We start from the raw sequence: 137,194 nt of genomic DNA, 5'->3' as shown, positions 1-137,194 counted from the left end.
CACACCAAAGCACCCCAATGGGAGGACTAAAAGCAAGATGAATTACAGAAGGAGCTTGGAGTGACCCAGGACACCTGCAGGGAGCTGGGATGCTCAGGGAGGCATTCTGGGGACAGCTGGGGAGAGGATGCTGAGTCTAGGCTCATCTGGCCTCACCTGCTGGAGGTGAGCAGCTCCTGGCTCCGCTGCTTCTACCAGAGCAAGCCAAACTCCCATGCCCACATCTCCTTCATCTTCATCCTGTATCCAGTGAGGCTTTGGCCTGAGTGGTCCATGCTAGCTGGACAGAATGTGTTCAGGGTGGCAGATGCTGGTCTTGAAACAGAGTATGAAGGAAAAAGCTGGCAGGTGGAAGAGGGCAGAGTTGCAGATGTGGGACCATGTGGATGTGGGACACACAGGGACCGAAGAGCCTGAGGCAGGTGCTCCTGGAAGGCAACCTCAACATGAATTGGAGAACCAGTACCTACAGTCTGATGTTCAAGACAGCATGCAGCTGTGGTCAGGGGTGCTGTCATACTGTGGACACCACTTCCTTGGCAAAAGCCACCTTTCAATGGCTCTGGAATGGATGACAGGCATCAAGGTCATGTTGTCTCTTCCAATACATGGAAGAGAATCCTTCCAAGGAAGTGTGATCAGAACAGGCATAAAGAAGTGGCTCCAGATCTTTCTGCCATTGTGTGTTGCAGTCACCTAATTTCAAATTCAAAAGAACCTCTACTGGAAGAAAGAGTCCTCCCTGAGCTGTTATCATAGAGCCATGGAATGGTTCGGGCTGGAAGGGACCTCAAGGCCATTCCAGTTCCAACCCCCTGCCATGGGCAGGGACACCTCCCACTGGATCAGGAGGCTCCAAGCCCCATCCAGCCTGGCCTTGAACACCTCCAGGGATGGCGCAGCCACCACTTCTTGTGGCAACCTGGGCCAGGGCCTCCCCACCCTCACAAGAGAACATTTCTCCCTAAGATCTCATCTCAGTCTCCTCTCTTGCAGCTCAAAACCATTCACCTTATCCCATTCCTGCACTCCCTGATCCAGAGCCTCTCCCCACCTTCCCTGGAGTCCCTTTCCTTCTCTAAGGTCTCTCCCAGAGCCTTCTTTTCTCCAGACTGAACAACCCCAACTGTCCCAGCCTGTCATAGATATGCAGCCCTGAAGCACCAGCCTCTCAAACACTTGTGCCCATTGTCTCTTTGCCATTAAAAAGTGGGATTTGTGAGTCTCTGAGTGTTCTCATAGGGTCAGAACCAAGAATGCAGTGGGTACAGAGGAGGAAAAGGATGAAACCAGGACACTCACCCTCAAAGTCCATCCCTGCACATCTCCTCATGCCCAGAAGGGTGCGGGGCAGGACCTGGTCCCAGCCTGCTGGCCATAAAAGCCAGACAGTGCAGCAGCTGGATCCCTTCTCTTGATGAGGAGAGAGTGAGACCTTTCTCCTGGTGGGATTCAGCTACTGAGAAGGCAAAACTGGGCTTTTCTGGCAGGGGCATTTACTGGTTTGGTGAGAGGGTCATCAAAGCGAGGATGCTAGGCAGGCAGCAGCATTTGTTGGGGCAGGGAGACCGTCCTCATCCCTTTCTCAGCTGGTGGCCCTGTACATCCACCTCCTGCTGATGCCCAAAGTCCTTGTTTTGATGCCCAAGGTCCCCATTTCGATGACCAAAGTCAGCTCAGGAGCCAAATTCCATCTGAATCAGATGATCAGCCAAGATGGGGTTGGATGAGGCTTTAAGAACTTTGAACAAGAAGAAGATGTCCTTGCCCAGGGGGATGGAACTGGATGGGCTTCAAGGTCCCTTCCAACCCAAACCATGCCACAATTCCATGATCCACTACATGAACAGAGAGCAGCGAGACCCTCATGAGGCATCATCCCCTCCCCAGCCTCCGTGGATGGTGTCTGCTGCTGCTTCCTCACCACGAGAGGGTTGACCCCATGGGCTGCAGACCTGCAGTGACTCAGGGCAGGGAGCACAAGGAGTTTTCCCCCACCTTGCTGGTGGGGAAACACAAGCAAAAAGCACTGGGGAAAGGGCACAGTGCTGCTCTGGCTTTAGACTGGGAAAATCTCTCCAAACAAGGGGGTAAAATCTTGGAGGAGGTGGGGGCAGCTCATTCGCCCCAAGTCTGCTCCATGCTCCTCTGATTTGGGAATCCAAACCTGAGTGGTGCTTCCAAGAGCAGCTTTGGAACGAGCTCCAGCTTGGCACCAAATACAGCCCAGCTGGAAAACCAGCACCCACTCTGGGGAAGGGCTTAGGGCACCCGAATTCCAGTAGCCCCTCTGGAAATCCCAGTTGCTGAAAGGAGCATGGTCTAGAAGGAGCCCCAGTACCACCAGGCAACCCCCTGCCCCACACTTGCGAGCTGGCAGCACAATCGGTTGGCCAGGGCTGTGCCTCAGTTTACCCTCTTGCCCCATCCTGCCCTGATTTGATGTTGGTGGGGTTTGAACGCTCCCACGGCAGAGGGTTGGCTGCCATCAGGAATTCCATTGGTACAGGATCGAGTGCTGTGCTGTGTCCCCACTGCTGCAATGCATCTGGTCCTGGGCAAAACCACAAACACAGCTCACACAGTGCTCCGGGGGTTGTGGAGAGGCAGGGGGGTCTCAAGGGGAATGAGCCAGCTCTGCGCCAGCAGCTCCTGCAGGGTGACTTGGCCAGCCTTGCTTTTCTTCCCCCCAACCCCTTCCTTAAGGTGTGCCTCAGTTTCCCTGCCTGGAGAAGGAGGGTTTGCTCTGCTCTGCTTTTCCCCGGCCTCAGGGGCTGTTGAACCTCACAGGGGCTGCCCGAGGGAGCAACACATCACAAACACAAAGGAAAAGGCGCTTTCCAGAGCAGTGTTGGTGCCTTCAAACTCTGGCTGTGCCATGTAAAACAGCAGCTCCTGGGGTGGCAGTAGATCCCAAATGGGTTTTGTGCCTTCTGACCCACAGGAGCTCAGTCTGGAGAACTTAATTATAGACCAGTGGAATGGGTTGAAGGGGACCACGAAGCCCATACAGTTCTAACCCCCTGCCGCAGACACCTTCCACTGGATCAGGGTGCTCAAGCCCCATCCAACCCGGCGCTGGACATTTCCAGGCATGGGGCATCTCCCACCTCTCCAGACAACCAGACCCAGTGCTTCATCACCCTCACAGGCAAGAATTTCTTAGAATCATGGAATCATGGAGTGGTTTGTGTTGGAAGGGACCTCAAAGCCCATCCAGTTCCATAGGCAGAGACACCTCCCAGGGGATCAGGGGGCTCCAAGCCCCATCCAGCCTGGTCTTCAACATCTCCAGGGATGGGGCAGCCACCACTTCTTGGTGCAACCTGGGCCAGGGCCTCCCCACCCTCACAGCAAAATATTTCTCCCAAAGATGTCATCTCAATCTCCCCTCTTTCAGCTCAAAACCATTCCCCTCTTCCCATCCCTGCAATCCTGCTTCCATAGCAGAGGGAACTGCACCACCTTGCTCCCCCTCTCAAAGAAAGGCTCTCAGCTGATCAGAACTCCCTTGCTTTTCCCTGTGCTGGCTGGCAAACAGAGCTGCTTGTGGGGAAACTGAGGCACTGAGCAGGGCAGCTGCACCCAAAGCATCATAAAATGCTCGTGGAAGGACAGCAACCCCCTCAGGAAAGAGGGACGCTTGCTGTCCCAAACCTGCTCCTCCACTAGGGATACAGCAATGTGTAAACTTCCTTAGCCATTCATAGAGTCATGGAATTATGGGATGGTTTGAGTTGGAAGGGACCGCAAAACCCACCCAGTTCCACCCACTGCCATGGACAGTGACACCTCCCACTGGATCGGGGGCTCCAAGCCCCATCCAGCCTGGCCTTCAACATCTCCAGGGATGGGGCAGCCACCACTTCTCTGGATGACCTGGGCCAGTCCTCATTCATTAGCCTTTCATTAGCCATTCATTAGCTATTCATTAGCTGTTCATGGGCATCCAGGCTGGAAATCCATACCAGGCCTGTCTGGTGTTCAAGCAATGCCCTGTGGGCCACATTGAGCGTGACAAGCACTGAGCCTGTGGTGTTCTGGGGGGATCCTGCCCCTGTCTGAACGTTGGCCTCTGTCACTGGGATCCAGGAGATTTTGGGTAAATGTGGTTCAGGGTGAACACAGCAAAATCTGACCCTCCTGAGCCTGCTATGGGCTCTGCCACGGAGGGCAGTGATGAGGACCAGGCTGCTGCAGGGATGAGCACCCCAGGGCTGCCCTCTGCCTCCCGCTCCCATGAAGGAAAATTCAAACGCAGTGACTGTTTCTCAGCTGGCAGCCACACCGCCTCCGCAGAAGCGTTTTCTGCTGCGTCAGAAGTCTGACTCAGCAAAAAGGGGGGTCTCTGCCCCAGCGCTGCCTTATCTGCGCGCAGCCTGGCTCATGTTTGTGCCGTTCCAGTTATCGTCGAGCCTCAGCCGGGCTGGGAGAGGCTGCCGTGACTCAGCACCCTGCCCTGACTCAACACCCTGCCCCAAAAACTTGGTTTATGATAGGGGAGCCCGAACGCAGCAAAAGGGCAGAAATCACCAGAGCATCCCGGTGCAGAAAATGTGTTGGAGTATTGAGCATGGGAGCCAGAGCTCCATCCATCTCTGCTTTTCTGCCTGGGTGTCTGAAAAGGAACCTCAAAATAGTGTTCCTCTTTCTTCACGATGAGGGTGGGCACGCGCTGGAGAGGGTTGCCCAGGGACGTGGTGGATGCCCCATCTCTGGAGGTGTTCAAGGCCAGGTTGGATGGGGCTTTGAGCAGCCTGATCCAGTGGGAGGTACTGGAACTAGATTCCATGGTTCCAAGGTTCCATGTTTCTATGTACCCCTCACAAGCGAGAGCAGCTCCCTGCCCTGACGGATGCACACAAATCCTGGGGCGGGGGTGCAGCCCTTGGCAAAGCCTCTCTCCAGCTGTCCCAGCAGACGTCCTGGTGTTCTGCATCTCATCCCAGCACATCTGTGGTCCCAGGACTTGTGAGTGAACCAGGACTGGCCTGAAAGTCATAGAATCATAGAATGGTTTGGGTTGGAAGAAACCTCAAAGCCCATCCAGTTCCACCCCTTGCCATGGGCAGGGACATCTCCCACTGGATCAGGGGGCTCCAAGCCCCCTTCAACCTGGCCTTCAACATGCCCAGGGGTGGGGCAGCCATGGTACCTCTGAGCAAGCTGGTACTATGTTTGCTCAGTTGCTCACAGCACCAAACCATCAGTCCAGCATCGTGCACTCAGCAAAGCCCCTTTCCTCTAGAGGGGGATTGGAACTGGATGATCTTTAAGGTCCCTTCCAACCCAAACTATTCTATGATTCTGGGCTTCGGTGAAACAGATTCTACAGGACGTTGCCCAGCCTCAGACTCATAGAATCATTAGAACCTTTAAGACCATCCAGTACAACTATCAGCCCAACCCCACCGTGCCAACCAAACCACATCCTGCAGTGCCACATCCACATGGTTTTTGAACCCCTCCAGGGATGGAGACTCCACCACTGCTCTGGGGAGCTTGTTCCAATATTTGATCACTCCTTCAGTAAATAAATATCACCCAATATCCAAACTAAACCTCCCCTGGCACAACTTGAGGCCATTCCCTCTCATCCCATCACATGCTCCTTGGGAGAAGAGACCAGCACCCACCTCACTCCAATCCCCTTTCAGGGAGCTGCAGAGAGCAATGTGGTCTCCCCTCAACCTCCTCTTCTCCAGGTTAAACTGCACCAGGTTCCTCAGCTGCTCCAGACCCTTCCCCAGCCTTGTTGCCCTCTGCAACTCCCTCGTTGCCCTCAGCTCAGCCCCATAGAAGTGTTGTTATTTGGGACTCCCTGGGGGAAAGGGGATCTGCTGAATGCACGATGCTGGGCTGATGGTTTAGTGCTGTGGGAACCTGAGTATAACTGGTAATAGGTTGCCCAGAGAAGTGTTAGGGAGGCCCCATTCCTGGAGAATGTTCAAGGCCAGGTTGGATGGGGTTTGGAGCCCCCGATACAGTGGGAGGTGTCCCTGCCCATGTCAGGAGCGTGGAACTGGACGGGCTTTGATGTCCCTTCCAACCAAAACCATTCCATGATTCTATGACCTTCAGGACAGCCCTGGCTCACTCACAAGCTCTGGGGCCACAAAGGTGCTGGGATGAGCTGCTAAACACCAGGACCTCTTCTAGGACTCCGGAGAGAGGCTCTGCCAAAGGCTGCTCCCTCCCTCCCAGGATTTCTGTGCATCCATCAGGGCAGGGAGCTGCTCTCCCTTGTGAGTGGTACATGGAATCATGGAACCACGGAGTCATTAAGGTTGGAAAAGACCTCTAAGCTCCTCCAGTCCAACCCTACATGGTACAGGCGGCCCTCAAACTGCTGCTTAGCATTTGCAAAGGGATTTCCCTGGGTACCATCCCATTTTCAGAGCCACTTTTGCTGCTGGAATGTGTAGCAGGCACTAAGCTGGAACCAGGCCTCCTTTTCTGCCTTCCAAAATCCAAGTCCCAGCACAGAAACAGGTCTGGCTCTGCCCATCACCAGCATCAACAGCTTGAAGGGCATGAGGGGGACATAACCCATACAGAAAATGCACTCCTGATCCAGCCGGTCCATTCCTAACACTCCCTAAACCATGCCCCTCAGCACCTCATCCACCCGTCCCTTAAACACCTCCAGGGAAGGTGACTCAACCACCTCCCTGGGCAGCTGTTCCAGTGCCCAGTAATCCTTCCCGTGAAAAATTTTTTCCTGATGTCCAGCCTGAAGCCCTGGCAGAGGCTGCCCAGGGCAGTGGTGGAGTCTCCGTCCCTAGAGGGGTTCAAAAACTGTGGTTGTGGCACTTGGGGACAGGGTTTAGTAGGCATGGTGGGGCTAGGCTGACAGTTGGACTGGATGATCTGAGCGGTCTTCTCCTACCTCAATGATGCCATGATTCTACGGCACGGGCAGGAGGAGAAAAATCCCTGTCCAAGCTCAGCAATGTCCCTTCCTGCTCCCATAGGAGCCTTTTTTGCTCACAGGGATATTGTTAGCAGAAACCCCAGGACTGCAAGGTCTGAGACACAGCTCTTGTCGTTCCCACCCAGCGCTGGCTGCTTTTTTTGGGGGGGTCTGTTGTTGAGGGGACCCTTCTGCAAAGCTGCAGAGCCAGCCAGACCTGCAGCAGGCATAGAGCTGGGAAGATCAGCCAGGTCCCTTGGAGCTCAGCTGCTGCTTAGAAGGATGCTTTTTGGGGAAAGCAAAGGTTTGGCTTAATGTGAAGTCTCTGGACTTGAGATGTGTGGAGGGGAACCTGTTCTGCACGCTGAGCTTCTGCCCAGCATGGTTACATCCAAGCATCCTCCTGGAGCAGTGGAGTCCCTCTCCCCTTCCTACAGCAAGGCCAAGTTTGCCCAAGGAGCTCTGGGCTCCCTGGGGGACCAGAGGTGAGGAAAGAAGTTGGAGGAGAGCAGCCCTCGCCTTTCAGGTGTGGGAAATCTCCGGCACAGGCAGGGGCTGGGGAAGCAGTGGATGAAGGCAGCGTCCTACACCATCAAAGCCGAGCGAAGGAAGCTGGTGGCACCTGCTCTTGAGAAGTGGAGCCTTGAGAGCCCTGCAAAAGGCCCAGAGTTCCCAGAGAGTGGCTTCATGTCTCCTGTCTAAGCTCCTGAGAACAGTTTCCAACTCTCCCAGTACGTCTGTGCTCCATCCCACGGGATTTTCCCTCCCCAGCCTGGTTCACGGCAAACAAGTCCAGACCTTCACTCTGTGGGCTGATCCTGTGCCAACACCGACTTGGTTATGCACCTCTTTCCCCCCTGGGTCTGCAAGGCCCTGGGAATGGCTCTTTCTGGCCACTTTCTGCTCTCCTGATCTGCAAGTTTATGCTGAGCACCAGCAGAGCTGTGTCAAAAAGACTGAGTCCAGAGGAATTCCCTGTTGGAGCAAAATGGGACTGGAGGACGAAGGTACCAGGAGAACTCCCAACTCCAGACTCTGCACTCATTGGACTGTAGGGACACTGCAGACCACGAAGGATCAGGACTTGGGGGACCCACTGAGTTGCCAGAAAGAGACAGGAGAGCGGCTGCCCTGCTGGATTCCAGCATGAGCGGAGGGACTCTGCAAACCCCAAGGATCAGTACTTTGGGACCAGGTGAGTTGCCAGGTTGTGCTGCTGGATTTCAATGTGAGCACAGGGATGCAGAGGACTTTCCCAGTGCCTCAGGGCTTTGTTCTTCCAAGGTTTTCTCCTCAGGGCACTGTAATTCATGACACCGTGTTGTCCTGTGGTGTTTTAATCGCTCATTTCATCTGCACAGGCAGGAGATCCTAGAAGGAATCTTCTCTATGGGTCTGGTTTTCCACCCCTTTCTCTCCCCTCTGCTCACCTCCTGCTCTGGCAGGAGATTCTGGATCTCACATCTCACCCAGAGATCCTGGTAGGGACGTATTTAGGCATTCCCATATCCCTAGAGGAGCAAAGTCATCTCCTGTCCTCCTGATCAGCTGTGCTGGTCTGTGCTTCACCCTGGGGTGGACGTTGCCTCTGGGCACAAGGCAGTGATGAGGAAAACCCTGAAATACCATCTCATGACACCTCTTACCTTGCCCTCAGAGGCAAAACCAGTTGTAAAACTCAGTTTACAGCAAATGTAGGGTTGGATGCAAGCCTGTGCAGCTGTCCCTACAGCAGCAGATCCAGACCCCAGCCCCACCGCAGCCCATTTCTGCTAAACCCAGAGGCAGAAAACAAGCTGTCACACCTTGAGGGTGGCAGGGTTTTATCTTGGGTTGCAGCGAGGAGCTATCTGGCGCAGGGCTCGCAGGGCGTGGGCGGTGATGGGTTGCCCACAGGCGATAGAGGGGGAGCTGGGCACTGCTGGGGTCCCAGCCAGGGGCTGTCGGGCTGATAGCAAGGTGTCGCGTGCTGCTGCAGCCAAGGATGCTCTGCCAGTCTGAGCACAGCAATGGGAGAACTGGTGCGGCAACGGTCCAGCAGCAAAGAGTGTGTTTGTGGTCGCCAACAGCTGGAAATTCCACCCTGGCTCCCTCGGCCCCTGCCCCATCGCTCTTTCTTGGGAATTGTCCTTCTAGCCCTCACTTGAGCTGTCCTGCGCTGTGTCCCCACCAGCCCCGCGCTCGCCTGGGCTGCCCAGGGCAGAGGTTCTGGCAGGAGGACACAGGTTGGACCCGTTTGCCCGGAGCCTGTGTCCCTCTTGTGCCAAGAGGGGAACCCCAGCGAGGGGGAAAGCAAACCCACTCACTTGTAGGCAAGAAAAACACTGCCTTAAGTCAGTCTTGGAGACATCTCATCAGGAATAAAAGAGCCGGTTTTGCTTGTTTCAGAGTTGCCTTGCCTATTTCTGGATTGCTTTTGCCTATTTCAGGGATGATTTGCCTATTTCAGGGATGATTTTACCTATTTCTTACTGCTTTTGCCTATTTCTGGGTTGTTTTGCCAATATCTAGGTTGATTTTGCACAGTCTGGGTTGATTTTGCCTATTTCTTATTGCTTTTGCCTATCTCTGGGATGCTTTTGCCTATTTCTGGATTGATTTTGCCCATTTCTGTGTTGCTTTTTTTCCCATTTTTGCGTTGCTTTTGCCTTATTTCTGGGTTGCTTTTGCCCAGTTTCTGGTTGGATTTTTCCTATTTCTGGGCTGCTTTTGCCCAGTTTCTGGGCTGAGGGATAACTCAGAACTTGCTTAATTAAATCTTTCTCTCCTCCCTGAGTATCTTAGCTCCGATGCCCAAGAGCCTCCCATCCCTTCACCACTGAACTCCCAGAGTCCTGTGACACCAGACCAGCTTTAGGGCTGGGTATATCTGGATGAATCCCTCGACAGGGATAGAGGGACATGGATGGATGAACAGGGTAAGGGCACATCCGACCCTGTCTCCAGGCAGCATCACCGAGACCCAAATTTCAGACCAAAGAGACTTCCCACAAAACTAAAGCAGTGCAGTAAAAGGCTGTAAGTCAATTAAAATGCTGAGGCCCCCACTTGTGTGATAAATAAATCATTATGGGCATGAAATTTCAGCAGGAGCAAGGGTGCTTGGCACTTCTAGGAGCCGGGCCTCAAGGGCACAAAGGGTTAAACCTACATCCTGGAGTTAGAGATCCACATTAGGGGCAGAGAGGCATTGGTTTGACCTGCAGGTGTGTTTTCCCTTTGTTTATTGGCACAGGAATAGTTGGAAATGTCTCTGTCTTGGACACGAATGTTGTGGGCGATGGGTTGCAGCTCAGTTGGATCCTTCTTCTTGCAGCAATAACACCAGGCTTTGCCTCCTGGCTGTAAAACTCCAGCCTGCTCCGGGTTTCCACCTGTACTTCTCCTGTCTGTGCTCTTTCCTATACTCCCTTTCCATCCTAAGGGTAAAAATTGCATTTTCAGGCATTCTCCTTGGCTTTCATGTTCAGACCAGTGACTGAAAGGTCCCATCCAGGGAAAGCTGTGAAAATGATGGCTATTTAGATGGGTTATAAGGAAGAAACTGTTCACGCTGAGGGTTGGGAGGCCCTGGCCCAGGTTGCTCAAGGAGGTGGTGGAGATCCCCTTCCTGGAGGTGTTCAAGGCCGGGCTGGATAGGGCTCGGAGTGCCCTGTTCCAGTGGGAGGTGTCCATGACTATGACAGGGTTGGAACTGGATGGGCTTTGAGGTTTCTTCCAACCCATACCATTCCATGATTCTAAGGAATCCATTACTGTGGGGGTGGTGAAGTACTGGTACAGGTTTCCTGGATAGCTGGGAGATGCTCCGTACCTGGAAACATCAAAGACCACATTGGATGGCACTTAGAGCAACCTAATCCAGTGGGAAGTGCCCCTGTTCCTGCAAGGAGGTGAGACTGAATGGGCTTTGAGGTCTCTCCCCACCCAAACCATGCCATGATTCTATGATGCTATGACTCAGTCACCCTGCACGTCTCCAAATTCACTGCTGACCACATCCTGGATGGGTTCACTGCAGCTGCTCTGCTGGTTTCCTTATGGCCTGTGAACTTTTCTCCAGGCTCCAAAAGGGGACTTCAGGCTATGGGGCAAGGGCAGAGGTTGGGAGAAGAGACCAGCACCCACCTCTCCACAACCTCCTTTCAGGCATTCAGAGACAGTGATGGGATTGATCTTGTTGATGAAACGTCTGGAACGACTCAAGCCTCTCTCCACTCCATTTCCTTCCCCTTCCTTTCAGCTCTTGGTTTTTAACTATCCCATGAAAAAGCGATGCTGCTCCAGTAAAAACTAACCCTGAAGGCTCCAAGTGTGGGACCAGGAGCTGAGGTTTCTCACCATGAGCTGTGTCATTGCCTGCTTTTCTTCAGAGTCCAGAAAACCAGCACTTATTAATCATGTTTTTACCATCAGTGTTGTAGTTTATACTCTTCCTCCAAGCCTCTGTGTCTGATGCTGTCCCGCTTGTCCCAGTTCATCCAGCTGTCTCCCACCCCTCCCTGAGCCGTTCCTCGCTGCTGCTTCAGACGCAGAAGGAAAAAAAAGCATCATTATCTTTTCTCTTTCAAAGCTCAGCTCTGCAGAGCTGAAAACAAGACTCTCACCACAGATGAGGCGAAGGCGTTGCTAATAATAGAACCAGAGTTTGTTTCCAGAGTTGGGGCTGCCAGGAAACGCAGGCTGCAGGGCGAGAGGAGCAATGAATGACACAGCCACGCTGGGTCAGCTCTCGACATCCCCCGGCGGAGCATTACAGCTCTGTGCTGGCTTGAGGAGATCATCTGCCTGTGAATTTAGGCTTGGACATATTTGATTCCACCCTTTGAGCCCGGTCTTGTCGAGCCCAAAGAGTTGTCACTGGAGTTAAATTAAATTGTCAGTCAGTCAAAAGGAGGGCAGGAAGGCTCTGCAGAGGGACCTGGCCAGGCTGGATCCATGGGCTGGAGGGCAGGAAGGCTCTGCAGAGGGACTTGGCCATGCTGGATCCATGGGCCAAGACCAATGGGATGGGGTTCAACCAGGCCAAGTGCTGGGTCCTGCACTTGGGACACAGCAACCCCATCAGTGCTCAGGGCTTGAGGAATGGTTGGACTCGATGATCCAATGGGTCCTTTCCAACCTTGTGATTTTGTGATTCTGTGAAGAGCTGGAAAGCTGCCTGGAGGAGAAGGACCTGGGAGTGTTTGTTGACAGTGACTGAACATGAGCCATCAGTGGCTCAAGTGGCCAAGAAGGCCACCAGCATCCTGGCTTGGATCAGCCATGGGGAGGCCGGCAGGAGCAGGGCAGGGATCGTCCCCCTGCACTCAATGCTGGGGAGGCCGCACCTCGAATCCTGGGTTCATTCTGGGCCCCTCACTCCAAGAAGGAACTTGAGGGGCTGGAGTGCCTCTGGGGAAGGGTCTGAAGCCCAGGGATTCTGAAAGGTCTTTTTTGACCTTAATGATTCAATGATTCTATGAAAACTGACAACTTCTGAAGCCTTCAGGTATCCCCAGGAACCGAGGGGGCTGACCCTGTGTCTGCTCATTAGGTGAGGAACTACAGCAAGCAGCAGCCACCTTCGTGATATATTTATCAGCCACGAGCAGCACCCGCTCCACGTTGTGTTATCAGAGCCCTCTGGCAGCTTTCTCGCAGCTGGAAGGGGCCTCTGGGCCTTGCCCAGGGTTCAGAAATGTAAGAAAATGAATAATGTCTCCTAGGACCTTGTGGCAAGGATCTGAAACTTGGCCACAGATCTGGACACCCCAACGGGATAATAGCGATGGGCTCATGCTACTGCCCAGTCCGGCTCCAATGAGATCTATGGACCAGTATGGATCTGTAAGCGGAACAGGTCAGAGGGCTAGATGAAACCTCTTAGAGTGCCTACAGGCAGACTCAAAGTTCATGGTCTTGTCAGGTTGCCACACACCTCCTGCATCCTGGCTTTGCCTTCCTGACATGGGAGCGTAGCTCTATGGAATCATGGAGTGGTTTGGGTTGGAAAAGAACTCAAAGTTCATCCAGTTCTACCCCCTGCCATGGGCAGGGACACCTCCCACTGGATCAGGGGGCTCCAAGCCCCATCCATCCTGGTCTTGAATCCCTCCAGGAAAGAGGCAGCCACCACTTCTCAGGGCAACTTGTGCTGGGGCCTCCCCACCCTCACACCATCCCTCAAAACCCAGAGCACGAGGAGGTTCACTCTGTTTCACTAACACTTGGCTTCATGTACTTGGATCTCCAGTGCCCAATTCGGGTATGGAGGAACTGGACAGGCTGATGTTTTCCCAAGTTTTACCTAATGGAAAGTGCCTGCTCAGGAGAACAGAAAAGGGCTTCTCTGCAGACCTGTGTGTCCAGAAGAGCCTGTGAAGCCCCTCAGCTCATATATCATAGAATCATAGGATCATTGGTGTTGGAACGGACCTCTAAGCTCATCCAGTCCAACGCCAGCCCAACCCCACCATACCAACTGGTCCCAAAGTTCCACACCTACATGTTTTTTTAACTCCTCCAACAATGTGGACTCCACCCGGGCAGCCTCTGCCAGGGCTTCTCCAGGCTAAACAGCCCCAGGGCCCTCAGCCACTCTCAAAACCCTTGGGCTCCAGACCCTTCCCCAGCTCCGTTCTCTTCTCCAGATGTGCTCCAGCCACTCCAGGTCTTTCTTGGAGTGAGGGCTCCAGAACTGAACCCAGTAGGTTTTGGACTGGGGATCCATGGAATGAACCCACGTGGTGCAATGACACAGCCCATCCCAACCAGGCTGAGGAAACGTGGGTGCCTGCAGGTATTGCCCCTGATAGAGGATTCTGAGTGGTGAGGACCACTCAGTGCCCTCAGCGGCTCTTCATTAGAATTGTTCTTCAGACAAATAAGCTCATACATCACATCAGAGAAATACCCCTCGAGTTTGGAGAGCCTTGAACCCTGCAGAGGACCCAAAGGTTGGGCTCTGTCAGTGTGAAGGTTTTGTGAAGTACCTTGGCTCATGGGTCATTGCCTGAGGGTGGCTGGAGGGCACAGGATGGTGAGTGCAGGCAGTGGTGGGATGGATGGAGAGGGAGATAAGGGGACATTGTGTCCAGAGCCCGCCTGTTAATCAGGTCACAGGGCTTTTTCCTCGAAAACCACACCTCATCGCAGACTGACCATGGACAGATTGACCCACTGCTGGTGTGGACCCCCAGCCAATGACCCTGCAGCGGATGGTGGGGAGGAGCTGCTGGAAGCGGATAAAAGCCTCCGTGGGGTCTGCAGCTCAGCTACGAGCTCTGTGTCCTCCTGCAGGTCCCAGCAAAACTACCCGCCACCATGGTGCACTGGACAGCCGAAGAGAAGCAGCTCATCGCCAGTGTCTGGAGCAAGGTCAATGTGGAGGAATGCGGTGCTGAGGCCTTGGCCAGGTATGTCCATTTCCTGGGCATCTGCTCAGCTTTATCCTGAATAGACAATCCACTCCAGTTACTGGAGCATTAACAGTGTCTTCTTGTGCCCCCTTGTCTCTCCCCAGGCTGCTGATCGTCTACCCCTGGACCCAGAGGTTCTTTGATAACTTCGGGAATCTCTCCAGCCCCACCGCCATCATCGGCAACCCCAAGGTCCGTGCTCATGGCAAGAAAGTGCTCACCTCCTTCGGGGAAGCCGTGAAGAACCTGGACAATGTCAAGACGACCTTCTCTAAGCTGTCCGAGCTGCACTGTGAGAAGCTGCATGTGGACCCCGAGAACTTCAGGGTGAGCCACTCTCAGGACTTGACCCTTTTTCCCTTCATTCCACAGAGGAGATCAGTGCTGGGAGGGTTTAAAACAAGCCTAAGTAACAGCAATTTTAGTTACCAAACAGAAAGGGGAAGGCTAGAGTGGAAACTGGAGGCAAGGGGGAGTTTGGGCATTTGATAATTCCAGTTTGTGAGAGGTTTGAGGACCAACACAGGGAGATATGGTGGCTGGTCACTGGAACAGACTCCCCAGGGAAGTGGTCATGGCCCAAAGGCTGTTGGAGTTGAAGGAATGTCTGAAGGATGCTCTTAGTCATATGGTTTAAGTTTAGGTGACCCTGTGAGGAGCAGGGATTTGGACTTGGTCTTCCTTATGGGTTCCTTTCAACTGGAGATATTCCTGACTTGGTGATTTTGAGATCTGGAGGCCTGGAGTCTTGGCTTGATGTTGAGGGGGGCTGGGGATGAAGAGGATGAAGGACAGTGCCTGAAGGGTGCAGATGCTGTTTTAGTGCCATGTGTGACCTCCCCCTGGCACCTCCTGTCCCAGGGATGGGGACCACGTCACCTCCTCTTTTTCCAAGGCATGCAGGCATGAAAGGAGAGGGAAAAGGACATGTGGGATGGTCAGGGAGTGGGCACTGATGGGAAGAGATGAAGTCTGCTGTTAGAGACAGGTCTGAGCGTGGAGACAAGGTCACGAGATGAGGGAGGGGAGCAGGAGGGGAATGAAGCAAAAAAAATCATGGGAAAGGGGGGAGAGAAGACCCTGTGGCTGAAGAGAGGGAAAAGTTCAGGCTGGGAGAGATTGAGGGGGTTGGATGTGGCTGATGGTCTCGGTTTCATGCTCTGTTTAAGTCTGACATTAGGGATGTAGTGGGTAGACCTCAAGCTGACCTTAACTCCCTGCTCAAGTAGGAATGGGGTGGCACAGTAGGAAAAAGAAGAGAAAAGACAGAAAAGGGCTGGGAAAAGTGGGTGTGAGGAAAAGCAGAGACAGAAGAGGTGGACACTGGTGAATGCGGTCAGCGCGGGACTGTTTTCCTGCACAGAGAACTCGGCTAAAAGGTCTTCCCTGGGTGGCAACCTCCGGGACCCACCAGAGTTGGGTTCCATCCAGCCCCTTGTCCTTCAAAGGACGAAGGATGCTCAAATACCATACTGACATGATTTTCTTCCTTCTCTGCTCCAGCTCCTGGGAGACATCCTCATCATCGTGCTGGCCGCACACTTCACCAAGGACTTCACCCCTGCCTGCCAGGCCACTTGGCAGAAGCTGGTTGGTGTGGTGGCCCATGCTCTGGCCTACAAGTACCACTAAACGCCCCTGAAAGGAGATTTGTCTCTAACAGTCAATAAAAAAACCACATATTCTGGACCTCTTTTTGTGTTCCTGTGTCTGTGGGGCTGCTGGGGGGTTGGGAGGGAGGGAGCAGGGGACATGCAGGGGGACAATGGGATCAGGGCTGCTGGGAGAACCATGCTCCAGAAAGGGTGGCCAAAGAGTAGGCTGATCTTCCCAGCCATTTTGGGCTCTCTCCAAAAGGTATCAGCCTGCTCACTGCTGCCCTTCCTTGCCTGCCCAGCAGCGCTCTCCTGGATGTCCAGGGACAAAGTGATGCTGGGATGTCCCACCCATGGAGCTCCTGTGGGACATAGAATAATGGACTGGTTTGGGTTGGAAGGGACCTCAAAGACCATCCAGTTCCACTCCCTACCATGGGCAGGGACATCTCTTGCTGGATAAGGGGGCTCCAGGCCCCATCCAATCTGACCTTCAGCACCTCCAGGGATGGGGCCACTTCTCAGGGCAACCTGGGCCGGGGCCTCACCACCCTCACAGCAAAGCATTTCTCCCTAAGATCTCATCTCAAACTCCTCTCTTTCAGCTCAAAACCTCTCCCCCTCATCCTGTCCCTGCACTCCCTCATCAAGGGTCCCATCCCATCTTCCCTGGAGCCTTATCTCTGTGGCCTTCTCTGGATTTGCTCCAACAGCTCCATGTCCTTCCTGCTCTGATGACTCCAGAACTGGACGCAGAGTCCAGGTGGGGTCTCACCAGAGTGGAGGAGAGGGGCAGAATCCCCTCCCTGGCCCTGCTTGTCCCACTGCTTTGGATGCAGCGCAGGACATGGGTCATTTCTGGGCTGCGAGCTCATGTTGCCGGCTCACATTGAGCTTCTCCTCCCCCAGTACCCGAAGTCCTTCTCCTCAGGGTTTTGCTCAATCCATTCTCCATCCAACCTGGATTTGTGTTGGCAGTTGCCCTGACCCTGGTGCAGGACCTCGCCCTTGCCTTAGGTGAGGATGCTGGCACTGAGCAGGATGAGCCTGAACAGGATTGCTCAGCTGGGGAAGTAAGATCACAACAAATAAAGACATCCTCAAGACCTACTGGCTTAAGACAGAAGAAATACCATGTTTTGGGGGAGAAGGGAGAGACTGGCATGGATCCAGAGTGGCAGAGGCTGGGCATCGCTACCACTTCTGCCGATAAGGGCTCTGGTAAAGCTTGGCATGGGGTGTTGCCTCCTGCAACCAGAGTGACCAGCAAATTCTGCTTGGTTGCAGAAAGGTCATCCCTGTAGCTGCCTTTTGCCACCACCATGGTGGTTTATCTATTTTATAGATAAAGGGAAGGGATTATAAATAAAAGGGAAAGTTCCCATCCACAGAAGTGGGCAAGGCTCGGGACTGAGAGATCAAGAACAACTTAGGGAATCTTCCACTCATATCAAAGGGAACAGCCAGCTGGAAGGATGCTCAACGGAAGACTCCTGGGCACAGAGAACTCCATCCCAAGCAGAGAGCAACAGTTCAGTCATAGAACTAAAGGATGGTTTGGTTTGGAAGGGACCTCAAAGCCCAGTTCCACATCCCTGGTGTGTGGGCCAGCCCTTGGAATCAGGGAACAATTTGGGTTGGAGGAGACCTCAAAGCCCATCCTGTTCCACTCCCTACCATGGACACAGCCAGCTTCCATTGGATCAGGGGCCCCAAGCCCCATCCAACCTGGCCTTCAACTCCTCCAGGGGTGGGGAGTTTAACCGCTGCTCTGGGCAGCCTGTGCCAGGGCCTCACCACCCTCACCGTAGAACATTTCTTCCTAAGATCTCATCTCAATATCCCCTCTTTCAGTTCAAAACCATTCCTCTCGTCCCATTCCTGTAGTCCCTGATCAAGAGTTCCTCACCAGCTTTCCTGAAGCCTGTTTCCGTACTGCAAGGATTCCTGGATGTGCTGGATCCTCTTCCCCAAACTCTTGCCTTTGCCTGCTGTGCTGGTGTCCTCCTTCTACTCTGACTGGTTCATCTTTCCTTGCATTTCCCTACCTGCCCTTGCTTTTCCTTGGCTTGGATCCCCTCCTGCTGCTGAAGTGGATGTGTTTATTGTCTCTCCTGACCGCTGTCATAGCCAAGCTCAGCTCTTCCCTCCAAACTCTGTTCTGATTTCTTCCCTTCCAGTCAATGGTTTCTCCAACGCAACATTGCTTCCTACCAGCAAGCATTTGACTCTGTATTCCATCTCCATCCACCTTGCCTGCCCATATCCTGCCTCTCTTAGATCCCAGCCCCTTAAGTCCTGTCTCTTCTCCCCAAATCTGCCTCTTCCCTCTCCTCTTCACCATCCCAGCCCTCATCAAGCTCCCAGCCAGACCCCTCAGGGTCCCCCAGTTCCCTCTGGTGTGATTCCCTGTTACCAGGGGAAGCGGATCCACCTCAAAGGCACCACTCGGAACTACAGGCTTCAAGAGCCCAATGTTACCGCTGGCCTTGGTCTCATGAGGAAGACAAGCTGGACACATCACCCATGTGGACAATCACTCGCACCTGATACCAGCAGGAGTCTAGGACTAGGCTGCACCCTGCAAACCCAGCCCAAGGTTCATTTTAGCTGCTGACCCTCCAGGAAAAGGAAAACACCTCGTTACTGCATGGGCAGTAACTGATGACTCTCCCTTAGTCTAATGACTGGGTGACCTTGGGGCTCAGTTCTGAGCCTGCCCAAACCAGAAATGATGTGCACACCAAATAAAAGGCAGAACCAGGCAGGGATTCGTGCTCGTTTTTTTCAGAATGCAATCAGAACTAGGCAAAAACCCTGTCTGCCTGGGAAAAGCTGGATGGTTTTGCTCTATCAGGTGCTAGCACTGACAGACTCTGAGTGTAGACACCACTTAGGGGGGAAAAAAAGAGTTCTTTTATTTCAGAGCATGCCTCGTAGCCAAAAGAAATCAGCTGTCCTGGCAAAGCAGTATTGCTGCTATCAGTAGAGCTGTCCCAGTCAGATTGCTTCTTCGTGTAAAACCATCCAGCCCTAAGGAACAGCATCACAGGGCTCGTCTCTCACCGTGTGCAGGATGATATCTGTCCTCGTCTCTTCCTCCTGGCAGACACCTTTACAAATCAGAAGAGCATTGTCTTGTATCCTATTGACTGCTCCAAATGAAGTTGTCAGTCAGCTTTTCCAGCCCTTCCTCTGCTCTGTAACGTTGCTCCCTGCAGCTTCCCTATCTTCAAAAGCTGTGAGGTTTTTCCACCCTCCTGCTTGGCAGAGCATCTTGATCCAATGTGTTCCCTGCCCACAGGGGAGGCTGTCCAAGAAGAAGAGTATTCTTACCGGTATCATCTTGCAAACAGGGTCTTGATGCCCTGTAGGATGTGTTGATGCACTTGGACTCAGGCAAGAAGGCTGTGATGAAACCAGGAACAGAGCTTTGCCTGGTGGCTTCACCTGTAACTGGTGGCCAGAACTTAAAGTGAATTCTCTACTTGGCAACCAGAAGGACCTGGACAGGCTATGTGAAACTCATGGAGTTCAACAAGGGCAAGGTCCTGCACCTGGGATGGGGCAATTCTAAGCACCCATCCAGGGTGGGTGGAGAAAGGATTGAGAGCAGCCCTGAGAAAAGTGCTTAGGTTGCTGTGGGATGAAAAGCTCAACATGAGCCGGCAATGTGCACTCACAGCCCAGAAATGACCCATGTCCTGTGCTGCATCCAAAGCAGTGGGACAAGCAGGGCCAGGGAGGGGATTCTGCCCCTCTGCTCTGCTCTGGTGAGACCCCATCTGGAGCTCTGCATGCAGTTCTGGAGTCCTCAGCACAAGAAGGATATGGAGCTGCTGGGGCAAGTCCAGAGGAGGCCACAGAGATGACGTGAGGGCTGGAGCACCTCCTGTACAAGGACAGGCTGAGAGAGTTGGGGTTGTTCAGCCTGGAGAAGGGAGCAGGGAGACCTTAGAGCAGCTTCCAGTTTGGAAAGGGGCTCCTGGAAACTAGGGAGGGGGTCTTGATCAGGGAGTGAAGGGTTAGGACAAGGGGAATGGTTTTGAGCTGAAAGAGGGGAGATTGAGATGAAATCTTGGGAAGAAATGTTCTCCTGTGAGGGTAGGGAGGCCCTGGCCCAAGTTGCCCAGAGCAGTGGTGGCTGCCCCATCCCTGGGGGTGTTGGATGGGGATTGGAGTCCCCTGATCCAGTGGGAGGTGTCCCTGCCCATGGCAAGGGTATGGAACTGGATGGATTTTGAGGTCAGCTTCCAACCCATCCCATGATTCCATGATTCTGCTAGGTGTGTGAACTGGCTCCTGCACACGCTTTCTCAGTTAATACAGGCAGAACTAAGGAGGAGGCTGTAACACCAGTAAATTACTCTGTGGATACAGCTCTGAGGTTCTGTATTGGCAGAGTGGACTGGTGGGATCTGAGCAGCTTGGTTGCACCATCCCACAAGGGCAGTTTCAAATGCCCACCCCAGGTGTGAGGTGAGATGCTGAAGCAAGAGAAGCAGCAAAAGATAAACAAGCCCTGGGTCCTGCTGAGCTTCCCCTTATCATTCTTTCCTTGTCCTTCAGCCCTGTCCCACCCCATTCCACGTGACTGCGCCTCCCTTGCTGTCGTGGGCAGGAACATCTCCTATGCTTATGGTCTCCCTGCCAGAAGACATCGTCACAGAATCATAGAATGTTTTGAGTTGGAAGGGACCTTAAAGATCATCCAGTTCCAACCCCCCGCCATGGGCAGGGACACCACCACCTATCCAAGAAAATGATTCCTTCAAAGTGCTTCTCACGTCATCCCCAGACACGGGGCAGTTGTTGGATGGCAAAAGGAAGAAGCATGAGATTAAACTCCCTGGGAAAGACTTCCAAGGGCTTTTGAGTTTGGAGATTAGCCAGCAACAAAGACATTTTAAGGACACTTGCTGTGGTGGGCAGGCCCGGAGGCTGTTTACAACAGCTGGGCAGCGGTCTGGAACATGTTGGAGGCTTGAGCTGACAGTTAAGTAGCCCCAAAGGTGTCTGTGAGGACAGCAGGGTGATCCCAGCTGGGACACCGGGAGCACTCACTGTCAGAAACCCTGAATACTGTGAGACAGCAGAGAGACCCTTGGCAAATCCAAACAGCGCAGACAGCCCTGTCTCCAAGTTCTGCCCGGGATTTCTCCAGGGGATGCATCCATCTCACTTATTTTCATAAGAAAGAGTTCATTTTAAGTACATTTTAAAATCTTCTGCTTAGAGTGGAGGTCTAGAGAAGGTGTTGGGGGATGTGAAGCTCCACATGAGCTGGCAAGACGTGCTTGCAACCCAGAAACCATCCGTGTTCTGGGTTGTATCCAGAGGGAGGGGATTGTGCTCCTCTGCTCTGCTCTGTGAGACTCCACCTGGACCCTGCATCCAGTTCTGGAGTCCTCAGCACAGGAAGGACATGGAGCTGTTGGACCCGGTCCAGAGGAGACCATGGAGATGATCCAAGAGCTGAAGCACTTCTGCTATGAGGCCAGGCTGAGAGAGTTGGGGTTGTTCATCCTGGAGAAGAGAAGACTGCGGGGAGGCCTTAGAGCAGCTTACAGTATGGAAAGGGGTTCCAGGAAAGCTGGAGAGGGACTTTATACAAGGACCTGGAGTGATAGGATGAGGAGGAATGGCTTTAAGTTGTAAGGGGGAAGATTTAGATTAGATTTTAGGAAGAAAATCTTTATGCTGAGGGTGGGGAGGCCCTGGTCCAGGTTGCCCCAAGAAGCGGTGGCTGCCCCATGCCTGGAGGTGTTGAAGGCCGGGTTGGATGGGGCTTGGAGACTTCTGATCTAGTGGGAGGTGTCCCTGCCCATGGCAAGGAGTGGAACTGGATGGGCTTTGCAGTCCCTTCCAACCCAAACCATTCCATTCCATTCCATGATTCTTGAAACAGAAGCTCTCTCTCAGTGCAAGTCACTGCCCATGTTTTTCCCGGTGTTACCCTAAAGAGAGGAAAGAACAAGGAGGACCCAAAGACTGACAGGTCCTGCAAGAAGAGGACAAGGAGTAAACCACTTACACACCAGTGGTGCACTCAGAGTGAGGACCCAACCACCCCAAGGCTGAGTCTTCTGTCTTGAAGCCACTCAGCCTGCCATGGTTTGCAATATTTGAGGGTCACCAAGTCCTGCACACACCTTCCTCTGAGGACTCGCTTGGGACCTGCACAGTGCCGTGCTTGGACTTGAGTGGAGATCAATGCCACAGTTCAGTAGGGAGGAGCAAGGCTGGAAATCAAAGACAGCAGGAGGGCAGCACGCCAGCCCATCGTGGTGGTGGATCTGGGCATCTTGCCCTGGGGCCCCACCCTGACGCCGTGTCCCCTCCCTCGTGGTGCCAGGACTGGGCCCCCCCTGGTTCGGGGGGGCTCAGCCAATAGAGGGGTGCATGGAGGAAAGGAGGGGCCCAGCGTAGCGTATAAAAGTGGGCATGGAGATTGCCCGCTCGCAGATCCCCTCGGGAGCAACAGCCGAGACCTTCTCCGTACCTGCCGGCAGCCACACGCTACCCTCCACCCAACACCATGGTGCACTGGACAGCCGAAGAGAAGCAGCACATCACCAGCCTCTGGGGCAAGGTCAATGTGGCCGACTGTGGCGCTGAGGCCCTGGCCAGGTAAGTCCATCTCCCAGGCATCTGCTTAGCTTTATCCTGGATAGAGAAACCATGGTGATTGCGTTTGGGAGCTTTAACCGTGTCTATGTCTACTTGTGTCCCTCCGTCTCTCTGCAGGCTGCTGGTCGTCTACCCCTGGACCCAGAGGTTCTTCTCTTCCTTCGGGAACCTCTCCAGTCCCACCGCCATCCTTGGCAACCCACAGGTCCGTGCCCATGGCAAGAAAGTGCTCACCTCCTTCGGGGAAGCCGTGAAGAACCTGGACAACATTAAGGCCACCTTCGCCCAACTGTCCGAGCTGCATTGCGACAAGCTGCACGTGGACCCCGAGAACTTCAGGGTGAGCCGTGCTTCTCACCGGGGCACCTGTCCTCCCCACCCTTGTGTCCCTGCGAGCAGTTCCTTCATCGTGTGAGGGATTCTCTTTTGACATGATGGTGCAGCAGGAAGAGGGACTGGTGGTTGGGGCAAAGAGAAGATGTAGGAGAGGGACAGGGAGGGAAAGGACCAACCTGCAGCTGAAGAGAAAGCACCGAAGAGACTGTATGGTGATGGCTATGGAGAGGCTGCCTGGAGGATCCAGGGGCCACGGGAAGGTAGCGAGGACGTGGTTTTGGTGCGGAAGCAGAGTGGGGAGAGTAAAGCAGAAGCAGTTGAAGAGCAGGAAGAGGTTAGAGCCAAGGGGAAAGCGAAGGAGCGAAAGAGAAGCCTGGCACGGAGGAGAGATGAGGCACATATGACAGTGACCAGATGCCTAAAGCAAAAGAGCAACGGGACCTAGACGGGTAGGAAACTTTGGCAGCTGTGTCTCTGCAGCTGAGAGTTTCCTAGTGGGGAATTAATCCAGGGCTGTGAGGATTCCTCCAAGTCAGTGTGAGCTCCTTGTTCATGACAGGGCACTTTGCAGCACGGAATGCCAGCTCCTTGCTGTGCAACAGATGCTCAGCTGCATCTTCTGCTCAGGAGAAGCTCCCAAACAAAGCCAAAAAAGAGAAAGATAAATTTAATCAACCAGATTTCTGGAGCATTTTCAGCTCCTCTTCCCACAGCAGTGGCAGAACCTGAATCTTTAGAGTAGGTGCAGAGAATAAACTTAAAGTGCATCCTATGAAAGGCTCCTGCACGTTTAGGTGCCCAGAGGTTCCCCGGGTCAAATCAAGTGCTTGCATGGGGGGTCTGGCTCCTGGGCATTGTTAACTCAAGGGTTCTTTTGTTCCCCCCAGCTCCTGGGTGACATCCTGATCATCGTGCTGGCCTCCCACTTCGCCAAGGAGTTCACTCCCGAGTGCCAGGCTGCCTGGCAAAAGCTGGTCGGCGCGGTGGCCCACGCTCTGGCCCGCAAGTACCACTAAAGAGTCAACAGGAAAAGCCCCAGCAGCATACTCTGGCCGTGTGTCGCGCACCAGCGGGCGCACAGCTCTGGAGATGACAGCTTCTAACAGCCAAATAAAGCTCATCCTGTTAAGTCTGTGCTGAGTCCATGTGTCCTTGAGCGGTTGGAGGGGTCGGGGAGATGGGGGCTTGGGGCGCCCACAGGGGAATGGGTGATACAAGTTGAGCAGGGTGGGTGTTTTGCTTCCAGAAAATGCCAACTGCCTTTGCGCTGCTTGTTTTTTTGTGGGGGATTATATGGTATTTGCCTCTGAAAATCACATTTCAGGTAGATCTATCCCTGCTGCCTCTGTGATCCCACGCTGGGAATTTGCACCAAGGAACTGCGTTGTATTTTACTGTGAAACCAAGGAGTTTTCTTGCAGAAACTGGGAGGATTCGGGTTTTTTTAGGCAGGATAAACCAAGTGAACACTTTAATCCACCCTCACTCACTCCTGGCACAAATCCTACAAGAATTTAGCTGACTCACACCAGCCACACAGCCGGCTGGGTGGGGGCAGGTTCCAGATAAACATTTTGCTATCAAGACCTGTCCAGATCCTGTTTATGTGCTGCTTTTCCACCCTACACCACCCCTTCTGCAATTTGGAGGGGCAGTCCTGCTGATTGTGGTGGCTATCAATGATTTTCTGGATGTGGGTATCAATGGATGTGGGTATTGATGTGTGTGAACATCGATGTATGGTTATTGATGGATGTTCTGTGTGTGGGTGGTTTGGGTGTTTGAGTGCCTGCAGGGCAGGACTCGTGGGTAGAGGTTGTTCTTGGCTCTGTCTGCCTCATCGAGGCTGAGTGTGACGCAGTAAAAGCAAAGGTTTGCTGAAAGAACTTGGGAAAAAGGGAAATAAAGAGGGCATAGTGTGATATCGCAGCATCTCTGACTCCCTGTCTGCATTGTGTCCTGGCCTTGCTTCATCCACATCCATGGGCCACCCACTCAGAAAGGGCATTATGAAAAGCCCTTTCTGATCCCCAAATCCCTTTCCCAATGCATTTTTCTTGGAGGAAGAGGCATTTTGCTTCTAGTGTCAAGGTGATTTCTACTGAAGTCCCAAAGTGTGCGGAGTCTGGGCAGGCACAGGGTGCAGTGTTGTCAACAGGTGTCCATGGTCCCCAAAATCCAGTTTCTTATATCATTTCTCATGGGTGTCCAACAGATATTTGTATGAGCACGGTTGTTCATACAACTCAGACAGAAATGACTGAATTATCCAAAGAAGAAGGTCTCCTTCTGCAAGCAAGGTGTCTATGGGCAGATACGATCCAAGCAAAGCAGAGACCAGGTCAGTGCAGCAGAGGAAGGCTGGGCTCCTCCCGCTGTTGGGGTTCCTGATGGGACACCCCTTCCCAGGAGCAGGGATGGAGCTTCCCATCATTTAAGCTGAAAAAGGGAAGGTTGAGATGAGCTCTTAGGCAGAAATGATCTCCTGTGAGGGTGGGGAGGCCCTGGAATAGGTTACCCAGAGCAGTGGTGGCTGCCCCATCCCTGGAGATGTTCAAGGACAGGTTGGATGGGGCTTGGAGCAACCTGATCCAGTGGAAGGTGTCCCTGCCCATGGCTGGGTTTGGAACAGGATGGGCTTTGAGGTCCCTTCCAACCTGAACCATTCCGTGATTCTATGATGTTCTATCTTTTAATCAATTTGCCCTCCATTCCTATGTTTTCAGTAAGAGGCCAAGAGGACACTGGGCAGGAGGGGGTCCAGGGAGGAAGGATGGCAAGCTAAGATGTCTGGAGAGGGCTTGATCAGCTCTCAGCACTGCTTCAGTCTGGTCGTGCCAACATCCTACTTCTTATGTGGGTGCTTCTCCGACTGAACCCAGAGCCTCTGACTTATCCCAACCCAAATCCTGTGGAAAACAAAAGGGAGACAGCAGATTGCCCCTGGTGCTGTGGGACCATCTGGTCTTGGATCAGCCATGGGGTTGCCAGCAGGACAGGGATTGTCCCCCTGCACTCGGCACTGGGGAGGCCACACCTTGAATCCTGGTTCAGTTCTGGATCCCACACTCCAAGAAAGACCTGGAGGGGCTGGAGCATGTCCAGAGAAGGGAACAGAGCTGGAGAAGGGTCTGGAGTGCAGGGGTTGTGGGAGCAGCTGGGGGCCCAGGAGGTGTTTATTCTGGAGAAGAGGAGGCTGAGGGGAGACTTCATCGCAGCTCCTGGAAAGGAGGTTGGAGCCAGGTCGGGCTGTCAGGCAGCCTGTTGGGCTCTGCTCCCAAGGAACAAGGGATGAGATGAGAGGAAACAGCCTCAAGTTGCACCAGGGGAGGGTTAGATTGGATATGGGGAGAAATTCCTTCATGGAAAGAGTGGTGAAGCCCTGGCAGAGGGTTCAAAAACCCTGGAGGTGTTGAAAACCCGTGTGACTGTGGCACTTGGGGACAGGGTTCACTTGGCATGGTGGCGTTGCACTGACGGTTGGACTGGAGGGCTTTTCCAACCTTAACGATTTCATGATTCTATGATACATCTCTCAGCCCCTGTGCTCTCACCAAGGCTGTGTTCTGTGGGCTTTGATGCAGAAAATAAAGCAGGAGCTCCCCCCCCCCCCCATCCCTCAGGCATCGGCATCGCTGTGGGTAGAGTGCATCCCCCTTGTGTGCTCAAGGTGTCCCGGGGAGCAACTCACATGAAGGTCTAACACCTCCTCCTGCCAAAGGTGGAGGGAAAATGGGAGGAAATGTGGAGTACAGCAGCCTCATCAGGGCAGGATCAGGATGGAAAGGGCCTGGGCTCCCACTTGAGCTGAACTTTTGCTGCTGTTTGATCTCACAGCAGATCCTGCTATGGCAAGCCTGGTGTTCTTCCCTATAAGGATGTGGGTGGAAACAGAAACGGGATGAAGAGGGGGATCCTGTTGGATTCTTGCTCCCTGTTGCATCTCGCAAGTCCTTTTACATCTGAGGAGAAAACTTTGGGTGAATTTCTTCCTGCTTGGAACGGGAACACGGATAGGAGTGGGTCAGGTTCTCTTACAGGGGGAGGACAGTGGGGTCAATGTGGATTCCAGCTGCAAAGCCTGGCGCTCCCCGAGCCACTCCAGCAATGCCCACAGCTCCTGGTTGGTCAAGGACCTCAAGTCCTCCTGCAGCTCAGGGATCCACAGGGTCTGCTGGTGGCAAACCCACCATGTTTTGGCAGGAGCATTCCTCGTTTTCATGATAGGAATGGTAGCGTCCAGCCCTTGGAGAGCCCAGGCACAAGGCTAACACCCCACTGAGCCCCACGCTGTGTTAAATGGTGACCATGGTGGATGGTGCAGCCCCTTCTCCACAAAGGGGCCCACATCTGGTGGGTGACATGAATAGCCTGGACAGAGGAGAGGGATAAAGATCTTGAACTCAGGATAACCAGGGGCCCGTTCTGAGCATGCCACACCCTGGCCATCCCCTTCTGCTGCCCCACCACTGGAGTGGACCCCCAGCCAATGATCCTGCAGCAGATGGTGGGGAGGAGCTGCTGGAAGCGGATAAAAGCCTCCGTGGGGTCTGCAGCTCAGCTACGAGCTCTGCGTCCTCCTGCAGGTCCCAGCAAAACCACCTACCACCATGGTGCACTGGACAGCTGAAGAGAAGCAGCTCATCGCCAGTGTCTGGAGCAAGGTCAATGTGGAGGAATGCGGTGCCGAGGCCTTGGCCAGGTATGTCCGTCTCCTGGGCATCTGCTCAGCTTCATCCTGGATAGAGAAACCACTCCAGTCACTGGAGCATTAACAGCGTGTTCTTGTGTCCCTCTGACTCTCCCCAGGCTACTGATTGTCTACCCCTGGACCCAGAGGTTCTTCTCTTCCTTCGGGAATCTTTCCAGTCCCACCGCCATCCTTGGCAACCCCAAGGTCCGTGCCCATGGCAGGAAAGTTCTCACCTCCTTCGGGGAAGCTGTGAAGAACCTGGACAACATTAAGGCCACCTTCTCTAAGCTGTCCGAGCTGCACTGCGAGAAGCTGCATGTGGACCCCGAGAACTTCAGGGTGAGATGGGTTTGCAGTCCCAGCCCTTTCCCTCTGTCCAGTTTTTGCTCTGAAACTGGGGGTGTTGCTTTCAAATCTGTTGTCTAGGGGTGTTTCCTTTTGCTGGTGGAGACAGAGTCTCTGTGTAGCACCCGTGGGAGATGATAGCTTTTGTGGAGGAGTTTGTAGGAGTGTGGGTGACTTTCACCCTAAAAAGTTCCGGTTTTAGTACCAGTGCAGTGGTGGTGAGGAAAAAAGCTGGCAGATGGTTACTTAAAGGAGATGCTGGGGCTGAGGACAGAAGAAACAAACCCAGGGGAAGGTGTAGGAGGGGCTGGAGTAGCCAGAGGTGAGCAGAGTAACTAAGGAAACCATAGGTCCTGTAGGAGGGAGCCCCATCCCTGGAGGAGTTGAAGGCCAGGTTGGATGGGGCTTGGAGCCCTTGATCCAGTGGGAGATGTCCCTGCCCATGGCAGGGGATTGGAACTCCATGGGCTTTTAGGTTCCTTCCAACCCAAACCATTCCAGGATTCCAACGCTTTTCTGTGTGCGCTTGGAAACATCTGAGCAGGTTCCTGTCCTGTCCAGCATGGGCTGCCTTATTGCATGGAACACATCCTCCTCCAACAATTTAACAAAAAAATGGGTAATTTTCTTCATTTACCTTCAAATAGCATTTTTGCTGGGTGGGTCCCAGGCCAAATTACTTCAGCATCCCCCCAAAATCAGGAAGAAATAGGTTCAAAGTTTGTCTCTTCATTCATTTTTATCTTAAAGAATGACTTTTTGGTGGTTTCCCAAAACCAAGACACTTTCTGTGTGAAAAGGCTGAGGATTTTGTTGGGGCATTGCCTGGGAACGAGCTCGTGCTTGGAGCCAGCCGTAGGGATGAGGAGGAAGAGAAGGAGGGAGCAGCATCCAGCAGTCCCTTCCAGAGTGGAATTTAGATTCAAGGAGAGGAATTCAGCTTTGGGGCTGCGGGGTGGTAAGAGGGTGGGAAGGAGAGGGTGGCAGGACTGACACTGGGGGAAAGCTTTTTGCAGGAAAACCAGGGACAGAGACGGATGATGTAGAGGGAGAAGCTGTTTGGAGCTAAAGGGTTGGCAGTACAGTGTGGGGTTGGTGGAGTTGTGTGCTGCAAGGCTGCAGAGCCTTCCCTGAAGGTTGTGAGTCCCAACAGCTCCACCTCAGCTCAAAGATGTCTGTTCCCTGCTCCCAAATTCTTTGCAGCACAACAGTTCATAGAATCATGGAATGTCCTGAGTTGGAAGGGACCCACAAGGTTCATGGAGTCCAACTCCTGTCCCTGCATAGGCCAACCCCGAAGTTCACACCATGTGCCTGAGTGTTTTGGCCAAATGCTTCTGGAATTGTTCGAGTGGCACTAACCCTGCCTATTTCTCCTCTTTCTCCTCCAGCTCCTTGGAGACATCCTAATCATTGTCCTGGCTTCCCACTTCGCCAGGGATTTTACTCCCGCCTGCCAGTTCGCCTGGCAGAAGCTGGTCAATGTTGTGGCTCACGCTCTGGCCCGCAAGTACCACTGAGCATCCCGCGAAGGGTCCCCGCTTACCACAAGCATCCCTGAAGCACAAGGAGGTGTTAACCCCTTAGGTTGTGACCACCAAATAAACATCTCCCAGCCCCAAATCTGCAAGTCTCCCTGTCTCTGTGTTGGGGAAGGAGGGGGGAATTTGTACTGTCACAGTGATGCCATCCATGTGCAGGTGCATTTCTTGGTTCTAGAAGCCCAGAGGGTGAAGAGTGTCCTGGGCTGCATCCAAAGGACTGTGGGCAACAGGGCAAGAGAGGGAATTCTGCTCTTCTGCTCCACTCTAGGGAGACCCCACCTGGAGCCCTGCATCCAGTTCTGGAGTCCTCAGCACAGGAAGGACACGGAGCTGTTGGAGAAGGTCCAGAGGAGGCCATGGAGATGATCTGAGGGATGGAGCACCTCCCGTTACGAGGTTGCTCCCGACCCATTCTCCTCTTAGCCTGGATAGGTGCTTGAGATTGCCCTGACTCTGGTGCAGGACCTTGCCCTTGGCCTTGTTGAACCTCACGAGATTCCACAGCCCCACCTCTCCAGCCTGCTCAGGCCCCTCCGGATGGTACCACCTTCCTGGGTTGATCACTTTCCTTGGTTGTGCAGCTGGTTTGCCTCAGCCCCTGCCGTGGGTCCCAGGTGGCTGCTGAGATTTTACCCTGGCAGTATAAAAGCAGCAGCATAAAACCAGCCTGAAAACAGCTTCCTCTGCCTGTGAAGATATAGTTAGTGGTGTGTTTATTTGTTCCTCTGCATCTCCTGCCCTAGGATTCCAGCCAAGCAGAGATGAGGACATCTTGAGGGGTCACTGCCCTTTCATGTCAGCCTTGCTTCATTGTTGTTTTTTTGATTTTAGGTGGGTAATCTTCCATTCAGATTTTGGGATAGGCAGTAAGTTTGGTTCACCGCTGGCTTACTTATCCACCCCTGTGTCTTCCTGCAGCTGCTTCACTCTATCTATCCATCCATCCATCCATGGTTTAACCCCTTAGATGTCCAGCTGGAAAAGCAGGACTTCATCACATCTAGAAATTATTTAGGAAAACAAGTACTTTAGCTCCCAAAGTCCCCTTTTCCTCCTTTCCCCCAGCTTTTATTCCTGGGTGTGATATGCAGTGCGGAACAGCCCCCTGGTCCACTGGGGTGAGCTCTGCATCCCCAAACTGGTGGGGCAGAGTGAGAAACGACAATGTCCTTGATACTCTGTAAGACCTGTTCTGCAATAACACAAACATCAATACTTTATCAACACTTCTTTGGTCCCAAAACCAAAACACAGCCCTGCATGAGCTGCTATGAAGAAAATTAACTCTGTGCCAGCCAAACCCATCACCCAACCACCCAGTCAGCTATTACCAGTACACCCCTTGGCTGCACGTTTATCTGTCCATCTGTCCACATCTATCATCATCCATTTGTATCTCCTCCCCACCACACAGCCTCCTCTCAGGGTTCTCCACAGCCCGCATGCAACACAGGAACATGGCAAGGATGTAACTGCTGGGAGAAGATGCCTGTTGGAGGAGGGAGTGGACATTTTTTAGATTGGATATGAGGAAATATTTCTTCACTGAAAGAGTGGTAAAGCCCTGGCAGAGGCTGCCCAGGGCAGTGGTGGAGTCTCCATTCCCAGAGTGGTTTAAAAAACATGTACACGGGGCATTTTGGGACATAAGTTAGGAAGCACAGTGGTGTTATGTTGACGGTTGGACTTGATGATCTTAGAGGTCTTTTCCAGCCTTAATGATTCTATGATTCTATTGAGAGCAACAACCAGTGCTATAACAACATCTTTCAGATGGGATTTTGAGCCCTAAAGTCAAGATTTAGGAGCTGTTTTTTTCACGGGATTCCACAAAATACTGATTTTTACATCCCATTTGCTGATGGGACAAGGCTTTGCTCCTATCTCTGAAGTGGCTCGTGCCGAGCCCACGTGGAGTTGGGACACTTGGAGATGTCGAACCTGTTCCTCTGGTCCCTGCTCACTGGGAGCCTGACAGATGGTGCTATAAAGCCCAACGGAGTGAGGATCACAGAATCATGGGATGGTTTGTGTTGCAATGTACTTCGAAGTCCATCCAGTTCCAACCCCTGCCATGGGCAGGGACACCTTCCACAGGATTGGGCTGCTCCAAGCCCCATCCAACCTGGACTTGAACACCTCCAAGGATCTCCATCTACAACTTCTCTGGGCAATCTGGGCCAGGGCCTCCCCACCCTCATTGTGAAGAATTTCTTCTTAATGTCCAATCTAAATCTTCCCACTTACAATTTAAAGCCATTCCCCCTTCTCCTATCACTCCATGCCCTTGTCAAGAGCCCCTCCCCAGCTTCCCTGGAGACTCTTTCCGTACTGGAAGCTGCTCTAAGGTCTCCCCACAGCCTTTTCTCCTCCAAGCTGGACAACCCCAATTCTCTCAGGCTGTCATCAGATGGGAGGTCCTCCAGCCCTCGCATCATCTCCACAGCCTCCTTTGGACTTGCCTCAACAGCTCCATGTCCTTCCTGTGCTGAGGACTCCAGAACTGGTTGCAGAGTCCATGTGGAGTCTCCTCAGAGCGGAGCAGAGGGGCAGAACCCCCTCCCTCCCTGCTGTTCCCATGACTCTGGATGCAGCCCAGGACATGGGTGGTTTCTGGGCTGTGAGTGCACATTGCTGGCTCATGTTGAGCTTCTCCTACCCCAGACAACCAAGTCCTTTTCTGCAGGGTGGCTCTTAGTCACACTCTGGATCACTCTCTGTCTGCAGGCTCCTTCTGTGCAGAAGCTGAGCATCCACCAGTGTCAGAGCACCCACTCCTCTGCCCTGGTACATCCTCCACCTGGGCTGGGGAAACCCATCCTTTCTCTGTGTGCAGACACATTGCTCATGCATCTCAAAAGGCAAAAGTAAAAGGAGAATGGGAGGAGCAACCAAGTCCTGCATCCAGTTCTGGAGTCCTCAGCAGAGGAAGGACATGGAGCTGCTGGAGTGAGTCCAGAGGAGGCCATGGAGATCATTTGAGGGCTGGAACACCTACTGTATGAGGACATGCTGGGAGAATTGGGGTTGTTCAGCCTGGAGAAGAGAGGGCTCCAATGTGACCTTAGAGCAGCTGTAGGAAAGGGGCTCCAGGAAAGCTGGAGAGGGGTTCTTGATCAGGGAGTGCAGGGAGGGGACAAGGGGAATGGTTTTGAGCTGAAAGAGGAGAGATTGAGGTGATATTGTAGGGAGAAATGTTTTGCTGTGAGGGTGGGGAGGTTCTGGCCCAGGTTGCCCAGGGAATTGGTGTCGGCCCCATCCCTGGAGATGTTCAAGGCCAGGTTGAGGGCTTTGAGATCCCTTCCATCTCAAACCATTCCATGATTCTATGAACATTCCTTCCTCAGCCTCATTGTGGAGCAATCCAGGTGTCCAGCTCCACGGAGGTGCACTGCGGGTGTCTCTGGGGTGGCCCCAGGTGTGGAGGATGGGATTTTCCCCAATTTAATGAATATTTACCCAGGATGATGCAAAGGAGTCCTTTGATTTTTGCAGGACATCCCAAGCACATTTACAGGTGACGGTGTGGTAGATGTTGAAGCCTGGACACCCAGACTTAAATACAGCTTGAAGTGTTTATGTGTTGAAGCTAATTAGAACACCCTGGAAAGCTGTCTGATAATTTAACTTATCAAGCTAATTATTTATCTGGCCAAGAGAACAGCGGAGGCACAGATGTCTGGGGCTTTGTCTGCGAAGCAGGGCAGTCAGAAATAGGCTCATTCCGTTTTTCACGGCACGTTAATGAGTTCAGCCAATTAAACAATGCCAAGTTCCCTGATTATGTAGACAGATGGAGCGTGAATTCCTGGAGTATTGGGAACTGGAGAGCTTTCACTTCATCCACATCAGGCACCGCAGCCCCCAAAAAGAGCAGAAATCAGGCAAATGATCAGCACGGGTTTGAGGAGTGATTTATAACAGTTTTTTACCTGAAAACCCAAAAAGAACTATCCCTGTCCTCAAAGCTGGAGCTGTTTTCAGAGAGTCATGGAATGGGTTGTGTTGGAAGGGTTCCCAAAGCTTATTCAGTCCTAACACCCTGACATGGGACACCTTCCACTGGATTGCTCAAAGCCCAGTATTTTCCACCCCCTACCATAGGCAGGGGCACCTCCCACTGCATCAGGGGTCTCCAAGCCCCATCCAGCCTGGCCTTCAACACCTCCAGGCATGGGGCAGCCACCACGGCTCTGGGCAACTTGGGCCAGGGTGTCCCCACCCTCACAGGTCAACATTCCTTCCCAAGATCTCACCTCAAACTCCCCTCTTTCAGCTCAAGACCATTCCCCCATCCCATCCCTGCACTCCCTGATCAGGAGCCCCTCTCCAGCTTTCCTGGAGTCCCTTTCAGCTCCAGAATCTTTCCTGATTTGTGTTTCACTCAACACTCTGTTCCCTTGAGGGATCTGTGGGTTGGAAGCCTTTGGTTGACAGTTCTGCAGAAGAACCAAGAGCTGGGTTTGTGTACACAGGGCTTCATTTTACCCATAACCTTTAGCTGTAATAACACCAATCCTGCTAAGAATTACAGTTGTTGTGTTTGTTACCATCACAAATGTCAACTGAAATATCCATCACTTTGAATAGCTCGGTGGGTAAGAACTATCGTAATGGAAAGAATTAGAGTAAGCATCTCCAAAATGAAGGGAAATAAGCTGAAAGAGGGGAGATTTAGAAAAGAACTTAGGAAGAAATGCTTTCCTGGGGGTAGGAGTGGGGGTGAGGCGCTGGCCCAGGCTGCCCAGAGCAGCGGTGGCTGCCCCATCCCTGGAGGTGTTCAAGGCCAGGTTGAATGGGGCTTGAAGCCACCTGATACAGTGGGAAATGCCTCCGCTTGTGGATGGAACTGGACGGGCTTTGGGGTCCTTTCCTGCTCAAATAATCCTATTATTCCATGATTCGGGTGATGAAAGGGACCACTGTCCTCTTGCACTGATGTCCTTCAAGGAAGTGCCTGGGATGAGGCTGTTTCCATCAGGCACTGAGCACAGAGGTGTGGAAAAGGCTGAGACAGAGGTGTCGAAAAGGCTGGGGACCAACAGAAAGGCTGCACATTCCATGTGGAGAGCTGGAGAGGGACTTACATGGAAGCAGACACCAGGTTGTTACAGTGACTGAGAGAAGAGGCTGCAGCAATGTCGTGGGAGGGAGGTGGCCGTGGGGAAATAAATGATGTTATCGACTTCACAGGTGGGAAGTCTAGGGGTTAATAAAACATACAGAAGGGCTCAACCAGCACTGCAAAGTGTTTGTCTCTGCTCTGGAACATCTTGAAGGAGGACATCAGGAATAAGGCCCTCACGCCGAGAGACAAGGTTGTTTGTTTTCATTGCTCAGGAAGACCTAATTCTGCATTGCCTTTGAATCGTTTATTAAAAAGGAGCCTCTGGCCCTGACAGGATGGCAGCTTGGAGGAAGCGTGGCCCCACGGAACAGCAGCCGTGCCCTCACTTTCCTCATGATGGGCATTCCCCAGGTGTCTCATTTCCACCACCGGGTTTCCATCCCTTGCTGCTTGATGTGTCTCATAGCAAAGCTGGGAAACGACATCATCCTGCCCTTCATGAAAGCAGACCAAAAGCTCCACCAGCCCACATACTACTTCCTTTCAATGTTGGCCACCATGGACCTGGGCCTAATCCTGTCCACCCCACCCACGGTGCTGCACGTGATTTGGTTTGGCACCAGAGAGATCAGCTTCCTGATCCGCCTCACCCAGAAGTTCTCCATCCATGCCTTCTCCTTCATGGAGTCCTCGGTGGTTCTGGCCATGGCCTTTGACTGCTACGTGGCCATCTGCTACCTGCTGAGATACTCTTCCATCCTCACCAACGCCAGGATTGCAAAGACTGGTCTGGGGGCATTCTGCTGCTCTCTGACACTGCTCCCGCCTGTCTGCCTGCTCACATGACTGCCCTTCTCCAGGTCCCACATGCTGTCCCACCCCTATTGCCTGCACCAGGACATGATACAGTTGGCATGCGCAGACTCCACCCTGAACAGCCGGTACAGCCTCACCCTGGTTCTGCTCGTGATCATAGACTCGATGCTCATTACCTTGTCCTACACTATGATTATCAAGGCTGTGCTGGCCATGACCTCCAGAGAGGAGTAGACCAAAGCCCTCAACACTTCTATCTCTCACTTCTGTGCTGTTCTCGCCTTCTACCTACCCCTGATCAGCCTGTCCATTGTACACCAGTACGGGAAGAACACTGCACCCTTCACCCATGTGTTCTTGGCCAACGTCTACCTCTTCGTCCCACCTGTGTTGAACCTCATCATCTACAGCATGAAAAACAAGGCCCTCTGCAAAGGCCTGATCAGGCTCCTGTGCCAAAGACTGGACTGGACTGGCCATGGCCAGCAGCCCAGGGGTCATTGAGAAGTGGGAAGTTTGCCCTCATGAGATGCTCACAAAAAAAAGTGACATCTTGAACATAAGCAAGAGCTACAAAAATGCTCTAACTGACAGCCAAATGCTCTTTAAATGCATCAAAAGCAGGAACTGAGCTAGGAAAAGGGTGGACCGCTTGGTGACAAAGTATGAGTGGCACGCTCTGGGATGACTAAGCCATAGCAGAGAAGATCAGGGAGCTCTTTGCATCCCATTTCACCTCCAAAAGTATTTGGTAGGGTTCTATACATAAGACCGTCTTCAATGTAAATGAACCAAAGTTGCTTAGAATCATAAAATCACTTGGTTGGAAAAGACCCATGAGATAAAGCAAATCATACCTGTCTACACCTAAACCGTATGTCTGAGTAACCTGTCTATCTGTCTATTAAACACCTCCAGGGACAGTGACCCACCACTGCCCTGGGCAGCCTCTGCCAGGGCCCAAGAACCCTTTCAGTGAAGAAATTTTTCCCAATATCCAACCTGAACCTGCCCTGGTGAAACTTGATGTTTCCTCTCATCCTATCACTTGGGAGAAGAGACTAGCACCCACCTCACCACAAGCTCCTTTCAGGCAGTTCTAGACAGCAATGAAGTCTCTCCTCAGCCTCCTCTTCTGCTGACTAAGCAGCCCCAGGGCTCTCTGCTCCTCCAACAACCCCTGAGCTCCAGTCCCTTCCCCACCTCCTTTCCCTTCTCTGGCTGTGTTCCAGCTCCTCGAGGTCCTTCTTGGAGTGAGGGGCCCAGAACTGAACCCAGGATTCGAGGTGCGGCCTCCCCAGCATCAAGTGCAGGGAGATGATCCCTGCCCTGCTCCTGCTGGCCACCCCATGGCTGATCCAAGCCCGGATGCTGTTGGCTTTCTTGGCCACCTGGGCCACTGCCAGCTCATGTTCAGCTGCTGTTGACCAACACTCCCAGGTCCTTCTCTGCCAGGCAGCTTTCCACCTGCTCATCCCTAAGGCCAGAGCACTGCATGGCGTTCTTGATCAGGTTGAGGTGAATGTGGAGGAGGGATTACATCAAATAAATAGTGATTTGCAGTCATTATCTCCCAGGAGCTGGTGCCAATCACTGGGGATTCTGAAAGGAGCTTTGATGTGAAGGTGCAGAGCTGCTGGACAGGAAGGATCACTCTATAGCAAGCCTCCATGTTGCTGCAGGGCAGGTGATCATCCCCTGAACTCTATCCACAAAATGGGTCCCCAAGACCTACAGATCGGTGGGACCAACTTCCATCCCTGGTGGTATGGCTGAGGCTGCAATAAAGAATGAGATCACTGACCACATGGGTGCAAACAGATGGGTAAAGCCTTGCAGAGTCCGCCAGGCTACTGCAAGGGGGAATCCTGCTGTGGTGGATCTGCTGGACTTCTGTGAGGGTATCTGCCATCAGAGGGATCCCAGGGCCATAGAATCATGGAATGGTTTGGGTTGGAAAGGACATTAAAGCCCATCCAATTCCAACACAACAGGGACACCTCCCACTAGATTTGGTTGCTCAAAACCCCATCCATCTTGGCCTTGAACACCTCCAGGAATGGGGCATCCATCCCCTTCTCTGGGCAACCCATCCATCCATCCATATCACACATGGATTCCCAAATCCCCTTGTCTAAATGCATTTATTGGCAGTACTTTGTCAGGGGACAGGAGGAAACCCTCTTCTATGGATGGGAAGCTTATTAAAGTCAGGGTAGGACATTTGCCATCCAGAGAAGAGCAATGTCATCCCCAAGGGATCTCACCTAGGTCTCATTTTATTCTGTATTGTCACCAGTGACCTGGACAAAGGAGTGCACAACGAACTTGCAAAGCTTGCAGATGTCAAAGTCAGCCGCCAGACCGAGAGCAGCTCTCTAATGTTTACAAAACTTTAATTGCCATCACAATAAATACTTAGTTCCACATACACGGTCTGCTTCCTTTTGCTGTACACACAGAGAAACATAGATCATGGAATGGTTTGAGTTGGAAGGGACCTCAAAGCCCATCCAGCTGCATCTCCCTTTTACTGGATCAGGTTGCTCTAAGCGCCATCCAACCCGGTCTTCAATACCTCCATAGGTGGGACATCTATGACTTCCCTGGGCAACCTGGGTCAGGGCTTCCCCACCCTCACAGGTGAACATTTCTTCCTGAGATCTTATCTCAATCTCCCCTCTTTCAGATGAAAACCATTGCCCTCATCCCTTCCCTGCACTTCCTGACCAAGAGCCCTTCCCCAGCTTTCCTGGAGCCCCTTTCTGTACTGGAAGGATGTGGTGCAGCGCTGCTTTATGAGGTGGGTGCTGTGGAAACAGCTCTCAGATGAACTGCAGTCATATCTCTCCTCCTTGGGCTTCCCCCTCCTCTCATCTGTTTTATCTGAAGGAAAAGGATGAACCGATCTGAAATTTAAGTGTTCTGCTGAAGTGATGCCAAAGAAACCTTCTCTTCCCACTCTGTCTGCAGCCTGACATCTGCTTTTCTTCAGCAGAAGTGCTTGTTCTCCTCCTGAGACCCCTTCCCTCCTGCTTCCCTGCTGGTATCCAGCTCACAGAGAGATAACTGAGCCCGGGGGCTCCTCGTGGGTGGCCACGATAACCAGGGCTGCTCCGGGAGATAGAGAGCTCCAAGAGTTTCCGCAGCAGGTCAGAGATCTCCTCTCCATTCATGACTGGTCTTCAGTTCACATTCAAAATAAAACAAAGGTTTGTAAGAGGCTTGAGTGCTGCAACTTGAGTTTGGATCATCCGCTTCATCCTACTGCCTACATTGTTCAGAGAATGGATTGTGTGAAACATGTTTGCCTGTTTATTGTAGTGGTTGACTTACAGAATCATGGAATGGTTTGGATCAGAAGGGACCTCAAAGCCCATCAGTTCCACCACCACAGGCAAGGACACCTCTCTCTGGATCAGATTGCTTCATACCCCATCCAGCCTGGTCTTGCACACCTCCAGGATGGGGCAGCCGTTACTTTTCTGGACTTCTATTAGCGTAGAACACAATCTCCTTGTGATAGATCACTTCAAGTAATTGCATCAGCCAGGATTTCTGATGTTTTGGAAAAGTTTTACATTGATGTATGACTTTGAGAATTTGCTGGCATAGAATTATTGTAGGCTTTGCCTTCTTTACTGCAAAAATATTAATCCTTAAAAGTGAATTCTACCCATTTCCTTCTACAAGAGCAGCCACCGTTGCCACCTGAGCACCTTCTCATGGAATCATTTAGGTTAGAAAAAACCTTTAAGACCATTGCATCCAACCACAAACCCAGCACTGCCAACCCCACCACTAAACTGTGTCCCTAAGCACCATATCCACAAGCCCTTTCAATACCATTGCACAGCCCAGGGAACACGTCATACAATGAAAGCTGCGGCAGGAAGGTCTTTCGGAGATGTTCAGCTATAGAATGTCAATATTTTAATCACAACAGTATATTGAGTTTTAATAATGAGGGAACTTGAATAGTGGAGTTTTTCCTTCTGGGAGGATTGAAGTGTCTATCTCTCAGTGGTGTAGAAGCCAGACCGAGTATCTTCATGCCAAGTTTCATCCCACAATGGGTGAAACCTCCTGGACAGTGATAATGGGAGAGACAATCCGGTCATTTCTGCAAGAATGCACTGCTTGAACCCCAGGCACTGAGGAAAGGATCCTCCCTGAACAGATAAATGCTCACAGCGTTAACTCTCGCTAAATTTACCATCATCATCAGTAAATTATACACAGAGTTTGAGCACCTACCTGTGGGTTAGGTTCTTTTTTGCTGGAAGAAGAGGACCACCCTGTCCCTGATCTTCTTGTTTCTCACCCCATAAACAAAGGGGTTTGATGGGGGTGGGAGGGGGAGGCAGTAAGAGGTAGAGATTGGCCACCTGTATATGGATGTGGTGGAGGATGCCCTGTCCATACAGTGGGTGAGGAACGTGAAGAGGGCAGTGACATAAAAGACAAGGATGACCCAGACATGGGATGCACAAGTGCTGAAGGCTTTATGTCATGCCTCTGTGGATGACAGCCTCATTACCACTGGAGGGTCGTGGTGTAGGACAGAGAGATCAGGATCACGTCAGATCCTGTCAGGAAGGAGGCCATGAAGAGGCCACAAAGGGCATTGACTCTGGTGTCCCCACATGCCAGCTTCACCACGGCCATGTGCTCACCGTAAGAGTGCGAGTTGATATGATGCTGGCAAAAGAGCATCCTGTGAAGGAAGAAGCAGGCAAGACTCACCAGGAGGACCAGCACCAGGCTCCCAGTGGCCACCACCACTGGCACAGGGAGGATACTGGAGTGCCGCAGTAGGCAGCGAATAGCAATGTAGCAATCCAAGGCCATGGCCATGAGCACACCTGACTCCACCGACAAGAAGATATGGATGAAGAAGAATTGAGCAAGGCAGGAGGTAAAATCAACCTCCCCAGAGCCCAACCAGAAGATGCCAAGCATTTTGGGTAGCATGGATGTTGACAGGACCGGGTCAGTGAAGGCCACCATGGCCAGGAAGAGGTACGTGGGCTCATACGAGATCATCTCTGCTTTTATAATGAGGGAAAGGGTGATGTTCTCCAGCAGAGTAATGGCATACATGATGCAGAAGGGGAAGACAAACCAGAACTGTTCCTTCTCCAGCCCAGGGATGCCAGTGACTAGGAAATAAGGAGAGTGGGCAAGCACAGTGGAGTTCAAAGACATAGACCTTCTTGTCTCTTGCCTGCACTGAGGAGCCTTACATCCTCTAAGAAAGCATCAAACACCCTCAGCCCTGTGAGAACTGTTTGCACTGGCTCACGACAGCAAGTGTCCTGCCCACTCCTGATGAAAGCGCGCTGTCCCACTTGTTGGGATGGTCCTGGAGCACACAGACAGGATTCCTCCTGCATCAAGCAGAAGGGGAAGACTACTGAGGTGCACATCTTATGCACTGCAGTGTTCAGAGCGTGTCCAGCCCAGGAGACCTTCTTGAACTGAGTGTGGTGGGGATATGAAATCACCAGCTGCAGCTCTATAGCTCAACAGAAGCTTTTAACAGCACCATGCTGCTTGCCAGGTGAGCAGAGGCATCAAGTGCTTCCCTCAGCCAAAACCCATCCCATTTCAGGGCACAAAACCCAGCGCCACAACACCTGACCCCCCCTCCCTACAAACGCAGTGCTCCAGCAGTGCGTGTTCTCCTCCCCTGCTCATGGCTCAACTCGAGTGATTTCCTAACACCTATGAGAAAGGATTCCTTGAAGAGTCCCACAGCACGGATCAGGCCAAGGTTTCTGAGCTGGGAACCTTGCCGGGGCCCACCCACACTCACCCTGGAGAGCTGCAGTGTGCAGGAGGTGGGAGGAGGAAACAGAAGCTTCCCAGAAGAGAAGAGGTAAGCTTCTTTTCCGAGGCTCCTGCACCAGCTGAGCTGACTCTGGCAGCGGATTCTGCTCTGGCAGTATCCAGAGCAAGATTCTGCACAACAACCATTGCAGCTCAGCACGACCACCAGTCACCAGCTGGGGCTGGGGTGTCAGGGCTGTGCTGGAACCCTTACAGCTCCACATGGTTTGGGGTCACCTGCAGCCTGGGAGAGATGTCCTGGGGCTTTCTCTGTGTAGCTGTAAACAACCTAGGAACTGAAATTCTTGGTATTTTCCTTTCTTCCTTCCACCTCGTTCCTCCCAGCTGCTCCTGCTGGTGCTGTTTTACCTGAAAAGTCCTTCTTCTATGGAGAACGCGGAGACAGGGCATGAAATCCCCAGGTAAAGGGAGAGAGGAGCGTGCCTGCAAGCTTCACTACCTGGTGTCCACTCAACGCTGACTTCTGCTGCCCAGGAACGGCAATGACACAAAAAACCTCATTGCAGAGCAGCATAGCACTGCCCCAGCCCTACATCCTCACCTGCCTCCTGCAGGCTCCCAGGCGGAGACTCTGCACTGCAGAGACGAGGAGGTGTTTGCCTGACAGGCAAATCCCAGCAGGGAGCTCTGCATTTCCCCTGCTGCTGAGAGAAACAGAGAGGTTTTAACCTTCTCGGTGCTGGTGACCTCATAGAAAAGCTGAGTTCTGCCTCAGTTTGTACCTGTTTTCTTGCAGTGGGTTTATTTGGAGGAGACTTGAGAGCAATAGGATGCTTCAAGATCAAACCACGGGGCTGGGTTAGTAATTAAAACTGCAGAACCATGAATAATGGATTGCTTTCCAAACAAGACCAATCTGTCCTTCCTCTGCCGTAGCGTTAACGCAGGGTTAGAGATGGACATGGGTCACATTGTCCCCATCCCATAGATGGAGATTGTGAAATGAGAGGCAAATTTGAGAGTCCTCCTCATTTTTGCTGATTAACTCTCACTGCCATATGCCAACTGCCCCTCACTGCTCTGCTCCTGTGGAGCTATCACAGGAACATGGAATGGTTTGGGTTGGAAGGGACCTCAAAGCCTATCCAGTTCCACACCCTTCCATGGGTAGGGACGCCTCCCACTGGATCAGGGGCTCCAAGCCCCATCCAACCTGGCCTCAGACATCTCCGGGGATGGGGCAGCCACCACTTCTCGGGGCAGCCTGGGCCAGAGCCTCCTCAAACTCACAGTGAAACATTTCTTCCTAAGATCCCAAACTCAGTCTCCCCTCTTTCAGGTCAAAAACATTCCACTCATCCCACCCCTGCACCCCCTGATCAGGAGCCCCTCCTCAGCTTTCCTGGGGGACCTTTCCATACTGGAAACTGCTCTAAGATCTCCTCTCAGCCTTCTCCTGAACAACCCCAACTCTCCCAGCCTGTCCTCGAAGGTGTACCAGCTCTCACATCATATCCATGGCATCCTCTGGACTCGCCCCAACAGCTCCACATCCTTCCTGTGCTGGTTGGGGCTTTCCTTCTGCTGCAGAGCAGGGGGACCTGGGCCCCCCGCAATTGTTGTCAGAGTTGTTGGCAGCGACACACAGCGAGGAAGAAGGTTCATGTACCCTCTGTTCCCCAGCAAAGCAACACTCCATGACTGCAGTTAGGAAAACAAGATGAGGAGAGAGGATCCCACGCAGTTTTCATCCGTACCCAGGAGTGATCCATCACACCTCCCCGCTCAGAGCGTTTATTAACTGTCTTTCGGAGAAAGAAGCAGCTTGGAAATATAGAACAGCACTTACAAGGTGGTTCATTCATTTCTCTTTATTAATTTTTCTCTCACCAGAAGAAGAATAAAAATAAGGAACATATGGGGAATGAGCAGGAGTGATTCTTCAGCCCCACGGCCTCCTGAAAGGAGTTTAGATCTACAGCACCACTGAAAACTGCACCCACACCTCCCAAATCTTGTTAGGCAGGTACAGACTGCTCTCATTTTGATGGAAATCTCTGCATTCAAAGCTCTGTCTGATAAAGCAGAAGGAGACAACAGTGGCGGGAGGGGGTGTGGGGGGGGGGGGCAGGGATGGAAATTGCCTTTGAGTCCCAGGTGGCAACTCCTTGTGATGGACTTAAATGAAAGTATTTCTTCTGAAATAAAATGGGCTTTAATTTCGCAGAAAAGGTTAAAGCAAGAAGTGTTTTATGAAGGCTGAAGCTGTACAAGCGCAGTCTGAAAGAATGGCGTTTTATTCTCTGGTGGGAGAAACCACCAAACTCCAGCTACTGCCATCATTTCATAGAATCATGGAATGTTTTGCATTGGGAGGGACCTCAAAGCCCATCCTGTTTACCCCTTGCCATGAGCAGCAACACCTCCCACCAGATCAGGGGCTCCAAGCCCCATCCAACCTGGCCTTCAACACCTCCAGTGATGGGGCAGCCACCACTGCTCTGGGAAATCTGGGCCAGAGCCTCCCCACCCTCACAGCAAAACATTTCTTCCTAAGATCTCATCTCAGTCTTCCCTCTTTCACCTCAAAACCATTCCCCTCGTCCCATCCCTGCATTCCCTGATCCAGAGTCCCTCCCCAGCTTTCCTGGAGCCCATTCTGTACTGGAAGCTGCTCGAAGATCTCCCCGCAGCCTTCTCTTCTCCAGGATGAACTAACCCAACTCTCCCAGCCTGTCGTCGGACAGGAGGTGCTCCAGCAGAAGCATCATCTCTGTGGCCTCCTCTGGACTCGCCCCCCAACAGCTCTATGTCTTTCCTGTGCTGAGGACTTCAGAGCTGGATGTGGGGCTCCAGGTGAGGTCTCCTCAGAGCAGAGCAGAGGGGCAGAATCCCCTCCCTGGCCCTGCTGGTACCATGGCTTTGGATGGAGTTATGAGAATAAAGAGCGAAAAGGCTACCGGGGACTTTGTTTCATGGGCCATACCCAGGAACTAGAAAAAACCTTGGAAGCTGAATACCTCAAAATTAATTTACAGCTTATTAAGAACTGCAAGCATGTGTGAAGTCAAAGGTATGAAACGCCTTTGACTTAGATCTATGACTTCCTTCAGCTTGGAATCATAGGAATCGTGGATTGAGTTGGGTTGGAAGAGAACTCAAAGCCCATCCAGTCCCACCCCTCCCATGGGCAGGGACACCTCCCACTGGATCAGGTTGCTCCAAGCCCCATCCAATCTGGCCTTCCACACCTCCAGGTATGGGGCAGCCACCGCTTCTCTGTGCAGCCTGGGCCAGGGTCTCACCACCAGCAGCATGAAGAATTTCTTCTTAATGTTTAGTCTTTAAGCTCATCCAGTCCGATCACACTAAAGCATCACTAACTTTTATAACTTGCTTACTCTTTCTGTCAAGATGTTGTCATTTTATTGAATATAATTATTAACTAAAATTGGTTTTACAATTGCTGCCAGAAATCCCGGGTCTGAAATTTTTCAAAGTCATCCTCCACAAGGAGGCTGAGCAATCTTGACTGAACACCCAATGGACCATAACAAGACTGTGGAGGTGTAGGACTTCTTCTGAGGTGCATTCCTGCAACGATAATGTCACCTTCTGCCATTATTTTACTTAGAGATTGGTGCTAAAGCCAAAGTTTTGGGCAAAATTTCACCAAAATGTTTTGAGAAAGTGAATGTGCCACAAGAAGAACCAGGAATTAATGAAATTGCCCCAAAACACTGCAGCATTCACTCAGCTCTGCCATTGTTATAGGTGAGATGGGGACAGAGAAGCACAATGTCAAGATGTTTATTGGTTTGCTGTGCCACTTTCCTTCACGTTGAATCATAGAATGTCCTGAGCTGGAAGGGACCCACAAGGATCATCGTGTCCAGATCCTGTCCCAGCACAGGAAAATCCCTACATTCACACCGTGTGGCTGAAGGCTTTGGCCAAACCCTGCTGGGCCCTGTGACCGCTTCCCTGGGCAGCTGTTCCAGAGCTCCATGTCTGGGTGAAAAACCTTCTCCTAATGTCCAACCTAACCCTCCCGTGGCCCGCCTTCCTGCCATTCCCTTGTGTTAGAGAGAAGAGCTCAGTGCCTGCTCATGCTGGTCTCCTCTCTCCGTTGACCAATGATGGTGTGGTGGATTTAGACCATTGTAGTAGATCTTCTACAAGTCTGGCAAGGGTAAACACTCTTAGAAGGAGTTTACTCTTCGCCTTGCAGTAGCTCTTCAGGGGCTCCTACCATGTGCTGGGCACCCCACAAACAGAGAATGGTCCTGCACCAAAGACTCTCAAACGTAAAACAAGATGAGGAGGTGTGAGGGTACAGGAGCCAGCGGCCAAGCACAGGTCACTGGGCAGGTCTGTCATTGCAGATATGAATGAAATTCAGGATTCTCCTCTGTATCACTTTGGTCCTCACCCCATAGATGATGGGGTGGGCCACAGCAGGCACCAGAATGTAGACGTTCCCCATGACAATATGGACCAATGGAGCCAGGTCCTTCCCAAACCTGTGCACCACAGACAGCCCTATCAGGGGAACGTAGAAGGTCAGGACCACACAGATATGGGCAATGCAGGTGCTGAATGCCTTGAGCCTCTCCTTCCAGGATGCCAGCCGCAAGACAGCCTTAATGATCAAGATGTAGGAGAGGCAGATGAGGATGGCGTCCAGCCCCATGACCAGCAGGATGGCTGTGAGGCCGTACACCACACTGGGGGTGGTGTTGGCACAGGCCAGGTTCATCACGTCCTGGTGCAGGCAGAAGGAGTGCGACAGCACCCGGGATCTGCAGAAGGGAAGGGGCACGAGGAGCAAAGGCAAAGGCAGGAAGAAGAGAACACCCCTGGCCATGGCTGCCACACCTATTTTTGCAGTCGTGGCGTTGGTGAGGATGGCAGCATGTCTCAGCGGGTGGCAGATGGCCACGTACCGGTCCATGGCCATGGCCAGGAGGACAGTGGACTCAATGGCTGAAAGGGTGTGGATGAGGAACATCTGGACAAGGCAAGCGCCAAAGCTGATCTCCCTGGTGTTGAACCAGTAGAAGGAGAGGACGCGCGGCACTGTGGAGGTAGACAGGGTCAGGTCGATGGCAGCCAGCATGCAGAGGAAGAAGTACATGGGAGTGTGCAGGCTGGGCTCAATCTTCACAATGAAGAGCACCGCGCAGTTTCCGGTGACGGCCAAGAGGTACACGGAACACAGAAGTATCGCCATCCAGACATGGGCAGCCTCCAGCCCTGGGATGCTGGCCAGGATGAAGGAAGAAGGGCTGAGGTCAGAGCTGTTGGGGAAGGGCATGTCACACGGGGTGGAGAGCAGTCATGCTATGCCGTAGCCCAAACCCTGCTGCAAAGGAAAGAGAAACAGCAGCTTTAGAAACCCTTTCCCATGACTTGATTCCCATGAGGATTCCCCCGTGCTGTGAAATGCAAAGGAATCTCGCAGTTGCCATCCTGAAACACAGAGCTCCTCTCTTTTTTGCCCGTGATAGCTCTATAAAATAACATCTGCAACCCTAAGCCACTGGCATTTGGATTTGAACAGGAATTCTTTGAATTCTCTTAAATACAGGACACTAAATTCCATATTCTCAGTTACAAACCCAGCAGCTGAACTTGCTTCCTTTAATTTTTAAAGGGAAAAAGTAATTTGAAAAAAAACAGAATTTCAGTGCTTCCTGTTAAACTCCAAAGCTGTTTGAGTTTTTCCATATGTGCTGCCCTGTCAGAACTGTGCTCTGTGACTCAAGTGGTGCTGCTGCCCATGGTCCACCAGGTACTCCCAACACACACAGACACACATGGATTTAGTTGTTTGCACACGAAAATTATTCCTCAAAGACATTACCTTACACAGAAGTTCCCAAATCCCCTCTGGCTGTGAGGGCAAACGAGGAGGCAGATGAAGCTCTGCTGGGCTGGGTGATGGAGAACCACCAAAAGCGCTGCAAGCTGTGATCTTCAACTGTGCCACTAAATGTGCTACTAAATCACCCACAGGATTCCTTCCTGGCTGTCCCCTCAGCCACTTGCCTGCTGTGGCACAGGCTCCATGGCTTTCCGCTGCTTTGGACAATGGTTGTGGCCAGGAAGGACAGAGATCCAGGGAGAAACTGGAAGTTTCCAGGATGGGAGCCGCACTGTGTGTGAGGATGCTGCAGGGCAGGAACCTCTCCACCAAAGCTCCTTTCCGCTGAAGCTGCGTGTGTTCCTCAGCATTAATCTCTCCTCTGATGGTAGCTGGAATTCAGGTACCTTGAGCAAAGGGTGGTCCCATCAAGTGCTGCCTCAGGACCTGCTGTGCCAGTGCTCCACCAGAGGTTCTGGGGCTGCTCTGCTGAGCACTATTTCTCCCCGTGCAAGGATCCACCAGGTTCATCAACAAAGTAATGAGCATGGCACAAAACAACCAGTGGCCTGGGAATACTCCCCTTGGGAATCTTCTTTTCTCCCTCTCCACTTTCTTATGGAGAAGTTCCCTCCTTATTCTTTCCTTTCTGTTCCTCTTGTGCACAGAGCAGAACAGAGAAGGGCATTAATCCTGAGTGAGCCTGGAGTGTGTGGTGCTTAGCACCAGGCAAGACCAGCCCTGTGTAATCCTGCCCCAACACCTGCTGCTGCTTCACCCTTCCCTGGTGGACACTGACAGTTGTTTCCTATCTTCCACCATGGTTAAAATTGGCCAGAACACAGCTTAAGACCAGCAAAAACACAGCTTCACAACTTGGAGGCATGAAAGGTTTGGGGTAATTTTATTCTGTGCATGGGAGGAAGCAAGCCAGGAAGATCTTAGAATAGAACCATAGAATCGCTTGGTTGGAAAAGACCTTTGAGATCATCAAGCCCAACCGTACCTGTGCACTACTAAACCATCCCTGAGCACCTCTTCTGCCTGGCTTTTAAATCCCTCCAGGGATGGGACTCAACCACCTCCCTGGGCATTATCTGCCAGGGCCTGAGAACTCTTTCAGTGAAGAAAATTTTCCTTATGTCCGATCTAAACCTGCCCTGGTGCAACTTGAGGCCATTTCCTCTCATCCTGTCGCCTGTCACCTGGGAGAAGAGACCAACACCCACCTCACTACAACCTCCTTTCAGGCAGTTGGAGACAGCAATGAGGTCTCACCTCAGTCTCCTTTTCTCCAGGCTAAACAACCCTCAGCCGCATCTCATAACACTTGTTCTCCAGCCCTTTCATCTGCTCCATTCTCCTTCTCCAGATGAGCTCCAGCCCCTCAAGGTCCTTCTTGTCCTGAGGGGCCCAAAAGCAAGCCCAGGATTCAAAGTGTGGCCTCACCAGTGCCAAGTGCAGGGGCACAATCATTCCTCTGGTCCTGCAGGCCACACTGTTTCTGACAGAGGCGGAGATGTTACTGACCTTCTTGGCCACCTAGGCTGCTGCTGTCTCGTGTTCAGTCATATCATGAAGTCTTTCTGCATACCCGGCTGAGATGCATCTGACAGCAGAGTGATAGGTGCTGGGAGACACTGTCGCTCCCATCTGTTGTATGCACCTGGAGATCTCCTCCTCCCGTCCCTCTGAGTTAGGCAGTACCTGGCAGATCATAGAATCATGGACTGATTTGGGTTGGAAGGGAAGGGACCTCAAAGCCCATCCAGTTCCAACCCCCTGCCATGAGCAGGGACACCTTCCACTGGTTCAGGTTGCTCCAAGCCTCATCCAACCTGGCCTTCAACACCTCCAGGGATCGGTAGCCACCAGTTCTCTGGGCAACCTGGGCCAGATCTCAGTTGAAAGACTGCCAGATGTGATCTGTAGCATCAGAAAGTTTGGCCATTCCTATTATTTTGCCATTCCTATCACATTTTTTAGTGTCCTTTTTTCATCAACAGAGTCAGCCATGCCAGAGGCCTAAGCACCATCCTGATGCACGCCTAATTCATGCTGTCCTATGCCCACCCACTGCAAATCCTGAAGGTTCTAAGCAACTTCAATCTAATATCTCTGCATCTTATAAGCAGAAAAAAATGGTTCCATCCAGTCTTTTGACCTTTTAGAATGAGCAGATGTCTTTTATTGAAGATACCGCATATAGACATTACACCCAAAGCTAAAGAATGGCTGGAACATTGGACTTGGCAAGATAGCAAGGATGAAGGACATCAAAAAGACATGCAGCAGTGGCACTGTTTCCACCACTGTGGGTATGTATGGCGCTTCAGAAACACAGATGAAGATGAAGATGAAGATGAAGGCTGAGTCATTAGGAGGACTGAGAGAGCTGTGGGTCCACTAAATTGGACCCATCTTCAAAAACTGCTCTGTGCTTGGCCTCTGGAAATGGGCTCCATCTTGTGGGGTGTTTGTAGTTGAGTAGTTAATGACTGGGATATCCAGGGTGGCTCCAGGCTCGTGGCCCAAGCTATGTCTTGTTGAGCTTGCTGCTCGGGTAACTATGCTGTAACACATATTGAGGAAGCGATGAACTCACACAAGGGAGTCTGGGCGAAAATTACATGCTTTTATCTGGTTATTAGAGTGGGCGTGACACGCATTGTAGAGGTTTCTTCATCCACCACATCATGTGACTTGAAAAGAAAAAGTCCGGCCACCATTCTTATGTAACTGCCTCCCTCTAAGTAGGGCTTCCATCTGTCTGTGTCACAGACGTCAATACCTGGGATGTTTGCGGACTGCTGGAAGGCATGAAGGCATCATACGAGGAAAAGACACAGAAGATCTCGGCTCTCGGTTGAGTGGAGCTGCAGTTCTTTCATCTGGCAGTGACTCTCATGGATGGAGAACAATGAACCTGAAGGTGTTCGAGGCCAGTTTGGATGGGGCTTGGAGTGACCTGATCCAGTGGATGGTGTCCCTGACCATGGCAGGAGGATGGAACTGGGTGATCTTAAGGTCCCTTCCAACCCCAAACAGTCTATGATGAAACAAGTCCACCAGCTCTGACCAAGAAGCCAATCCACTGGTACTTTCTGGCAGAACTAGTGGAGGAACCTACCAGTTGGATTCACTCTTCCTCCACAGCGTCCTGAGCAAAGCCTCGCGGATGTGGCTGGATTTTATGCTGTAGATAATGGGGTTGAGAGCGGGGGGAATTATGAGGTAGGTGTAAGCCACTAGAGTGTTAACCAGAGGAGGAACGTTCTTTCCAAAACGATGGATCATGGACAGTCCGATCATTGGGATGAAGAACACTAGAACAGCACAAATGTGGGAAACGCATGTGTTCAAAGCCTTGAGACACTCCTCCTTGGTTGCAAGTCCAATAATGGTTTTAATGATCAGGATGTAGGACAGCACGATGAAGATGAAGTCCATCCCCACTGTTGACAAGAGAATAACCATTCCGTAGAAGACATTGACCTTTATATCTGCACATGCGAGGTTCATGATGTCAGGATGGAAGCAAAAGGAATGAGAAAGCTCAGTCTTCCTGCAATAGGTCAGTCTCTTGAGCAAGAAGGGAATGGGAAGGAGGGAGACCACCCCTCGTAATACAATTGCAAGACCTATTTTTATGACCGTCGTCTTGGTCAGTATGGATGGGTGTCTCAATGGATGGGAGATGGCAACAAAGCGGTCAAATGCCATTGCCAGGAGGACAGAGGATTCGATGAAGGACAGCGTGTGGATGAAGTACATCTGGGTGAGGCAAGCATCAAACCCAATCCTTTGCATGTTAAACCAAAAGATGCCCAGAGTAGTAGGCAACGTACAGAGAACCAAGACTAGATCAGTGACGGCCAGCATGGAGAGGAAATAGTACATTGGCTCGTGAAGACTTTGGGTCTTCTTTATGATGAATAGGATCGTGCAGTTCCCCAAGAGAGCAACAAGGTATAGCACACAGAAAGGAATGGAGATCCAGTGGTGAAGGGCTTCCAGGCCCGGGATGCCCATCATGAGGAAAGCTGAAGGCTGATAGAAGGAGCCATTGAATTCCCAGGTGGTGTGTGAGTCATGCTCCATCCCAGCTCAGCTCTCACAAAACCTACACCTAAAACAAACCAACAGAAACTCCAGGTAGTCGGACTCTTCACCAAATGGAGAACTGGGTAATGACGAGCCCCATATCCACCCACCTCCCCTGCAGATGCCTCCATGATGTTTAGGACAGTGGTATAATTACTGTAGTGTCACATAGAACCATGGAATTGTTTGGTTGGAAAAGACCTTTGAGAGCATTGAGTCCAACCATTCCTGTCCACCACTAAATCATATCCCTGAGTACTTCATCTCCCAGTCTTTTATGGGGACTCAATCACCTCCCTGGGTAGCCTCTGCTTGTGCCTGACAACCCTTTGCCATGAAGGAATTTTTCCTAACATCTGGTGTAAACCTGGCACGACTTCAAGCCATTTCCTCTCATCCCATCCCTTGTTTCTTGGGAGAAGAGATCAGCACCCACCTCACCACAACCTCCTTTCAGGCACTTGTAGACAGCAATGAGTTCTCCCCTCAGCCTCCTCTTCTCCAGGATAAACACCCCCAGCTTCCTCAACTGCTTCTCATAACACTTTTTCTCCACTCCTTCCCCAACTCCTTTCTCTTCTCCAGACGTGTTCCAAACCCTCCAGGTCTTTCTTGGACTGAGGGGCACAGAACTGAACCAGGATTTGAGGTACAGCCTTCCCAGCGCCAAGTGCAGGGGACAATCCCTGCCCTGCTCCTGCTGGCCACCCCATGGCTGATCCAAGCCAGAGTGCTGTTGGCCTTCTTGGCCACCTGGGCCACTGCTGGCTTACGTTCAGCCACTATCAACCAACATCCCCAGGTCCTTCTCTGCCAGGCAACTTTCCAGCTGCCCTTTCCCAAGCCTGGAGCTGCTCCAGGTTGTTGTGTCTCTAGTGCAGGATTTGGACTTGGCCTCCTTGAACCCCATCCCTTTGGCCTTGGCGCACAAATCCATCCTGGCCCAATCAGCAGAGCCTTCCTTCCACCCAGCCCATGGGTCCAGCCTGACGAGGTCCTTCTGCAGAACCTCCCCGCCCTTGAGCAGACTGACACACCCACCCAACTCGTTGTCATCTGCACACTGACTGAGGGAGCACTTGATCCCTTCACCCAGGTCATGGATAAAGACATTGAACAGAACGGGGTCCAACACTGAGCCCTGGCGTTCAGTGTGACAGCACTCTTGTTTACCCATTAAACTGTAAAGTGAAGGAGAAAGACGGAAATTTTTTCTTAAAAAAAAGGGGGGGGGGGAAGACACTTTTGCTTAAAATAAAAGAGAAAAGCTTGTCAGTGGGTGTCCCTGATGTCTACAGGCTGAGATGGTCTGTTGAGTGAGCAAATGGTTCTTCTACATCATCCCACTCAGGACAAAGGTGCTAAGCAGTCACCTTGGTTTTGGTGCCAAAGGACACCGAAGGAACCCTCAGTGTAGGAAATAATTGACAAAGCACAGCAGAGATTCAGGCTTTGGGATGCTATCATTCTCGGCACAGAAGGTGGCCATCAGGGCAAGGTGGATTTTCACTAGCTCTCACATCCAAGTTGAGGATGATCTATGTCATTGTCAGGAGAAGGAGAATAAATGAGCAAAACTCAAGAAGTTACAGGTTTGGAAGCCCTGGGAAGGTGTCCATGGAAAGCATCTGGGTTCAAATCAAAGAGGAGAGACACAGAGGATATCTCCACAAGGGTCAAGAGTACGATACGAGATGAGTGTGGTTCAACAAGGCCAAGTCCAAATCCTGCACTTGAGACACAACAACCCCATTAATGCTCCAGGCTTGTGGAAGAGCGACTGGAAAGCTGCCCAGCAGAGAAGGACCTGGGGATGTTGATGAACAGCAGCTGAACATGAGCCAGCAGTGGCCCAGGTGGCCAAGAAGGCCAACAGCATTCCGGCTTGGATCAGCCATGGGGTGGCCAGCAGGAGCAGGGCAGGGATCATCCCCTGCACTTGGCACTGGGGAGGCTGCACCTCAAATCCTGGTTCAGTTCTGTGCCCCTCAGTCCACGAAAGACCTGGAGGGGTTGGAACACGTCTGGAGAAGGGAACGGAGCTGGAGAAGGGTGTGGAGAAAAAGTGTTATGAGAAGCAGTTGAGGGAGCTGGGGGTGTTTATCCTGGAGAAGAGGAGGCTGAAGGGAGACCTCATCGCTCTGTGCAGGCCCTGGAAAGGAGGTTGTGGTGAGGTGGGTGCTGATCTTTTCTCACTGGTAGCCAATGACAGGAGAAGGGGAAATGGCTCTAAGATGCTCCAGGGAGATTTAGGTTGGATATTGGGAGGAATTTCTTTCCTGAAGGGGTTCTCAGGTGCTGGCAGACGCTGCCCAGGGCGATGATGGAATCCCCATCCAACCAGGTGTTTAAAGGATGAGTAGATGTCCTACTCGGGGATGTGGTCTGGTGTCGGACTTAGCAAGACTGGATAGATGGTTGGACTCTATGACCTTAAGAGTCTTTTCCAACTGAAACCATCCTGTTATTCTGTGATTTATTATTTTCCAAACATGATTTTTCTCCATTTCTGCTCTCCTGCTGGAGATGCTGATGTGGCAATAAATCCCAGAGCTTAGCAAGGACAAACACGTTCCTGCTCCAGGGCAAGAGCAACACAAAACCGATGGGAACAGGGGAAGACCCAAATCTTCCATTTCCCCCAGGCAGGGCCACTTTATCCTCATTGCAAAGTCACACATTGGTGTCAGGAATTGCCTCAGCCAGCACGTAGACCCACCGTGAAGAGACAAGTCCTTCTTCAGGAGAACCTCGTCAGTGCAGGAGACAGCACAGACGTGGATGAAGCTGCCCAATGAAGGGCAGCCAGCGCATTCCTGAAAGCTCAAGAGTGGCAAAAGGAGACTGCACAGGGGTACCTCTGGTCCTGTGTGGCAACATGGAGCTCCCCAGAGGTAAAAGTGGTCCCTTTCTGCCAATATGGCAGCATCAGAGAAGCAAGAGCTGACCTGCAGGCTTGTGCAATTCAGTCTCACCTGGAGGGTGGGTTAAAGAAACCTGAAAAATGGAGTACGTGCATGCACGTCCCTGCCCATGGCAGTGGGGTTGGAACTGTATGGGTTTTGAGGTCCCTTCTAATCTAAACCATTCCACGATTCTATGTGTGTCTGTCTGCCTGCCTTACAGCAGCATCGGGCTGACATCCAGAACTCTCAGAGATCTTGAGATTCTGGAGGTTTCTGGGGATATTGAGGCAGATAAAGGGGAGAGGCTGTTAGAACACAGTGGCAAAGAAAGGACAGGTGAGAACTCAGCCTGGAGAAGAGAAGGCTCTGGGGAGACCTTAGAGGAGCTTCCAGGGGGGAAAAAAGCTTCCTGAAAGGGGCTCCAGGGAAGCTGAGGAGGGTCTCCTGATCAGGGAGTGCAGGGATAGGACAAGGGGACCAGTTTTGAGCTGAAAGAGGGGAGATTGAGATGAGATCTTAGGAAGAGATGTCCCATCCCTGGAGGTGTTGAAGGCCAGGTTGGATGGGTCTTGGAGTCTGCTGGTCTGGTGGGAGGTGTCCCAGCAGGGGGTGGAACTGAGTGGTCTTTGAGGTCCCTTCCACCCCAAGCTTTTCCATGATTCCATGATTCTATGATTCCAGCTCACTGGGTCTATAAAAGATGCTTCTTGTGCAGGAAAATCTTTCTCCAAATCTGACTTTTTTAGACACTGGCAACTGCTGCCTCAGTACAGAAAGATATTTAGAAGTGGGCTTTGCTCGATGTGCTCCTCTCTGAGCTGCTCCACTTTATTATGTACTCCCACACATTCCAGATCCCACTCCAAGCTGGTTTTCCCCCTCCAAGTTTTGTACATGTGCATCTATAAATACTGTATATAAAAATACATAAAATACACTTATAAAATAGATAAGCAAGCATGCACGCTTGTTTGTGGCTCTGTATATTTAACATACAGCACACACACATTACTCCTCCCATCTGACTATCGTGGGGTCAGTTCCACTTTTCACTCGGTAACCGAGCCCTGATGAGGACACAAACCTCCAGCTGCAGGAGGAATCAACAATGAATGGCAGCACTCAGGCAGTGTTTGCTGCCATCCTAGGAGAGTCTCCTGCCTCAGAGAGCAAATTGTCTTGCTCAATGCCCAAGGTGTTTCTGTACCCCAGGAGCTGCTCCAGGCTGCCTCAGGGAAGGGATCAGGCATGGACGCAGATGGCCCATGGAGGACATATTGTCCACCCTCCTTCTCCATCCCTCTAAAGCCACATCTTGGTTTCTTGCCTGTCTGATTTTCACCGATAACTTAAGGGAAGTGCTGGTGCTTTAAGAGTTTTCAGCGCAGGCAAGAGCAGGCGCCTGGGAGCTGGGGCTGGGAAGGACGGGACCAAGAGATCTGCTCTTTTCCCAAGAGGAGAATTTGCTATTTTCACAACCAACTCAAGCTTCCAAGTGAAGGCTCAGCCGCTCGGCGGAGGGAGGAGGATTAGCAAAGAAACTCAGCATCCACAGAACTGAATTGCTGTTGACTCTACAGGCAAGGACAGGAATGCAACGTTCCCACCGGCTGAGCTGGACCACCGGACAGTGGAAGTGCAGGCTGACCCTTACACAAAGCCCACAGCACAATGGCAAGTGGCACCATGATGGGTAGATCGTCCCATCACCGTCACGGTGCCAGCATGTCCTGAAAAGATTTTCCAACTCTCTCATGAACACCCAACCCAGCAGGTCCCATGGAGTGGCATGGACAACCCAAGCAGCGCTTTGGAGACACCTTTCCCCACCCATGTTGGTATCCAACCACATCCACTACCCTGGTAAGTGAGGAGCGCGATGATGGAGAGGCCAGGGTACTTACCGAGCACAGCAGTGAGGGCCTAGGGTCTTTACGACCTGCGTGGGCAGCACAACCCTGTCACAACGCAGAAGGAGAACCCGCATCTGCATCCCAGCTTCGGGAGGGCAGTGCTTATAACGCGCCCTGAGGACTGACCCCGTCCAATCAACCAGGAGCTGCTTGGAGCCCCAGCTCCCCGTGCGTAAACAGCATGAGGCGGACCAGTAGAAATGGTGTGTGAAGTAAATGATCGTTTCCATTTATGATGCTCTCCCAGCCGGCATGATTTTCCTCTGATGGTTTATTGGGCGACGTGTTTATAGCTGCCGGAGATTTATGGCTGGCAATTCTCCAGCGTGCTGGCAGCGCACATTTTTATTGTGAGAATGCACCTAAAATGCAAATAATAATCTATCTTGCAAGAAGAGTTCATGCAGCATCTCTCCCAGGGAAGATGAGAGGTGAGGTTCTACCCTCTCTGTGACCAGAGACACACAAATGTTTTATTAAAAACATAATACATGGCACAATAAAAACAAACTAAACATTGTGAAGCCAAACACAGGCCCATTAGCAGATTTCCTCTCCAATGGCCCAGGAGCCCATTGCATCTCAATGTAATTAGATTATCTTCGTCGCCTCAGCTGTGAAGTGGAAATTACTGTTAACCCCTGTTTCTGCGGCTGCCAGACTAGGACACAGGAATCATAGGATCACGGACCTCAAATCCCATCCAGTTCCACCCCCTGCCATGGGCAGGGGCACCTCCCACTGGATCAGGGGGCTCCTAGCCCTATCTAATCTGGCCTTCAACACCTCCAGGAATGGAACAGGCACCACTGCTCTGGGCAACCTGGGCCAGGGCCTCCCCACCCTCACAGAAAAACATTTCTCACAAAGATCTCATCTCAGTCTCCTCTCTTTCAGCTCAAAACCATTCCCCTCATCCTATCCCTGCACTCTTTGATCAAGAGCCTCTCTCCAGCTTTCCTGGAGCCCCTTTCCATGCTGGAATCTGCTCTAAGATCTCCTCTGGGCCTTCTCTTCTCCAGGCTGAACAACCCCAACTCTCCCAGCCTGTCCTTGTGCAGTAGGTTCTCCAGCCCTCACATCATCTCTGTGTCCTCCACTGGCCTTGCTCCAATTGATCCATGTCTTTCCTGTGCTGAGGACTCCAGAACTGGAAGCAGGGCTCCAGGTGAGATCTCGGAGACCCAAATATGGGGGCAGAATCCCTGCTGGCCCCATGGCTTTGGATGAAGCCCAGGACGTGACTGGCTTTCTAGAATCCAGAGAACAGGAGCACCGTTGCTACATAAAGTCACCACATTGATAATACTTGTGTCACCATCATCACAGGAAAACATTTCTTCCTAAGATCTCATCTCAGTCTCCCCTCTTTCTGCTTAAAGCTCATAAGTTTGCCCTCTCTCATGTGAGGAATCTATAGGAAATGCAGCAACCAGACCTGGAAGAGACTTCTGGACTCATAAACCAGACTGTGTTGGGGCATTCCAATAGATGACAGTCAAAAAGTTATCAGCATTCCAATAGATGACAGTCAAAAAGTTATCAAGGTCCCAGGCATGGTGCTCAGCATCTCATCTCAGCATCAATTAATTTGCAAGCATTAATTTTAATAAGACAGTAGTCACCTGCTACTATTAACAACTTTGTTGTTAAATCTCCTGGCCAGGCTTACGGTTGGAGGGCAGGAAGGTTCTGTGGAGGGATCAGGACAGCCTGGATCCATGGGTCAAGACCAATGGGAAGCGGTTCAACAAGGACAAGTGCTGAGTTCTGCCCTTTGGCCAAAACAACCCCATGCAGCGCTTCAGGTTAGGGGAAGAGGGACTGGAAAGCTTTCTGGTGGGTGCTGGTCAATAGTGGCTAAACATGAGCCAGTGGTGGCCCAGGTGGCCAAGAAGACCAACAGCATCCATGCTTGGTTCAGCCATGGGGTGGTCAGCAGGAGCAGAGATGGAATCATCCCCCTGCGCTCGGCACTGGGGAGGCCACACCTCAAATTCTGGTTTCACTTCTGGGCCCTTCACTCCAAGAAAGGCCTTGAGGGTCTGTAGCACTACCGGAAAAGGGAATGGATCTGGAACACAGGGGTTGTGGGAGCAGCTGAGGGCCCTGGGACTGTTTAGTGTGGAGAAGAGGAGGCTGAGGCTATACCTCATAACCCTGTGCAGCTCCCGGAAAGGAGATATTGGTGAGGTGGATGCTGGTCTTTTCTGCCAAGGAACAAGAGATGGAATGGGAAGAAATGGCCTCAAGTTACACCAGGGGACGTTTAGATTCAATATTGGGGAAAAAAGTCCTTCATGGAACAGGTTGTCAAGTGCTGGCAGAGGTTGCCCAAGGGGTCAGTGGAGTCCCCGTCCCTGGAGGGGTTCAAAAGCTGTGTGGCCGTTGCATTTGCAGATGTTGTTTTGTTGGCACGGTGGGGTTGGGCTGACGGTTGGGCTGGATGAGTTTTTTTTCCAACCTTAATATTCTGTGACTGGAGATCATGAGAAAGTGACTCTTCAGCCTTGAGAAGAGACAATAAAGCAGTTCTGGAAAGGTGAGTAAGAAAAAGAATGGGCACAAGAAAACAGATATGGAATGATTAGTCATCTTTTCTCAGCTAGGAGGAGGTGAACACAGCTTGAAAATATCAGGCAGAAGATTTAAAACAGTTCTAAAGAGCTTATAATGTAATTATGGAACCCATCAACACTGGATGCCGTGGGATCGCAAAGCAGATAAAGGGTCAAAGAGGAATTAAACTAATCCATGAGTGAGAGATTCATTGATTTCTAGTAAACGCGATGGCTGAGGTGCTGCCTACTGCTCAGAAAGACTCTAAATTGATTGCTAGGTGCTGGGACAAGTGCCAAGGGAAGAATAAACTGCAAATTACCTTCCTAAAAGGTCATTAATAGCTACTCTTCCAGGTGGAATGGAAGGATGGAGGGACCTGTAGTTTGATCTGGTGGAAGAGTTGTTACGGTCTCCAGAGCAAACAAGCTTTAGCCAGAGAACAATGTCTTTACCTTGGAAATTGAGAGTTGCATCAAAACCGGCCAAAACTCCTATGTGGTGTGGTGGCTTCAGAGCAGCTGAGGTGTCATGGTACAGAGTGAAAGTAGGATACAACCTCAGAGGGAGCGGGGAGAGGAAAGCATCCTGCAACAAAGCACAGAGATGCTGCAGAGAGATGGGAGTGGACATGAACCAGCAGGGGCCCAGGTGGCCAAGAAGGCCAACAGTATCCAGGCTTGGGTTAACCATGGAGTGGCCAGCAGGAGCAGGGCAGGGATTGTCCTCTTGCACTTGTGCTGGGGAGTCTGCACCTTGAATCCTGGGTTCAGTTCTGGGCCCCTCACTCCAAGAAAGATCTTGAGGGTCTGGAGCACATCCGGAGAAGGGAGCGGAGCTGGAGAAGAGTTTGGAGTGCAGGGGTTGTGGGAGCAGCTGAGGGCCCTTTAGTGTGGCGAAAAGGAGGTTGAAAGGAGACCTCATCACTGTGCAGCTCCCAGAAAGGAGGTTGTTGAGGTGGATGCAGTTCTCTTCTGCCAGGGAACAAGAAATGGGATGGGATTAAATGGCTTCGAGTTGCACTAGGGAAGGTTTAGATGGGATATTGGGAAAAATGCCTTTCCTGAAAGAGTGGTGAAGCCCTGGCAGAGGCTTCCCAGGGCAGTGGTGGAGTCCCCATTCTTGGAGGTGCTCAAGAACCATGTAGGTGGGGTGATCTCAGACATGAATTAGGAGGCATGGTGGCGTTGCACTGATGGTTGGACTGGATGAGCTGGGAGTGCTTTTCCAACATTAACAACTCTATGATTCTATGAATATCTTTACCCTGGGGCAACCACAGTGTCATAGGCTGGACTGCAGTAGAGAAACATGAGGGTAGGCAAGGGTGAAACCAGGGAGCAAGTTGAGATGAGCACAGATAATCCTAGCACTTTAAAGTTTACCACTAGACCATGTCCCTGGATCTGCACTAGGAAACAGAGTTTGCTGCAGAGAGTGGTGAGGCCCTGACCCAGATTGTCACAGAAATGGTGACTGCCCTGTCCCTGGAGGTGTTCAAGGCCAGGTTGGATAGGACTTGGAGCAACCAGATCTGGTGGGAAGTGTCTCTGCCCATGGCAGGAGGTGGAACTGGATGGGATTTGAGGTCCCTTTGAACCCAAACCATTCCATGATTCTATGGAGTCACCACCTCAAACGGTTCTCCTGAACATCTCTCAGTAATGGTTTCAGCTGATCCAATCCTGTCTCAGGGAAAATGCACAAGTGAGAGATCCTCTCCAGGCCTTTTCCAAACCTATTTTCCCACAGCTGTCCAGAAAAGATGTAACCTGAAATCTGTTTGGATTCATCCAAGTGGAAATGACATAGTGTCTTTTTCCCTGCTCTACTGAGCCTGGCTGCGTGCATGTGCTCTGCTTGTTTCCCCTTGTTTCCTGTCTTCTGCATTTTGAAATGATAACCTATTTGCAGCACAATCAATTTCAATTTCAAGCACACGCTTGAAGGTCATCTCAAGGTCACGGTGCCAAGTAGCGTGGTGGCATGCACAGCAGAGAGAGAGGGGTTGCATGGGATCTGCTGGGATGAGGGAGTGGCTTGGAGATCAAAATGTCTGCTTGAGGTCACACAGTGTGGCTGAATGAGGAGAAGCACAAGCACAAGTCTTATGTGGAGTGGCTGAGGGCCCTGGGGTTGTTTAGTCTGGAGAAGAAGAAACTGAGAGGAGACTTCATCGCTCTACGCGGTTACTGGTAACGAGGTTGTGGTGAGGTGGGTGCTGATCTTTTCTCCCAAGGAACAAGCGACAGGACAAGAAGAAATGGCCTCAAGTTTTGCAGGGGGCATTTAGATTGGATATTAGGAAATGTCCCTTCATGGAAAGCATGGTCAAGAAGTGGCAGAGGCTGCCCAGGACAGTGGTGGAGTCTCCATCCCTGGAGGGGTTCACTGTGCGGCTGTGGCCCTTTGGGACAGCATTTAGTAGGCATGGTGGGGTTGGACTTGATGACCTTAGAGGTCTCTTTCAACCTCAATAATCCCATGAGATAAAGGACTCAGGTTTCCAGCACCCATTATAAAGCGTCCAACACTGATCCCACCACCATTCCTACTGTATGGTGTAAGAGCATAGAATCATAGAAGAGTTTGAGCTGGAAGGAATCTTAAAGATCACCCGGTTCCAACGAGACCCTAAACGTCTTGTTCCATCTTTTACCAGATACATTTGAAATCTTACAAGCCCTTCTGATTTGTGTCCCAGGGCTCACCCACACATGCCAAGCTTCATAGAATCGTGGAAAGGTTTGGGTTGCAAGGGACCTCAACACTGATTGAATTCCAACCCCCTGCCATAGGCAGAGACACCTCCCACTGGATCAAGGGGCTCCAAGCCCCATCCAACCTGGCCTTCAACACCTCTAGGGTGGGGCAGCCAACACTGCTCTGGGCAACCTGGGCCAGGGCCTCCCCACCCTCATTGTGAAGAATTTCTGCCTAATGTCTAATCTAAATCTTCTTCCTTCCAATTTAAAGCAGTTCTGCCCCGTCCTTCCTGCAGCGATGTTTGCCCACTGTGCTCCCACCAAGCCATTCTTGATGTTTTTCTCCTTAATCCCTTTTCCCAGAAGCATAGGTATTACTCGTGTGTGGGGAGGGGTGTGGGGATCTGCTCATCTGTTTTCCCATCTTAAGAACACCCGACTTTCCCAGAACGACAGCGGAGAGGGAGGGTCACCACTTGGCACCCATGAACTTGTCGGAAATGTTTATAGTTTGGTCCTCAGCCAGCCCTAATCATATTTACTGGAGAGGCCAGAGTTCAGCGTGTGAGAACTGACAGAACTGTGAGAAGGGTGGAAAGGAGGCGAGGGAACAGTGGGGGTCGGTTCTCCCACGCAAAAGCCTCTATATGACCTCCATTCAAGATGAGCATGCTCAGAACCCTCACAAAGGTGATGCTCGTTTGAGATATGCAAATGAGGAATAAGAGAAGCATTTAGGAAGAGACAGAAGAAACAGAGCACCATTGCTGCCTAAAATCACCACATTGACAAGAATTCACTTATGAGGTTCAACAAGGCCAAGGGCAAGGTCCTGCTTCTGGATTGGGACAGTCCTTGGTTTCAATGCAGGATGGGGGAGGATGGGATTGGGAGCAGCCCTGGGGAGAAGGACTTGGGGTGAAGGAGAAACTTGACGTGAACCTGCAATGCACACTCGCAATCCAGAAACCAGCCATGTCATGGGCTGTATCCAAAGCTGTGGGACAAGCAGGATCAGAGAGGGGATTCTGCCCCTTTGCTCCACTCTCGGGACACCCCCACCTAGATCCTGCATCCAGTTCTGGAATCTTCAATGCAGGAAGGACATGGAGCTGTTGGAGCAGGTCCAGAGGAAGCCATGGAGATGATGCGAGGGCTGGAGAACTTCCTGTACAAGGACAGGCTAGGAGAGTTGGGGTTGTTCAGTCGGGAGAAGAGAAGGCTGTGGGGAGAACTTAGAGCAGCTTCCAGTACGGAAAGGGGCTCCAGGAAAGCTGGGGAGGGACTTTTTATCAAGGTCTGTTGTGACAGGACAAGAAGTAATGCTTTTATACTAAGGGAGAAGAGATTTAAAAAGGATATAGGAAAGACATTTTTTACAATGAGGACGGTGAAACACTTGAACAGGTTGCCCAGGGAGGTAGTGGTTGTGGTTAAGTACAGGTTAAGTTCTACATTAGTGGAGGTCCTATCCCTGGAGGTGCTCGAGGTCAGGTTGGATGGAGCTCTGAGCAACCTGACTGCATTAAAGTTGTCCCTGCTCCTGCAGGGGGGTTGGACTGGATGAACTGTAAAGGTCCCTTCCAACTCAAACCATTCCATGACTCTATGATTCTACGAAATAAAGAATAAAGGAAGCTTTTAGGAAGATCCAGAAGAAAAGGAGTTCCATTGCTGCATAAAATCACCACATTGACACCAATTCTGCCTTCATTCTTTCCTCCTGGTGAGGGATTCCGCCATCTGTCCTTCCATGCACAGATCTAAACTGGAAGGTGAGACTCAAAGGCTGCTGCTGTGAAGGTTTCACCTCATGCCACTCCATCAGCGTCCCTCAGGGTTGCTCCAGACTTTGCAGATCTAGGGCATGGGAGGAAGGACTTGTGTTGTCCATCCTCCTCTGCTTTGGAGAGACTCAAAACTACAAAGGCTGTTTGACCACACACTGTTTGCTTTGGCTGCAGCAGCTGGGTTGAGCTGGACAAAAATATCCAGGCTGTCTGGAAGGAGAGATTACAGCCCAGAAGGGATGGATGTCTTCTCCTTGGCAGGCTGTCCCTTCTGCTTGCCATCAAAAGAGCAGCTGACTGCACGGACACCAACGTCACCAACAGTGACGCAATGTTTTTCCGAGTTCAGCCATTTACCAAGGCTCAAAAATAGCATTGAGGGAAAGAGCTCGGCAGGGGCTGGACATGGACCAGCTGCTGGAATGACAAATTCCACATGGCATGTCTAATGCCGAGCCAGGCTACTCTCCTGCTTTGGGATCTCCCTTGGGCCTGAGTACTAAGGAGAAACTCTCTCTGCTGAGGTCATAGCACCAGTGAACCACAAAGGGCAGGTGTGGTTGGTTAAACACCGAAGATCATAGAATCATGGAAGGGTTTGGGTTGGAAAAGACCTCAAAGCTCATCCAGTTCCAACCCCTCTGCCATAGGCAGGGACACCTCACACTGGATCAGGGGGCTCCAAGCCCTATCCAACCTGGCCTTCAACACCTCCAGGAATGCAGCAGCCACCACTTCTCTGGGCAACCTGGGCCAGGGCCTCCCCACCCTCATGGTGAAGAATTTCTTCCTAATATCTAATCTAAATCTTCCCCCTTCCAATTTAAAGCCATTCCCCCTCTTCCCATCACTCCATGCCCTTGTAAAAAGTCCCTCTCCAGCTTTCCTGGAGCCCATTCTGTACTGGAGCTGCTCTAAGGTCTCCTCGGAGCCTTCTCTTCTCCAGGATGAACAACCCCAACTCTCCTAGCCTGTCCTTGTAAGAGAAGTTCTCCAGCCCTCGCATCATCTCCATGGCCTCCTCTGGACCTGTTCTGACAGCTCCATGTCCTTCCTGCATTGAAGACTCCAGAACTGGATGCAGGACTCCAGGTGGGATTTCACCAGAGTGGAGTAGAGGGACAGAATCCCCTCCCTCCCTGCCTGTCGCACAGCTTTGGATGCAGCTCAGAACATATGTGGTTCCTGGGCTGCGAGTGCACGTTGCTGGCTCGCGTTGAGCTTCTCCTCCCTCAGCACCCCATGTCCTTCTCTTCAGGGCTGCTGTCAACCCATTCTCCACCCAGCCCAGGTTTGTGCTTTGGATTGCCCTTACCCGGGCGCAGGACCTCACACTTGGCTTTGTTGAACTCCATGAGGTTCACACAGCCCCACCTCTCCAGTCTGTCCAGGTCCCTGTGGATTCACCCCTTCCCTGCAGCACATTGGCCACACCACACAGTTTGGTGTCATTGGCAAAATTGCTGGGATGCCCTTAATCCCACTGTCCTTGTCTGTGACAAGGATGCTAAAAAACACTCGTCCCTATCCAACCCCTGAGGAACCCTAAGAACCAAACAGAGTTTCTGTGTTCAGTGTTCATCATCTCACTGCTTAAGTGAAAACCCCCAACCAGTGGCTGCCAATAGAGTGTCTTCTGCCAGAGCATCGCTGTCTCCATCTCTGTTACCCATCCTAAAGCTGTTCCCCTTCATTTCACCACCTTATAAACAACAGGGTGACCTCAACTCAGAGCTTGGAAGGAATTAGAGAGAATCACAGAATTGCTTGATTGGAAAAGACCTTTGAGATCATCAAGTCCAAGCGTACCTGTCCACTACTAAACCATATCCTTGAGCATCTCCCTAGCCGCAGACAATGCCACTCCATGATGATCTTCTACCCGGAGCAGGGCAGTTAAACCTGTATGGAGCACTTTTCATTGAATCATGAAATAGTTTGGGTCAGAAGGGACCTCAAAGCCCATCCAGTTCCGCCCCTTGCCATGGGCAGGGACACCTCCCATTGGATGAAGTTGCTCAGGTTGTTTATTTTTGAGCCTGTACAATTGTACCTCGCTCAGAGGTCGAGCCAGCTGGGTTCTTTCAGCAGAAAAATAGTGTCTTTAATTGAAATGATCACAAAAAGACCCTGGGTAAAGTGAAGTGGCATCAACCAATTTCCTACACTGCTGTGAGTGACACACAGGAGCTCCTCGGCCACCAGCACTCCATCCTGCAGAGGTGAAGGAGCTCTTGTGCAGGCAAACATTGACATATTTAATGCCTGACTGAGTACACGGGGTAAAAAACACAATGGGGGGATTCAGAAAATGTGGAGAGGACAGGGAGTCCTGGGACAAAGGCAGCAGATTCTCTGCTTTTAGTGTGCAGGGTGGAAAATCAAACAACCCTGGAGAAATCGGCAAACATTGCACAGCCCGGTGTTTCATTTCCCTGTATTAAGCAGAGCCGGTAGACAGAGGTGATTCAGAGGGAGCTGAGGTGAATGTGGGTCAACACGACCTGGATACAGTTTGCTAAAATACAAACTTGAAACAGCGTGTACAGCGTGTCCCAAACCTTCACCAGCAGGAAAACATGGTCTGAAGGTGGTAAATAACAGCTGGTAGGCAGTGAATTAACTCTGATGGGGAAAGGAATGTCAAGACATGGCTGTGAAGCTCACTGGTGGTATATGATCTCCCTGAGAGTAGTGCCTGTCCCCCAGACCCAGCGCTTCATGCCATGATCCTGGACAAGCATCATAGAATCAACGAATGGGTTGGGTTGGAAAGGACCTCAAAGCCCACTCAATTCCACACCCTACCATGGGCAGGGACACCTCCCACTGGATCCAGTTGCTCCAAGCCCTGTCCAACCTGGCCTTCAGCACCTCCAGGGATGGGGCAGCAACCACCGTTCTGGGCAACCTGGTCCAGGGCATCCCTACCCTCGCAAGAGAACATTTCTCCCTAAGATCTGATCTCAATCTCTGCTCTTTCAGCTTAAAACTCTTCTCCCTAGTCCTATCCCTGCACTCCCTGATCAAGAGCCCCTCCCCAGCTTTCCTGGAGCCCCTTTCAGTGATGAAAGCTGCTCTAAGGTCTCTGCACAGGCTTCTCTTCTCCAGGATGAACAATGCCAACTCTCTCAGCCTGGCCTCGGACGGGAGGTGCTCCAGTACTCGCATCATCCCTCTAGACTCCTCTGGACTTGCTCCAACAGCTCCATGCCCTCCCTCTGCGGAGAACTCCAGAACTGGATGCAGGGCTCCAGGTGGGGTCTCACAAGAGTAGAGATCATTCCTCAGGGAGTTCCTTACAAGCTCCCAGAGATGGAGACGAGGATTATTCTGCAAATCCTGAAACCCACACAGCATAACTCACCTTGAGTTACATCCTCCTTCTTGAAGGACACTTGAGGGGCAAAAGCTGAGAGTTTAATAAATGCATGACCTACAAAGCTATAACCGCATCCATGGATCATATCCACCAGGGAGACTGAAGATAAAGAGTTTGTTACCTAGCATGTGGTTTTGGAGTAGGATTAGTTTGAAGTTTCCTTGTTTGAACCCGCAGAGCTTCTAGCTCACCTTAGAGCAGATGTGCTCCACAGCTTCATGGACTGCGTAGACTCACCACCTCTGACTGTGAGAGGCCTTAGGCAAACATGTAGTCCAAATTTTGGGACACTGAGTACAGAGCTGAATCCAGGGGAAAACATAAAATGGATTTCTTGAGTCTTTTCTCAGTACTGATAAGCTGAGAGAGTTGTGGTTGTTCAGCCTGGAGAAGAGAAGGCTCCGGAGAGAGCTTAGAGCAGCTTCCAGTATGGAAAGGGGCTCCAGGAAAGCTGGGGAGGTATTCTTGATTGGGGAGTGCAGGGACAGGATGAGAGGAATGGTTTTGAACTGAAAGAGGGAGATTGGGATGAGATCTTAGGAAGAAAAGTTCTCCTGTGAGAGTGGGGAGACCATGGCCCAGGCTGCCCCAAGAAGTGGTGGCTGCCCCATCCCTGGACATGTTCAAGGCCAGCCTGGATGGGGCTTGGAGCAACCGGATCCAGTGGGAGGTGTCCCTGCCCATGACAGGGGTTGGAATTGGATGGGCTTGGAGGTCCCTTATGACCCAAACCATTCTATGATTCTATGATTCACTTTGGAAGCTGCGCGTCCTTTTATGGAGTCATTGTTCGTGCACTTAAAGAGTCCTCTCCATTTTTGCCTCAGCCATGTTCTACTTCATTCTGTGGGCTGAGATTAGTGTATGAATTCTGTTTACACAGAGCTAAAAGCTGCTCTGCCTAGTGATGTACAAACATGCGGATATGGAGGCGTAAATAGAGGATTCTGAGATTTTAAACCAGGTCAGAACATCAGCCTGTGTCCCAAAAACAAATGTTCCAAATGACCATGTGGCTCTTCTCAGGATCGCCCAGTTCATGCTGATTTACTGCCAAGTTCTCTAGAACTTAACAGGACCTCACGATGGTGAAATCCCAAGATGCCCAAGCAGAGGAGCTGAACGGCTGCTACTAAAAATAATAACAAGAAAAATATGCCTAAATGGTTCACATCGGAGCATCACAGATCTGACCCAGTTTCAGAGCTTGTCTACAGAAGCCTTTAACTTCATTTTAACTTGAAATACCAAGCACAAATCCTGCTGTGCAGAGAATGGATTTGGAGCAGCCCTAAGGAGAAAGACTTGGGGGGCTGGGGGATGAGAAGTTCAAAATAAGTCAGCAACAAGCTGGATGCAGCCCAGAAACCATCCGTGTCCTAGTCTGCATCCAAAGCCATGGGACCAGCAGGCTGAGGGAGGGGATTGTGCCCCTCTGCTCCCCTCTGGAGACATTCCACCTGGAGCCCTGAGTCCAGTTCTAGAGTCCCCAACACAGGAAGCATATGGAGCTGTTGGAGCAAGTCCAGAGGAGGCCACAGAGATGATGCGAAGGCTGGAGTACCTCCTGTTCAAGGACAGGTTAAGAGAGTTGGGGTTGTGCAGCCCGGAGAGGAGAAGGTTGTAGGGAGACTCTAGGGCAGCTTCCAGTACAGAAAGGGGCTCCAGGAAAGCTGGGGAGGGACTTTTTACAGAGCATGGAGTGATGGGATGAGGGGGAATGGCTTTAAATTGTAAGGAGGGAAGATTTAGATTAGGCATTAGGTAGAAATTCTTCACAATGAAGGTGGGGGAGGCCTTGGCCCAGGTTGCCCAGAGAACTGGTGGCTACCCCATTCCTGGAGGTGTTCAGGGTCAGGTTGGATGAGGCTTGGAGCCCTCGCTGGTCCAGTGGGAGGTGTCCCTGCCCATAGGATGGGGTGGAGCTGTGTGGGGTTTGAGGTTCCATCCAACCCAAACCATTCCATTGTTCTATAATTCTGTTAGTGCTGGAGTTTTATGTGTTGCAGAGCAGATGAGGTGTTACCAGTAGAGAATCTGTGCTGTTGCAGAGAACCTTCTCTCCTTCCTGGAAGAAAATCCCAGTGAAATCTGTTATTACAAATCCAGATGAATCCATGACAAGGGCTGTGTGTGGTCAACTATTTCAGCAGGAAAGGGGGACAGTCAACTAAAACATGGGATTGTGACAAAACACAAACGTTGGCCAGCATAAGAAGCAAAGGAGGCAACATAGAATGATACAGTGGTTTAAGTTGGAAGGGACCTCAAAGCCCATTGATTGCCATGGGCAGGAACACCTCCCACTGGATCAGGTTGCTCCAAGCCCTGTCAAAGCTGGCCTTGAACACCTCCAGGGATGGAGCAGCCACAACTTCCCTGGGCAGCCTTTGCCTGGGCTCATTGTGAAGAATTTCTTCTTAGTTTCTAATCTAAATCTTCCCCCATCCAATTTAAAGCCATTCCCCCTCATCCTACATCTAGACATCATTTTTGCACGGGCATCACAAGAGCTCCTGTACTCACCACTGCTAGCAAAAGCGAATTCTGTGGTGGGAGCATGGTATGTAGACACAGGGCTGAGCAAACTCAGATAAAGGAATGGTATCGACAGGTGGAAAGCACTTGTAGAAAAATTAGTGTGTACATTATTGCTTTCGGCGCCGTCGATGGAAAGTCAAACACAGAAAAGCAAACAGCAAACATTAGGAAGATATGTGGTCCTGGCAACAATCAAATGAAGCTGGCAAACCGTGGTAACTCAGAGGGAGCTGGAGAACAGCCAGGTTTAGGGGGAGATGCAGGCAGGGTGAAGTCATGAGCAAGTCAAGAGGAGGCCATGGAGATGATCATAGAATATCACTATCATAAAGGTTGGAAAAGACTTCTAAGATCATCAAGTCCAACTGTCAGCCCAACACCACCCTGATGATTAAACAAGAGCTGATCTGAGGGCTGGAGCACCTCCTGTGTAAGGACAGGCTGGGAGAGTTGGGGTTGTTCAGCATGGAGAAGAGAAGGCTGCAGGGAGAGCTTAGAGCAGCTTCCAGCATGGAAAGGGGCTCCAGGAAAGCTGGAGTGGGTGGAGAGGCCCTGGCCCAGGTTGCTCCGAGAAGTGCTGACTGTCCCATCCCTGGAGGTGTGGAAGGCCAGGTTGGATGGGGCTTGGAGTACCTGATCCAAGTGGGAGGTGTCCTTGCCCATGGCAGGGAGGTGGAACTGGCTGGGCTTTGAGGTCCCTTCCAACCCAAACCATTCTGTGATATGATTCTAAGAAAACACAAAAGGCACCTCACATCACAGGGTTTAGGTTGGTTGCATTTGGGTTGCTTTGAATGCCCATGGCATCTGATTTCTCCATGCCTGCCCTCATTTGAAGGGTAGGTGATGTAGAATCATAGAATGGTTTGGGTTGGAAGGGACAGCAAATCCCGTGAAGTTCCACCCCACTCCCATGGGTATGGACACCTCTCACTGGAACAGAGGACTCCAAGCCCCATCCAACCTGGCCTTCGACACTTACATAGATGAAGCAGCCATCACTTCTCAGGAAAACCTGGGGCAGGGCCTCCTCAACCTCAGTGTGAAGAATTTCCTCCTAATGTCCAATCTGAATTCTTCCCCTTCCAATGTAAAGCCATTCCCTCTAGTCCTATTACTCTAGGGCCTGATAAAGAGCCCCTCCCCAGCTTTATTGTAGGTCCTTTTCCACACTGGAAGCTGCTCTAAGGTCTCCCCCCAGCCTTCTCTTCTCCAGGCTGAGTGACTCCAGCTCTCCCAGCCTGTCCTCATAGCAGAGGTGCTCCAACTCTCACATCATCTCTGTGGCCACCTCTGGACCTGCTCCAATAGATCCATGTCCTTCTTATGCTGGGGGGTGAAACAGTAAAAACCACGTGCTCCTCTTGCAGACCTTGCAACATGACCAGACCTAGTTTTCTTATTCTGTGTTCATAGTCCGTCAGTTCCTGTCTCTCCTCCATACCGTAAAGAATCACTTCTTCTGGCATGGGTGACTTTGGAAGAAGGTATTGCCCATGAACAACCAACTTGGATGGGAAAGGAAGGAGATGGCTTTGGGACTAGCCCGGTTGTCGAATCCCTCTCCGGCAGAGCAGTATGAGGATCCGCCTGCGGACCTGCTTTGTTTTCCAGCTGTACACAAGTGGGTTGAGGACAGGTGGCACCAGGAGGTAGGCATCAGCCAGGAGCGTGTGAGTGAGGGGTGGAAGGTGCTTCCCAAACCTGTGGGTTATAGACAAGCCAATGAGTGGAATGTAGAAGATCAGGACAGCACAGAGGTGGGAGATGCACGTGCTAAAAGCTTTGGCTCGTGCTTCCTGGGAGACAATGCTCGAGATAGCCCTAATGATCACCACGTAGGACAGGAGGATGGTCACTGAGTCCAGGCCCTTGGTGAGTATCACTGCAGTCAGCCCATACAAGCTGTTGAACTTCTTGTCCCCACAAACCAGCCTCAGCATGTCCTGGTGCAGGCAGAAGGAATGAGACAGGACGCGGGACCTGCAGAAAGGCATCTTCTTAATGAGGATAGCAACAGGGAGCACCACACAGATGCCCCGCATGAAGATGGCCCCTCCTGCCTTCATTATCAGGGAGTTCGTCAGGACAGAGGCATAGTGCAAAGGGTAGCAAATAGCAATGAAGCGGTCAAAAGCCATGGCCACCAGTACCCCGGACTCAATGGCAGAGAAGGAGTGGATGAAGTACATCTGGACAACGCATGCCTCAAAACAGAGGGAGGTGGAATTGAACCAGAAAATGGCCAGCATGGTGGGCAGGGTGGAGAGAGACAAGCCCAGGTCAGCCACAGCCAGCATGGAGAGGAAACAGTACATTGGGGTGTGGAGGCTGCGGTCTGTCTTTATTGTCCAGAGCAGAGTGCAGTTCCCCAGGAGCATGAGAAGGTAGAGGCAGCAGAGAGGCAACGCCATCCAGTAGCTGCTCGTCAGCAGACCAGGAATGCCAGTGAGGATGAAGGTCAGAGGATAGGACCCAGTCCTATTGCAAGATGACATCTCACACATTGATGACCTCAGAGTCTGGAAATAATGGTGTCTTGGAATAAGAACCATGCAATGAGCACCTTCCATGCATCCCAGCTGCAATAGTGTTGGGAGAGGAGGAATCTGAGACCCAAGAAACACCCATGCAGCTGCCTTCATGCACGTGCCCAGAAAGCCAATCATGTCCTGGACTGCATCCAAAGCCTGGGGACCAGCAGAGCGAGGGAGGCAATTCTGCCTGTCTGCTCCACTCTGGGGAGACCCCATCTGGACCCTGCATCCAGTTCTGGAGTCCTCAGCACAGGAAGGACATGGAGCTGTTGGAGCGAGTCCAGATGAGACCACGAGGATGATGCGAGGGCTGGAGCAACTCCCATATGAGGACAGACTGAGAGAGTTGGAATTGTTCAGCCTGGAGAAGAGAAGGCTGTGGGAGACTTTAGAGCAGCTTCCAGTATGGAAAGGAGCTCCAGGGAAGCTGGGGAGGGGCTCTTGATCAGGGAGTGCAGGGACAGGACAAGGGGAATGGTTTTGAGCTGCAAGAGGGGAGATTGAGATGAGATCTTAGGGAGAAATGTTCTTCTGGGAGAAGAACACCACTTGCACCGCTGCTCTGGGCAGTGCCACAACTCTGGAGGCCCTGGCCCAGGTTGCCCAAAGAAGTGGTGACTGCCCCATCTGTGGAAGTGTTGAAGGCCAGGTTGGATGGGGCTTGGAGCTCCTGATCGAGTGGGAGGTGTCCTTGCCCATGTCAGGGGGTGGAACTGGATGGGCTTTGAGGTCCTTTCCAGCTAAAACCATTCCATGATTCTATGATATCCACCACAGCAATCAAGGAGAAGCCTCAGTGGACCATCCCAGAGTGACTGCCTGGGCTGTGCACAGCAGCAGGTAATGACAGAAGCACCGTGTGCACCATTTGTTCTCCTCTCGTTGTAGTCCCCAACATTTAAACACTCAGAGACCCAGGAGATTTGGTGCTGAACACTTTGGGAGGAGCCTAAAATCTTCTCAGCAGGTCAAGAGCCTGGGGCTGGGGTACTCCTGGCTGGAGAAGGAGGAGAGGTGGGATGGAGATCTGGAGATGGCTTGGACTACATGACATGGGTTGTACTGGATGACCCAGGTTGGACACAATGACTTGGGCTGGACTAGATGACCTGGGCTGGATTAGATGACTTGTAAATGTCCCTTCCAACCCAAAGCATCCTACGAGATCAGCTCTGGGAACTGGGCCAGCTGCTCCCCACAGCAGGAGGAGAAGCCTTGGCCATGATGGTCCCTGCAAGGCTGAAATAACCAGACAGCAAAGGGAAAGGGGACGGTAGGGGAGAGATAGAGGCAGAGAAAGGTCAATGTTTGTGCTGAATCAAATGTAGTCAAACCACGAGAGATAACATCTCACTCTGAGATGAGAAGTAGCCCCATTACAGGCAACTCCATATCGATTTCTTCCCTTTTTGTTTAAGTATGGCAAAATGAATAACGTTTTAGGGAGCTTTATCAGCCGAATGCGCAGGTCAATTAACCAAATGAACCCTGATGGAAGGAAAATGGATTTGTGCTTTACAGCTGCCAAAAAGGTTGAATTGAAAGGAAGGAATTCAGAGAATCAAATGAGACTGAGAGCCTGGAGCAGTGTTTTGTCTTCCTGAGGCCATTAGAAACCCCAACCTCAAAGACGAGGTCTCTGGTTGAGGTCTCTGGAAGCCACCTGCTCTCCTGGGAAGCTTCACAGCCTCAGCAGCACAGGCACTCAGCAATGGGACGTTGGACTGGGAGGGGGAGAACTTCCAGAGAAACATTCTAAACTGTGTCCTCTGCAAACACAGTTAAACTCAGAGCAGCTCAGAAGTGCCAGATGAAGAGTGGGTGATCACAGTGGTTCATCTACAGCTCCTGCTGTGGCTCAATCCATAGAATAACAGAATGGTTTGCGTTGGAAAGGACCTCAAAGTCCACTCAATTCCACCCCCTGCCATGGTCAGGGACACCTCCCACTGGATCCGGTTGCTCCAAGCCCCATCCAAGCTGGCCTTCAACACCTCCAGGGGTGGGGCAGCCACCACTGCTCTGGGCAACCTGGGCCAGGGCCTCTCCATCCTCACAGGAAAACATTTCTCCCTAAGATCTCATCTCAGTCTCCCCTCTTTGGGCTTAAAACTCTTCGCCCTCACCGTATCCCCGCATTCTCTGATCAAGAGCCGTTCCCCACCTTTTCCTAGAGCCCCTTCCCATACTCGAAGCTGCTTGGAGGTTTCCTCACAGCCTTCTCTTCTACAGCCTGAACAACCCCAACTCTCCCAGCCTGTCCTCACAGCAGAGGTTCTCCAGCCCTCACATCATCTCTGTGATCTTCTCTGGACTCTCTCCAACACCTCCATGTCCTCCCTGTGCTGAGGACTCCAGACACAAGCTCCAGGCAGGTTCTCCTCAGAGTGGAGCAAAGGGGAAGAATCCACTCCCTCACTCTGTTGCAGGCAGGGACCAGCTCAAACTGATGAAGATTTGTCTCTGAAAGCTCACCTGCTACCAGGAAAGAAAGAAATCAATCAAATTCCACGTGGGCAAAGGGTCAGACCTGAAGGAGAGCAGTGGGAGAGCAGCCATGCTTGCAAATAGCCCAGCTCACTGTGGTGTTGTTCTCCTCCCACAGCCCGGGGTGGAGCTCCTCAGAAGACACCAAGCATCCACGTCCCAAATCAGTGGAAAGAGCCACATGGGTAGTTCCAGTCAGAGTGGACTGGAATGAGGGAAAAATGCTCTCTGGAACTGAAATGAGCAGTGGGAGAACTGGGACAGTGAGAAGCAACTGAGAGTGTAAAGAACCTAAAGCCAAGGAGCTGAAGACCACCTTTGAGGAGCAAAGGCATAGTAGAAATAAATATACATGTCCTAGTCATACAATGGAATCATTAAGGTTAGAAAAGCCCTCCCAGCTCATCCAGTCCAAGCATCAACCCAACCCCACTGCGCTGACTGAACCCTGTCCCCAAAGTGTCATGGCCACAAGGTTTTTGAACCCCTCCAGGAATGGAGACTCCACCACCACCCTGGGCAGCCTCTGCCAGGACTTCACCTCTCGTTCCATCAAGGAATTTCTCCCAGTATCCAATCTGAAACTACCCTGGTGCAACCTGAAGCCATTTCCTCTCATCCCATCCCTTATTTCTCGGGAGAAGAGACCAGCATCCACCTCACTACAACCTCCTTCCCGGGAGCTGCGCAGAGTGATGAGGTCTTCCCTCAGCCTCCTCTTCTCCAGACTAAACAAACTCACCTCCCTCAGCTGCTCCCGCAACCCCTGCATTCCAGACCCTTCCCTAGCTCCGTTCCCTTCTCCAGATGCTCTCCAGCCCCTTAAGAACTTTCTTGGAGTGAGGGGCCCGGAGCTGAACCCAGGATTCAAGGTGTGACCGCCCCAGCACCAAGTGCAGGAGGATGTTCCCTGCCCTGCTCCTGCTGGCCACCCCATGGCTGATCCAAGCCTGGATGCTGTTTGACTCCTTGGATGCTGTTTGACTCCTGAGCCACTGCTAGACTTGTGTCCTCTTTGTGCAGACTTGAAAGAACGAGGGACATTTTGAGTTATTGACTGACATCTATTTTTAGGTTGGCTTTTCATCTCCACCCCATCTGCATGTGCAAGTGTGAGTTCCGGGGTTGCTGTGCAGAGGTATGAGTTGAACTCAATGATCATTGAGGGTCCCTTCCAAAATTCTGTAATTATATGGTTCTATGAGATTGATATTTAGTAAATCAATTTGCTCCTCACATTTTTCCACTGCTCTGTTTTGTTGCTTCTGCCAGACATGTCTGTAAAGCCCTGCTGTGATGCAAGCCCTTAAACCAATTGTTGATGGAAGAACATCCCTGCTCTATCCTCCTCAGGCTGCCTCCTCATACTTACCCCAGGTCACAGCAGAGGAACAGGGTTCAGGGCCAGGACCAGGAGCAGCCCACACTGCTGCAGCAGGCGCTGGGCAAACGGTTGGGAATCCGCCTTTAACCCATCCAGAGCAAACCCCACGGGTCTCACCGAGGCAGACACAGCTAATTGCTTTGCTCCTCAGGGTCTGTGAGCACCATGGGATGGCACACAAGGAGGGTTTCCTTTCTTCTCTGGAAAAACAGCAAAATGCAAAGCAGGAGTGAAGGCAACTCTGGGTACTGGTGGTAGGAAACAATGCTTAAAAATTGTTTATTCAGAAAATTCCATTTTCCCAGTTCTGTGAAACTTCTGCACTTTTGAAAGTGAAGAGAACATAGTCCTGGTCTCTTCCACCCCAGGGTGGCTCTGTGCTGCTCCCTAGTTCATCCATAGGCACAGTTTACACGTGGTTTTGTATCTGTGGGTACATCTTGTTTAGAAACCCCGAAGGTCATAGTATCATGGAATCATTGATCTTGGAAAAGCCCTCCTAGCTCATCTAGTCCTACCATCAGTCCAATCCCAACATGCTAACTGAACCCTGTCCCCACCACTTCTCTGGGCAGCCTGGGCCAGGGCCTCAACACCCTCACAGCAAATATTTCTCCCTAAGATCTCATCTCAGTCTCCCCTCTTGCAGATCAAAAACGTTCTCCTCGTCCCATCCCTGCACTCCCTGAACAAGAGCTCCTCCCCAGCTTTCCTGGAGCCCCTTTCCATACCAGGAGAGCTGTTCTAAGGTCTCCCCACAGCTTTTTCTCCAGGCTGAACAACCCCAACTCTCCCAGTCTGTACCAAACACCTGATGGGATGGAGTAAAGAAGGCAAAGCCTTGTTCTCCTCAGTGAAAGGACAAGAGGCAATGGGCACAAAATAGAAAAAACAGGAAATTCCATTTAGACATAACAAATAAATGTGTATTTTCTTATGATGAGGTTAATCAAACACTGACACAGGTTGCCCAGATAGGCTGTAGAGTCTCCATCCTTGGAGACAGACAAACCTGAGGTGTGCACAGTCCTGGGCAACACACTCTGAGTGACCCTGCTGAGCCAGGAGGTTGAACAGGACCATATCCAGAGGTTCCCTCCAGCTATGGAGACCATATACCTGTGTTTCACATTAGGAAAGCCCTGCTCTGGTGGTACCACAGTGCAGGTCTCATGCTGGTAATGTCACTTCAGAGTAAAGCAAACACACTTAAGGTTCTAAGACTGCCAGGAGGCCAGGTGGCTCCAGAGAAGAGATGAGAACCAGGTCCTTCTCTGCCCTTATGTTTCTGCAGCTGTCAGGTGCTATTTCACTCACTGCATCAGGACATGGTGAATCTAGCAGGCACCACCCTTAGCATAGTGTAAGGCCTCACCACCATCCTGTGGGTCATGGGGCTGGACACCATCCTCATCTGCCTCTTCTATGGTTTGATTATCAAGGCTGTCTTGAAGCTGGCATCCTGAAAGAAGTGGGTCAAAGCATTCACCACCTGCATTGCCCATATCTGTGTGGTTCTGGCCTTCTGTGTTCCTCTGACTGGGCTGTCCATGGTGCATAGGTTTGGGAAGGACCTGGCTCCATTGGTCCATATAGCCATGGGGAACATCTTCATCCTGGTGATCACTGTCTTCAGCCTCATGACCTATGGGGTGAAGACCAAAGTGATGATAGAATCATTGAATGATAGAATGTTTTTTGTTGGAACAGATCTTAAAGATCAACCAGTTCCACAAACCTGGACACATGGGCAGGGACACCTTCTGCTGGATCAGGGAGCTCAAGGCCCATCCAATTTGGCCTTGGACACCTCCAGGGATGGGACAGCCACCTCTTCTCTGGGAACCTGGGCCAGGGCGTCCCCACTCTCATTGTGAAAAATCTCTTCTTGATGTCCAGTCTAAATCTTCTCCTCTCCAACTTATAGCCATTCCTCCTCATCCTATCACTCCATGCCCTGGTAAAAAGCCCCTCCCCAGCTTTCTTGTTGCCTCCCTTCAGGTACTGGAAGGCCACTATAAGGTCTACCTGGAGGCTTCTCTTCTCCAGGCTGAACAACCCCAAATCTCTCAGCCTGTCCTGGGATGGGAGGTGCTCCAGACCTTGCATCACCTCCATGGCCTCAGTGGGGCATCACCTCACTTGCCCCAACAGTCCCACGTGCTTCCTGTGCTGAGGACTCCAGAGCTGGATGCAGGGCTGCAGGTGGGGTCTTGCCAGAGCAGAGCAAAGGGGCAGAATCCCCTCCTTGGCCCTGGTGGTCCCACAGCTTTGGATGCAGCCCAGGACATGGTTGGTTTCTGGTCTGAAAGCGCACATTATCAGTTCATGTGGAGCTTCTCCTCCCACAAACCTGGACACATGGGCAGGGACACCTTCTGTCTTCCACAGGGCTGCACCCCAGGTCTTCCACAGGGCTGCTCTCAACCACATTGTCCCATGTCCTGTATTGAAACTGCAGATTGTTCTTACCCAGGCACAGGACCTTGCCCTTGGCCCTGATGAACCTCATGAAGTTCACACAGCACCACTTCTCCAGCCTGTCCAGGTCCCTCTGGATGGCATCCCTTCCCTCTGGTATGACAACCGCATCGCTCATCAGATGCAGAGGATCTTGATTTCAATTAAATTTTCCAATGATAGAACCACCCATCTAGCTGCACCCAGCTCTTGGCTTGTCCTGACTCAGCTTTAGGGATGGGGAACGTGCTCCTCTTCTTTGAGCAGCTCACTGCCTTGGCCCTTGGCAGCCCCTCAGTCACCGTCACAACACAAATAACAATAATTTATGGCTGCAAATTGTTGAGCAAACACACTTCATGCAGCACTGCAGGAAAGGACTTGGCAACTGGAGGGCTTTATGGATGCAGTCAAAGCCCTTCAGGAGTCAGCATTTATCTGGGACCGGTTCCTTTCCTTGCTGTGCGTCCCAGAAAGGCACTGAGACAGATAGGTGGGATGAAATACTATCATCTAATACCAACTTTTTCACTGCCTCTTCTTTTTCTTGCATTTATTCACTGCCTAGCACTTAGAAAGTCATTTTCAGGAGGAACCATTAAATAAATCCTGCCAGACAGCAGCATGAATTTCTAGCACAGATCTGATTAAGAGCTTCATTTCCTGAATTAGGAACAAATCAACTCGTTATCCACCCAGCGCAGATCAGAACAATATTTGTAAATCGCATCTCGAGATGTTTGCGGGGAGGCAAGCGGGGTGCAGGTGGGAAGGGCTGCCAAGGTTGTAAATATGTGCTGAAAATGGGAGGATTTCAGGTCATCGATGCCTACAGCAACAGTGAAGCTCAGCCTGACCTCAGCCTGTGTAGGGCTGGAATGTTTTCAGAGTACCCAGCTTTGATGTCACTGTGCTGATAGGGAGCTGGAGGTAAATAGCATTCTTGTTTGAGCTCCTCAGGCTGCATGTCTTCTCTCTTTGTGTGCTGAGGAAATGAGCTGATGGCCCCCAAGTCAAGTCGTCTCCAAAGACCTGAATGCTGGACCATTTCAGTGGGGGGAAGAGGGGCCAAACCATCTCGTGTTGGCAGGCGGCTGGGAGAGGAGTGAGGTTCAAGGGTGTGGAGAGTTGGTGGGTATGAGTGACTTCCACAAACCAGCTCAGAGCCTCACGCTGGCTCCCAGCCTCTTGGTCCAATGGCGTGCAAGAGCTGACGATGCCTCTGCCTGGAAGGGAGGTGCTCACATTTTCCAGCATGACCTCTGAATCTCGGTAGGGGTGAGGTCAAACCTACTGCATTCACCTTGTCCCCCTCTGGAGCAAAGGCAGACCTCTGAGTCTCAGAATCCTCATAGAATGGTTTGAGTTGGAAGGGACCTCAAAGCCCATCCAATTCCACCCCCTGCCATGGGCAGGAACACTTCCCACTGGATCATGGTACTCCAAGCCCCATCCAACCTGGCCTTCAACACCTCCAGGGATGGGGCAGCCACCACTGCTGTGGGCAACCTGCGCCAGGGCCTCCCCACCCTCACAGCAAAACATTTCTCCCTAAGATCTCATTTCAATCTCCCCTCTTGCAGCTCAAAACCATCCCCCTCATCCTATTCCTGCACTTCCTTATCCAGACCCCCTCCCCATCTTTCCTGGAGCCCCTTTCCATACTGGAAGCTGCTCTAAGGTCTCCCTGCAGCCTTCTCAATGTGTTTGCCCTTCCCAGATAAGTAATCCTGGCACGAGACACGTTTCCTGCAGGACAGGCTGGTGGCAGCCCTGGCTGCAACCCTGAGTTTACAGCCGAGGCTGGCAACTGTTCTGCAAACAGAGCCTTCTTCACAATAAACCATCACAAATAACCGTGTCTGGGCAACCTTGGGACAATATTGGCTTTGCGGTGCTTGGGTTTACCTTGCAAACAGTGGCAACCAGAAACTGACCACAGTGCCTGCTGGTTTGTTTCCTGGGGAGGGTTTGGAGCAATTTGGAGGAAAGAGGAAAATATTTAGGGGTCAAGGAGGTCAAATGGCTGGGAAGCCTAGGAGATGAAGTCTGGTCCGTTGGAATGTGGGGAGAAACAGGAGGTACAAGAGCCTGAGAAGCTTACATCTAATCCCACACTGCCGGCAGGCTGGTTTAACCCTTCCGTGCCTCTGTTTTCCCAGTGAAAACAATTCACAGCACTTCTGACTTCAGGCGAGGGCTGGAGCGTAAGGAGAGGTCGGTGCTGGAAGGGGCCAGTGCTGCACCATCAGGATGGTTTTGCTCACAATGCTGCTTTCCAGAGAATTCTGGAGCCATAGAATCATTAAGGTTGGAAAAGCCATCCAAGCTCATCTAGTCCAACCATCAGCCGAGCCCCACAGTGCCAACTGAACCCTGGCCCTAAGCACCACATCCATACAGCTTTTGAACCCCTCCAAGTATGAGGACTCCACCACTGTCCTAGGCAGCATCTGCCAGGGCTTCTCCACTCTTTACATGAAAGAATTTCTCCCAGTATTCAACCTAACCCTCCCCTGGTGCAACTTGAGCCCACTTCCTCTCATCCCATTCCTTGTTCCTTGGGAGAAGAGACCAGCACCCACTGTGCTCCAATCTCCTTTCCTTCCTAATGCAGGAGACCAGGACCCTGTAGGTGGGAAGCCCACTCCAAGAGGGGCTCCAGCAGGGCAGCTTGGATTTAGGCTCCAGCAGGGACAACCCCACAGCTCATAGCGCAGGGAACACACAGGGCCCATGCACTGCTTCCATCAGCATCAGCTCCCACAGCAAAAATGCTCTAGGCAGCAAACATTGATGTTGCAAATACACATCTGCCACAGCTTCCCAAGGTGGGAATCAGCTGGGGAAATCCAGACCAAGAGAGGACACGGCTTACACCTGCAGAGGTGTGGGGGTGGCCAGGGTCTGCATCCTGACCACCGAGGTCAGCTGCATCCTCAATTGATTTTTATTTGCATCACTCATCTTCCTTGGGTTTTATTTCCCTCTTCATTACAATTGCTGTTATTATTCTATTTTTATTTTATTTCAATTCTTAAACTGTTATTATCTCAACTCATGAGTTTTATCACTTTTACTCTTTCGATTTCCCCCACTTTCCCACCAAGGTGGGGAGGAGTGAGCAAGGACCTCCACGGTTCTCAACTGCCGGCTGGGGTTCTGCCACAACAAGCGGCTGCCTGATCGCAGCGCCTGGCCAGGAGTGGGGAGTGTGAGGTGTGTTTGCCTGCATTTACATATGTGCACTCATCCAGATATTGGCACAAACAGGTTCTGTTTTCCTCCAAATCTCATTTTTGTCCTCCAGTATCCTCCCAGTATCACCCACCCTCCCCTTTCCCTGCAGACACCTAGCTAGGGTCTGCTCGTCCCCTTCAGGGGAGCACGCCACTGCTTCCAGCAGCCCTGTCATAACGCAGTCCCAGCTCTCTTTGGTCAGGGGGGCTTCAACAGCAAACCCTGACTTTGCAGAAAGAGACCTACACAAAATCAGTCTCAATTAAGACAAAGTGGCAGGAACTCATCTGCCAGATGATTTCTATCTCTTTCTGATGTTGTCCTTGAGGATGCAAAGTAGAAACGTGGGACAGGACCTCCCTTTCCTGACCTGCAGCCTCTGATGGGATCGAGGCAGCCAGGAGCTCCATCTCATGGTCACTCAGACCATGGAGGGAGACCCAGACCTCATTCACATCTGGAAAGGTTCAGCATCCTGGAAAGATCCAGTGTCCTGGAAAGATCCAACATACCCAAAAGAGGGAGCTGGCAATGCCAAGGCATGGACATGTGTCTGGAAGGCTGCGGGGTCAAAGGATGAGGACGACTTCACTGAAAGGGTTATGAGCACTACGACGGATCAGCAACAACAGGTTCTCAATTAGAGCCAACTTAATTAGGAGGTCACCCAGGACATGAGCGAGTCAGGTGCGCATGTGGGGGGGGGAAGGACTCTAAAGCCAGGAAACAGGCTCAACAGGGACTCCTCTTGGCAAGTTCATAAATACTTCCTCTGTTCAAGGCTGCTGGGTCAGAGGAGCAGGAGATGGAGCTGGCGGGAGCCAGGGTGGCCACCATCCTTCCCACCGTGGTGGGTGAGTAGCAAGCCAGGTCGGTCACACATTGGTGCACGGACTTTCAGACAGAAGCAGCAAGAGAGGATGGGCTGTTGCAGCCTTTCCTTTATAAACTGAAACATATATATATTAAAAAAAAATTAAAAAGGGGTAAAAAAAGTCCAAGAAAAGAGCTTGGGAAAGACCTGTGGCCATATCCAACCCCATGAATCTTCACAGCATCTTCTACAAAAAAATCCACCTTGAGATCTGATACAGCCCAGAAACCACCTGTGTCCTGGACTGCATCCAAAGCTGTAGGAACCAGCAGGGTCAGGGAGGCGATTCTGCCCCTCTGCTCTGCTCTGGCGAGACCCCAGCTGGAGCCTGTGTCCAGTTCTGGAGTCCTCAGCACAGGAAGGACATGGAGCTGTTGGAGTGAGTACAGAGGAGGCCACAGAGATGATGCCCGGGCTGGAGAACCTCCTGTTTGAGGCTAGGCTGAGGGAGTTGGGGTTGTTCATCCTGGAGAAGAGAAGGCTCCAAGGAGATCTTATAGTGACCTTCCAGTACGGAAAGGGGCTCCAGGAAATCTGAGGAGGGGCTCTTGATCAGGGAGTGCAGGAACAGGACCAGGGGGAAAGGATTTGAGCTGCAAGAGGGGAGATAGAGATGAGACCTTGGGAAGAAATATTTTGCTGTGAGGGTGGGGAGGCCCTGGCCCATGTTACCCAGAGAACCAGTGGCTGCCCCATCCCTGGAGGGGTTGAAGGCCAGGTTGGATGAGCTTGGAGCAACCAGATCCAGAGGGAGGTGTACCTGCCCGTGGCAGGGGTAGGACTGGATGGGTTTTGAGGTCCCTTCCAACCTAAACCGTTCTGTGATTCCATGATTTGAATAACTCTTCTCTGCCTGTTTTGATACGTGAACTACCACTCCTCAAAGGACAGCAGTAAATGCCAGGCTCACAAGGAAGGGAAGAGATTCTTTCAGAAAAGTATTGGCTTGTGAAACTTCTTTCTAAATAATGGTGTGGGTGCTAAAATTTTGCCCAGGAAGGCTAGATGGCTTCTGGGATGAGGTTAATTAATTTGGAAAAAAACACATCCAGCTCCAGGAGTCAGAGAACCACGGAATCATTAAGGTTGGAAAAGCCCTCCAAGCTCATCCAGTCCAACTGTCAGTCCAACTCCATAGTGCCAACTGAACCCTGTCCTAAAGTGCCACGGCCACACAGCTTTCAAAGCCTTCCAGGGATGGGGACTCCACAACTGCCCTGGGCAGCCTCTGCCAGGGCTTCACCACTTTCCCTGTGAAGGCATTTCAATACCCAGCCTAAACCTCCCCTGGTGCAACTTGAGGCCATTTCCTCCTATCCCATCCCCTGTTCCTTGGGAGCAGAGCCCAGAACCCACCTCACCACAACCTCCTTTTCAGGAGCTTTGGAGAGCAATGAAGTGTCCCCTCAGCCTTCTCCAGACTAAACACCTCCAGCTCCCCCAGCCACTCCCACAACTCCTGCATTCCAGAACCTTACCCAGCTCTGCTCCCTTCCTCAGATGCGCTCAAGCCCCTCCATGTCTTTTTTGAATGAGGGACCCAGAAGTGATTCCAGGATTCCAGGCGCTGCCTCCCCAGAGCCAAGTGCAGGGGGGATCCCTGCCCTGCTCCTGCTGGCCACCACATGGCTGATCCAAGCCAGGATGCTGTTGGCCTTCTTGGCCACCTGGGCCACTGCTGGCTCATGTTCAACCAGCAGCTCAGAGTTGCTTGAAAGTGGGCCAGCACACAGGAGGTGTATCAGGTTGTGTTTCCTTTCTCATATTCTTCCCTAAGGCTCTGCTTTGGATGCTGCATGTAGAGTCTGAAGTTGGATGGACCTTTGGTGAGACATATTATGGTTGTCCTTGCGTGCTTGGGCCCTCCTCACTCAATCTCCTGCAGTGACCACCATGCCACCTCACTTGTGTCCCACCAACACCTCGCTCTCAGAGCTGCACCTGACGGGCATCCCAGGGCTGCAGCACCTGCACCTCTGGATCTCCATCCCCTTCTGCCTCTTGTACCTCATCACGCTGGCTGGGAACAGCACTCTTCTCTGCGTGATAAAGGCTGATCCCACCCTGCGTCTGCCCATGTTCTTCTTCCTGTCCATGCTGTCTGTCATTGACCTGGTTATGTCCACTTCCATCACCCCAAACATGCTGAACATCTTCTGGTTTCACTCCACTGCCATCAGCCTGGATGCTTGTCTTACCCAGATGTACTTTGTCCATGCTTCCTCTGCGATAGAGTCAGGGGTGCTGGTGGCGATGGCCTTGGACCGCTATGTGGCTGTTTGCAACCCCTTGCGGTACTTGTCCATCTTGACCAGACCCGTTGTGGCTGCCCTTGGCTTGGCCACCTTGCTCAGGGGTGTGGTGTTCATGAGCCCACTCACCTTCCAGATTCGCCGCCTGCCTCTCTGCAGCCCAGCCGTGGTGAACCACTCCTACTGCGAGCACATGGCTGTGCTCAAGCTGTCCTGCAGGGACACAGATTTCAGCAACACCTACAGCCTCTCTGTGTCAACCTACGTGGGGACCTTCGACTCACTGCTCATTGTCCTCTCCTACGCATTCATCCTCCGAGCTGTGCTTGGCCTCTCCTCCTCACAAGCCCGCAAGAAAGCCTTCAGCACCTGCAGCTCACATCTCTGCATCATGTCCCTCTTCTACATCCCAGGACTGCTCTCCATGTACATTCAGAGGTACCACCTGGAGCTCCCACCCCATGTCCCGGTCCTGTTGGCTAACCTCTACCTCCTCATCCCACCAGCATTCAACCCCCTGATCTATGGCATCAGGACAAAGCAGATACGTGATGCAGCACGTAGGGTGATCTACTGGAGGAGACCCATGGTGGGAGGGATTGAGCCTGGACTTCAGAGAACAGGGCTGGGATTCGTGAAGACAAAGTCCATTCCCAGAATGGCCAAAACCTCTGATGGACCTTGGTGTGGCTCTCAGGGTGCATTCAGAGCTGCAGATGCCCCAGGAAATGTTGGTGGCCACTGAATTAAGGTCAGCACCAATGGCTTCATCTGGTTCTCCTGCCTGTCCCTGTCACGGGGCAGTGAGGTTGGCCCAGCACCTCTGAGGTTGTGCAGCTCCCTCAGATCTTCCAACATAAATATGATTGCAGTCTCTGACAACCCTTGTTCTGGCACAAGGAGAAAGTGCAGCTGAACCACAGAAAAGAGCTACTTCCTCAGCGAATCCATTTACGTGTAGTGGAGCAGCGCAAGGAATCATGGAATGGTTTGGGTTGGAAGGGACCTCAAAGCCCATCTAATTCCACCCCTGCCATGAGCAGGGACACCTCTCACTGGATCAGGTTACTCCAAGCCCCATCCAACCTGGCCTTCCACACCTCCAGGAGGGGATCAGCCACTGCTGCTCTGGGCAATCCAGGCCAGGACCTCCCCACCCTCAAAGCAAAACATTTCTTCCTGAGATCTCATCTCAATCTCCCCTCTTGCTGCTTAAAACGCTTCCCCTCATCCTATCCCTGCACTCCCTGATCAAGAGCCCCTCCCCAGCTTTCCTGGAGCCCCTTTCCATACTGGAAGCTGCTCTAAGCTCACTTTGGAGCCTTCTCTTCTCCAGGCTGAACAAACCCAACTCTCTCATCCTGTCTTCATAGCAGAGCTGCTGCAGCCCTTGCATCATCTCTGTAGCTTCCTCTGGCTTTGCCTGAACGGCTCCATGTCCTTCCTGCACTAAGGAGTCCAGAACTGGATGCAGGACTCCAGGTGGGGTCCTCCCAGGGTGGAGCAGAGGAGCAGAACCCCCTTCATCACCCTGCTGGTCCCACAGCTTTGGATGCAGAAAACGAATCTCTTTATGCAGAATACCGATTTTTTCATTTCCCTTTGCTCCCACACCCTGACTTTTCTTTTGCTTTATTAAATTGTCTTTAACTCAACCCACGAGTTGGGGTTTTTTTTCCATCCTATTTTCTCTTCACCCTGTTCTGTTGCGGTTAGGAGGGACAGAATGCTTGATGGACTCCTGACATCCAGCCAAGGTCAACCTACCCCAGCAGGGATGTTGAGGTCACTGTGAGTAGTTCTCCCACAGCTCAAGGGCTTTTCTGCTGCTCATACTGCCCCAGTAGGGAGCAGCTTTAGTTACACAAGGAACTCGGATGGGACACAGCTGGGACAGCTGATCCCAACTGACCAAAGGGATGTTCAGATCATAGGACATCATGCTTAGCAATAAAAACTAGCACCCATCTGCATGGATGCCCTTGTCTAGCAGGGACCTGCAGAAGGAACCGGTCTGCCAGATGCCAAGGCTGTTGGGTTGTGGGATTAAAGATTCACCTCCACAAACCTGAAGGAGCAGAGGAACCTGGCAGGTCATGGAACACCAATAACCCCCTCAGAGACAGCAAAGCCCCCAGCCCACCTGCTTCCCAGGGTGTCCCAATAAGCTCCAAGGTTGTCCCAGGAGGATTGTCAGCCCCTGGTCAAGCGTGAGACCTCCAAGATGGCAGTGGATTTCCCTCCTTGCAAACCAATGTGAGATAACACCTACCACACCAGGGGGCAATCCATATGGGATGCCAGGAAGAGTACTTCGGGACTGCGCAGCACTCACTGTGTTTTGAGGGGGACAAGAGGCTGGGAATGGGAGAGATCAGTGTGAGTTTGGGACAGATGTGTGGGAAAACAGAAGGATAAGGGGATGAAAGGGTCCAAAAACATGTAAAGAGGCTGTTGGTCAACATAGAATCATAGAATCATGGAATGATTTGGGTTGGAAGGGATCTCAAAGCCCACCCAGTTACACTCCCCTGCCATGGGCAGGGACTCCTCCCACTGGATCAGGGGGCTCCAAGCCTCATCCAACCTGGCCTTCCACACCTCCAGGGATGGGGTAGCCACCACTTCTCTGGGCAACCTGAACCAGGTCTTCCCCACCGTCACAGGACAATACTTCTCCCTAAGATCTCATCTCAATCTCCTCTCTTTCACCTCAAAATCATTCCCCTCACCCCATCCCATCCTTGCACTCTCTGATCAAGATCTTATGAAGAAACGTTCTGCTGTGAGGGTGGGGGTGCCCAGAGAAGTGGTGGCTGCCTCATCCCTGGAGGTGTAGAAGGCCAAGTTGGATGGGGCTTGGAGCCCACTGATCCAGTGGGAGGTGTCCCTGTCCACGTGGGTAGAACTGGATGGGCTTTGAGGTCCCTTCCCACCCAAACCAGTCTATGATTCTACCTTCTGACATCAAGCTGCAGACCCTCGAATGGCTCTTTGTGCCTGTAGTTTTCAGATAAAACCTGTCATTACTGAGGGACCTGACCCACCTGGTGTCTTTCCAGATGGATCCCAGTTTCCAGAACAGGAGGGGTCTTGCATTTAGAGGAGGCTGAGCACAGTTGTGTGCTGCAAACCCCACACAGAGCCTGAGAAACCTAGTTCGATGTAGCTGGCTGGCTCAGGAAAAACTGGGACACAGGTGGTCTACCAACAGCAAGAGTTAACCAGTCTCGGGACACACAGAGCTATGGCATGCTGTCCTTCAGGCCTTCAAGATATAGTAGATTTAGCTCTTCAGGTATTTGGGGTCATCAAAACAAGCAGTCATAGGTCTCGTAAGCAAACTCAAGGAGACCTAATGCTTATTTCCACCACTGCAATCTGTGGACAGTGGATGCAGTGCTAAACACCATCATGTGCCTTCCTCACCCAGCTTGTGTGAACCTTGGGATGGACAGAATGCTTTAAAGAGCTCATTTTTGAAGATGCTCTTTTCCCATCATCACCCAGAAACCTGGAAAAGTTGGTTTGTGCTTCAGTGAGAGTCAAACTTTTGTGCAAGAGAAGCCCAGAGAGGAGAACTGTGGCAGCTCCTGCAAGGTGTGACTGTCTCCTGCCTCCAACACTCTTAGTCCAGTGGGGACTATAGAAGACAACACAGAAGACATTTCCACACTTGGAATGGAATCTGTGTCTGTTGACACAGCTTTCTCCTAGAGAAACTGGCAGCTCATGGCAGGGACAGTGTTGTCTTTGCTGGCTGAAAAACTGGCTGAAAAACTGGCTGGATGGTAGAGTCCAGAGAGTTGAAGTGAATGGAGTTCAATCCAGTTGGAGGCCAGTAACGAGGGGTGTCCCCTCGTCTCAGCTTTGGGGTCAGTTCTGTTTAATGTCTTTATCCATGATCTGGATGAGAGGATCAAGTGCTTCCTCAGTCAGTTTGAAGATGACACCAAGCTGGGTGGGAGTGTCGATCTGCTCTAGGGCAGGAAGGCTCTGCAGAGGTATCTGTCCAGGCTGGATCCATGGACTGGGGAGCAGGAAAGCTCTGCAGAAAGATCTAGGCTGGATAAGTGGGCCAAGGAAAACATGATGAAGTTCAACCAGGCCAAGTACCGGGTCCTGCACTTGGGACAAAACAACCCTATCAATGCTCCAGGCTTGGAGAAGAGCAGCTGGAAAGCTGCCCAGCTGGGGAGGCCACACCTTGAATCCTGGGTACAGTTCTGGGCCCCTTACTCCAAGGAAGACCTGAAGGGGCTGGCGCACATCTGTAGAAGGGAACGGAGCTGGGGAAGGATCAGGAGAACCAGGAAAGGGGCTGAGGGCCTGGGGCTGTTTTGTGTGGGAAGAGGAGGCTGAGGGGAGACGTCATCACTCTCTGCAGCTCCTGGACAGGAGGTTGGAGCCAGGTGGGGGTCAGGATCTGCTCCCAAGGAATGGCATAAGAGGAAATGGCCTCAAGTTGTGCCAAGGGAGGTTTAGACTGGATTTTGGGAAGCAATTCTTTATGGGCAGAGTGGTGAAGCCCTGGCAGAGGTGGAGTCCCCATCCCTGGAGAGGTTAAAAAACTAGGTGCCCGTGATACTTGGGGACATGGTTTAGTAGGCATGTTGGGATTGGGCTGATGGTTGGACTGGATAAGCTTAGAGGGCTTTTCCAACCTTAATGATTCCATGATTCTATGATTCCATGATACACCTGGAGCCCTGAAATATTGCTTTAATTTATCACAGGGATGTCCATGGCACTGGGAACATCTCAGAACTCAAACATTGACACTTACTTCACTTTATCAACTGTAATAATGAAGGAAAATAGGAGATATTTGTCCATGATCCTAGTCCCAAATAATTCTCAGCACAGAGTAGGGTCTCATGTGGTCATTAAAGCTAATGAGTCCTCCTTCCTTGTTTCATCACTTCTGTTTTCCTCATGTGTTCCATTGGTGCTGTCTTTGCATGGATGAAACTGGTGCCATCTCTGCGTGGATGAAACTGGTGCCATCTTTGCATGGATGAACACACCTGGAGAACCCACATTCTGCTCTGTCAGACACGAGCCATCCTGGAAAACAATGTTCTGAGCAGTGCCTTGCGGATCTGCTTGGTCCTCATGCTGTAAACTATGGGGTTCAGCATGGTGGGGAGGATCAGGTAGAGATCCGCCAGCAGAACCCGTGCCCATGTGGACACACTGCTGTCGAACTGCTGTGCCCAGATGGAGACCATCCCAGGGATGTAATACAGCAGCATCACACATACGTGGCACGCGCAGGTGCTGAAGGCCTTCCTGCACCATTTCTTCTGCAGGACAGTCTTCAAGATCATTCTATAGGACACAGCAATGAAGGCCATGTCCATCCCTACGATAAGTGAGGATCCAGCCACGCTGTAAAGCCTGCTGGGTCTGGGGTCTGCACACGCCAGCTTCACCACAGCTATGTGCTCACAGTACGAGTGGGGAACCACACGGGAGCGGCAGTAGGGGAGGTTCATCACCATCACTAGCAAGGGAATGATGAAGAGGAAAGCTCTTAACACAATGGCCAGGGCTATTTGGGCAACTGTTCGGTGATCCAAGATGATTTGGTACCTGAGGGGGTGACAAATTGCAACATAGCGGTCAACAGCCATGGCCAGGAGCACTCCGGACTCCTCTGATGTTGTGGAGTGGACAAGAAACATCTGAACAAAACAGGCCTTGTAACCGATCTCTCTAGACTTCAGCCAGAATGTGCTCAGCATCTTGGGGATGATGGATGTCACCATCACCACATCAATGACTGCCATCATGCCTAGGAAGAAGTGTAAGGGGGCACGGAGGGAGTTGTCCAGCCTGATGACGAGCAAAACAACACCATTTCCTACCAAGGCAATGATATAGCCTGAGCAGAAAAGGATGCCCAGGAAGGTGGAGAAAGCTTCCAGGCCGGGGACACCCACAAGGATGAAACAGGAGGAGCTGCTGTTAGGTTGGCTGAAGGGATCAGAAGGGATTGGGAGAGTGTTGCTTTTGTGCTTACCAAAAAGAGCATAATTTTGAGCCCTGGGATGTCCAGAACTGATGGGTATGAGGTGGGGACCCTGCATCAGAACAAAAATCAAAGTAGGAACCTGTTATTAACGATGTGTGAGATGGGAACGCTCCTGCAGAATGTGACCTGCTAGGGGAATTGGATCAGAAGTTCAGTTCTGGGCCCCTCACTACAGGAAAGCCACTGAGGCCCTAAAGCGCGTCCAGAGAAGAGGAAAGCAGCTGGGGAAGGGTCTGTAGAACAAGCATCATGAGAGGCAGTGATGATGCCTAGAGAAAAGGAGGCTGAAGGGAAACCTCATCACTGTCTACAACTGCCTGAAAGGAGGTTGTAGCAAGGAGGGTGTTGATCTCTTCTCTCAGGTGATGGGACAAAAGAAAACAGCCTCAGGTTTTGCCAAGAGAGGTTCAGATTAGACAGCAGGAAAAATTCTTCACTGAAAGGGTTCTCGGGCCCTGGAAGAGGCTGCCCAGGGAGATGGTGGAGTTCACGTTCCTGAAGGGGTTTAAAAGACAGGCAGGTGAGGTGCTCAGGAATGGTTGAATGGTGGAAACATATGGTTGGACTCTTGATCTCAAAGGTCTTTTCCAACCAAGTGATCCTATGATTTTATGAAATGCTGAATAAATGGCACTGTTAGGGCTTGAAAATTTTTATAAGGTGAAGAAGTTCATGTTTCTAGCTGTTCCACCAAGGATAACTGAGGAGCTTCTGCAGTCCGTTGCTCATGAAAGGCTTATTTCTCTGTTGATACCTCACCACCGCCCAGATGACATCTTGAAATAAGCTGCAAGAGGAGAGAAAAAGGTCAGCATCCAGCTTCCCTCAGACAGGGCTTTTACCTGAGCAGCCCCGGCTTCCCTGCTAAAAGCCCAACATTGGAAGTTCCTCCAAATCTGTAGGGCAAAAAGCTATCTCAGGGACATGAATTGTGACCGCGAAACTGCCTCTTGCTGATCTGTCTTCATTCTATTGTTCAATCATGAGAGAAGCCTGCAAAACTGGGCACAAGTCAGAGAAAAAGATGAATTCCTGGGGTTTAATTCTGACAGGAGATGCCTGAAGGTGACGCTGAAACTCCAGAGAACAACCCTGGAGAGACAAGGAGAGTCTGAGTGTGGTAGGCAGGATCTAGACATGCATTCCAGTATGGAAAGGGGCTCCAGGGAAGTTGGGGAGGGGCTCTTGATCAGGGAGCGCAGGGGATAGGATGAGGGGAAAGGTTTTGAGGTGAAAGAGGGGAGTTTGAGATGAGATCTTAGGGAGAAATGTTTTGCTCTGAGAGTGGGAAGGCACTGGCCCAGGTTGCCCAGAGAAGTGGTGGCTGCTCCATCCCTGGTTGTGTTGAAGGCCAGGTTGGATGGGGCTTGGAGCACCATGATCCACTGGGAGATGGCCCTGCCCATGGCAGGGGTTGGATCTGAGTGAGATTTGAGTTCCCTTCCTGTCCAACCATTCCATGATTCTATAACCTAATGCAGTCAGAGAAGAGCTTGAGCACGGAGCCTGTGGAGTGACCGACTCCCTAAACATAGATGTCTGCCCTAGGGTGAGCTGAGTTGTTCTCCAGGATCCGCTGACCAGAGGGGCTGGATCTCCACTAGCTGCATTTAACGCATAGACACCAAACAACCATGCACACAACCTACCTCCGGGCACTTTGTTGTGTCTGAATCCACAGCCACATCCCCAGATGCCTACATCCAAGGAGCATTTGCTTCCAGAAGATCTCTTTTGCAGCCAGAGACAGGTAGAACTTTATCAATATTTCAGCTGTAATGAAGAACCCTGATCACTGGGGCTTCCTGGCTTGGGAGATGGAAGAACATGACACAGATGGGCATTGCAGCCTAAAGGAAGGTTTCTCATCCTGGTCTACAGGCATTTGTCTCACCAGCAGGGCTGTCACCTGGAGGTCTGCAGCAGCACAGCTCTGGGTATCTCCAAGTTCAATGACTCTGGAGTATTAAATCTCCTGTAAATTCCCTGAGGAACAACAGACGGAGGATGCAGAAGTTCGGTAGATGTTCCTGTGAGGAGATGGGAGTTCCCAAGGCTGCTCCAGCCTCCTTCATCAGGTCTCTTGTGCAGTATGGCACCACATGGGGCAGGGTCTCCAGAGCCTACCAGGTGCCATTGAGACCAAGACACAAAATGTAAAGTAAATCTGTCTGAAGTTGAGAAAATCTCCCTAAGATCTCATCTCAATCTCCCCTCTCGCAGATCAAAAACATTCCCCTTGTCCCATCCCTGCACTCCCTGATCCAGAGCCCCTCCCCAGCTTTCCCGGAGCCCCTTTCCACAATGGCAGGTGCTTTAAGTTCTCCCACAGCCTTCTCTTCTCCAGGCTGAACAACCCCAACTCTGCCAGCCTGGCCTCTTATGGGGGGGCTCCAGAACTCACATCATCTCCATGACCTCCTCTGGATTGACTCCAAAAGATGTTTTGAACAAGCCCTGTCAATGGCCAAGCTGCTCCTCTGCCAGCAGGTAAGGACTTTGTGAGTGGGGCACCTCAAGGTAAAGCACTGGGTACAAGGAAGCACCAGACCAGGGCAGTGGTTGAATCCCCATCTCTGGAGTTGTTTAAAAGATGGGCAGAAGAGGTGCTCATGGATATGGTTTAGACACGGACAGGTATGGTTGGACTCAATGATCTCAAAGCTCTTTTCCAGCCAAACAATTCTATGACAAAGTGAAATGCCAGAGCTGGTCGAGGTCTGATGGGACTTAGAAGCTGCTAAGTAGAGAAATCAGATAAAAGCAGACAACAGCATCTGCCCCTCTGCATGGAGAAGAAAGGCTTGGAGAAGAAGACGTAGAAATCCATGCCTACCTGAAAGGAAAGCAATCACAGAACTTTATGTTTTAACATGATTTAATTGATCGGTAGCTGAGAAGGATACAAAACAGCTTCTGCCAAGAACAGAAAACAAAACCAGCAGCAGATCTGGGTGCTTTGCACAAGGGGAAAAGGATCTTTGAGTTGGCCAAGAGCGTCTTTGCCCTGTTCTGCTGAACTTATACCCATAGAATGGAATCATTAAGGTTGGAAAAGCCCTCCAAGCTCATCTAGTACAGCCGTCAGACAACCCCACCGTGGCGACTGAACCCTGTCCCCAGGTGCCATGGCCACATGGTCTTTGAACCTCTCTAGGGATGGGAACTCCACCACTGCCCTGGACAGCCTTTGCCAGGGCTTCACCTCTCTTTCCATGAAGGAATTTTTCCCAAGGTCCAATCTAAACCTCCCCTGGTTCAACTTGAGGCCACTTCCTCTTGTCCCATCCCTTGTTCCTTGGGACAAGAGATCAGCACCCACTTCACCACAACCTCCTTTCAGAAGGTTTAACTGGATGAGTTCTGGCAGACTGTGGGGTCTGCAAATGCTTCCTCAGGCTTGTACTTTATCGAGAAAGCAGGATGGTGCGCTTGGCTGCAGATGGCTGAGCTGACGTCAATGCACAGCAGAAAGCCCCAGAAGTTAACAGGAGATTTGGTCAATAAAGAATTAAACGGTTGGGATCAAATTAAATTATGGCAATCAGCACAGCTTTGCAGGAAACGGCCCTTGTCGACCAAACCTGATTTCGTTTTCTGATGAGGCGGCGAGTCGAGTCAATCAATGTGTGTGTTTGTGTACAGCACGGAGCAGAGTTGTTCAGAGGAAAGGTGCTTTCACTGGTGATTTCAGGTGAGGAGCACGCACAACGCAACTTCTGCAGAGCTTCAGCAAAGTGGGTGAAGAACAGGATGATTATAAAGACCTCAAAACGAAGCTGTTGGAGCCATCACCACAAAGACCTTCTGTTTCTGCAGGCTGGCTCCAGGCTAGAGGTTATTCTGTATGGTTTCATCAGCTGCCCCCAAATCAGCACAAATTTTGCTCAAATAATGCTGGGGAAAATGTTCTGGTGGGGAGGCCCTGGTCCAGGTTGCCCCAGAAGTAGTGGCTGCCCCATACCCGGAGGTGTTCGAAGCCAGGTTGGATGGGGTTTGGAGCACCCTGATCTAGTGGGAGGTGTCCCTGCCCATGGCAGAGTGGGTGGAACTGGATGGGCTTTGATGTCTCTTCCAACCCAAATCATTTTGTGATTCTATGATAACAGGTTCTGAAAGTTTTTCCCCAAATAAATGCAACAAAATTACAGAATCACAGAATCACAAGGTTGGAAAGGACCCATTGGATCATCGAGTCCAACCATTCCTAACACTCCCTAAACCATGTCCCTCAGCACTTCATCCACCCGTTCCTTAAACACCTCCAGGGAAGGCGACTCGACCACCTCCCTGGGCAGCTGTTCCAGTACCCAATGACTCTTACTGTGAAGAATTTTTTTCTGATATCCAACCTGAACCTCCCCTGACGGAGCTTCAGGCCATTCCCTCTTGTCCTGTCCCCTGTCACTTGGGAGAAGAGCCCAGCTCCCTCCTCTCCACAACCTCCTTTCAGGCAGTTGTAGAGAGTAATAAGGTCTCCCCTCAGCGTCCTCTTCTCCAGGCTAAACAACCCCAGCTCTCTCAGCCGCTCCTCATAAGACTTGTTCTCCAGCCCTTTCACCAGCTTTGTTGCTCTTCTCTGGACACGGTCCAGAGCCTCCATATCCTTCTTGTAGTGAGGGGTCCAGAACTGAACACAGTACTCAAGGTGCAGTCTCACCAGTGCTTTTGGCTTTTGGTTGCTCTTGGCTTTTCCTCCTTATGGGCATCCCTGGCCTGGAAGCTCTTCACAGGTGGATTTCAATCCCACTCTGCTTTACATACATCATGACCTTGCTGGGAAATAGCATGGTCCTTCTTGCTGTGAAGCTGGACAAAAGCCTCCGTGAACCTAAGTATTATTTCATTTCCATATTGGCTGTCATCGACCTCATCTTCTCAACTGCTGTAGTTCCCAAAATACTGGATGTGTTCTGGTTGGATTCAAGAGAGATTGGGTTTGAGGCTTGCTTCATGCAGAAGTTCTTCATCCACATGTTCACTGCAGTGGAGTCAGAGGTGCTCTGGGCAATGTCCTTTGACTGGCATATAGCCATTTGCGACCCCCTGAGATACACCACCATTCTGACAAGCTCAAGGACCATCCAGATAGGACTGCCATCTCTGGCCAGGGGAGCTGGTGTCATGACGCCTTTAATGTGTCTCCTCATCAGCTTCCCCTACTGCAAAACCAGAGTCATCCCTCACTCCTACTGTGAGCAAATAGCAAATGGTGGAGCTGGCCTGTGCCGACCCTTCTGTCAGTGACCTCTACAGCCTCATCACGGCAACACTATTGGTGGGGACAAACTCTGTCTTCATCACCTTCTCCTACGGTGTGATCCTCAGGTCTGTGATGAGGCTGCCATCCCAAGAGGCTCAACTCAAGGCCCTCAGGACCTGTGGGTGCCATGTTTTCATCATCTTGCTGTTTTACATAGGTGGTCTGCTCTCCATGTACCTCCAGATGTTCTCTTTTGGCTTGGAAACTCACATCCAAGTCCTGATGGCTGATCTCTATTTGGTGGTCCCTCCCATGCTCAACCCCCTCATTTATGGCATAAAGATGAAGCAGATCCAGAAAGGGATCTTCAGACTGCTGGGGCAGCTGGTAGGACTCAGCGTCTCAGGAGCTGATGAAGACAGGTCAGATGCTGTGAGAGGGATGCAGCACCAGAAAATAAGTTACCCCATCCTGGAACAGGTGTGAAGTGCAATAAAGTGGCCCCAGAAATGTCCATCTCTCTCCAGTGACTGGGATCATGGAACCATAGAATTGCTTGGCTGGAAAAGACCTTGAGATCATGGAGTCCAACTATACCTGTCCACTACTCAACCATCCCTGAACACATCATCTATCTGGCTTTTAAACACCTCCAGGGATGGAGACTCCACCACTGCCCTGGGCAGCCTCTGCCAGTGCCTGGGAACCCTTTCCATGAAGAAAATTTTCCCAATATCCAGTTTGAACCTGCCCTGGCGAAACTTGAGGCCATTCCCTCTCACCCCATCCCTTGTTTCTTGGGAGAGGAGACTAGCACCCACCTCACCACAATCTCCTTTCAGGCAGCTGAAGACGGTGATGAGGTCTCCCCTCAGCCTCCTCTTCTCTAGCCTAAACAACCCCAGGTCCCTCAGCCGCTCCCATAACCTCTGCACTCCAGACCCTTCCCAGCTCCGTTCCCTTCTCCAGATGTACTCCAGCCCCTCAAGGTCTTTCTTGGACTGAGGGGCCAGAACTGAACCCAGGATTTGAGGTGTGGCCTCACCAGCACCGAGCTCAGGGCGATGATCCCTGCCCCGCTCCTGCTGGCTACTCCATGGCTGATCCAAGTCAGGATGCTGTTGGCCTTCTTGGCCACCTGAGCCACTGCTGGCTTCCGTTCAGCCATTGTCGACCAACATCTGTCCTTCCCTGCCTGACAGATTTGCAGACACTCTTCCACCGATCGTTGGAGAACTGATGGGGTTGTCGTGCCCCAAGTGCAGGACCTGGCATTGGTCTGGTTGACCTCCATCCCATTGGCTTCAGCAAATGGATCCAGCTTGGCCAAATCCCTTTGCAGAGCCTCTCTGCCCTCAAGCAGGTCAACTCCTCTGCCCAGCTTGGTGTCACCCCTAAACTGACTGAGGCAGCATTCAGTCACCTTATCCAGACCATCAATAAAGATACCTAACAGAACCGGACCCAGCACTGAGTCCTACAGACACCACTTGTGACTGGCCTCCAACTGGATTGAGCTCCATTCCCCACCATCTTTTGGGCCAGCCATCAGCCAGTTCTTTACCCTGCAGAGTTCTCCTGGCCAGGAAAATGGCAGCCAGTTTCTCAAGCAAAATGCTGTGAGAAACGGTGTCCAAGGCTTTACTGAAGTCCACGTCCATCATATCCACAGCCTTTCCCTTGTCATCTAAGCAGTTCACCATGTCATAAAAGGAGATTAAGTTAGTTTGGCAGGACCTGCCTTTCCTGAACCCGTGTTGACTGGGCACGGTCACCTGTGCAATAGCCCTCAAGATGCTCCAAGACCTTGCCCAGCACCGAGGTCAGGCTGACAGGCCTATAAGGAAGAAATGTTTCGCTCTGAGGGTGGGGAGGCCCTGGTACAGGTTGCCCAGAGAAGTGGTGGCTGCCACATCCTTGGAGATTTTGAAGGCCAGGTTGGATGGGGCTTGGAGCAACCTGATTCAGAGGGAGATGTCTTTGCCCACGGCAGGGGGTGGAACTGGATGGGCTTTGAGGTGCCTTCCCATGCAATCTATTCCATGATTCCACAATGCGCTTCATGCCACCAGTGTCTGAAGAAATGCTTCTGCCTTCAATGAACATTGTCAGAGTTCATTGTATGACTCTGGACAGGGAATAAAAGTTAATTGTGATCGTTTCTGTCTCTGTTTCTTGCTCTCTTACTTAAGAACATCTCCAGCATGGATTTTCCACAAATAAAAAGAAGTCATCATCTCAAAAGTTCAGTTTCAATATGAAACAAAGGTGAGCTCTCATCCTGCCAACTCCCACACGAGGGAACATTCAAGCGATGTGAACGATGGCAATGTCATTGCTGTGTCCAGCTGTGCACCATGGCCAGTGCTCATCTGAGTCACCAAAATGTCTAAAAGGAAAGAAAACATCTCAAGATGCCATGAGGTTGGTCCAGAGCTGCTGGCACTGGGCACCACTGGAAAGAGTTTGGCCCCAGCCTCTGTGCACCCTCCCTTCAGGTATTTATACACATCATAATCTCCCTCAGCCTCCTCTTCTCCAGGCTGAACAAGCCCAGCCCTCTCACGGTGTCCTCATAGCAGAGATGTTCCAGCCACTGCAGTGGTTTCATGGCCCTTGGCTGGATTCTCTCCAGTCTCTCATACCGGGGAGCCCAGCACTGGACCCAGCACTCCAGGTGCTGAGCAGAGGGGAAGGATCCCCCCTCGCATCCTGCTAGCCACACTCCTCCTGCTGCAGCTCAGGATACCTTTGGCCACCTCTGCTCACGGCCAGCTTGGTGCCCACCAGCACCTTCTCCAGGTGAGACCCCACCTGGAGCCCTGCATCCAGTTCCAGAATCCTCAGCACGGGAAGGACATGGAGCTGTTATCCTCTGCTATGAGGACAGACTGAGAGAGTTGGGGTTGTTCAGGCTGGAGGAGAGAAGTCTCCAGGGAGACCTTAGAGGAGCTTCTAGCACTGAAAAGGGCTCCAGGAAAGCTGGGGAGGCGCTTTTGATGAGGAAGTGCAGGGATAGGACAAGGAACAGTTTTGAGCTGCAAGAGGGGAGATTGAGATGAGAACATGGGAAGAAATGTTCTCCTGTGAGGGTGGGGAGGCCTTGACCCAGGTTGCCCAGAGTGCAAGGAGTGCCAGGAGCCACCCAGGCAGTGGTGGCTGCCTCATACCTGGAGGTGCTCAAGGCCAGGTTGGATAGGCTTGGAGCACCTGATCCGGTGGGAGGTTTCCCTGCCCCTGGCAGGGGGTTGGAACTGGATGGGCTTTGAGGTCCCTTCCAACCCAAATCATTCCATGATTCTGTGTGACCAGAGTTCAGCCCACAACACTGAGCTGCTCCCAGCATGTGGTTTTCCCTTCGCTCCTGGCCATGGAGCAGCTCCCCAGGCCAGGTTTGTCCACCCGGGATGAGAGGAACCCCAAGGAAAAAGGCTCTTTCCCTTGTTTACCTGCAGAGGAACTAACAGCAGGTGACAGATAGGTGATCACAGCTGGTTAATTACCCTCAGGACTCTTCCAGTATCAACCAGATCTCACACTCCAAGTTTTAATGTCCTTGGTGTGAAGCGTCCAAAGCAAACAACAGCTCAGCTCTCTGAGTGCTGGACAGGGGTAGGAGCCCACCAGCAGGGCTGTTTGGAGATGGGTGGAGAGGTGGCATGGAGACTTGTGATGCCCTCCAAGCCCTAGCAAGGGCTGCTGGGTTTAGGCGACCCCCAGCCCTGGCTGTGCCGTGGAGGTGTCTCAGCATGACTTGATGGAGCTGAATGAGCATGCAGATGGCCAAGAAGGGTCTTAAGGCAAACAAAGTAAAAGCTTTCAGGCCAGACTTCCACTCTGGTGAGACCTCATCTGGAGCTCTGTGTCCAGTTCTGGAATCTTCAGCACAGGAAGGACATAGAGCTGTTGGAGCGAGTCCAGAGGAGGCCACAGAGATGATGTGAGGGCTGGAGAACCTCCTGGGCTCAGAGAGAGTTGGGGTTGTTCAGCCTGGAGAAGAGAAGACTGCGGGGAGACCTTAGAGTGGCTTCCACTACAGAAAGGGGCTCCAGGAAAGCTGGGGAGGGGCTTTCTCCAACGGTATGGAGTGATAGGATGAGGGGGGCTGGCTTTAAATTGGAAGGGGGAAGATTTAGATTGGACATTAGAAAGAAATTCTTCACCATGAGGGTGGGGAGGCCCTGGCCCAGGTTACCCAGGGAAGCTGAGGCTGCCCCATTCCTGGAGGTGTTGAAGGCCAGGTTGGAGGGGGGTTGGAGCCCCTGATCCAGTGGGAGGTGTCCCTGCCCATGGCAGGAGGGTGGAACTGGGTGGGCTTTGAGGTCCTTTCCAAGCCAACCCATTCCATGACTCTGTGATGTTGCCCCTTGCAAGTCCAGTGCCTCCCGCACTTGGCCCCACTTTGAGCTCAGACCCCAGCTCCCACCATTCTCTTCATGCCGGCACCAGCCCAGAGCCCCCCTCCAATTCGGGGGTGGGATGATGGGGTGGAGTTAATTGAGGGGCACTGTAAAGAAGGTTGGGGGTCCTGCAGCCAGGTCTGTCACCATGGTTCAGTAACCAAGAGGACATGGGGATGGTCACTCCACCCCAGTACCACCAGCTCTATCTCCATCCAAGAAACTGATGCACAATCCCCATCAAAGTATCGTCAGCTGCAAAGCTTCTAATTGGCCCCTTGGCAGCCAGCCCGGGGTTGCAGTGCCAGTCCAGCCACCAGGATGAATCCTCTGGTGGCCCCACGCTGTAATTACCATCCAGCTCGTTAACACTAATTGGGCTGCTCCCAGGAAGGGAGCCTAGTGAAAAACAAACAAAGTTCAACTGCTTTTAACTTTGTCTTACTTGAAAGCCCAGGGAAGAAAACAAGTCTGAAGGCATCAGGCACCTCGGAGGATGCTCGTGTCTTGGGTCACATAGCCCAGAACCTCTGCCCAGGGCGAGGAGACAGTGTTTGAGAGTTGCTCACCAAGACTGATGGCATGTGTCCTCCTGCAGGCAGGATCAGGCTTGGTCCCTGGGGTGAGGTGAGCTCAGTTCACAGCAATGCTCCAAAATACTGATGCTCCACCACGAAATACTGATGTTTCACCACAAAATACTGATGTTCCACCACCAAATATTGATGCTCCATCACCAAACATTGATGTTCCACCCCAAAATACCGATGCCCCATCACAAAATACTGATGTTCCATGACAAAATACCATTTCCAGACTTGCTGCAGGGAAGCTTGGAGGGACCCAGCCCCGGAGCAGGTCTTTCGCAAGCCAGGAGCCTGTTCCACCCCACCAAGGGTTCATGCTGAGTGCATCAGGTGGAAGAGACCAAGCTTTGCTCTAGTCCCCCACTCCCATCAAAATGCTGATGGTGCCCTAGTATTTGTCCCCACTTCAGGAGTGCTTGTGGGCTAGAGCTCTTCTTTGAGTCCCCTGATCCAGCAGGAGGTTTCCTTGACCATGACAGTGGGGTGGAACTGGATGGGCTTTGAGGTTCCCTCCAACCCAAACTATTCCATGATTCTACAATGTGAAGCTTGGGGCAGTGCTGGGGGGTGTAAGTGACCTCCAACCTACAGGCTCTCCTGACTGCATGGGACTTGGGAGCAGCTCCCCAACAGACCCATCACCTCATGCTCCCAAAAATCTGAGTCTCCACCCAACCTGGACAGCATTGGCCTGAGTAAGGACCCTGCTCAGAATCTTCATGGTGCATCAACCACTCTGCACCAGGCACCCCACATCCTGCACCTTGCATCCTGCTCTCCCGTGGGTCTGATGCCCTGGAGCTGCTTCAGGAGCACAATCAAGAGAAGACAACCTGCTGAACTGGTCTGGACTTGGATCATAGAACCATGGAATGGTTTGGGTTGGAAGGGACCTCAAAGCCCACCCAGTTCCACACCCTGCCATGAGCAGGGACAACTCCCACTGGATCAGGAGGCTACAAACCCCATCCAAACAGGTCTTCAACACCTCCAGAGATGGGGCAACCACCACTGCTCTGGGCAACCTGGGCCAGGGCCTCCCCACTCTCACAGGAAAATATTTCTTCCCAAACTCAATCTCCCCTCTTGCATCTCAAAGCCTTTGCCTTCATCCTATTCCTGCATTCCCTCATCAAGAGCCCCTCCACAGATTTCCTGGAGCCCCTTTCCATACTGGAAGCTGCTCTAAGTTCTCCATGCAGCTTTCCCTTCTCCAGGCTGAACGACCCCAACTCTCTCAGCATGTCCTCAGATGGGAGGTTCTCCAGCCCGGGCATCATCTCTGTGGCCTCCTCTGGACTCACTCCAACAACTCCATGTCCTTCCTGTGCTGAGGACTCCAGAACTGGACACAGGACTCGAGGTGGGGTCTCCCCAGAGTGGAGGAGACGGGCAGAATCCCCTCCCAGCCTCATGGTCCCATGGCTTTGGATGTAGCCCAGGATACGAGTGGTTTCTGGGCTGTGAGCACACATTGTCAGCTCATGTTGAGTTTCTCATCAACCAACATAAGTCATTCTTCTCAGGGCTGCTCTCAATCACATTGTAGTGAAACTATGGATTATGGAGGTCTTGCAGCCCCCATCCCACCACCACCCAATACCCTATCCCCAATGCTGTGCAGCCATCAGGTCCTTGCTGAATGATTCAAGCCCAGGTCCCAGCTCACAGTAAGCTGGTGAACAGCCCAGGATGGGTTTCCTCAGGGCCATGAAGGCAGCAGCAGAAGCTGAGCACCTTGATGACAGGTCCCCTGGCCACTGCTCCCATCCCAGCTGGTGGCCTGGAACAGCCTCTGCAACTCCAGGCCACCAAAGAGCGGCCAAGGGGACAGGGCTGGTGTGACCATGACCAGGGAAGGAGTCTGAATGGCAAAGCACCTCCATTCTCAACAACTCCAGAGCCAAACACCCTGGAGATGGGGTGTCCTGGGTCTCCCCAGAGCAATTTATCATGGAGGGAACATGATGAAGAGCTCAGGAATATCTGAGCATGAGTACGACCGTGCTGGAGCTCAGGGACCTGCGGGGCTGAGCCCCTGGCACAGCACATATGGGGCAGAAGCTGGGCTGAGCCCACTAGGGCCAAGACCAGGAGGTGATGCCAGACCAGGAGCAGGGATTAACTGGTGAACCCCTTTGGCACTGGACAGATAACAGATGGCAGCATCCTCCAGGTCATGGCCAGCCCCCCGCCACCACCAAGTCTGGCACATCCAACTCGTGGCTTCTGGAATGAAATGTACGTGGGGTGGGTCATGGAACCATGGAATCATTTAGGTTGGAAAAGACCTTTAAGGTCATCGAGTCCAGAACTTAACATTGCCAACCCCACCACTAAACCTGTCCCTAAGCACCACATCCACACAGCTTTTGACCCCTCCAAGGATGGGGACTCCACCACTGCCCTGGGCAGCCTTTGACAGTGCAAATACAAAATTCTGATGCTCCACCCCAAAATATTGCTGCTCCACCACAAAATACTGAAAATGCTCCATCACAAAATACTGATGTTCCAGCACAAAATGTTGATGCTCTACCCTCAAAATTCTGTTGCTCCATCACAAATATTAATGGTAGTATTTTATGGTGGAACATCAGTATTTGGTGAATGGAGCATCAGTATTTTGTGACAGAGTACCAGTATTTTCTGGTGGAACAACCCTTTCTGTGAAGGAATTTCTCCCAAAATCCGATCTAAACCTCTCATGGAGCAACTTGAGGCCATTTCTTCTTATCCCATCCCCTGTTCCTTGGGAGAAAAGCCCAGCGCCCACCTCACCACAACCTTCTTTCCAGGAGCTGTGGAAAGTGATGAGGTCTCCCCTCAGCCTCCTCTTCTCCAGACCAAGATCTCTCCCTGCATTGCTGGGATGGGGACCTGGATTCACCCAGAGTGAATCCTTTCCACCCTCAGAGTAGGGATCCTATCCCACCCAGCCCCACACAAGTGATGTTACCCTCCCTGCAGAGGGGCAGAGGTCCCACCCCAGACACGAACCCCTCCTCAGCCCCACAGCAACCCCAGCTCCTGAGTGGATTTCATTCCTGCCACCACGGGGAGAACGGGGGCTGCTGGCAGCTGAGTAGGTTTGGGCATTGCTCTGCTGACCAGGGACCCCCGAGACCAGAGGGGGCCCCCTTAGCCCAGAGGGGGCCCCGTCCCTTCCCGCTGCTGCTAGGAGGGGAAACAGGAATGAAATCTGTGCAAATCTGCTCTGGGCGAGCAAGCGGCCGGGCATCCTTGGGGACAGGGGCGTGGCAGCAGTGTGGAGTGAGGGAGGCACCTCCTGGCCAGAAAGCAGCACTGCCACCTCCCTGCACTGTCACCTCCTGCACTGCCACCCCCGCCACCCTCCCTGTCACCCGTCCACTCCCACTCCCTGTCAACACCCTGTACTGCATGCCATGCCCTGCCACCTCTCTTCACCGCCACCTTGCTGCTCTACCACATCTTGTACTGTCAGCCCCTGCACTGCCACCACCTCCCTGCCACCCCCCTGCACTGCCACCCATTGTCACCTCCCTGCACTGTCAATCCCTGCACCGTCATCCCATCACTCGTCCACTCCCACACCCTGCAAGCCCCTGCATTGCCTGCCCTGCACTGTCACCTCCCTGCTCTACCACATCGTGTAGTCACCTCCCTGCACTGCCACCACCTCGCACTGCCACCTCCTGCCACCCACCCACTGCCACCCACTCCCTGCCACCCCCTGCACTGTCACTCCTGTCACCCACCCAGTCCCACCCTGGCGACCCCCTGCACTGCCTCCTCCTGTAACCTACCTGTACTGCCACCACCTCGCACTGCCACCTCCTGCCATGTACCCCCTGCCATCCGCTGCACTCACTCCTGTCACCCATCCAGTCCCACACCGACCACCCCCTGCACTGCCTGCCCTGCCACCTCCTGTCACCTCCCTGCACTGCCACCCCTCGCCACCCCCCTGCACTGCCACCCACCTACTCACTGACACTCCCTGCATCGCCACCCCCTGCACTGCCACCTCCTTGATCTGTCACCTCCTTTTACTGCAACAACCCCTGCCACCCCGTCCAGTCACCTACTGCCACTCACCCACTCTCCTCCATCATTCCCTGCCAACCTGTCCCCTACCACCCCATCCACCACAGCATGGACTGGATGAGCTCCAGAGGGACCTCCCAGCCCCACCATCCTGGGATTCTGGGATGGGGCAACCCTGCATCATCCCATCTGTCCTGTACAGAGGTGGCCCTGCTGTAGCAGCATGGACTGGATGAGCTCCAGAGGGACCTTCCACACCCACCATCCTGGGATGGGGTGACCCTGAAGCACCCCATGGCCCAACAAAGCAGCCCAGGAGACCCAGCAAGGTTAAGGAATCCCAAGTCCCAGGAGGAATCCCAAGTCCTAGGCCTTGCTTGCACAACTGCCATCACACATTCCAAGAACTGAGCTGGAACAACCTTGGGAGGGCACAGGGTGAGATCTTCTTCTGCTACACCGACATAATTCCACCTGATGCAGGTCACTGCATTCCTCTGCAGGTGTTTGAGGAGATGCCATCTCTTTGGACTCTCCTACCTCTTAAAAAGCTTTCCCTGGTCTCTCTAAGTATGCAATGACTGGCTGTGTGTCTTACCTTAATCTTCTCTCTACCAAACATCACCAGATCCTTCAGCTTCTGCTTCTTGGCTGCCTTTCCCAGACCCCTGATGGTTCGTGTCCCTCTGCCTGCTCATGTTCAGTGGGGATCCTACAATGCTGCTCTTCTGAGATCCCAACTGGATGCTCCTTGTGCTGCAAGCTGCCAACCCAGCTCAAAGGGAGTGCAGCTGGGTGAGAACCTGTCATGCACTTCAGAATCATGGAATGGTTTGGGTTGGAAGGGACCCCAAAGCCCATCCAGTTCCACCCCCTGCCATGGGTAGGGACACCGCCCACTCGATCAGATTGCTCCAAGCCCCATCCAGCCTGGCCTTGAACACCTCCAGGGATGGGGCAGCCACCACTTCTTGGTGCAACCTGGGCCAGGGCCTCCTCACCCTCACAGGAGAATTTCTGTTCCTAATATCTCACCTTAATCTCCCCTCTTTCACCTCAAAACCGTTCCCCTTGTCCCATCCCTGCTATCCCTGATGAAGAGCCCCTCCCCAGATTTCCTGGACCCCCTTTTCATACTGGAAGCTGCTCTAAGGTCTCTGCGTAGCCTTCTCTTCTCCAGGCTGAACAATCCCAACCCTCCCCACCTCTTCTCACATACAGATCTCTTCAGTGGAAGTGGAGGAGGAAGCAACTGCTGGAAGCCCTTGCTGGGAACAGCCTCAAGGCCTCCCAATCAATAAGAGCAACTTGCCCAGTCCACACCCCCCCAATACTCCAAGGTTTTATGGCTCTTGCAGCAGCACTCTTGGAAACAACAGAGAAACCCACCCGTGGTGAAGCCCACACATGTTGGAGGAGGTGGAACACGTAATCCCACAGAATGAAATAGCCCGGCTCCTAGACAGAAAGCCACCTTCTGCCAACCCCAGCTGATGGTCACCAGCTCAATCTTTAGGTTCTGCCTGCATGTCAGCACAGTCCGAGATTAACCACGCCTTCCCTGATAATGAGGGGTACCCTGGGGCTCTATGATGGGGCAAGCAGAGGTCCTTGGCATGCCCTGAGGGAGCTGGGCTGGGTCTAAATCATAGAATCATGGAATTATTTGGGTTGGAAAGACCTCAAAGTCCACCCAGTTCCACCTCCTGCCACGGGCTGGGACACCTCCCACTGGATCAGTGGGGTCCAAGCTCCATCCAACCTGGCCTTCAACACCTCCAGGGATGGGGCAGCCACCACTTCTCCAGGTCATCATCTGGGATTGTTTTGCTGCTGCCAAGCACTAGCGAGCACCTGTCCATGCAGGAGGAAATCCTCTACCATGTTACCAAGTGACTCTGGCCTACAGCACACCCTCAACAAGAAAATCCATTCTCTGCAGCCTGGTTAAAACTACACTGGGCATCAGCATCAAGCCCTTTCCTCTGAGATGGCATGGGCAGAGCTTGGTGCGCTCACAGCCCAGAAACCACTCATGCTCTGGGCTGCATCCAAAGAGTGGGATCAGGAGGGTTAGGGAGGGGATTCTGCCCCTCTGCTTCCCTCTGGGGAGACCCTACCTGAAGCCTGTGTCCAGTTCTGGAGTCCTCAGCACAGGAAGGACATGGAGCTGCTGGAGCGAGGCCAGAGGTCACAGAGATGATGTGAGGGCTGGAGACCCTCCTGTACAAGGACAGGATGGGTAAGTTGGGGTTGCTCAGCCTGGAGAATGCTGCAGGGAGACCTTGGAGCAGTTTCCAGTATGGAAAGGGGCTACTGGGAAAGTGGGGAGGGGCTCTTGATCAGGCAGTGCAGGGATGCGATGAGGAGAATGGTTTTGAGATGAAAGAGGGGAGATTGAGAGGAGATCTTAGGGAGAAATGTCCTGTGAGGGTGGGGAAGCCCTGGCCCAGGTTGCCCAGGGAATCTGAATCTGCCCCATCCCTGGAGGTGTTGGAGGCCAAGTTGGATAGGGCCTGGAGCAACCTGATCCAGTGGGAGGTGTCCCTGCCCATGGCAGGGGTTTTGAATTGGGTTATCTCTTGACATCCCTTCCAATCCAAACTATTCCACAATTCCATGATCCCAGTGAACTCTGCGCACCCCCTTCAAATGCTACTGAAACATGAACGTCCCATCACTTCAGCCTCATCCTCCTCCTCACCACAAACTCTTTGGAACAGCAACAGAACAGACAGCATTCCACAGAGCACCTCGAGATGCAACATCTCTTCCCGTGCCTCATTTCACCCCAGAGCCTCCAGCCTGCACTCTGGAAGGAGCAGGAGCCTCAGGGGTCACAAATGGGGCCCAAGTGCCCCAACCCACCTTGAATAAAGACGTGTTCCCTTTGATGTTCCACCTTTTATTGTGTGTGGCGGGGTTAGCGGGCTGTCTGGTACTTGACTCCAACAAATAGCAAAGGGCTGGATGATGGAGCCCCATCACGCCAGGGTAGGGAGTTAAGCACAGGGATAAGGAAAAATATAGATCAAATCATACCGAGTGGGGGTGGAGAAATGCAGCTCTCGGAAAACAAGATGGGGTGTGTGCTGTGGAAGGTTTTCCAGCCATGAACAGCATGGAAACCCCTTCCCAAACTGGCTGATAACATGGAGCAGAGTTTCCGTATGGGATAAAACACATGGCAGCATTTTAATACATGCTGCCAGCTCCTGCTCAGACCCCAAAAAGCAGATTTTACCCATTCCTGCCAGCCTGGATGGGGATGGTGAATGCTCTGGGCAGGAATGCATAGCCCATGCCTTTAAAGAGCTGTTTGGAAAGGGAATCTGAGCAGACAAGGAGGGCAAGCTCTGGCGGCAGCAGGATCCCACGGGCAGACCACACACCCCCCAGCTTTCCGAGTGCAGCAGAAACGACTCCTTTGCCCCGACAGACAAGAGTACCACGCAGGGACGTTTTTCTAGCTCTCTCTCTGGAGCAAAGGAGCTCAGCCAGGTCTGCTCTATTCTCCGAGATGGGAGTTACTGTCCTTGGTAAATAAGAGCTCCCTGAAAGCCCCGGACAGGTCTTGAAGGGAAGAGGTGTTAGGACTTTCCCTTCTGTCCAGGAAAAGGCCAGGGTTCAGTGTGAGACCACGCAAGAGCACTTAGGTTTTCTGGAATCCCAGCAATAAAGCAGAAACTTCTTAATCCCATCCCTGCGCACCAGCCCCAGTTGGTGGGGAAGCTACAACACTACTGGCATCGCCCCTCCTGCCTCCATGTCTTGGAGTTACCCTCCACACTACGTTTCCCGATGGACTCCAGCCAGGTGGAACGGCTTTGCTGGCGCCACAAGGTGGATCCATTAGGAGCCGCACATCAAACACTCATCCCGGTTCTCCAGGGAGCACACCATGGCGGCTTTATTCCTCTCCTTCTCCTCCTCTTCCTTGGAGGCCTTCTCCCGCTCCCTGAGCTTCTCTTTGTTGAGGGTGAACTGGATGGGGTTGGCAGCAGGCTTTGTCCTCAGGTAGTACATCCCAGTCTTCAGGCCCTGTGGAGCAAAACCACCATGCCAGGAGCCCGCAGCAGCCGGAACGCAGGCAGCACCATGGCCAAACAGGAACTGCAGAGACCAAACCTCCTCAGCCCCAACCACTGTACCAGCCTCACAATGTGGTGAGTTATGAGGAATAAAGGGAGGAACCACGGCTTTACTGCTTTATTCCAGCAGAAACACTGGATATGGCAGCTTCCGAGTATGGAAAGGGGCTACGGGGAAGCTGTGAGGGGCTTTTTGATCAGCAAGTGCAGGGATAGGACAAGGGGAATGGTTTTGAGCTGAAAGAGTGGAGATTGAGATCAACATTCCTGCCCAAATGGGGCTGTGCAGACCCTTCCTGCCCTCCAGCCCATGAATTCAGCCTGGCCAAGTCCCCTCTGCAGACCCTTCCTGCCCTTCAGCAGATCAACACTCCCTCCCAACTGTCCTGTGCGTTACCCTCACCCCAGATTTTAATTCAGAGCTCTTTTCTGGTTGGTTTTCTTTCATTTTCCTTCTCCCAAGCCAGAAAGCACCCACTCACAAACTCTGATGGAGCTGAGCTTCTGTTCCAGCTTGGATGCTCCAGCAGGAGGGTTTGTGTTCCACTTAAACATGCACAGTGGTCAGGGACACAGTGTCAAGAGGGTTTGGGGGCTCTTTCCCTCATGACAGGAAAATAAGCTGCACCTTGAGTATCTTGAAGATGGGAATCTCCCCTAATAGGATGGGAGAGTTGGGGTTGTTCAGCTGGGAGAAGGCTATGCAGAGACCTTAGAGCAGATTCCAGCACTGAAAAGGGCTCCAGGAAAGCTGGGGAGGTGCTCTCGATCAGCGAGTGCAGGGATGGGATGAGGGGAACGGGTTTGAGCTGAAAGAGGGGAGATTGAGATGAGATCTTAGGGAGAAATGTTTTGCTGTGAGGGTGGGGAGGCCATGGCCCAGGTTGCCCCAAGAAGTGGTGGCTGCCCCATCCTTGGAGGTGCTGAAGGACAGCTTGGATGGGGCTTGGAGCCCCCTGATCCAGTAGGAGATGTCCCTGTCCCGTGGCAAGGGGTTCGAACTGGATGGGCTTTGACGTCCCGTTCAAACCAAAAGCATCCCAGGATTCTGTGATTCCTGGAGGGACATGGCTTTTACCCTTCTAAGAATCAGTGAGACCAGCTTTTCATGAAAGAACGTCTTGTCTCCCATCTTCTGTATATTCCAAAACACCATCCTGCTCTAATCCAACCCGCTATCTGTCCCAAAGACTATATGGGAGACTTCAATCTTCCTGATATCTGCTGGAAGTACAATACAGCAGAAAGGAAGCAGCGTAGGAGGTTCCTGGAGTGGGTGGAAGACAACTCCCTCACACAATTGGAAAGTGAGCCGATGAGGGAGGGTGCCCTCCTGGACCTGCTGTTTGTGAACAGAGAAGGCCTTGTGGGGGATGTGATGGTTGGAGGATGCCTGGGACAAAGCGATCATGAGATAATAGGGTTTTCAGTTCTAGGTGAGATGAAGAAGGGGATGAGCAAAACAGTCACATTAAACTTCCAGAGGGCAGACTTCGGACTGTTCAGAAGGTTGGTTGGCAAAGTCCCATGGGAGACAGTCCTTAAGGGCAAGGGAGCTCATGAGGGCTGGGCACTCTTCAAAAATGAAATCCTAGCAGCTCAGGAGCAAGCAATCCTCCTGTTCTGGAAAAGGAGCCGGCCAGGGAAAAAAACAGCTTGGTTGAGTAGGGAGATCTTGAGAGATATCAAAAAGAAGAGGAATGTCTATGAGCTTTAGAAGAAGGGACAGGCGTCTTGGGTAGACTACAGGGAGGAAGTGAGATCATGCAGGGAAAAAATCAGGAGGGCTAAGGCCCAACTAGAAATCAAACCAGTTAAGTCTGTGAAAGATAATAAAAAATCTTTCTGCAAATACATTAACAAGAAAAGGACAACTAGGGAGAATATTCAGCCCCTATTGGATGCAGAAGGAACAACAGTGACAAGGGATGAGGACAAGGCTGAGGTACTCAATGCCTTCTTCGCCTCAGTCTTTAACAGTAAGGGAAGTTGTTCCCCCTGTGTACAAACACAGGAGTTAGAGGAGCAGAATGTGGCTCCCATGATCCACCAGAGGAGGTGGTTAGAGACTTGCTTGCCCAGCTAGACACCCACAAGTCTATGGGGCCGGATGGGATCCACACAAGAGTATTAAAGGAGCTGGCGGATGTCCTTTCCAAACCCCTTTCCATCATCTTCTAGCGGTCCTGGCTGACTGGGCAAGTTCCACTGGACTGGAGGCTGGCTGATGTTGTGCCCATATACAAGAAGGGTTGCAGGGAGGATCCAGGGAACTACAGGCCTGTCACTCTGACCTCAGTGTCGGGGAAAGTCATGGAACAGGAGATCTTGAGTGCTATCATGAAGCACATGCAAGAGAAATGGGTGATCAAGCCCAGTCAACATGGGTTCATGAAAGGCAAGTCTTGCCAAACTAACCTGATCGCCTTCTATGACAAAGTGACTCGACTACTGGATGGGGGAAAAGTCTGTGGATGTAGTCTTCCTAGACTTCAGTAAAGCCTTTGACACAGTTTCTCACAGCATTCGGCTTCAGAAACTGTCAGCCTCTGGCCTGGACAGGTGCACAGTCTCCTGCCTTGAAAACTGGTTGGGCCCAGAGAGTGGTGGTCAATGGAGTTAACTCCAGCTGGAGGCCAGTTACAAGTGGGGTTCCCCAGGGCTCAGTACTGGGTCCAGCTCTGGTCAGTGTCTTTATCAATAACCTGGATGAAGGCATTGAGTGCACCCTTAGCAAGTTTGCAGATGACACTAAGCTGGGTGGAAGCGTGGATCTAATCGAGGGTAGGGAGGCTCTGCAAAGGGATCTGGACAGGCTGGACCACTGGGCTAAGACCAATGGCATGAGGTTTAACAAGGTCAAGTGTCAGGTCCTGCACTTGAGGCATAACAACCCTATGCAGTGCTACAGACTAGGAGAAGTCTGGCTAGAAGAAAGCTGCCTGGAGGAGAAGGACCTGAGGGTTTTGGTTGACAGCCGAATAAACATGAGCTGGCAATGTGCCCAGGTGGTCAAGAAGGCCAATGGCATCTTGGCTTGTATCAGAAACGGCGTGACCAGCACATCCAGGGAGGTTATTCTCCCACTGTACTAAGCACTGGTGAGGCCGCACCTTGAGTACTGTGTTCAGTTCTGGGCCCCTCACTACAAGAAGGATGTTGAGGCTCTGGAGCGTGTCCAGAGAAGAGCAACGAAGCTGGTGAGGGGGCTGGAGAACAAGTCTTATGAGGAGCGGCTGGAAGGGCTGGGGTTGTTTAGCCTGGAGGAGGCTGAGGGGAGACCTTACTGCAGTCTAAAACTACCTGAAAGGAGGTTGTGGAGAGGAGGAAGCTGGCTTTTTCGCCCAAGTGACAGGGGACAGGACAAGGGGGAATGGCCTCAACCTCTGCCAGGGGAGGTTCAGGCTGGACATCGGGAAAAAATTTTTCACAGAAAGGGTCACTGGGCACTGGAACAGGCTGCCCAGGGAGGTGGTTGAGTCACCTTCCCTGGAGGTGTTTAAGGGACGGGTGGCTGAGGTGCTGAGGGGCATGGTTTAGGGAGTGTTAGGAATGGTTGGACTCGATGACCCAGTGGGTCCCTTCCAACCTAGTGATTCTATGACTCTATGATTCTATGATTCAAAGAAGCTTCCTGCCCTGCTCCCGTACCTGCTTCCACCCGTAGAAGTGCATGCTGGTGAGTTTTCCATAGTTGGGCTCCGCGATGTGGATGTTGAGAGATTGGCTCTGGTCAATGAAGGCACCTCTGTCCGCTGCCATCTTCAGGACAGTCTTCTGGGAGATCTCCCACACAGTCTTGTAGAGCTGCTTCAAGTCATCAGGAATCTCGGGGATGTTCTGAAAGGAATGGGAAGTTTTCCAATGCAGTACAGACAGTGACTGCCCTGATGTTCATGTTTATAGAATCATGGGATCATGGAACAGTTTGGGTTTGAAGGGACCTCAAAGCCCATCCAGTTCCACCCCTGCCATGGGTAGAGGCATCTCCAACTGGATCAGGGGCTCCAAGCCCCATCCAACCCGTCCTTCAGCACCTCCAGGCATGGGGCAGCCACCACTTCTCTGGAAAACCCAGGCCAGGGGCTCACCACCCTCACCATGAAACATTTCTTTCTAGGATCTCATCTCAATCTCCCCTCTTTCAGCTCAAAACCATTCCCCTTGTCCCATCCTTGCACTTTGTGATCAGGAGCCTCTCCCCAGCTCTCAGTTTACGAAGTGCAGTACCATTACCACTGTGTCTTCAGTCAGCTTCTCTACTCCAGAGGCTAGCTCCAGTACAAGCCAGTCACCACCAGAGTGGACACATCCCATCTTATTCCTAATGGAAACGCTACCCATGGCAGCTTTTCCCGCCCAGGTTGGCCAAACCATTGCATACAATGAACCTCAACAATAATCTGTGCAAATTGACCCCAGTCATCAGGAATCCCTGTTCTCCCTGGGGTTTCACACCTACCTGGATGGAGCCGTTGTGGGCAATGATATGGTTCTTCATCTCCTCGTTCCACAGGCCCCTCTCTGTGAGGTCTTTCAGCAAGTGTGGGTTCACAACCTGTGAGAGGAAAGGCCAGAGAATGAGAGCAGTGAAAAATCTACACGTAAACCCCGCTGAGCTCGTAGGACAGCACGGGAAGGACACGGATCCAGAGGAGGCCACAGAGATGATGTGAGAGCTGGAACACCTCCCGTATGACGACAGGCTGAGAGACCTGGGGTTGTTCAGCCTGGAAAAGAGAAGGCTGCAGGGAGAACTGTGAGGGTGGGATGAAGTTCAACCAGGCTGAGTGCTAGGTCCTGCACTTGGGACAAAACAACCGCATCAATGCTCCAGGCTTGGGAAAGAGTGGCTGGAAAGCTGCCTGGCAGAGAAGGACCTGGGGGTGTTGGTCAACAGCAGCTGAACATGAGCCAGTAGTGGCCCAGGTGGCCAAGAAGACCAACAGCATCCAGGCTTGGATCAGCCATGGGGTGGCCAGCAGGAACAAGGCAGGGATCACCCATGCACTCAGCACTGGGGAGGCTGCACCTCGAGTCCTGGGTTCAGTTCCGGACCCCTCACTCCAAGAAAGACCTTGAGTGGCAGGAGCACGTCCAGAGAAGGGAACAGAGATGGGGAAGGGTCTGGAGCACAGAGGTTGCAGGAGCAGCTGAGAGACCTGGCGGTGGGGAAGAGGAGGCTGAGGGGAGATCTCATCGCTCTGCGCAGCTCCCAGAAAGAAGGTTGGAGCCAGTCAAGGGTCAGGGTCTGCTCCCAAGGAACAAGGGGATGGGATGAGAAGAAACGACCTCGAGTTGCACCAAGGGAGGTTTAGATTTGGTATTGGGAGAAATTCCTTCCTGGAAAGAGTGGTAAAGCCCTGGCAGATGCTGCCCAGGGAAGTGGTGGAGTCCTCATCCTTGGAGGGGTTCAAAACTGTGTGGCCCTGGCACTTGGGGACAGGGACGGTTGGGCTGGACAAGCTTGGATGGATTTTCCACCCTCAATGATTCCATGATTCTCAAGTTCCTGGGTATTATAAACAGGAAAGGGAAGTGTACAGAGCAGGAGGAATGCCAGAAGATGTGAGAGGGAGAGATCTTCACCTACCGCTTCCACTGAGCACAACCTGATTTAGTAAATAAGGGTATAAATAATCCCCAAGACTTGAGCTCAGAAGGGGAAAGGACAAAGTGGGTGCAGGTTGTTAATCTGGGAGGAAAAACAGTGAGCTATTGGCTTGCCAGGACCGATGGGGATGTCTGGTCTACACGGCAGGTTAGCCAACCTATTTTTGACCTCACTCCATGTGGCCAAGTCGATCCTACAGGCAGGAGGACATGGAGTGCTGTCCCCAATGTTGATGAGAGGATCCCAGAGGAGACGGAGGGCAGAACAGAGCTTCCCAATGGTCAGATATTGCCCTTGTCTCACCGAGCTCTTTGTCTTTGGACCTCACAGTGCTTCCTGCTCTTTCCCGAATGCCAGATCACTCTGGATCCCTAAAGCTCTTGGAGATAACTGGGTGCTTCACACACAGACCCTCCCCTGAGATGGTATGAACTTTCCCATAACACGCATGTCCCTTCAGTGACTTCGCTGCTCATGGCCCATTTATCATGCATTCCTGCAGGCCATTTGTTCCAGTTCAAAGGATGACTGTGGAACTCACAAAGCTGCCCTACGGCAGCATGCAGCCCAGGCAAGACATCCCCTGGGCGCTTGCGGCCTCCAACCAAACGCCTGAGTTACCAAACTGAACTGATCTACCAAGCGCGTGGCCTCTGTCTTCTTCTTACAGTGAAGTCATCAATGCTACGGAAGCAGGAAAGCTCTTTCCCACAGCTGCCTCTAGTGGACAGGCACAGTTGGACTCCACGATCTCAAATGTCTTTTCCAACAAAGCAATGCTATGATTATCTCACTTACCTGGAACTCGCCAGAGAGGACTCGGCGCGTGTAGATGTTACTGGTGTAGGGCTCTATGGATTCGTTGTTGCCCAGGATCTGGGCAGTAGAAGCAGTCGGCATGGGAGAAATGAGGAGGCTGTTTCGGACACCATATCTGGCAACAAGGGGCAAGAAGAAAGTGTCAACTGAGGGAGACAGGAGAGAAAGGATGCAAGGACAGCATGGTTTATGTTTGTTTTGCAAAGAGGGGTGGTATGAGGAACGCAGTTCACATGCTCAGAATCTGAGAATCATGGAATCACTGACGTTGGAAAAGCCCTCCAAGTTCATCCCATCCAACCTCAGCCCAGCCCCACCATGCAGGACTGAACCAACTGCTGGAATCTCATCTGCTCAGGGCACCCTGCAAACCCTCGATCACCTGTGGTCAAAAAGGGAAGCTCGACTAAATGCGTCATGCAGGTCAATGTGGGAGCATAACTAAAATGCAAAAGTGCTATTTTCACCTTTAATCAGAGCCCTTCTCAAATTATTTAGTCATGAGAAAGAGTGCATGGAAAAAAATATGTCAGGAACTCCAGAACTCCACAGAACTCAGCTAAAACCAAATTGAGCACCTTGTGAAGAGCCCAAGCCTCCATACACAAAAGAGTAGATTCACTCAGTTTTAAAGTCAGACTCACACAAATCAAACAAATTCACTGCAGGCACTTCACATTTTGAACATTCATGGATTCGTGGAATGGGACACCAAAGCCCATCCAGTTCCATCCCCCTGCCGTGAGTAGGAATAACTTCCGCTGGATCAAGGTGGTCCCAGTCCCATCCAACCTGACCTGGAACAGCTGCAGAAAAGCTCTGCAGAGGGATCAGAACAGGCTGGATCCACGGGCCAAGGTGAATGGGATGGGGTTCAAACAGGCTCAAAGCCACAACAACCAAGAGTGTTGATGGGAGCAGCTGGAAAGCTGCCTGGCAGAGAAGGACATGGGGGTGTTGGTTAACAGCAGTTGAACATGAGTCAGCAGTGGCCCAGGTGGCCAAGAAGGCCAACAGCATCCAGGCTTGGATTGTCCCCCTGCACCTGGCTGTGGGGAGGCTGCACCTCGAATCCTGGGTTCAGCTCTGGGCTCCTCACTCCAAGAAAGAACTGGAGGGGCTGGAGTGCGTCTCGGGAAGGGAACAGAGCTGGGGAAGGGTCTGGAGCGCAGGGGTTGTGGGAGCGGCTGAGGGCCCAGGGGCTGTTTAATCTCAAGGAGGTTGAGCGGAGACCTCATCTCTGTGCACATTTCCCAGAAAGGAGGTTGGAGCCACACAGGGGTTGGGCTCTGCTCCCAAGGGAACAAGAGATAGGACAAGTGGAAATGGCCTGAAGTTGTACCAGGGGAGGTTTAGATTAGTATTGGGAGAAATTCCTTCCGGGAAAGAGTGGTGAAGCCCTGGCAGAGGCTGCCCAGGGCAGTGGTGGAATCCCAATCCCTCAAGGGGTTCAGAAACCGTGTGGTCGTGGCACTTGGGAACAAGGTACAGTCAGCCCAGTGGGGCTGGATGAGCTTGGAGGGCTTTTCCAAAATTAATGATTCCATGATGTCCCCACTATCATTAGTTTTCAGTTGTTTAGAACATCGAATGTATTTCACACCTAATGCAAAGCACATGACACTACTCACTTTGCAATCTTCTCCTTTAGCGCCTTCCAGTCCCAGAGGTCAGAGGGAGTGACACTCCACATGTCGTACTGGAGAACCTGAAGCACATAGGCACAGCTCAGGTTAGGCAGGGGGCTGAGTTCTCACTGCTTTATATATCACATCTCTAATTGACTTATAAATCCTAGGAATTACTACAGTTCAGCCTTGGCAACGCTCCTGTATCCCAATCGTACTTACACCAAGTCTTTTAACAGCAATGAAAGGGACACTACCATGTGCTGAGCCTCACTTTGTGCCTGTCGTTACACCGATGCAATTCTTACTGCACTGAAGAAGCAAATGATTAATCACAGAATCATGGATGGTTTGGGTTGGAAGGGACCCCAAAGCCTATTCAGCTCCGATCCCCTGCCATGGGCAGGAACACCTCCCACTGGATCAGGGGCTCCAAACTCCATCCAACCTGGCCTTCAACACCTCTAGGCATGGGGCAGCCACCACTTCTCTGGGCAACCTGGGCCAGGGCCTCCCCACTCTCATGACAAAATATTTCTCCCTAAGATCTCATCTCAATCTGCCCTCTTGCAGCTCAAAACCATTCCCCTCGCCCTATCCCTGCAATCTCTCATCAAGAGTCCCTCCCCAGTTTCCCTGGAGCCCCTTTCCATACTGGAAGCTTCTCTAAGGTCTCCCCACAGCCTTCTCTTCTCCAGGATGAACAATCCCAACTCTCCCAGCCTGTCCTCATATGGCAGGTGTTCCAGCCCTCACATCATCTCTGTGGCCTCATCTGGACTCATTCCAACAGCTCCGTGTCCTTCCTGTGCTGAGGACTTCAGAACTGGACACAAGACTCCAGGTGAGCATCTCAACAGAGCAGAGCAGTGGGGCAGAATCCTCGCCCTTGCCCTGCTGGTCCCACAGCTTTGGATGCAGCCCAGGACACAGTTGGTTTCTGGGTTTCAAGTGCACGTTACCGGCTCGCGTGGAGCTTCTCCTCCCCCAGCACTCCAAGTCCTTCCTGTCCTGAGGGCTCCATGTAGAGGTGATGGAGGAGAACTCCAGCACCACTACAGTATTATCAGTGTTTCAATCCTGCTGTACCAAAGATGATGCACAAACACATTTCTGCTGTTCCCAGCCCTGCCACGACACGTCTCCAGGCACTCACCCCTTTGCTGACAGGAGATCCTGCGTAAGTTTCATATGGCCCTTGCTCCCTAGCAAGTTCACAGCTTGCTTCCAAAGCACCATAGTAAATTGTCTCAAAGATCTGCTGGTTCAAACGCTGGGCCTCGGCGCTTTCAAAGGGGTAGCGCATCAGGATGAAGGCATCTGCCAGGCCCTGCACGCCGATGCCAATGGGACGGTGGCGCCTGTTGGAGCGTTCGGCCTATATGATGTCCAAACAAAAGAGAATAACCAGCTTTAGCAGGACTGCAAGTAACAAACAAGGTTGGAAAGGGCCTCTGAGATCGTTTTTCATCTGAACCATTGCCTTTTACAGAATCAGGGAATGGTTAGGGTTGGATGGAACCCCAAAGCCCATCCAGTTCCAGCCGTGGGCAAGGACACCCTGCACTGGATCAGGGGGCTCCAAGTCTCATCCAACCTGGACTTCAGCACCTCCAGGGATGGGGCAGTCACCACTTCTCTGGGCAACCTGGGCCAGGGACTCACAGGAGAGCATTGCTTCCTAAGATCTCATCTCAATCTCCCCCCTTCCACCTCAAAAACGTTCCCCTTGTCCCATCTCTGCACTCTCTGATCAAGAGTCCCTCCCCAGCTTTCCTGGAGCCCCTTTCCGTACTGGAAGCTGCTCTAAGGTCTCCCTGCAGCCTTCTCTTCTCCAGGCCAGACAATCCAAACTCTCTCAGCCTGTCCTCATATGGGAGGTGCACCATCCATTCTGCTGCAATAATTCCCTTTTCAGTTCTGAAGATCTAGATTAAGTTCATTAGAAGTGATCACTGATTTTAATTACTCAGCCTGACAAAGGGTGCCAGGATTTAGAAGTGAACACTCAGGACTTCCTGAAAAGCAGACCCATGGGGACGCTTGAACTCATGCATTCGAACTGATACCGAAAATGCTAGCAAATCAAACTCTCTCAGACTGGTTTTGGAGGTTTGGAAAGCAAGTATCCTTCATCAGGCCTGGGCAATGTGAGGGAGTGACCTCCATCAGTCACGTGCAGTAAGACAACAGCTGCTTACAGAATATATTTCCCACTTACATGCATATGTATCGATTTTCCCAGAAATCTTATGCATATTCTATTACTTTCCAAGGTCTAATTTTAATGTTGTTATGAAACTTCGCAACAGTCAGAACTCTTGCTGATTTGGAGCTGGCTCCAGCTCTCTGCTTGACCTTGGCTTTAAGATATAAAATACTGCAAACAGAGGTGATTACAGAAGAAGAGATATCTGTTCTGCACAGATCATACTTCACCCAAGACGTTATCATCTTCAAAGAACAAACAATGTCTGGAAAACATCATTTTAAAGAAAACATGCTGTCAGAGGGACATTCTGTCTAACTTTCAAAAAACCACAACTGCTTAGATGAAACTTAACTGTACTTTAGCTTAAATCAAAATATGCCACTTTGTGAAGTTTCAAAATATTCCACATATTGTATCACAGAATCACAGAATCACAAGGTTGGAAAGGACCCATTGGATCATCGAGTCCAACCGTTCCTAACACTCCCTAAACCATGTCCCTAAGTACTTCATCCACCCGTTCCTTAAACACCTCCAGGGAAGGCGACTCGACCACCTCCCTGGGCAGCTGTTCCAGTACCCAATGACTCTTACTGTGAAGAATTTTTTTCTGATATCCAACCTGAACCTCCCCTGACGGAGCTTCAGGCCATTCCCTCTAGTCCTGTCCCCTGTCACTTGGGAGAAGAGGCCAGCTCCCTCCTCTCCACAACCTCCTTTCAGGTAGTTGTAGAGAGTAATAAGGTCTCCCCTCAGCCTCCTCTTCTCAAGGCTAAACAACCCCAGCTCTCTCAGCCGCTCCTCATAAGACTTGTTCTCCAGCCCCCTCACCAGCTTTGTTGCTCTTCTCTGGACACGCTCCAGAGCCTCAACATCCTTCTTGTGGTGAGGGGCCCAGAACTGAACACAGTATTCGAGGTGCGGTCTCACCAGTGCCGAGTACAGAGGGAGAATAACCTCCCTGGACCTGCTGGTGACCCCATTTCTGATACAAGCCAAGATGCCATTGGCCTTCTTGGCCACCTGGGCACACTGCTGGCTCATGTTCAGTCGGCTGTCAACCAGCACCCCCAGGTCCTTCTCTTCTGTGCAGCTCTCCAGCCATTCTTCCCCCAGTCTGTAGCGCTGCATAGGGTTGTTGTGCCCCAAGTGCAGGACCCGGCATTTGGTCTTGTTAAACCTCATCCCATTGGTCTCGGCCCAGCAGTCCAGCCTGTTCAGATCCCTTTGCAGAGCCTCCCTACCCTCCAGCAGATCCACACTTCCTCCCAGCTTAGTGTCATCTGTATCAGAACCATATGTGCTAGAAGACCCTAATTTTTCTCAGGTCTGGTTTCACGCTTTGGGCATGGGTTGATTTCCTCCTCCGACACCCAGCTCTGCCGCTGGCCTCTCTTTATGTACTTGCAATGCAACAAACCTGCTCCCATTTCTTGATCATCACCCCCCTTTCCCCAATTCCCTTCCAGGAAGCCACCTGTGTTCTGTATAAAACCAACAAGACCATGTTACACCTTCTTGGGATTTTTCCAGGACCCTCCTTCTCTGTTCCACTTCCCACTCTTTCCAGGACTCATGGAACAGAATCACAGAATGTTTTTGGTTGGAAGAGACCTCAAAGCCCATCCAGTTCCACCCCCTGCCAAGGGACAGGGACATCTCCCACTGGATCAGCAGCTCCAAGCCCCCTCCAACCTGGCCTTCAACACCTCCAGGCATGGGGCAGCCACCACTTCTCTGGGCAACCTGGGCCAGGGCTTCCCCACCCTCACAGCAAAATATTTCTTCTCCCCTCTTTCAGCCTAAAACCATTCCCCTCATCCCATCCCTGCACTCCCTGATCAAGAGCCCCTCCCCAGCTTTCCTGGACCCCCTTTCCATACTGGAAGCTGCCCTGAGGTCTCCCCAGAGCCCTCTCTTCTCCAGGCTGGACAACCCCAACTCTCTCAGCACGTCCTTGGCACACCCTCACCCCACACCAGCCCACCTCTGGCACGGGGTAATAGTTGATATCAATGATTTTGTTGAGGTTTCGCACAATAACTTTGGTGACCTCCGCCAGCTTCTTGAAATCATACACGTGCTCTGACGTGACGTACATGTTCAGCGCGATGGAGGCCAGGTTACAAACTGCAACCTGCGGAGAAAACACAGGGAAAATGGGCATGGAAACCAGCGTCCCAAGCGAAAAATGACACCAGGCTACAGAGCTTCCAAACCATATGGAAAGGAGGAATCAAGGCTGGAGAAGGGCACTCCCCTTTCCTATTCTATCTTATGAGCTGCTATGAACACAACAATTCAAGGTTTGGTAGGGATCAAAAACAGCCCAAGAATTCAGTCCTCTGGCTTGGTCAGTCCTGTAAGCCATCTTTCCAGAAATGAAGCCTAAGCATTCCTGGTGCTGCCAGAACCTTCCTGTGAAGGAATTTTTCCCAGTATCCAGCCTGAGCCTTGCCTGGTGCAACTTGAGGCCATTTCCTCTCATCCCATCCCTGAACAGGCCGGACATCAGGGAAAAATTTTTCACAGAAATGGTCATTGGGCACTGGAACAGGCTGCCCAGGGAGGTGGTTGAGTCACCATCCCTGGATGTGTTTAAGGGACGGGTGGCTGAGGGGCATGGTTTAGGGATTGTTAGGAATGGTTGGACTCGATGACCCAGTGGGTCCCTTCCAACCTAGTGATTCTATGATTCCATGACTCTATGATCCAAGCCCAGATGCTGCTGGCCTTTTTGGCCACCCGGGCCACTGCTAGTTCATGTTCAGCTGGTGTTGACCAACATCTCCAGGTCCTTCTCTGACGGGCAGCTTTCCAGCCACTCTTCCTGGAGACGTTGATGGGGTTGTTGCGACCCAAGTGCAGGACCTGGCACTCAGCCTGGTTGAACCTCATCCCAAGATCCACTCAATCTCCCCTCTTTCAGCCTAAAACCATTCCCCTCATCCTATCCCTGCACTCCCTGATCAAGAGCCCCTCCTCAGATTTCCTGGAGCTCCTTTCCATACTGGAAGCTGCTCTAAGGTCTACCCACAGCCTTCTCTTCTCCAGGCTGAACAACCCCAACTCTCTCAGTCTGTCCTCCTACAGGAGGTCAAAGCTTTTCCAAGCACTGAAGCTCCCGCTCTCCACCTACCTCATCTTTGCTGGTGTACTCCACTATTTCCGTACAGAGGTTGCTGCATTTGATGGTTCCCAGGTTCTGCTGGTTGCTCTTGCGGTTGCAGGAGTCCTTGTAAAGCATGTAGGGCGTGCCGGTCTCTGTCTGAGACTCAATGATTGCGTACCAGAGCTGCTGGGCCTTCACCACTCTGCGCACCCGGCCTTGTTTCTCATAACTACAATGGGGCACATGGTGCTTCAGAATTCCCAGGCTCTCCAAAAGCATCAGGGAGAGACAATCGTTCAAAACACAATGTCAGGCTCTTCGGTGGACAAGATCCCATTGAGTGGTGTGCACTCTGAACCAGCCAGAAGAGCTAGTATCAAGGTTGTCATTGTTTAAAGGAAAAGGAAACATTTCAGAGATTCAAAACCATCACAGTAACATGGATGGTTTGGGTTGGAAGGGACTTCAAAGCCCATCCAGTTGCAACCTCCTGCTATGGGCAGGGACACCTCCCACTGCATCAGGTTGCTCCAAGCCACATCCAACCTGGTCTTGAACACATCCAGGCATGGGGCAGACACCTTTCCACACTGGAAGCTGCTCTAAGGTCTTCCTGCAGCCTTCTCTTCTCCAGGCCGAACAACCTCAACTCTCCCAGCCTGTCCTCATATAGGAGGTGTTCCAGCCCTCACATCATCTCCGTGGCCTCATCTGGACTCACTCCAACAGCTCCATGTCCTTCCTGTGCTGAGGACTCCAGAGCTGGATGCAGGGTCCAGGTGAGGTCTCTCCAGAGTGGAGCAGAGGGGCAGAATCCCCTCCCTGGCCCTGCTGATCCCATGTCTTTGGATGCAGCCCAGGACATGGGTGGTTTCTGGGCTGTGAGTGCATGTTGCTAGCTAATGTTGAGCTTCTCATCCCCCAGCACCCTAAGTCCTTCTCTCAGGACTGCTCCCAATGCATCCTCCATCCAAGCTGGATTGGTGCTTGGGAGTGCAGTCCCATATACCCTATAGAACTTGTTCAAAGCAAAGCCATTGACCTCCTCAAGCAGGATTCACTTCAGTTTCCCTCTATACAAGCTGAAACGATCATTCACACAGATTTTCTCCTGAGTCGGTCACAGCTAGATGCACACAGTAAGGAGACCTTCCCCATCTTTGTCCTTTTCCAGTCTCATAGTGGAATTCCTGACTGCTTGTCAGCCAACACCATATTCCCGCATGTAGCTCCCAGATCAGGGAGCAGATGGAAGTCTGTTCCCTTTCCTTACCTCTCATACAGCTTCTCAAACTCTTCTCCCCACACCTCATCCAGGCCAGGACACTCATTCGGACACATTAGGGACCAATCCTGAAGGAAAGAAAAGTATTCCAAGGGAATCCGTTAATTAGAGGCATTCAGCTTCAACAGATCCTGCCGTAAACAGGAATGTGGGAACAATGCTTTGCATTCTGAGAAAGCGGGAGGCTGCTCTGGCAGCCAGCAAGGGGAGGTGATTATCAGACTGCTCAGATTCATTTAAAACATAATTATACAGATATTTATGACCAAACTGCAGTTTTTTGTCCTGAAACAGCCAGTTATCTCTCAGGACAGAACTCACTTTTAAGCAAACAGGGGCACTCATGAAGATACATTTACTGGGAGGACTTTGAGGCTTTGAAGAAACACCAGAGGAAAAATTTAGTGAAATAGGATCGGTACAAAACCCTGGGCTGCAGGATTAAGCACTGAAGCAAAGTATTGGAGTCCTCTAGCTCCCGCCTCAATCTGCACAGCTCAGCTCCCAACTGAGGAGCAGCAGCTCTTTCAGGAAGGTCCTTTCCTGCCAAGAAGGCAGCTCTGCAACCCACCACAAGCTCCATCCTCCAGCTGGAGCAACAAACCTACTCCTCAACCACACAGCTCCTTACCTGGTTGGTTTCAACCCGCTTCATGAAGAGATCAGGAATCCAGAGGGCAAAGAAAAGGTCTCTGGCTCGCTGCTCTTCCTTCCCGGTGTTCTTCTTTAGGTCAAGGAACTCGAAGATGTCCAAGTGCCATGGCTCCAGATAGATGGCAAAAGCCCCAGGTCTCTGGTTCATCAAACATGGGCCAGATCAGAAACTTCCTTGGAAAGAAATCCTTCCGTACCACTCCCAAGTGCACACAGAGCCCTAAACTAATTGGAACTTCGTTTGAGAGACTAGTTAGGGCACTTTCAGTACGTTTGTTATGTCACGTCACCCACTGGAACTCGTATCAGAGAGTGTCCTGATTTGGAAGGGACACGAAAGAACTATTGAGTCCAACTCCTGTCCCTGCACAGGACAACCCAAACATTCACACTGTGGGGCTGAGGGCATTGGCCAAATACTTCTGGAACATTATCAGGTTGGGCACCGTGACTGCTTCCCTGGGGAGATGTTTCAGTGCTCCACCACCCTCTGCGTGAAGAACATTCTCCTAATGTCCAACCTAACCCTACCCTGGTGCATCTTCCTGACATTAGTTTGGGTCAGAGAGAAGCTCTCAGCGCCTGCTCCTGCTCCTTCCCATGTGAGGAAGCTGCAGAGTGTGATAAGGTCTCTCCTCAGTCTCTTCTCCAGGCTGAACAGACCCAGTGACTTCAGCCACTCCTCAGATGCTTCCACTCTAAACCCTTCCCAACTCTGTGGCCACTTCTGGAGGCTCTCCAGTGGCTTTAAATCCTTTTTGTACTGTGCTGCCCAAAACCGTGCCCAGTGCTTGAGGTGAGAATGCTGGGATACCAACAAGAAGGGGGAATCGTGTCATCTCACTGACGTTCCTGGGTCCACCTTCCAGACACTGAGCCTCCCTCTCTGGCCTGAGGTTCCCTTCTGGACCCTAATTTAACAGAAAGCCAGTACCTTGTTGCCTCCTTGATCCACATAACGGGCGGTGTTGTTGTAGACTCTCAGCATTGGAACAAGGCCATTGGAATTCCCATTCGTCTGCAGAAGAAACAAGAAATCCATCAATATGGAAAAGCAGCTGCCACGAGAGATGGGTCTGCATTGTCACAGAATCACAGAATGGTTTGGATTGGAAGGAATCTCAAAGTCCATCCACTTCCAACCCCTGCCATGGGCAGGGACACCTCCCACTGCATCAGGGAGCTCCAAGCCCTACCCAACCTGGCCTTCAACACCTCCAGGCATGGGGCAGCCACCACTTCTTGGGGCAACCTGGGCCAAGGTCTCCCCACCCTCGCAGGAGAACATTTCTCCCTAAGATCGCATCTCAATCTCTCCTATTTCAGCTCAAAACCGTTCCCCTCATCCTATCCTTGCACTCCCTGATCAAGAACCGCTCCCCAACGTTCCTGGAGCTCTTCTGTACTGGAAAGACCTTCTTGCCCTAGGGTGGACTGAAAAGAGGACAACTAGGCCATACTGACCATGACATTAAAACTGACCCAGTGGCTGCAGGCTGGATTTGGGAACTGGAATGCAGACGTTCCCCGAGCCCAGGGGGTTCCCCGCTGCGGGGAACGCCATCTGCACGCTCACCCCAGCAATGTAGCTGCCTGTGGCTCGGATGCAGCTCACGGCAAGGCCAATCCCACCAGCAGACTTGGAGATCAGCGCACACTGCTTGAGCGTGTCGTAGATTCCCTCAATGCTGTCATCCTTCATGCATAGCAGGAAGCAGCTATGGGACACAAACATAGAGATCAAACCCAACAAAGTCAAGACATGCTTCACCAGTAGTTCAGGAAAACAAGGGTGGAAACCAAACCTTCACCACACTGTGCAAAGCAAAGAAACGAAGCAAAACCACAGGCTGTGAAGTAGAATAAAGAGCAGTTTTGGGGAGCACCAGTTGTGTTACCGATACATGCGTTAAGCAAGTAAAACACGATGGCTGCTTTGAAAACATTTCAGAACACAATGACCAGGATTTGTTTTGTAATCTAAACGAGAGTACAGGTGTAAGGAACTTTGAGATAAAATACAGCCTGGAAACATCTCAGAGAACCATGGAATGGGATGGGTTAAAAGGAACCTCAAAGCCCATCCGGTTAGAACACCATGCCATAGGCAGGGACATCTTCCACTGCATTAGGGGGCTCCAAGCCCCATCCAACCTGGCCTTCAACACCTCCAGGCATGGGGCAACCACCAGTTCTCAGGGGAACCTGGGCCAGGGCTTCCCCACCCTCACAGGAAAAGATCTCATCTCAATCTCCCGTCTTACAGCTCAAAACCGTTCCCCTTGTCCCATTCCTGCACACCTTGATCAAGAGACCCTCCCCAGCTTTCCTGGAGCCCCTCTCCATATTGGAAGCTGCTCTAAGGTCTCCCTGCAGCCTTCTCTTCTCCAGGCTGGACAACAACAACTCTCTCGGCCTGTCCTCATTTGGGAGGTGCTCCAGCCCTCACACGATCTCCGTGGCCTCCTTGCTCCAACAGATCCATGTGCTACCTGTGCTGAAGCTTAAAGAACCCTGTCAGTTTTTCCCAAATCCTACACTAGAGATCGAGTTTTTGACAGTAACTCTCAAAACTTCCTAGAACAACCCCCAAAACACTGCTGTTATTTTAGAAGTTCTAAAAGCATTCACTTTGAACAGACCCCGTCTCCAAAACTTCATCTTCATCCATTTACGCGGGAAGCAAGCCTGAAAGCCAATGGTACCTGGAGAGCTGAGGCCGGTTGGTGCCGGCGTTGAATAACGTGGGGGAGGCATGGGTGAACCACCTTTCGGAGAGCAAGTTGTACGTCTCAATGGCGGCATCAATGTCATTCCCGTGGATCCCCACCGACACCCTCATCAACATGTGCTGGGGACGCTCCGCAACTGGACACGAAGAGCAAAGGAGGAGAAGGAACATCAATGGGACAAGTTTCCATGCAGAGGTCACAGCACTCTGCTACAACGCACAATCGCCACTCGAGAGCCCCGGTTTTCATGGAATCACAGAACAATGCAGGTTGGAAGGAACCTTGGGAGGTCTCCAGTCCAATCACATGCTCAAACAAGAGCCAGCGAGGAGAAGCTGATGGGGACAGCCCTTACCTTTTGAGTTGATCTTCAGCAAGTACGAGCGTTCCAGAGTCTGAAAAGAGAGAAACTGCTTTAGCAGACAGGCAGATTTTATGGTAAAAAAACATCCTAACTCCAAACTCAAACTTCTGTTCCTTATCCCAGGCTCCAACAGGAGCTCTGGCACTGCACTGCTCTTCCTCTGGCCAACGGCACAGAATGTGAGACGATTACTGACTGAAAACCCTAAAAGTCATGGAATCATGGAACGGTTTGGGCTGGAAAGGACCTTAAAGCCCATCCAGTTCCACCGCACCGGCACATCTGCCAGTCCTTGGAATCAGGAAATGGTTTGGGGTAGAAGAGATCCCAAAGCCCAATCAGTTCCACCCCACTAGAGCATGGGCCAGCCATTGGAACCATAGAATCACAGAAGAGTTTGAGTTGGAAGAGACCTTAAAGATCATCTGGTTCCAACTCCCTGCCATGGACAGGGACATCTCACTAAATCAGGCTGCCCAAGGCCCCATCCAACCTGGCCTTGAACACCTCCAGGGACAGGGCATCCACAGCCTCCCTGGACAACCTGTTCCAGTGTCTCACCACTCCCATGGTGAGGAAATTCTTCCTAATGCCCAGTCTAAATCTGCCCCTCTCCAGTTTGTACCCATTCCTGCTGGTCCTATCCCCACAAGCCTTTATGAATAGTCCCTCTCCAGCTTTCCTGCAGGCCCCCTTCAGGTACTGGAAGGTCGCTATAAGATCTCCTCTGAGCCTTCTCTTCTCCAGGCTGAACAAGCCTTACTCTCTCAGCCTGTCCTCGTAGGGAAGGTGCTTCAGCCCTATAATCATCTTTGTAGCCCTCCTCTGGACCCATTCCAACAGCTGCGTCTCCTTCTTAAGTTGAGGATTCCAGAACTGGACACAACATTCCAGATGAGGTCTCACAAGAGAGGAATACAGCGGCAGAATGGTTTAGGGCTGGAAGGGACCTCAAAGCCTATCCAGTTCTAATCCCCTGCCATGGGCAGAGACACGTCTCACTGGATCAGGTTTCTCCAAGCCTCATCCAACCTGGCCTTGCACACCTCCAGGGACAGGGCAGACACCACTTCTCTGGTCAACCAGATCCAGTGTCTCATCACCCTCACCATCAGGAATTTCTCCCTGATGTCTCATGTCAGTCTCCCCTCTTTCAGCCCAACCATTAAACCCTCACAGCAGCCAAGGATTCACAACAGAGCCAAGAATAATGTTCACAATTCATCCCATTCACCATCTGCTTCCTGCGGGTACTCCTTGCTTTTCACACTCCAGCTGATATCCCACCCGCTCCAGTGCCCTCCTCAACTTCATCGAGGCAATTCTGTAACCATTCCCACCCTTCCCAAGGGGTTCAGCTCCAGAGCGATACCAAGACAGCAGTGATCATTAGCACGAGTAACGGGCTCATTACCTTAAAGCCAAAGTAGTTGTAGGAGAAGTCTCTATCGTAAATGATGGCAGAATTGAGGCGCTGAGGGGAAATAACAGTGAAAATGTTCCATTTACAACCAGATTTTCCATGCCTCATGTTAAGGTGGGACAACACTGTCACTGTTTGGCATTTCTGGCCTCAAAGGTGCAGCAAGGCTGATACTGGATCAAAGGAATGGAGTGGGAAAGAGCATGCAGCTCAAAAGAGTCAACACATACTTCTAACAGGTTCCTCCAAACACTGTGCACAAATGTTGGCTGCGGTTGGATAGGATCACAGAATGGTTTGGGCTGGAAGGGACCTCAAAGCCCAGATAGTTCTTCCACAGGCAGGGACATCCCCCACTGGATCAGGGGGCTCCAAGCCTCATCCAACCTGGCCTTCAGCACCTCCAGGGATAGGGCAGCCACCACTGCTCTGGGTAACCTGGGCCAGGGCCTCATCACCCTCACAGCAAAATGTTTCTCACTAAGATCTCACCTCAAACTCCTCTCTTTCAGCTCAAGACTGTTCCCCTCGTCCCATCCCTGCACTCCCTGATCAAAAGCCCCTCCCCAGCTTTCCTGAAGCCCCTTTCTCTACTGGAAGCTGCTCTAAGGTCTCCCCGCAGCCTTCTCTCCTCTCATCCACCGGGGCTTGTTCTTAAATTAATTAGCGGTGCTGATCAAACCTGTAAGGACACCCAAGAAGACAGATTCACCTACAGACATCGTTAGGGGAAGGAAGCTCCTGTTCCCTCTCCTTTAAACCAACCAAAGGGAGCAGTTGCTGCCTGCACTGGTTTCCGCACCAACTATTTGTCCTAAACTAGACATGGCTGATTAAAAATAAATGATCTGCATGAGTTCACTGAATTTTTAAAACCTGGAAGTGAAAAAAGCATCTACGTACGTCTTTGTTGGCCAAAACAATGTTGAGAGTTTCCTTGGAGATCATGGGGGAGTGCTTCCCATTGTGCGGGTTTATATAGTTATAGAGGTCATCCATTACGTCTGCAATGGAAAGGAGTTTCAGATGGTCATCCACAGAGACAGAAGCACCAATATTTCAGGGATTAAGGGATCAAGTGAACCCTTAGTGAACCCCTAGTGAGTTCGTGGATGATACTAAGCTGGTAAGAAGGTTCCTCTACAGAGCGTTCCTCCACTCCAGCCCATGAATCCAGTCTGGCCAGGTCTCTCTGCAGAGCTTTCCTGCTCTCCAGCCCATGGATCCAGCCTGGCCAGGTCCCCCTGCAGACCCTTCCTGTCCTCCAGCAGATCCACACTCCCACCCAATTTGGTGTCATCTGCAAACTGGTTGAAGGAGCACTTAATGTTTACCATCTCCATGGCATTTCCAGTTACCCTGGGTACAGAATAACATCTGCTTTAGAAAAAGATTTCCACATTTCCATCCTGTGACCTCCCAATACCTCCCTGGCCCCTGTCCGCATGCCCCCAGGCCCTCACCACTGAACACCTTCTTTGTCTCCTTGTGCAGGTTGGACACAGCGATCCTCGCAGCCAGGATGGCGTAGTCAGGGTGCTTGGTGGTGAGGGTGGCAGCCGTTTCAGCTGCCAGCGTGTCCAGCTCCACCGTCGTGACGCCACTGTAGAGCCCCTGGATCACTTTCATAGTGATCTGTGCCTGGAAAAGGGAAATCCCAAAGGGTGTTGGGGAAAACTGTTGGACGTTCCAGCCATTCCAGCCAAAAGGCACAGAACCACTCACTGTTTGAATAGAGAGGCAGAGTGACCATCAAACACCCTAGGTGATGTCCAGTTGGACTTGATGATTTCAAAGGTCTCTTCCAACCCAGTGATTCTATGATGATTCTAAGTAATAGAATCATAGAAGAGGTAGGGTTGGAAGAGACCTTAAAGATCATCTGGTTCCAACTCCCTGCCATGGACAGGGACATCTCACTAAATCAGGCTGCCCAAGGCCCCATCCAACCTGGCCTTGAACACCTCCAGGGACAGGGCATCCACAGCCTCCCTGGACAACCTGTTCCAGTGTCTCACCACTCCCATGGTGAGGAAATTCTTCCTAATGCCCAGTCTAAATCTGCCCCTCTCCAGTTTGTACCCATTCCTGCTGGTCCTATCCCCACAAGCCTTTATGAATAGTCCCTCTCCAGCTTTCCTGCAGGCCCCCTTCAGGTACTGGAAGGTCGCTATAAGATCTCCTCTGAGCCTTCTCTTCTCCAGGCTGAACAAGCCTAACTCTCTCAGCCTGTCCTCGTAGGGAAGGTGCTCCAGCCCTCCAATCATCTTCGTAGCCTCCTCTGGACCCGTTCCAACAGCTGCATCTCCTTCTTTCATTGAGGATTCCAGAACTGGACACAGTATTCCAGATGAGGTCTCACAAGAGAGGAATAGAGGGGCAGAATCACTTTCCTTGACCTGCTGGCCACGCTTCTTTTGATGCAGCCCAGGGTACGGTTGGCCTTCTGGGCTGCGAGCACACATTGCCGGCTCATGTCGAGCTTCTCATTGACCAGCACCCCCAAGTACTTCTCTGCAGGGCTGCTCTCAATCACATCATTTCCCATCGTGTACTGAAAATGAGGATTGCCCCAACCCAGGTGTAGGACCTTACACTTTGCCTTATGGAACTTCATGAGGTTCTCACAGCCACACTTCTCCAGTCTGTCCAGGTCCCTCTGGATGATATCTTGTCCTTCCGGTGTGGCAACTACACCACTCAGCTTGGTGTCATCTGCAAACCTGCCGAGAGTGCACTCAATCTCACTGTCAATATCATTGATAAAGATATTAAACAGCACTGGTCCCAGTACGGACCAGAGGGACACCACATGTCACGGATCTCGAGCTTTGAGCTTCACCACTACTCTTTGAATACGACCATCCAGCCAGTTTCTTATCCACCATACCGTCCACTCATCAAATCCATATCTCTCCAGTTTAGAGAGAAGGATGTTATGGGGGACCGTGTCAAAGGCTTTACAGAAGTCCAGATAGACCACATCCGTTGGTTCACCCGTACCCACTGCTGCGGTTACCCCATCATAGAAAGCCACTAAGCTGTTCACACAGGATTTGCCCCTGGTGAAGCCATGCTGCCTGCCAATAATCAGCTCCTTATCCTCTATGTACTTTAGCATAGTTTCTAGGATGATCTGTTGCATAATCTTCCCAGGTACAGAGGTGAGGCTGACAAGGCGGTAGTTCTCAGGGAACCATAGAATCATTTGGTTGGAAAAGACCTGCAAGAGCATCAAGTCCAACCACATCTGTCCACCACTAAACCAACCCTAAGCACCACATCTGCCTGCGTTTTAAACCCTTCCAGGGATGGGGAATCCACCACCTCCCTAGGCAGCATCTGCCAGGGCTTGAGAACCCTTTCTGTGAAGAGATTTTTCCCAATATCCAATCTGAACCTACCCTGGTGCAACTTGAGGCCATTTCCTCTTTTCCTATCACCTGTCACTTGGGAGAAGAGACCAGCACCAATATCACCACAACCTCATTTCAGGCAGTTGTAGACAGCGATGAGATCTCCCCTCAGCCTCATTTTTTCCAGGCTCAACGACCCCAGGTCCTTCAGCTGTTCCTCATAAGACTTATGCAGCCCCTTATGCAGCTCTGTTCCTTTCTCCAGATGTGCTCCACCCCCTCAAGGTCTTTCTTGGAGAGAGGGGCCCAGAACTGAGCCCAGGATTCGAGGTGCTGCCCCCCCCAGCACCGAGTACAGGGGGATAATCCCTGCCTTGTTCCTGCTGGCCACCCCATGGCTGATCCAAGCCTGGATGCTGTTGGCCTTCACGGCCACCTGGGCCACTGCTGGCTCACATTCGGCCATTGTCGACCAACAACGTCAGGTCCAGATGCTCTTCCCTACACCTGGAGTGCTGACAAGAGTTGTTGTGGCCCAAGTGCAGGATCCAGCACTCAGCCTAGTTGAACCCCATATCACGCCCACATGAGTTGGAGCAACCACCAACTCTTCTTAAAATATGAGAAACTCAATGGCTTCAACAAGGTTTGGGGTAAAAGCAGGTTACAAAGCTGAACGAATTTTTCCCAGCAGCCTCAGACTTGATCTGGGAAGCAAAAACTCCAGGAATACAAACAATTAGAAGAAATGGATCATGAAGGAGCTTCCCAAGAACTTCTGCGCAGCCACCACGCATGGATTCCAACATGGAGAGGGACTGGGTACAGTGGCTCCTCATTCCGGGATCCCAGCAGGGAAAACCACTGCAGGAGAATGGGAAGGACGGAAAGGACACTTACAGGATCGACAAAGTCGGCGTTAAGGCCATAGCAGAGCTTCTGGATGCGCGAGGTGATCTTGTCAAACATGACGCGCTCCTGGCGTCCATCTGTGGGTGGAAGAAAAGAGCACTGAGACAGCAGCGACCACTCAGACCATGGACCCCAACCCGGCACCCACACACGGAGCCAGCAGCTTCCAGAGGGAATTGGGGTGGGAATCGGCATGGACAACACATTCAGGAGCTCTGTAACCATGAGAGAGACCCCCAAAACACAGGGGGCCCCCTAAACCAGAGGACATGAGAGGGACCCCGAAGCAGAGAGGTCCCCTAAAACCAGTGAACCCCAAAGCAGAGGGTTCCCCTCACACAAGAGCCATGGAGGGACCCCAAAGCACAGGGATCCCCTCGTATCAGGGACCCTCAAAACACAGGGGTTCCCTACACCAGGGCCATGAGAGGAACCCCAAAGTAGAGGGGTCGTCCCCCTCACCTCCAGCCATGAGAGGAAGCCTCAAAGCACATAGGTGCCCTAAAACCAGGCACCCCCAAAGCAGACGGGTCCCTTCATACCAGGAACCCTCAAAGCACAGGGGTTCCCCCACCCCCAGGAACCTCAGGAGCAGAGGGATCCCCTAAACCCAGTGATCTCCAAGGCAGAGGGGTCCCTCCCACCTCAGGGACCACCAAGTACAGGCTCTCTCTACCCCAGGCCCCCCGTTCGCCCGGTTCCCCCCTCACCCCGCTTCACGACGTGCATGGCGCCGCTTCTGCACTCGCCGCTCCCGCCACGCGCGCTGATCCCTCCGCGCCGCCGTAGAGACGCTACCCTGCGCGTGACGCCGACGCCGCCATCTTGGCTCCGGGCACCGCCTACTTCTCGGCACTTTTTTATCCCATGCGCACCTCCTGCACTCTCTTTCCATCCTTATGGGAGCCCCTTTTCCATCCTCCATCCCTTCTTTTCCCTCTCTTCTCCTCCTAATATCTTCCTTTCCAAATCAGTCCGCGCCGCTTGCCCAGTTCCAAGATGGCGGCGTCGGCGCTGCCCGCCTGCGGACGCGCGGGAAAGGCCAGAGCGCGGTCCCGCTAGGGCGCCAAGTACGGCGGCCGCGCAGGGGCAAAAGACCCCGTCCTGTCATAAGTACAACAGCTATAATGAGTACAATTGTTATTGCAAGAATAATTACAAAATTTTATTAAAACACAGCCCAGACAACGTATTTAACGCCATCTGGCAACGGACAGGCGGTCACACAGCTCTCTTGACCCACACAGAGTGCAAATATGCTGGGATCATAGAATCAGTAGGTTGGAAGGGACCCACTGGATCATCGAGTCCAACCATTCCTAACACCCCCTAAACCATGACGCTCAGCACCCCAGCCACCCGTCCCTTAAACACCTCCAGGGAAGGTGACTCAACCACCTCCCTGGGCAGTCTGTTCCAGTGCCCAGTGACCCTTTCCGTGAAAAATTTTTTCCTGATGTCCAGCCTGAACCTCCCCTGGTGGAGCTTGAGGCCATTCCCCCTTGTCCTGTGCCCCATCACTTGGGAGAAAAAGCCAGCTCCCTCCTCTCCACAACCTCCTTTCAGGTAGTTTTAGACAGCAGTAAAGTCTCCCCTCAGCATCCTCTTCTCCAGGCTAAACAACCCCAGCCCTTCCAGCCACTCCTCATAAGACTTGTTCTCCAGCCTCCTCACCAGCTTTGTTGCTCTTCTCTGGACACGCTCCAGAGCCTCGACATCCTTCTGGTGGTGAGGGGTCCAGAACTGAACACAGTACTCAAGGTGCAGTCTCACCAGTGCCGAGTACAGAGGGAGAATAACCTCCCTGGACCTGCTGGTCACGCCGTTTCTGATACAAGCCAAGATGCCATTGGCCTTCTTGGCCACCTGGGCACATTGCCAGCTCATGTTCAGTTGGCTGTCAACCAACACCCTCAGGTCCTTCTCCTCCAGGCAGCTTTCTAGCCAGACTTCTCCTAGTCTGTAGCACTGCATAAGGTTGTTATGCCCCAAGTGCAGGACCCAGCATTTGGCCTTGTTATGGGATGGGGGGGACCCCTCTGCTTTGTGGGTCACTCTCATGGTACCTGATTTAGGGGGACCCCTCTGCTTTAAGGTCTCTTTCATGACCCTGGTGTGGGGGAGACTCTTCTGTTTTGGGGGTCCCTCTGATGGCTGGGTGTAGGAGATCCCTCTGCTTTGGGGGGGGTCCCTCTTATGGCTTCTGATATGGGGGACCCTTCTGCTTTGGGGGGTCGCTAGTTTTTAGGGGACCCCTCTGATTTGGGGACCACTCCCATGGCTCCTAATGTGAGCGTTCCCCTCTGCTTTGAGGGTCACCCTACTGGCTGGGAAAACCCCTGTGGACACATCCCTGGAGAACTCTGAAGGGCAAGACAGGGGGCACCAGATGGAGCGGAGGGCAACATGTAGGGCGCACGTCCCACCACACAGATCTCAGAAATCGTGTGACCACCCCTTCTTTGTGCCTTGTGGCTGTTTAGTCTGGGGAAGAGGAGGCTGAAGGGAGGGGTCATCACGCTCTGCAGCTCCTGGAAAGGAGGTTGTGGTGAGGTGGGTGCTGGTCTCATCTTCCAAGGAAGAAGTGACAGGATGAGAGTAACTGGCTGCAAGTTGTGTCAGGGGAGGTTTAGATTGGATTTTGGGAGAAACTCCTTCTGGAAAGAGCTGCCAAGGGAGGTGGTGGAGTCCCCATCCCTGGAGGGGTTCAAAACCATGTACATGTGGTGCTGTGTGACAGCGTTCAGTGGAGGGGCTGTCAGTGCTGGCTTAAGGGTTGGACTTCATCTTAAATATCTGTCTTTTTTAATTAAAACAAGTCTGTAATTCCATGATTCTCTTCTCTAACCCAGCCCAAAATGTCAGCAGTGACTGTTACCCTGCTCCAAACATCTGTGAAACCTTGTGGGTTGCACTTCTGGGTCTGAAATGGTGTGATATTCTCACCTTTATCATTTTCAGCATCTCGCTTGCCTGCATCGACCCTGTGAAGTGCTTCTCTGCCCAAGAGGGTCACCCGCCCGCGGGGGGCGGTGCTGAGCTGCAGAGCACCACGCGGCCTCATCTCGGCCGTGGGAAACGGGAAGCTGAGGTGAGGGCAATATTGCAATAGAAACTTCAGGTTTTGCACCCTGAGGGTGAAATCATCCAACGTGCACCTTATCCTTCGTCTGGGGCTGAGCCTGTGGCTCTCAGAAGGAGGTCCCAGGAGCTTTGGTGGCACAAAGCATCTGGAAGTTGAGTTATCCACCTCTTCTGGATGGACCACTGTCGCTTCCCACATGAGGGTGTTAATTCTGTTCAGATTTAGAGCAAAAATGGCCATTACTGAGTCCGCAGCAACAAGGGTTGTTTTGAAGGTGTCCGGAGCACTAAATGTTCACCAGATCCTGTTCAGACTGAGCAAGCCAGGCAGGAGCCCTGCATGGAGGCTGGTGGCCCAAGGAGCTCCCATCTCAATGATGTGACACAGGAATTGTTGGAAATCGGAATACAATTTGGGAGGTTTTGTCTATTTTGTTGAAAGAAGTTCCTTTGTCTCATTGAAAGAAGGCCTACAAGAAAAAGGCCAGCATTTTGCTTCTGAGACCACTGGAGCTCTGCTCACGGCTCTTCACCCTCGAGCTCTTTGTGGTTTATTGACTCTTTTTCAAACCAGGAGTAGGTGGAGCAGCAGTTCCATTTCATGAGGATGTGGCTGTGTGTCTGAGTTTAACAGCTGCAGAGGAAACCCAGCCTCCTCCCTCAAGCATGAGTGGGAGACCAGAGCAACCAAGATAAACCAAGAGGAGAGTTTTGGAAGGAAATGTAGCAACGAGAAACAAGCTTCCTGTGACTGCACAATGCTTCACCTCCACTCACCTCTTAGTGAGCCATGGCTGGAGAGAAGCTTCTGTGCCAACAGGTTCCTGCTATCATAGAACGTCCTGAGTTGGAAGGGACACACGAGAACCATCGAAGTCCAGCTACTGACCTGCACAGGACAACCCTAACGTTCACACTGTGTGGCTGAGGGCATTGGCCAGATGCTGCTGGAACACTGTCAAGCTGGGCACCATGACTGCTTCCTTGGAGAGATGTTCCAGTGCTCCACCAACCTCTGAGTGAAGAGCCTTCTCCTAATGTCCAAACTGACCCTTCCCTGGCATCTTCCTGCCATTCCCAGAGAGAAGAGCTCAGTGCTTGCTCCTTCCCCTCCCCATCTGAGGAAGCTACAAAGCATGATGAAGTCTCCCCTCAGCCTCCTCTTCTCCAGGCTGAAGAGACCAAGAGACTTCACCTGCTCCTCACACGGCTCCTTTAATACTCTCGTGTGGATCCCATCCGGCCCCATAGACTTGTGGGTGTCTAGCTGGGCAAGCAAGTCTCTAACCACCTCCTCTGGTGGATCATGGGAGCCACATTCTGCTCCTCTAACTCCTGTGTTTGTACACAGGGGGAACTACTTCCCTTACTGTTAAAGACTGAGGCAAAGAAGGCATTGAGTACCTCAGCCTTGTCCTCATCCCTTGTCACTGTTGTTCCTTCTGCATCCAATAGGGGCTGAATATTCTCCCTAGTTGTCCTTTTCTTGTTAATGTATTTGTAGAAAGATTTTTTATCT

General features: G+C 51.9%; 12 protein-coding genes across 21 annotated transcripts; 6 read left to right on the top strand and 6 right to left on the bottom strand.

Annotated features, from left to right (window-relative positions):
- Positions 1-6,830: 6,830 nt before the first annotated feature.
- On the top strand, positions 6,831-15,986 carry LOC104055972 (hemoglobin subunit rho). Of its 6 annotated transcripts, none has more exons than XM_054068296.1 (5): positions 6,831-8,108; positions 13,546-13,694; positions 14,195-14,310; positions 14,418-14,640; positions 15,817-15,986. In XM_054068296.1, the coding sequence occupies exons 1-5, from the start codon at positions 8,060-8,062 to the stop codon at positions 15,943-15,945; spliced, it is 666 nt and encodes a 221-aa protein (XP_053924271.1). In that variant the 5' UTR covers positions 6,831-8,059; the 3' UTR covers positions 15,946-15,986. The 6 variants fall into 6 exon arrangements, with proteins under 6 accessions (XP_053924271.1, XP_053924287.1, XP_053924295.1 ...); XM_054068287.1 differs by lacking the exon at positions 6,831-8,108 and adding an exon at positions 12,063-12,755; XM_054068312.1 differs by lacking the exon at positions 13,546-13,694.
- A 6,372-nt stretch (positions 15,987-22,358) lies between these two features.
- On the top strand, positions 22,359-24,006 carry LOC104055963 (hemoglobin subunit beta). Its single transcript, XM_009557164.2, has 3 exons — positions 22,359-22,538; positions 22,656-22,878; positions 23,762-24,006. Exons 1-3 carry the CDS (start codon positions 22,447-22,449, stop codon positions 23,888-23,890), a joined length of 444 nt encoding a protein of 147 aa, XP_009555459.1. The 5' UTR covers positions 22,359-22,446; the 3' UTR covers positions 23,891-24,006.
- A 496-nt stretch (positions 24,007-24,502) lies between these two features.
- On the top strand, positions 24,503-29,508 carry LOC104055955 (hemoglobin subunit epsilon). Of its 2 annotated transcripts, none has more exons than XM_009557152.2 (4): positions 24,503-24,567; positions 27,461-27,576; positions 27,684-27,906; positions 29,304-29,508. In XM_009557152.2, the coding sequence occupies exons 2-4, from the start codon at positions 27,485-27,487 to the stop codon at positions 29,430-29,432; spliced, it is 444 nt and encodes a 147-aa protein (XP_009555447.1). In that variant the 5' UTR covers positions 24,503-24,567; positions 27,461-27,484; the 3' UTR covers positions 29,433-29,508. The 2 variants fall into 2 exon arrangements, with proteins under 2 accessions (XP_009555447.1, XP_053912417.1); XM_054056442.1 differs by lacking the exon at positions 24,503-24,567 and adding an exon at positions 25,016-25,215.
- A 5,086-nt stretch (positions 29,509-34,594) lies between these two features.
- LOC104056074 (olfactory receptor 51Q1-like) lies at positions 34,595-35,844 on the top strand. The gene is given in 2 exon segments (XM_009557288.2): positions 34,595-34,649; positions 34,859-35,844. Coding segments are annotated over 2 exon segments (1,041 nt in total).
- Positions 35,845-39,604: 3,760 nt separating this feature from the next.
- Positions 39,605-40,567, bottom strand: LOC104056065 (olfactory receptor 52R1-like). Its single transcript, XM_009557276.2, is given in 4 exon segments — positions 39,605-39,706; positions 39,708-39,766; positions 39,769-39,885; positions 39,888-40,567. Coding segments are annotated over 4 exon segments (939 nt in total). The 5' UTR covers positions 40,549-40,567.
- A 2,352-nt stretch (positions 40,568-42,919) lies between these two features.
- On the bottom strand, positions 42,920-56,023 carry LOC104056055 (olfactory receptor 51E2-like). Of its 2 annotated transcripts, none has more exons than XM_054056248.1 (2): positions 47,000-49,327; positions 42,920-46,498 (listed from the first exon to the last, which is right to left on the bottom strand). In XM_054056248.1, exon 2 carries the CDS (start codon positions 46,448-46,450, stop codon positions 45,494-45,496), a length of 957 nt encoding a protein of 318 aa, XP_053912223.1. In that variant the 5' UTR covers positions 46,451-46,498; positions 47,000-49,327; the 3' UTR covers positions 42,920-45,493. The 2 variants fall into 2 exon arrangements, with proteins under 2 accessions (XP_053912223.1, XP_053912222.1); XM_054056247.1 differs by lacking the exon at positions 47,000-49,327 and adding an exon at positions 55,914-56,023 and having other exon boundaries at positions 42,921-46,498.
- LOC104056045 (olfactory receptor 51G2) lies at positions 49,360-56,007 on the bottom strand. The gene is made up of 2 exons (XM_054056246.1): positions 55,914-56,007; positions 49,360-51,128 (listed from the first exon to the last, which is right to left on the bottom strand). Exon 2 carries the CDS (start codon positions 51,098-51,100, stop codon positions 50,126-50,128), a length of 975 nt encoding a protein of 324 aa, XP_053912221.1. The 5' UTR covers positions 51,101-51,128; positions 55,914-56,007; the 3' UTR covers positions 49,360-50,125.
- A 14,417-nt stretch (positions 56,024-70,440) lies between the features above and the next one.
- Positions 70,441-71,541, bottom strand: LOC104056035 (olfactory receptor 51H1). Its single transcript, XM_009557242.2, has one exon. The coding sequence runs from the start codon at positions 71,470-71,472 to the stop codon at positions 70,441-70,443; it is 1,032 nt and encodes a 343-aa protein (XP_009555537.2). The 5' UTR covers positions 71,473-71,541.
- Positions 71,542-83,774: 12,233 nt separating this feature from the next.
- Positions 83,775-84,878, top strand: LOC104056024 (olfactory receptor 52M1). Its single transcript, XM_009557232.2, has one exon. The coding sequence runs from the start codon at positions 83,775-83,777 to the stop codon at positions 84,876-84,878; it is 1,104 nt and encodes a 367-aa protein (XP_009555527.2).
- A 4,306-nt stretch (positions 84,879-89,184) lies between these two features.
- On the bottom strand, positions 89,185-90,225 carry LOC104056013 (olfactory receptor 52I1-like). The gene has a single exon (XM_009557222.2). It carries the CDS (start codon positions 90,223-90,225, stop codon positions 89,185-89,187), a length of 1,041 nt encoding a protein of 346 aa, XP_009555517.2.
- A 2,755-nt stretch (positions 90,226-92,980) lies between these two features.
- On the top strand, positions 92,981-98,506 carry LOC104056002 (olfactory receptor 52J3-like). The gene is given in 2 exon segments (XM_054085097.1): positions 92,981-95,378; positions 95,380-98,506. Coding segments are annotated over 2 exon segments (987 nt in total). The 5' UTR covers positions 92,981-94,871; the 3' UTR covers positions 95,860-98,506.
- An 8,769-nt stretch (positions 98,507-107,275) lies between these two features.
- On the bottom strand, positions 107,276-133,423 carry RRM1 (ribonucleotide reductase catalytic subunit M1). Of its 3 annotated transcripts, XM_054085081.1 has the most exons (20): positions 133,302-133,340; positions 132,580-132,668; positions 130,919-131,046; positions 129,787-129,964; positions 129,227-129,327; positions 128,315-128,374; positions 126,892-126,931; positions 126,510-126,672; positions 125,381-125,522; positions 124,739-124,822; positions 123,782-123,943; positions 123,139-123,218; positions 121,893-122,094; positions 120,741-120,890; positions 117,698-117,919; positions 116,545-116,621; positions 114,893-115,028; positions 112,943-113,038; positions 112,132-112,320; positions 107,276-108,430 (listed from the first exon to the last, which is right to left on the bottom strand). In XM_054085081.1, exons 4-20 carry the CDS (start codon positions 129,950-129,952, stop codon positions 108,242-108,244), a joined length of 2,259 nt encoding a protein of 752 aa, XP_053941056.1. In that variant the 5' UTR covers positions 129,953-129,964; positions 130,919-131,046; positions 132,580-132,668; positions 133,302-133,340; the 3' UTR covers positions 107,276-108,241. The 3 variants fall into 3 exon arrangements, with proteins under 3 accessions (XP_053941056.1, XP_009555437.2, XP_053941063.1); XM_009557142.2 differs by lacking the exon at positions 130,919-131,046 and having other exon boundaries at positions 133,302-133,423; XM_054085088.1 differs by lacking the exons at positions 130,919-131,046; positions 132,580-132,668; positions 133,302-133,340 and having other exon boundaries at positions 129,797-129,934.
- Positions 133,424-137,194: the final 3,771 nt, after the last annotated feature.

Source organism: Cuculus canorus, chromosome 1, assembly GCF_017976375.1.
Source record: "Cuculus canorus isolate bCucCan1 chromosome 1, bCucCan1.pri, whole genome shotgun sequence".
In the NCBI taxonomy this organism is placed as follows: domain Eukaryota; kingdom Metazoa; phylum Chordata; class Aves; order Cuculiformes; family Cuculidae; genus Cuculus; species Cuculus canorus.
The sequence above is the reverse complement of the archived record's forward strand: the minus strand, read 5'-3'. Positions and strand labels throughout refer to the sequence as shown.

Bases quoted from the DNA above. Each gene is read 5' to 3' on its own strand.
- LOC104055963 (XM_009557164.2), top strand. From the start codon at position 22,447: ATGGTGCACTGGACAGCCGAAGAGAAGCAGCACATCACCAGCCTCTGG. The intron at 22,539-22,655 runs GTAAGTCCATCT...GTCTCTCTGCAG, and splicing joins GGCGCTGAGGCCCTGGCCAG to GCTGCTGGTCGTCTACCCCT. The intron at 22,879-23,761 runs GTGAGCCGTGCT...TGTTCCCCCCAG, and splicing joins TGGACCCCGAGAACTTCAGG to CTCCTGGGTGACATCCTGAT.
- LOC104056035 (XM_009557242.2), bottom strand. From the start codon at position 71,472: ATGGAAGGTGCTCATTGCATGGTTCTTATTCCAAGACACCATTATTTC.
- LOC104056045 (XM_054056246.1), bottom strand. From the start codon at position 51,100: ATGGAGCATGACTCACACACCACCTGGGAATTCAATGGCTCCTTCTAT.
- LOC104056013 (XM_009557222.2), bottom strand. From the start codon at position 90,225: ATGCAGGGTCCCCACCTCATACCCATCAGTTCTGGACATCCCAGGGCT.
- LOC104056055 (XM_054056247.1), bottom strand. From the start codon at position 46,450: ATGCCCTTCCCCAACAGCTCTGACCTCAGCCCTTCTTCCTTCATCCTG.
- RRM1 (XM_009557142.2), bottom strand. The intron at 115,029-116,544 runs GTGAGTAGTGTC...CCTTGTTGCCAG, and splicing joins CTAAAGGAGAAGATTGCAAA to ATATGGTGTCCGAAACAGCC. The intron at 112,321-112,942 runs GTAGGTGTGAAA...CATTCCTTTCAG, and splicing joins CCCACAACGGCTCCATCCAG to AACATCCCCGAGATTCCTGA.
- LOC104056024 (XM_009557232.2), top strand. From the start codon at position 83,775: ATGCCACCTCACTTGTGTCCCACCAACACCTCGCTCTCAGAGCTGCAC.
- LOC104055955 (XM_009557152.2), top strand. From the start codon at position 27,485: ATGGTGCACTGGACAGCTGAAGAGAAGCAGCTCATCGCCAGTGTCTGG. The intron at 27,577-27,683 runs GTATGTCCGTCT...GACTCTCCCCAG, and splicing joins GGTGCCGAGGCCTTGGCCAG to GCTACTGATTGTCTACCCCT. The intron at 27,907-29,303 runs GTGAGATGGGTT...TTTCTCCTCCAG, and splicing joins TGGACCCCGAGAACTTCAGG to CTCCTTGGAGACATCCTAAT.
- LOC104055972 (XM_054068287.1), top strand. From the start codon at position 12,611: ATGTCTCCTAGGACCTTGTGGCAAGGATCTGAAACTTGGCCACAGATC. The intron at 12,756-13,545 runs GTCAGAGGGCTA...TCTCTTCTCCAG, and splicing joins TGGATCTGTAAGCGGAACAG to ATGTGCTCCAGCCACTCCAG. The intron at 13,695-14,194 runs GTATTGCCCCTG...GTCCTCCTGCAG, and splicing joins GGAAACGTGGGTGCCTGCAG to GTCCCAGCAAAACTACCCGC.